The sequence below is a fragment of the Scaptodrosophila lebanonensis genome, unplaced genomic scaffold (genome assembly GCF_003285725.1).
Source record: "Scaptodrosophila lebanonensis strain 11010-0011.00,11010-0021.00 unplaced genomic scaffold, SlebRS2 tig00000129-arrow-arrow-pilon, whole genome shotgun sequence".
NCBI classification, from domain to species: domain Eukaryota; kingdom Metazoa; phylum Arthropoda; class Insecta; order Diptera; family Drosophilidae; genus Scaptodrosophila; species Scaptodrosophila lebanonensis.
In genome coordinates, this window is record NW_022060583.1 from 1,191,177 (window position 1) to 1,302,722 (window position 111,546).

A 111,546-nucleotide genomic window follows, 5' to 3' on the forward strand; every position below is an offset into this window, starting at 1 on the left:
GAATAATCGCGGGTTGAGAATCGCAAAGAAGGGCGTGTGTTCTGCGTTGCCACACTTCGATCGCACTTGGATACATAGTACATTTGTATGTGTGTATTACATATTATTAGTATTACATATCTACATTACCATATATATGGGGCGCATATTTTGTAATCTAACTTTCTCTCTCCCCCGCCTCAAAATTAGAAAGAAGCCTAAATGTCTCAACGCTCTCGTAAATGTGTCTGCAAGCGATTGAGAGCGCAAGAGAGAAAAAGAGAGAGGGAGAGAGAGAGAGAGAGAGAGCGCTTGGTGCTTGTGCATATAACCATATTTGGCATTGCATTTGGAAAACTGCAGCCATGATGCGCATAATTTGTTGTTGTTGTTGTTATTATTTATTCTTTTATTGTAATTTGTTGCTGCACTAATCCAGAGATGGTGTCGCCAAAGCGAGCGCCAAGGGGAGCGCATGAGCGCACGCTCTGGCGCCATTGTTCCCCCCCGGCTACAAACTCTCCCATAAACATACATACATACAATAAGGAGGGGGTGCGATGAAGGGGAGCTGCTCAGACAGACCGGAAAACGTTGCAAAAGGCGAGTAAAATAATAAAAATGAATTTGAACTTGAACTTACCGCGCGCGCCTTCTCGCCCGCCGGCCAGCACTGCCGCCGCCCAAAACAGCCGGCAAAACGCTCAACACTCCCATCTATATGATGTGTGTGTGTGGGTGTGTGTGTGCCATCAGAGCTCAAAGCCCAACCTCAAGCCCAAGCCCATTGCCAAGCCAATCATTTCTTTTATTGCGCCCTGAGCCTGAAACAACAGTTTTCACATCCATCTCTCTGGCACGCTCTCCTCTCTCTCTCTCTCTCTCTTTCTCTTTCTCACACCCTGCATTGTTGATTATGGCAGTTATACAGTGTTTTTTTTTTGTAATTTTTATTTTATTGAAACGTTGGCACTGTCAACTACCTGCAACAAAAACGAGGGTCGCATCCTACGAAGTTTATTTATACATCATACATATGTACATATATGTACATACATATATGTATGTATGTATGTACATATGAACATATGCAAGCATTGATGCCTCAGTCTCATAAAGCGGCGCGCCGTCTCCATTCGGATGCGATTTGAATATTAACTCTATGGAAAGGCATACAAATGTACATACACACATACATACATACATACATACATACTTCATATAATATTACTTTGCTGCCTCAACTTCATTTCTTGTGTCTGCTTTTCCCTTTTATTTCTGTCGCTATTGTGATCTGCATTTATAATTCGCCTCCGTTTCCGCAGTGACTGATCAGTCAGTTATTATGCACATGTGCACCCCCAGTCATATATATATGTACACATATGTACACAAGTACATGTGTTTGTATGTATGTATTTGCATATGTGAGTGCAGTCACAAATTATATTCCTCCTCTCTATGGTCCACCGCTTTACTTGTATTTCATTTAGATTTTTGTTCAATTTTGCAGACTTAAGTGATCGAATAATACGTATCAGAATATCAGAAAGAAGAAGCACACTTATTTCGAATTAGAAGTGAGAGAAAGAGAGAGAGAGAGAGCGCACCTTTAAGCAACTGTTATTTGAAGAAGGAGGTTATTGCTGAAAAGGGGATCTACAGTCGAAAGTTGATAATAGAAATTAAAATATAATCGATTCATAAAAATGTGTTTGTTTAAGATGCCACATTTTTCATAAATGGCAACAAATACACCTAATTCTGTTTTTACACGGTCTTTTTTATACACTATTTTGATGTAACACGTTTTAAAAATTAAACTTTTTGTTAGAGATAAGGAACCAATCACCTATTTTGCATATGATCAATGTCTTTTTTTACACGGTTATTTCTGGAACCAGTCTACCGTGGAAAAAGAGAATTAGGTGTATATAATAAATACCATAAGTGCTGTTAAAATAAGTACTTATTTAAAGAAATTTTCCTATGAATAAATATGTATATTTACAAACCTATAAAATATTTAGATTTATTTCATTACAAGTTCCAGAATTACTGGCACAGCCCTCGAAGTTCAAATGGAAGGAACTGCTTCCGCATGGATTCTTATTGGGAAAACGGTGAGCACACAATAAAAGCGGACCAGACACTTTGCTAGACACACCATTGATCTCTGCAAACCAATACGATTAGCAACAAGGAATAACAGTCGATGCGAATTAATCAGTTGAACATTTATTCCGAGGTAGTACTTAAATGGACATTCTTATCGTTTAAGGAACTAAAAATGGAAACTTTTTGTGGAATCTTTGCTCCGGAGGAAATCCCTAAGAAAAAAGCTGAGGAATAAGTAGATTTCACGACAAATTGAAGAGCCTCCATATCTCCATCATTAAGGATTAAAGCTATTATCAATATTTTTATTTTAATTATTTGGAATAAATGCTTGAAATACTACTTGCATGAAGACCAAATAAATATATATTTTGTACACCATTGTCAATATAAGTATTATATTTCACTTATATTTAGCTTTAGCAATTAGCTTTCACTTTCTGTACTTCTTTTATTGTGAGATTCAAGTAAAATCTTTGTGCAGCTTCTCTAAAAATGCTGCCTTATCTTATTTCTTAAAATATCGCTTAAAATTATCTCGTAGCTAATAATTAACTATTTAACTCAAACTTTGATTATTGTTCACAGCCTTGACTGATTAGTACATAACTGCCCATATAGGTATGCAATTTTGTTGTTCTACGAACTAATGGGAGACACAATTTTCAAAATATCTGTTTTCTCTGTTATCTACTTTAGAGAGAACCAATAAGCGTTCTAGCTATTACACATTTTTATACTTGTATAATGGGAAAAATAAAAGGGAAAAGGAAGCTGCAATAAATAAGGATAGGGCTCGTACATCAGCATCACGATCCATCACTTAAGGAGCTTTGTCTTCAAGAATTGTTGCAGTGCCGCCATAAAATCTTCCAACTTTCTCATCAAACCAAAATGCAAGTCCCACCTAAGGCTTGCTTTCCCTTTTTCCTAGAGCAAACGTTTCATCGCTTTAAGACTGTCGACTTTTCAAAAACGATATTTCACTCACCAACACTATATGTATGTGCATATATATTACTTGATATGCTGACAGCACTCAGAAGCTCTGGGGCTAATCGCTTGACAGTCTTTGTGGTGCGACCGGACACAGAGAATTCGAATTGTTTCCATGACTCATGCAATGCATTTCCCTTTTTCAGAAACGACAACATCGACATCCACTTGGGCCCGCACTTGCATTCATTTTTCTTTTCTCTTCATTTTTTGGCAGTTCCTTTCATGTCTCGATAGCGTTGGCAGCGGTTCCCATGCCGAGCCCGTTGTCAACTCCGAAACAGCCACGCCCTTTTGAACTCTCATAAATTAAGAACGCGACCCCGCATGAAAGCGCCGCTTGCTGAGCAAGAACGGGGGAAGGAACGAGGGACGGAGTGCGGGAGTTCGGGAATGAGGGACACGGGGACGAGGGTTCGAGGGCGTGGAAGTGCGTCTTAAAGTGTTGGGCAAAGGGTTGCATTGAGTGGCGAGTGAAATTTTAAGCAATCGCAGCCACAAAATTGATTTTAGTGTCGTGCTATATATATATATATATATATATATATATATATATATATATAGTATATATAACTGTACATACATATTAGACAGCTGCATGGCTTCACTCATAAGGTGCGTTGAAAAGAATGGAATCGAATTGAATTGAGTTGAGTAAGTGGGACATTGAAAATGAAATGAATTTGTGTCTTTTGTCTCATAGCATACGACATTCATTGAAATGAGTTAGAATAAATGAAACGTAAAACGGAATGAAACAATTGACATATCGGAAAACATTCGATTTATTCGAGTTACTCTAATTATTGTTAAATCTGCTCACTTTGGTCCGATAAAGGCCGAAATCGATATGCCATCACCAGTGATATATGGCCAGATAATTATTCAAAAGCGTCGTATTTGTCTTGTACAATTCATTATATAAAGGAGGGAGTTCCTCTGTTGCACAAAACAAGCTGCAAAATATTTTGCATTCCAGCCAGTAGCGTGGCTTCGGAACGCACATTTTTAAACGCTATAAATTTAATAACAGAAAAATGTTGTCTATTAGCCACCAATCCTGAAAAAATTAACCAGCTAATGTTTTTAAATTCGAATATAAAATAAATATGTTGTTATGTTAGTAATAAGTAAAATAAATACAAATGAAAATATAAATATCAACCATTTTATTGACTAGAGTTTTTCTTTCTTCTTTACCGGTTTGTCATTCGAATCATTCGAGAACTACGCCTAAGTTTTTCGTATTCTCACTCCATTCAATTCGTTTTTCTACGTTTCGACTGAATGCGACTGAGTTGTACATGTGTATACTCATTCATTCATATCAGTTTGCCTTTGCATTCTAATTCACTCAACTCATTTTGAGCATTCTGCATTCGAATGTGGTTTCTTTGCCAATCATGCAGCTGTCTAATACATACATATGTATCCCGACACTTGACTTTATCGCAGAGCCGGGGCCAGACGTCTCTTGTTGAGATTGTGACTGTTTATCAACCGCTTAATATGCACATAGTGGTACACTGATCAAAAAATTTAAATTTAATATTAGAAATTTAAAGATATTAAATCATAAGTGATGATGTGGAGACGTGGGTTTGAAAGTAGTATTTGAAAATTCTTTTGTTATTAGAAATTAATTATTATAATTATAATTAATGTTTTTTTATGCCTTTTAGTACGGATACACTGATAAAAAAAAAAAAACACGGAAATTTCAATATTTACACGTAGGCTTAACTACTTTTACCATCGATTTTGCACCATCGTGTTTAGTGTTTAGTAAATATGAACTTATATTTTCAATTTAATATTAATTAAATTTAAAAATTGAATATTAAAATATTAAATTTAAAAATTGAATATTAAAATATTAAATTTAAAGTGTAACGATATTAAATCGCAAGTGATGATGTTTATTTTTTATAATTATGAAATATTCTGTACATTCTTTTTGTCTACTCTACTGGTTTTTAAAATTTTTTTTTAATATTGACATTTCCATGATTCATGTTTTATTTCTATATATATATTTTTTTCTATAGAAAAATTTAACTAGAAAGTAATTTTAAAATTCTTTTGTTATTACGAATTAATTTTCTTGATGTTTTGTATGCCTTTTAGGTACGGATATAGTTTGGGTCAATATTAATATTAAAAGTGAAGAGCAGCTGATTGAATAAACATTTACTTGACACACATCTAACGACCATATCTGAAATAAATCAGTTACACTTTGTATTTACACCACCCAGCCGCTGAAAACCGACTTGAGAATTTCAGTCAATTGAAATTTAATATATTTCTAGCATATTTAAATCGACTACAAAAAACTTCAAAGCAAAGTTGAGAAAAATATTATAATTTACTATGCAATATAGTTAATTTAACTATTTGTTTTTTGAAGTGTGTGCATATTAATATTTAATAACGAAGTTTTACACTTTGTTTTGAATATTATTCATATTAAAATCACTAATTGAATATGTTTCTAGTAAAATTTACCATGTTTATATTTGATTTGATTATGCAATAGTAGAACATTAAATTTCATATGAAAATATTCATCTGTATCATGCAACTTTTTTATCAGTGTTGTATTAAAATATGTACATGCATATGATTCATATGATTCAGAGAATGTGCCCACATCTGTTGTTGCACAGGAACTCTGATTCAGATAGCCAGTTCGGACCATCTGATTAATCAATGCCTAAATGCAAAAGCCCAAGGGCTAGCCGGTGGCCTGCATTACTCTCTGATGAATTGGCTGGCTGGTTGCATGCCTCACTGTCTGATGGACGGGCCCTTTTCAACCCCAAACAGCTGATTCAGTGCACCCGCACCCACACGTACATCCACCTCCACACCCAGACCAAAACGTATGCCAGTCAGCCAAGCAACCATACCTAGAAATTAGAGCTGTGCCCGCCATTTCAAAGTGGCGAGCTAGTTCCTGGAACCATCAACATTTTTCAGGATACATTCAATATAGCGTATGTTCATCAATATTCTTCAGAGCCAAAAGAACTATAAAGTCTTCTTTGTTTCGTATTCATTTTTAAAGAACTATTGAAAGACATTAAGGAGATCATTTCCAATTTAAACAATCCATTAACAACTTGGCTCTAATTTAAAAAAGTTAATTTAATTTAATTTAAAAATGTATCCCATATGAAGATAAACTAGCACAAAACACCAAACTGGTCCAAACTTTTTAAGCCAAACAATAAACCTGGCAACAAATTTAAATGTCTCTCAAAACCGAAATGTAGTTTCAAAGCTAAATCGAGTTGAAATCATTAGATTAGGGCTCATTCATATACAAATCACACACCTGCACTAACTCGACCAAAATAAACCAACACAACAATATAACAATTCCTTAAATACTGTACAACATCACAGCTTTCGAGAATACCAACCACCAAGATCTCTCGGACAATAATCCACCCATCCCATTCGAAAAAATTGCATTCATAGAATACTAACATATTTCAAAGAATCCAACCGTTTCCATCTAATATAAATTTAAATTCAAGATTTGTACCTTTTTAAAACTACTTGTATACATTATTCCTATATAATTTAGAATTATATTGCTGGAGTGTATTGGTATAAGAACATAGCATTTTGGCATAACCCTAACAATTCCCATTCAAGCATTTAAATAAACTGTACTTTAATTTGTTAACTTAAACAATTTCCTTAAACATTTATTCGAACGGTAATAAGGACTCCTAAGTGAATTATCGAGAATTATTTATTTAAACATAAACAAATGTGAAATGAAATGGTTACAAAGTTATAAGCTGTGAAACGGATCCTGTAGATGTTTCAAAAAGTCACTGAACCTAAAATCTTAGAAAACTAATGAACTAGTTCTGCAATTATTTGAGCATAAATGACCCTGAAATAAACTGATTTCGGGGCTACAAATTCTGAACAGATTCCCGTGAATCATCGAGTATTGGTTTGAAGATGTTTTCAAATTAGACACTAAAATCTTAAAAAACCAAAGAATTAAAACTGCCAATATTCAAAAAAATCTTAGAAAACCAATGGACTAGTTCTGCAATTATTTGAGCAAAAATTACCTTGAAATGAACTGATTGCAGGGTTTCAAATTCTGGACCGATTCCTGTGAATCATCGAGCATTCGTTTGCAGTAGTTTGAAAAATTTACTAAACTAAGAAACTAAAATCTTAGAAAATAAATGGACTGCAATTATTTAAGCATAAACAAATGTGAAATGAACAAATTACATAGTTACAAACTATGATCCAGATCCTGTAGAAGTTTGGCAAAGTCTTAGGAAACTAATGAACTGATTACAGGGTTTCAAATTCTGAACCGATTCGTGCGAATCATCGAGCATTGGTTTGAAGAAGTTTTCAAATTAGAAACTAAAATCTTAAAAAACCAAAGAAGTAGTTCTGCAAATATTAAATGCGGAATGAACTGAAAGTTACAAGCTTTGAAACGGATCCTGTAGATGTTTTGAAAAGTCAGTGAACCTAAAACAAATGGACTAGTTCTGCAGTTATTTGAGCAAAAATTACCCTGAAGTGAACCGGTTCCTGTACCGACACAGCTCTACTATACATATTGTTGTCCCAGGGCTGAATGGTAATGCCGTTTCCGGCGCACGCACGTTCGCATGTGCACCCACCCCCCCATTAGCGAACATACTCTTCAAGGTTGCGCCCGCAAGTCAAGGGCAATGCGGGGGTTGTGCCGAAGCGACAGCAGAGACAGTGGCTCGTTAATGCAACAGCGGCAACTGCTGCTGCTGCTGCTGCTCATGGTGGTGGTGCTCATGGTGGTGGCTAACTGCAACCCTATTGCATATTAATTCCCATTTGGGGTGGTAATTGAAGCCGAAATTAGAACTGAAATTGTAACGGCCAACCCTCGCAAATCGCGCGTATATTTTTGCCAAAAATAAAAGAAAACAAAGCCAAAAAAAAAAGAAAGAAATGAAAATAAAATAAAATTAAATGAAACCGACAACTGGCTAAGAATTTCAGACACGCAGCACGTGTCACTTTCTCGAAATGGATTTGGGAGACACAGCAAATGAGTCATGGCATTGATTCTCCTGAGCTGCACATTTGCCAAAATCTAATGTATGTATACTTTTATAGCTAAGTGTGCATCTGACCACAGTTGTAAGAAATATGCAGTGCATTTATTAATTACAGCTTACTATGTTGCCGTTTTTCTCTTTTCACTTTCAACGCCACAGGGCACTTGTGAAAATGCTTTGTGCCGATTAACAGAGACGAAAAAGAAAAAAATGCAACTCCGACTTTAAATTCACGGTCTGTTTCGTGTCTGAGAGAAAAACGTGCGAAACATTTTCCATTTTACATAAATAGGCACTTAGGCAGCACTGAGGCGCCCATGCAACCAGCACAGCACCACTAAGTCAGATATATAGTATATAGTAGCACTATTTATCTGCCCACTTATAGCATGTATTTACGAGTACGTCCCGCTAATGGGGCATTTAGAAATGCTGGAATCTGGCAAAAGCTAATTGATGTTCAAATACCACAGAAATACCAACATTAGTTATGTTATTGGAGCGTTAAAGATGGGAGCATCTTTATTATTTTCAGTTTAACATTAACTTCAGCTTGGACTTGCAGTTGAAATATCCGCGAAAAAAAATGTCACTGGAATCAGGTGATGGTCTTTAAGCTGCGAATATTTTTTAATTGTCTTCAAGTCTACTCCTCAAATATTTCCAATTATTTCCCTTTACTATTTCATCTTTGAGGAAACATTCAATTTAACCACATTTTGGATGTTATCAATTATTGGGATTTTGGAACTAAAATACCCGTGGAATGAATATATCGCTGGAGATCTGGAGATGGTCATTAAGCTGCGCATATTTTCTATTTTTCTTCAAGTCTACTCTTAAAATATTATCATTATAAGAGTTATTATAAAAATTATAAATTATTGATTATTTTTCAATATTATTCAATATCTTAAAATATAATGATTGATTTTGAGTACAACTTTAATTATTTTTAAGGAAAAAAACGTATAAAATAATGATGATTTTTTTTTTTTTTTTTTTTTTTTTTTTTTTTTGAATAGAGATTAACCAAAAGTTAATTTTGCCTTTTTATAGAGAATAAGGACACAATTTATATATATCTTTAAATAGTACAGTTTTATTTTATTTTCATTAAAAAAACCAGAGCTTAATTTTGCAAATAAATATCTAACTACTATCAAACATTTATACGTCTATATATGTATATTTTAAATGTTCATTTTTTGTCATTATTTAATTTTGTCCTTATTCCCTACGAAAAAGCAAAACTTCAAGAATAACCACAATTTTATGAGTTTTATATTTTGGCTAATTAATAATGAATATTGTTTAAGTTGTAAGGTATAACTCAAAATACAAAAATTAACCTTTTTTAATCATGATGAATATGCATAAATAATCCTTAAAGTAGGATATTGGTATAAATCTTGTTTTCTCAAAGCAAAACCAAATAATCGCGATCCCCAATTGAATCCCCTTTTAGATGTTAGCAATGAATGCTTGGGATTTTCGAATTCAGAGCTCCACCTTTGCCAACTCCCAATTAACGGAGATTAGTGGCTCTCCTACTTTATAATTTAATCAACCTAAATATATAAAGAAACACCTCAGAAAGTCCTCAATAGAGAATCCCATTGCTAGAATTTTAAAATTAAAATATTATAAGGATATCATGATCTACTTCGAATTTCAAATTCAAAAGAAGCAAATCAACATGATAGTATATATTTTATATATATTTATGCATACATATATATGTGTATATATTATATAATTGGCTGTTGTTGTCCACATTGCTGATTCAGTCATCAACGTCTAAATTAATGTGAACCAAAGTGCAATCTTAAGTGCCACAAATTGAAATTTCTTCAAATCAAAATGCCAGAAAAATGTGAATGGAAGATGAAAAATATGAACATGACGCCTAAATATGTTGAGCGAAGCACTTATATGTGACTCATATATAAGTACATATGAGACATCTGGTGAAGGACGATATTTTCTGTGTGATTTATTGGGAAGCCAGTCGATATGTTTTATGAGAGTTTGCACTCAAATTTTAGAGCCTGTTCGTAACAAAACTACATTTATGTAATTCGCAAGCGTTTTATTTGTAATCCTTGGCTGTTCTGGACCACAAGTGTATAAAGAATCATCTATAAAAAGAATCGTGAATTTGTGGGAGAGCAACATTTTTAGGGCATGATTCAAAACCACAATAAGAAAGAAACAGGAAATATGAAGAGCTGGAAACTAATGCGGTTCTTAGAATGTATTAGCCCCTCCTTATAAACAAATTATCAGATTCTAGTTTGCTTAGCACAGTGATTATATATATATATATATATATATATATATATATATATATATATATATTGTATATATATATATATATATATTGTACATAAATGTAGGAAATATATATATATATATATATATATATATATATATATATATATATATATATATATATATATATTTCCTACATTTATGTACAATTGTTGGTTCTGCTAGGCTGTAAATTTTGTTTGAGTCTATAGAGGAATATCCACTCTTACAAAGTAACGATCCGAAATAGATAACGAAATAGATATAAGGGGAACTTATTTTCTTATGGTACTTATGGTATGGAACTTATTTTCTTAATTAGCTTTAAATGTATATTATATTATGGTAAGGGAATACTTACTCCATATGAGGTCTATCGAAGTAACGCCCATTGCTGAATTTTAACTTCATAATCAAGCCCCATTTTTTGGGAGGACTTAAAGCAACAATTTTAGAAATTTGGAAATTAGAAAAACCGATTTATAAAAAAGAAGAGAAACAAATTCAAAGAAAAATATATAAAATATTGTTCTTAGCTAAAAGTTATAATATGGAAATAGTTCAAAAAAGTGCATCTATTTATTGGTATAGCTAACAGAATTGTTGAGATTTGTCACACGATAGTTTTCCATTTGCCCGAGTTTTATCTGGGAGCTTCTATTAAGTTTGAAGAAAACACTTAGATATTCTGTCTTTAATGTCTTTAAGATTATATAAATTATATAGATTACACTACTTTTATATGACTGAAGCAAAATGGATAGCTGAAGAATGTCTTTCGAAGAATCCTTTCAGATTATAGACAGATTATAAATAAGTAGCACAGAGTTCCTTGCGCCTAAATTAATTAATTTATTATGAAAATATATTATAAAAAATTAATCATTTAGATCCATGTTTGTCACTGTCATTACGAAATCATTCACAGCTGGCGAAATACTATACTTACTACATAGCCGACGCTTCCATAGCCCTTCGACGCGCCCCATCCATGGCATAACCTGCTAATACAAAGGGAAATAATAATGCGAGTAGAAGAAAAGCTCGCACCGTTATATGCATTTGACGGAAGTTGCGCCAAGTGGCGAGAAAATGCGGCAATCGCAACATCAACAACAACAAAGCTGTAAGTTTATGTAAATATGTGCATGAGTAGCATGGAAAACGGGTAACTGGAGTAATGGGTTAGGTCACATAATAACCGAACCAAGCAGCGAAGACAACTCTCTTCAAAGACGCTACAAGAAATTATTTAGTGGCACATGCTGCAAACGAACGAAAAAAGAAATGGAATGAAAGCATCCATTTCTGTTGCGTCGACTTTCAAACACTCTAGAAGTATTTCCCTTATTTAAGAGCATATCACTTAGCCGCATTGCTCTTTTGCCTATCTGTCCATCTGACCCTCCATTTGTCTGTATGACCGCAAATATCTCGGAAAGTATACGAAGAACAGTCACCAAAGTTGGTGTGCAGGTTCTTCGAAACATGACAAATGTCTCTAAAAAAAATGTATATTCAAAGAAATTAAGGTTTAACAAATCTAAAAAAGAACTATTTTCATATACCCCATTAGATGATTGGTGAATAGTACATGAATACATATTTTTATTATAATAGGAAAAGTTTAATTAAAACTTAAGCTGCAGGATGTGTAGAACTATTTTTATAATACTTTTTGCATACTTTTTTTTATTTATTTTCAAAACCAGAAGACAAGAAAAGGCCAATTCGGATATTAGTTACAGATATCATTTTTTAACCATAATTTTTAAATAAACCTGAATTCAAAAACAGAATCGACAGAATCGATGTCAAATATAAACTTTGCTCCGAGACAACAAAATACTTTCTATATCAGCCATATAGGTAGGATTCAAGACGTGAAGTTGACAGATTTCATTAAAGCAGAAGCTCTTTTTCAATAATAATTCAGGACCATCTAAGAACCTCTTCAAGGTAAAGTACAAAAATGGATTTGATTATTTATTGAGGGACTTGTGATGTTGATATAGTATAATGCCTGCTAACTTAATATTCTTGACACTATATTCAGCCCTTGGGTAATAGCAAGCAATTATATGTTCTTCAATTCCTTTTTTTTAAGAATCTTTCCATTTTCTCGTTCTCTCTAAATTATTGCTGGGAACGCCCAGTCTTGTTATACAATTTCGGTAAAGGAAATCATAACCTAAATTTGTAAATCTTCGTAGAAACCAATTAAAAACATTATCCGGCTTTGCTGTATGGATGTACTATTGGGACCGATCGGTTCTAAGAAGCCATTTTAAAATGTAACCAAAATGTTTTGGGCTCAGTTCTGGGCTTTAGTTCGAACCTTTCAGCCTTTAATCATTACCAGGTTTCAAAGACTTTGAACATAACTTACAATGGAAACACCTAATTGTTTAAAGGGTCCTTAAGTCAGTCGATTATTCGATTATATTGATATCGATTAGTTATTGAGTTTTGCAATAAATGTTTTGTATTCTTTTTCTGAATTCCTTAGTCACTAGGGGAGCTAACCAAATACATTATATTTTTTTGTCATTCATGCCCTTTTTCTCGATCGCTCTGTTTCCTTAAAATATTTTATTTTTATTTGAAGAAATTAATACTAAACTTAATAATAGTTTAGCGAGCACTAGGTTCGACACTTAAAATAGTTCAAGTATTTTGTTACTAACGACATGACTAAATGATTATAACCGTTGGGAAGAGTAGTGGAAGAAAAAACTGTTACTGCTGCAATGCATTGTTTGTCGCAGTCATTGGCTTACTTCTGCAGTTATGTTTGTCTGAAAAGTATGTATGTATGTTTGAATATGCACGCCCAAGTTCAAATGAACAGCTGCTGTGGCTTGCAACGGTTTTCCACCGAACCTACATACATACACACACATACATTTGTACACATGTATATAGACATGTCAGCGTCCTCGGACATGAAAAACTTGACATGGGACTGACGGTAACGAGGACGACTGATTCTTGAACCCATCGGCCTGCGCTTGACGGCTGAAAAGTTATGGACAATCAACGAATCAACTTAATTTTCTATACAAATGCTTTCTACCCATATCTATATACATAACTATAGATCTGCCTGTGTGTATTTGTTTCTACGAGTATGTGCAGAGTCGTGCGACTTGCCAAGAAATATGGGAGGGGAAAGATGAAGCGACTACAAAGTTTACTTTCGCAAAAATTTGTTTAATAATTGAACACTAAAATATACATCTGATGCTTAAAATTCTAATTAGTTAGTGAAAGTGTTTTTTTTTTTTTCGTTTCTGTCAATTTATTGGCGCCTTTGTTTCAAATTTGAAACCGTTACTTGTTTTCATTGTGACAAATAATAACTTTTTTATTTGCTAATCAGCGCTAATTTAAACTGTTATCTAAACACATTTGAAGCATTTGCATTTTGATATATATTAAATGTGAACTTTCCTTCGACTATTCGCACATATGATATAATGAGTATTAATTCATAAAATCATCAATATCGTTGACTCTTTAAAGCAGTTCCGTTTCTGCTGATCGCTGCTGAAGATTTGGTTTTTGAGGAAACGAAATCAAAAATAAAAACCAAACACAGAACCACCACTTTCGACAGCTTTTTACTGCTTTATAAACATTAAAAAAATTACTGCTTTATAAACATTGAAAAAATTATTATTAATACATACCATATTAAAAGTTTCACAAAATAAAATAATGATTACTTCAGAAGAAATTGAAATGGGAAATGAGAATTAAAAACCTCCTATTCTTCTCCATATGATATTTATTTTAAGAAAATTATCATTTTATTCTAATCGATTTATAAAAAACGGTCACTCTAGCAACCTCAGCTGATCTTGTGTGTGCCCGTATTTTGCGCTGCTTTATTGATCACATTGCAGGAACTAAATTGTGTTTGCTGGATGGATCTGGTTAGGCTAGGTTGAGAGGACTTGAAGAGTGTCAACATAGAATGAGTTTAGCTAAACAGTTCCACAAGCTCCAGTTTTTGTATAACTGTGAGGTCATTGAAAAAGGGATTGGTAATTGCTCAACATTAAAAAAGAAGCTGCTCTACGCTTTCTTCCTCTTTCTCATCCACCCATGTGGATACTTCAATCCCTTTCATGATCGTTTGATGATACGTTTAAGAAAAGCATTATCAACAAATTTGAAACAAATGCTGTGATCTCTTCTTCTATTCTTCTAAGGGCGTCTTTAGTTATGGATCGAAATTGTTAAGTCTGGGAAATTTCTTTTTCTCTGTGCATGATTCAAGTTATCTCGATAGTTATCTCTACACAATCTGATCGGACATAAATAAATTTGACATTTGCTTTACTTGTGTTATTACGGTATCTTATCAAAGATCTCGACTGCTGCCTACAAATGGAGCAGCAATTGGAAGAATTCTGGCTTGTGAAATCTGTAAATAGATATACATATATACCAGCATACTTGTATGTAGACAACATACATACATACATTTCTTTCTATATGCCAACACGCAATGCCAAACGGATGTCTAAGCTGTAATAGCATTTTGCTTTTTGCCGTCCAACCAAAAGCCAGACAGCAAATTCTAACAAAATGTGTGCTACCAAATGAGGCAACAACAAATGCCAACTGTTTCCTGTGTCCAAGTTAAGTGAGAACGAGCCATCGAACGCCAGCAACAACAACAACGACAGCAGCGGATGCATCGAATAAAGCGCCATATTGAGGTTTAATGTCTCGAATAAGCGCCAAGTTAAGTGTTCGCTCGAAAATGAGAATCAAGAGATCGAGATTGGAGTTACTGCCCTAAGTGGAAAGTGCAATACATATTATAAGCATGGATCATAGATTATCATTATTAGCAAACCATTATGGAATTCGAAACCTAACATAAAAGTATAGCTAGACATTGGTATTTCCAGGTAGCATTTAAACATTGTTCGATCGGGGAAATCTTTTTGGTGAAATTTGAAAAAAACACAGTTCGATTATCTCATTGCAGAGAATTCATAAACACATAAGAATAAGCTTTTAAGGAATACGAAAATGCGGATTCAAGCTTTTTCGAATTCACAGATGGAAATTCGAACATCTTCTTAAATTCTACTTTTTATAAATAATTTCAAACTGCTGCTTTGGCTTCAATTACAAATTCCCAAAATTTTCTGTGACGGATCTGTTTTTTTTTTTTGTTGAATTATCCAGAAAAAGTTATACTTTTTATTGACAACCAGCGACTATCCGGCCCTACTAAGAACCCTAAGAACCAGAATATGATTCTTTGGAGCGAATTTCCTTCCAAACCTATCGACATGGTACAGAAAGAGGCCGAGGAATATTTCAAAATCCAAATCTCTTGATGGGTGTATTATATGCGCAGACGCGCAGAAAACCATGGGAGGACGGGAATGGGGAACAAAACTCGGCCTTAGTGAGTCAGGACTAAGCCCCTGACTACTGCAACATAATATATCTGACAAATAAATCGACCTGTCCAAAATTAATAGGGGTCTTTTTAGAGGGGTATCCCAAATTTCCAAAAGATTTGATCAACAAACCACATTTCGAGACGACTCCAGATATTGATATTAATATATTAATCGACAGCGGTTATATATGTACATACATATGTACATATGTAAATATTAATTTATTATTAAATCGGTATGATATACATACATATTTGTATAGTTATGCATAATGTCTATTTTCAGCTTCTCCGATTAGATTAAAAAATAGCTATGGTTCTAGAAGTTCCATGAGAAACCCTGTCGATGCTCACACAGAAGGAAAATGTTTTATCAAATTAATCAAACAAAAAACCAGGCTATCTCAGGATCCCCCCAAATATTGATAAGCGCATTACATTTATTGACACTCCTTCAATATTCTCATGTCCCTTAAATCGCATAATTTGCAAAATTAAATCCACATTTGCGCTTGTTTATATTTATAGATAGATATATACATTTAAACATACTTGTATTCCATTAGAAGCTGTCATCACTCGCAAACTATTAAGTATTTTGTGGCACACACACATACGTACATACATACTTACATACATATGTACATATATCGGGTTTTCAAATTCCCAATCAAAGGCAGCACAAATTATTGTCAAAATATGGTCACATTTTTATATTCCGCTTTTGAAATTTCCGAAAACGTTACATTTCGTCTTGCTGCACATACTGCGAAAGAGGGGGGAGACAGAAGGAGGGAGAGAGAGAGAGAGAACTTACAGATACATATATACAAATGTATCTGACGCTTGATTGATCAACATAAATTATGTGTTTCAATGCTTTTTTTGTTTCGTTGTACATTTTTGGGACGAAAAGCGAAGCTCGCGTAACGTTTCGCTTCAATCGGAATGCCAAAAAAAAAGCAACAACAACAATGACAATGGGGGAAACTATGAAAGTCGCAAGATCGTCGTTAAGCCACCATGTGCTACTACCTTAATGTGTGTGTGTGTGTACATATACATATATGTGTATGTGTGTGTGTGTGAGCCCCAACCATAAATGAAACGGCAGTAATAAAAATATACATTCAACAACAACAACAACAGCAAAAAAAGCAACTACAAGGCGCACACATTTGGGGAACAAACGGCAAAAATATAATAAAAACAAAAACAATAATAATAATATTAAGAGACATGACAGCAGCAGTGCTGCCTGCGTCGACGCAAGCAGAGACGCCGCCTCAATGTCAATGGCTTCAGCTTGGGGCTCTGCCTTAATGTGTATGTGTGTGTGTGTGTGTCACATCGACTTAAAAGCACAAAAATTGTAAAAAAAAAGCCACAACACAAATAAATAAACATTTGTTAAATGCCAAAAATGTTTATTGTTTTTCAAATGTTCGGCTTGTGTGCTTTGTGTGTTCTTTTGCAAACTTTTGGCTCAGTAAACAATTTTACAAATTTCGTATAATTTTGATTGAAAGTATGAAAGCATGAAAGCCACAGCCATAGGTGTCTAGAATGGCCCGCAGCAGTTGGCTTTAATTCATAATTTTAGCTCTCACTTAACGAAATGAGTAACATAACTGAACATCAATTTTAGTTTAGTAATTAAACTTGAACCGATTTCTCCCAAATTCTTTAAAGCTTACCTTTCATAATGGGCAACAAAACGAGGACATTTTTCTGAGCCAAAACTTGTTCAGTGTTGAAAAAGAAAGAAAGTTATTATATCCAACTGAATTGGATTTTTTCGCTTTTATATGTACAGTTCATAAAGGCGCTCATTTATTGAACAAAACATTCTACTTTAGATTCTAAGGTTTAGCGGATTTTTTTTAATCTGGACCATTTGGTCATTTCACTCTCAATTTTAAAACAAGTGAAAAAATGATGTTGACTTATAGTCGACAAATATTATCCAGATTTGTATGTTTGTATGGAATACAGTCTTAATTTAGGTTTTAAAAAACATATTACTCTTTAAATGCTACATTAAAAGCCTATCAAGCTTTGATACATTTATTAGTGATAGGAGAAAATGGACGAAGAAATCATATAATCATCCAATATTTTCCTAACCACTACCTAACCAATGGGTAGGTAGTAGGAACAAATTTTTCACCAAAGTCTGGCTAATTCATATACAAAGCATATATACAAAGCTGCCATAGAAAGTGTTCGTTAATGGCAAAAAATCTGCCCTTAAATGCTCTACTTTAAGTAAATATTAATCATAGTTATTATCTTCTATGCTACCTATATATGTTATTGTCAACAGAATTTAATTAAATTCAGGAATAGTATGTAGTTTGGATCCTCCACTGTACAACTCTCAGTGGTTTTGTAAACAAGTAAGAAAAAGGTCATAGTAATGTGATACAATATTTTCATTTCAAAGGTCTCAGGCTAAATTTTATTCTAGGGGAGACTGCCCCTTGGTTTGGAACCGAAAAATATTGGATGGCAGAGACAAGACGATTCTCATTGAGTTAACAACGCCGGAAAGTGTTAAGAAAGTCCACGAAATGGTCGCCAACTGAAAGCCCGCGGGTTAACAGAATTGGTAAGCATTTCAAAAAGTGCTGTACATTGCATATTTAAAGACAATTTGGAGTTGAGAAAGCTGTGCGCGTTTCCTCTCACTGGAACAAAGACAGCGTCTTTTATAATCATAACCTTCATATAACAACTGATGAAGAGAAAACAAAACAAATGGACTGATAGAGAAGAATCATGGAGAGTCTGCAGTCGATAGCTGCTCTAAGGAGCTCGACGTTTCTCGCTTTAAACAGCTATTGAACATCGCTGGGAATGGTGGTCTTTGTGAAGAAATATAAATATAGTTTTTCCCCCAATTTTTGTGTCTTTGTTGTACTTCCCTGCAAATTTCCACATTACTTTTATTCTTGGAATATATGTACATATAATCGAACAAACAATTCTTTCTACATTTCCGAATTATTTTCGAACCATTCCTTCTATTGGTTGCTGTATGAAATAAACTTCTAAGAATCCAAATCTGGTGAAAATATTTAATGAAATCAATAAATCTCACAAAAGACGAACAAAAAGCATTTGCAAACATTTTCAACAATAAAATTTCCAACTACAAAAGGTATTACAATGATTGAATATTAAAATACATTTATTTCTGTAAAACATATTGATAAAGCTCATCATTTTCGATGTGTAGACGTGCAAGATCTTGAAGAATCGTGTGATGTGTGCTGATAAATGGAGTGTTTATGCCAGATTTAGTGCCTCTAGGTTTTGTGACAGACTGGCGGAAGGGGGCCAAGGGGGGCTGACATGATCTAGCTGTCAATCTTTCACAACGGCTTCTTAATCAGAAAAGTACATACATACATGTGTGAATACTATACATACATATTTTTAAATACAGTGATATCTATGTATACTCGAAGACAAATTTGTAAGCTACGTTTTTTGTTATGTTCTGCTTCTGATAAGAATCGGCTGTTAACCACTGAGATCCTTTTCTTGCCGCAACATTGAAAAAATGACATTCAAGAGAAACATCAGACATATACATACAAGTATGACATACATAAGTCTAGCGGATCTAAACCAATTCATTGTCTTTTTTTCGAGCATTTCCTGGCAAAACGTTCGCCTTAAAATCCGAAATTATGTATATCTTCACAATTTTCCCTAGACCGTGGGTGTCCGCTGACGGCAGATTTCACTGTACACCATACATATAGAATACACATATATATTTGACATTTGTGTATGTATCTTTAAAGCTATTGTGCGACGGCAGCACTTAAAGGTCTTATCTTCTAACTACTTAGCTGCTTTTACAATACTTATAGCGATTAACCATTCTTGGCAACACCATTGACTTTATAAATGATGACTAAGAGAATAAAAACACCATCTATTTTCAGCTTTCCGGCTTGAGAATAGAGAGTTCTTTTGGCTCCAGAAATTCCGGAAACATGTATAACATCGAAGCAACATATTGCTATAGAGATAGGAGCTCCTTAAATGTTTGCAGAAAGTAACGGAATTCTGCAAATTGTGTCTGATATAAACATACATACATACATATATGTATGCATATGAAAGTGATAATTGTCTTTATATATGTATGTATGTGTGTGTGTGTGTTTGTAGTTATAGTTTATCATTTCTATTTCTGTCCTTTGTCAAGCAGCATTGATGTCACCAGTTTTCAATTTTTTCTGCAAACTTCGAAAGTGAAAAGACTGCAGACATGAATCGAAAATACAATAAATCTATTGATTCTACTCTTGCCAAAGCTTCAAAGCAAGCACATACACACATACACACGTTTGTGTATACATAGATACAAATGTATACATACGTACATACAGTGGCTCACAGCTTATTTTATGCAGTAGATATTTTTTTCTTCAAAACCTTATATCTTTAAAACCGATAAGAATAATGATGAAATTGAAATGCAGTTTTGTATTGATATATTTAAAGAATATAAAACGAAAGTCAAAGTGCAAAATATGTCCCCCCCCCCCCTCTCCCATAAAAGAGAAGAACTGATTGCTCATCGAATTTTTAGCTCACAGCTTATTTTATGCAGACACTTCGGAATGTAGTGGTACTTCATGTTTACGTTATTTAACGGTACTTTTTGCTTGTATCCCTTTGTTATACTGCTGTTAGTGATTTTCCATTGGTTTCATTTCAATTGGGTCACTTGGAGTGTGTAGCTGTGAACATATTTAAAATGGGTCCGCGAACAACAATTGAACAAAGAGAATTGGTTATATACCACTTTAAAAATGGTCATTCCCAAAGAAAAATTGCTGAAATGGTCAATCTTAATGCCTCTACGATCCAAAAAATAATAGAACGTTTTGTACACGAGAATCGAGTGGAAAATAAGGGCAGAAAGGCGCCGAACTCTATTTTTAGTGACAGCGACAAGCGGTATATTGTACGAAAAATTAAGGAAAATCCGCAACTGTCAGCTCCGAAACTTGCATTCCAAGTTCGGGAAAGCCTGTCCAAACAGTGCTGCGTGGAAACTGTTCGCCGGGTATTGCGCGATCATGATTTTAATGGCCGAGTAGCTCGCAAAAAACCCTTCATTAATGCAAAAAACAAACTTTGTAGACTGAAATTTGCTAGGGAACACGTTTTGAAATCCCCAGAGTTTTGGAAGTCAGTCATATTTGCAGATGAGTCAAAATTCAACATTTTTGGATCGGACGGCATGTCTTACGTTTGGAGGAAACCGAATTCCGAGCATAAAAAAGAAAATTTGAAGCCAACTGTAAAACATGGCGGTGGCAGCGTCATGGTTTGGGCCTGTATGTCGGCTGCTGGTACAGGAAATCTGGCGTTTATTGAGAACACAATGGACAAACTCCAATACCTTCAGATATTAAAAGACAATTTGTTGCAGAGTGCCACAGATCTCGAAATACGGTCGAATTTCCGTTTCTACCAAGATAACGACCCCAAACATAAAGCGGGTATAGTTCAGTCCTGGCTGATTTATAATTGTCCCCACTTGATGTGTCCGCCAGCGCAGTCTCCGGATCTGAATGTTATTGAGAATTTATGGGCAATATTGGAGCAAAATATTCGGAAACACAAAATTTCAGATAAAAATAGCCTAAAATTGGCGCTGCAAACTGAATGGCGGAATATTTCACCAGATGTGACCCAAAAGCTGGTATCATCAATGCAAAATCGCCTTAAATTAGTTATAGATAACAAAGGCTATCATACAAAATATTGAAAAAAAAAAAATTGTTTTGAAAACGAAAGTTCTCTACATGAAAAGTAGTTGCATAAAATAAGCTGTGACTTGAAAATACCAGTATTTTTTGTTTTTTAATGTTTAAGGTATTTAGTTCCTATACTTTGCTAATAAATTACGTTCCTTATTAAACTACAAAGTGTGCACTTTCAAATGGTACTAATATTTTCGTTCAGGATATGATAGTTTCATTTTTACCGACCTCTGAAGTCGAGAATATGCACTGCATAAAATAAGCTGTGAGCCACTGTACATAGATGAACATAAATATTTGCAATATCATTGTTAAAAGCTGAGAGGCGTAGCCGTTGAAAATGAAGTTCCATTCATTCAATTAACATGATCAATATTTTTGTGTGTGTATGAAGAAGAGAAAGAAACGCAAACTTAAAGAATTTTAAATTTTTATAAATACATACATACATACATACATATGCACAACATATTGTTTGCATACACACAAATGTACATAAGTGTGTATGTGTGTATATGTAAGTATGTTTCTCCATTCAACATGCAAAGCACCGTTGCTGACTCTTTTCAGAAACACCGCTAATCGCTGGAATACTGACTGATGTCTGTTTGTCGACACATATGTACATACATACATACATACATTCATATGTACATATGGACTAACAGCCGCATAAATACATACTACAAATACATACATACATATTTGAATGCAGATCCATCTACATGCATGCATTTCCTCTTATCGACACCATTCACCCAGTCAAGAAGACCAATAACAGCAGACAACAACCAAACCAGCAAGATCTTAAATTAAAGTGTACATCAATACACTAAAAGAAAAATTTAACAAAGTTGATTTGACAAAACAAATATTAAAACTAATATAATAAATCGATTAATATTCGCATCTCTACTTACATACACATACTTATACTCTTTTCTACAAAATAACTAATGAAGCAATTATTATTACAAATGATGCAACTAATAAACTTATTCAATCACAAACAAGAAAGATGAATTAATAATTTGGAAATTGTACTGCAATTTACGAGTATGTATGTTTCTTCCGCAGATAAACCCAGATAAAAAAAATCCAAAAATTGGAGTTGCTCCAAAAATGGATGCATAAAATGGAAACAATGGACGATGTCAACAGCAAGTGAAAATTTTCAAAATATATGTACATAATATTTCGCATGTGTAACGATAATTCTGAGATTAGATTCTCAGATAATTAGTTTCATCAATGGATCAGCCTAATTAACAGGTATTTTTTAGAGTGTATGTCCACGTCTCATACAAGTAAACTAGTTTCTTCAATTCTTTTTTGTTGGTGCTGGTGTTGCTGCTGAGACTTCTTCTTCTTCTCTAGCTCGATTGCCAACGATTTCAAACGTAACTGTCAACAATGAGAATGAGAAAGAGAGGCGGCTCTAACGACTCCGGTGGCTGTGACGGGATCTTGTTCTCGTTACAGGTGCGCAGACGTTGATGTCGACGATGATGCTGACGACGAGCTTTCTAAGCTGAGGAGGAGGCGGGTGTTTCAGCTGAGCAAGCAACGGTTTGTTTGCGATCTGTTGCTGTCTCACTCTAACATGCACAGCATGTAAGCGTTTATGTTAAATGCTACGCTCAATTATTTATAATTTTTTTGTTATACCCGTACAAATTTACATACATATGTATTTGTTGTTATTTTATTTTTGTTTACGTATTTTGGTTTACCGTTCACTTTGGCCGTTTGTTTTGCTATTGTTATTGTAAATACAAACGACGAGCGCTCATCTCATTAATTGTTACTGCTGCTGTACGTTGATGTTATTGTTGTTGTTTGTTTCATATTCAAATCATTTAATGGCTTTTTGTTTTTCCATTTCGCTGATGATTCATTGGAATAACATGGAATTGAGCTGGCGAGTCATGTTTCAAACGTCCCTCGGATTTGCTTTTGAGTCGTAGTTCCAACCAGTATGTATGAGTGAGTATGTGTGAGTGTATGAGTCTGTGAGTATAAGGTAAGCTTGATGTCCGGCCAGCCCATGTGGGTCGCCCGTCCGATTCGGTTATGAGTCAGCAACTATGTCATAATTATGTCGTCATAGCGTAAGTTTTGCTCGCCAAATACAAGTGCATACACACATATCTACATAAAGATGTATTTGACTGCCCCTATGCCACCCATCTCAAGTGTCAGTTATAAGTGGTTGGGTGATTCATCGATTAGTTATGTGACGCATTCACCCGTCTTCAATAAATTATTTATCAGCTTCAAGGAATTGACAGTATCACTAATGCCGTTTATCAACAACTTTAGTTAATCACTACAAATATTTTGTTCATTTTATTATTATTTATTGATCGCACGAAGTCGTAATGCATACGTGTTCAATATTTTTAAGTCGGTGACCCACAAGTGGCAGTAACTTGGCGCCGCCCCTATGTTATCTGTAATCGGGCGCTAAATGTAATCGTACGATACATGTATGTACATACATACATATGTATGTATGTATGTACTTCTTTTCGAGAGTCGCGGCCAAACCTTGGAACTTGAACTGCCCATTACCTCAGCCCAATATGTAATACATACTTGTACGTAATGAAAGATCTTTCGGAGCAGACCAAATTATAAAATATTTAATAATTTAGAGCCTCCTGTAGATGTTTCTCAGCGTTGCAGAAATAACGCAAATGCTGTATTTAATTTTAAATTTATATCTTATAGGATATATAGAATCATTCAATCAGGTTTGAGAAATATGTATAATGCAAAAGAACCCTTTCTTGTCCGATTATACATTAGTTAAGGCTTGTAAAATTGTCGACACCTTTCATAGATTTACTGAATAAAAGGTTTATCCCATAAATGGATGGAATTTGAATACCGACTTGATATTCATAATGTACTTGATCTATAATGCCAAATCTATCCAAAGCTATAATCGACAGGGCTTTAAATACCCTGTAGCTTGGTTTTTCTAGCTCTTAGCCTGATCAAGAATATATATACTTTTTTATCCTTTGCTAATGAAATATTATGCATTTTCATCGGCTGAGTAAATGTTTTCCAACACATTACTCATAGGTTCTAAGAAATTATACGTCAACTATGAATAATAATTTGAGAGCTTATTATCGTTAGCCATACCTTATGTTTATTTTATGAGTATCCCCGAAAAAGTTACCTATTAAAAATGATACCAATACTGAATGTTCATACATACCCGTAAGTACTTATGTTCTGTGTTAAGCACTTGCAAAATATTTGTCGGCGGAACTCTGATGATTCATGCATGAATATATTTAAAGCTCAAATTCAAATCTTAGATGCTGCATGTAATAGTTGAATAGCTAAGAAAGCATGTCCCAAAGGGCCTTTGATGCAGTGAAAATAATCTTTAACTTTCATAAGACTTATTAAGGAGTGTTAATCCGATTTATGGTATGTCCTAAGGATTAGCAAGACGAATCGACTCCAAGTCGCAAAACTGATTCGTACAACAGAACCAGACCAGTAAAATAACTATTAAGTCAGTTCCAGATAGCAAATAAGTATCTAGTGATGGAGCCGGAACCTAAACCAAACCCTAAACCAAGAGCTTATATTTAATGGACAAAGATAATAGCTTAAAACCGACTATGTCCGATCATAATAGGAAACAGCTGTCATAGAAAGGATGTGATTCAGAAAGGATTTTTTTTTTCTAAGAAAATATTGGAACCGATTCACGTTGTAAGATTATTATTGTGATGCTTTTTCAGAGCTCGAGCGTGGCTGCTTCCTAAACAATTTATGTTTAATACGGTTTCGTGTTTGTTTTACGATACAAAGAAAAACGTCTATAGCTTCGGCATAGATGTAGATAGCTTCTTAGCTCGTTTTGTGTGGCTTATTAAAGGAGGAAAATCTCGCATGTTGCCTAAACCATCTCCGCCTCGTTAGTATGTTTATTTATGTTTGTATGAATAACAGCACTTCACATTTACATTCACGTGGATTGAATTTTATTTGAGTGCCTCATACCAGGCGTCGGAATGACCATGCCATGCAAATGACGACGCACAGTTCGGAACTCAGAGCTGAGAACTCGGAACTTGGTACTCTGAGCTCGCACCTCACGCAATATGTTTTATGTTTGTGCACAGGGTGTGGCACGGTCTGGTCTGTTCTGGTCTGGTCCGATCTGGTCCGGTCTGGTCGGGTCCTGTTGCACACGCGTCCATCATTGTCACGCAGCCATACACACCCACAACATGCACGCAGGCACACACACACACACACACACAGATCCAGAGGTGCCTAAGACCTGAAATTGTGAGTTTTTCAATTTGTGTAATTAGTGGCAGGGGCAGTAGAATACAAAGAAACACCATCTTTATTTATATTTGTTGTTATTCTGGCCTGCACTTAATTCTTGTCGTTTACACGCACACACTCTGCCACGTGCTTGAACCATCTCCGAACGAGATATACTTATATAGGGAGTTCTATTATATAATACTCATATGTTTACAAGTTGAGAAGAAGCTGCTCGTTCTCGAAAAGACATTTCTTGTCATCACAAACCAAACATTTTCTTCCTCATCTTCTTTCGTAGATGATAAAACACAAATCATATATAGAATTAGAAAATTAGAATTTTGATTAAATAGTGCACGATGCATTTAAAAAATAACTTACTATATGCATATGATCAATGAAAAAACTTCAACAAATCCAACTCAGATCCATTTTAAGGCGAAATAGTGCGTCATAATAATGAACATGTGGTCGACTTTATATGGCAAATGCCTACGCCCTTGTAAATAAATAAATAAAAATAATTAGAAAACTCAACAATTATATTCAAATTCAGAAATATTATTTGACTAAATTTATCTTCACTTACTCACCTACACTCCAGTTTAAACTTTTCTTAGAATCTACTTTATATAGTACATAAGTATACTCGTGCCTTTCAAAACCTGAAAATTGTTGGATTCCGTGTGGAAGAAAGGCACAGTCTTGTAATATTTCTGTTTTCTGCACTTCCCCATTCAATCGATTTATCAATTTTGAAGATATGTATGTCTTCTCTAAGTAAGTAAGTAAGGAATACACGTACTATGGCTAACTGGAAACAACCGGCTGTAAGTTGATCATTTCCAAAATTATTCAGAAATACTCCAAAAGTACATGCAAACATATACATACATATATGTAATTGTATGTATGTATGTATGTATACATATATGTCTGCATACACTTTGCCACTTATTTTCATTTCAAAACCACTCTGCGATCTCATTTCGTTATATATTTTGCAACCCACATTTTTACAGCATTTTCAATTCCATTTAGTTGTTAGTGTTGTTGTTGTTGTTGTTGCTTCTGTTGGCACTTAGTTACTTCACCAAGCAAATATGTTGCTCTAACCTTATAAATGCAGTGCTGTGCTGTTCGAAGTACCACGACGTCAGCAGCGCTGCCAGCATCAACGGCGACGTCGGCGTCAACGTCAACGACATGCCTGATTATAGACAAAAAGTTGGCAACAAGTTTTTGGTCAATTGATTTTAAGAAAACAACAACAAGAAACTGAAACATACATATTTAGCTTTACAATCTGAATGATTAGCATAAAAGCAACATATGTACATAGATGCATGTACATAAATAGATAAATATAATGCTCCAACAATTATTCTATTAATTTATAAACCAACATTATAGTATGAATTACAACATAAACACAATAAATATTGAACACCTTTTAATCTGATATATGTATGTATGTACATATGGTCCTCAATATAGTTATGTATACAGAAAATAACTAAGGGAATATAAAATCGTTTAAGGAATGCATAATATTTACAAGATGTCCAATAAGATGTCCGTCTTAAAAGGCGATATCCGACCGATCTGCCAACTGGTTAATTAATTTAATTTTTTGTTAGTTCATGTTTAAATATTGTTGTTCAATGAATTCTTTACCTAAAACTTCGTAAAAATGTGGCCTAATTATTATACAAGTAGTTCAGAGTCGTTTTAATGCCTAATTTGCGGACCAACTCACAACTAAAAAAATACATTGTACATATGTATTTTTAAAAAATAACACTTTTGCTTTGACAATTTCAAAATCTGCCAAGTTTTATTGAAGCTAAACAACTAAACAGATTAAATTAATACAATTGATAAGCATTATTAATAACAAATGAAGTTTAAAAATATCTTTATGTTGCGCAAACAAGAATGCATTATAAATTTCTTTTTCCAAGTAGTAGCACAGAAAAAGGGACTTCCCACATAAAAAGGTACTATTTATGAAATAACAAATGAGAAAGTAATAGAAAGATGCTTATACTACTTGTAGACCTTCCACAATGTGCAGTCCAAAAAAAACAGGATTTTTTAGAAATAGTATTTTTTTTTTTGCAAATATCATTTTTTTATGCAACTCTTTTAATGGATAATGCAACATTAAGAAGATAGCGATCAGCTTTTCTAAGTCAGACTTCCACATGTTGTTATTATTTTGAAACAATACACACACATACATACATGTACATAAGTATTCATATATAAGTATATACAGAGCCACCCACGTTTAGTTTTTAATGGTTGGATTTTAGTTTAAGTTTTTTGGCTTAATTTTTTTTTTTTTTTTTGGCAAAATTTCATTGCCAGCCGCAACATGAACGGAAAAAATGAAAACGTTTCACTGCCCAGCAAAAATGACAACAACAACACCAACAATGTATGTATGTAGTCAGCCAGCCATCAAATTGTTTGGCTACCTCCTCTGCTTATTTGCCAGTCGCCGTCGACAGAGTCTCGCCAACGCTGACGCCGCAAAAGCAAAACCAAAAGAAACGAAAAACGAAAAAAAAAGCAACTAAAAAAAGCATAAATAAATAAAACTTTGCACAGACGCCGCCATCATCGTCATCGTCGTCAATGCGTCTATCCATCCGTCTATGCGGCGCCTGTGTCCAACAAAGTATCATTGTTGTAACACCTTCAGATATTGCCACACACACACACACATACACACACACACACACACACACACACACACACACAGCACCTCAGCTGCTGTTAGGCAGCCGCACGAGATGGCGATAAGCCTAAGCCCCAGCCCCCACTGTCTGGTCTGGCAATGAGATTTGAATTGTGCCCAGCAGGCAAATCTTTAGAATCCATATTGATGCAACGGTTAATATAGGCACCACTATATACACATGTATATAAAAACATATATATACATATACAAACCACACTTAAGTTAAATTCTAAAGACATGTATTCTCTGCTGGTTCCTAAGAATGTGCTTTCTTTCCACTTGCTTCTTAGTTTTTGACTTTCAAATCAAATTGTTGACATAGACTTAGCCCCCAAAAGCCCTCATTCAATATTATTTATTGCTCATGAAATCCAACTTCTCTCTGATACCTTTTGTATACGCGATTTTTCAATTTTTTATACTACTTAGATAAATAAACTGTGTTTCTAGCATAACTTTCAATTTTGACTTCTATAGCATAAATCGATCTTATAATCATTTTTAGTCCTTTACAATATAAAATCCAGAGAAGAACTCTAATCATTATTGAAACTTATGCTAAAAAGAAAATTTTATATATCTACATACTTACTCGCATATGGTTGGGCAGTTCAGAGATGGAGAAATATTTCAGTCGAATCTTAAAGCTGAACATACATACGTAGGATCTCGCATTATAATCTAGGCCAGTTTTTTATGGCGTGGCACACAAGCCAGAATAATAAAAAGGCTTCTTTTTACAGTAAAGGAAGCACTAGGAAGCGGTTTTGGATAATTCGAACTCCAAAAGGGGATAAACCACAAATAATGATTATTTTGTTTTTTCAAATTTAAAGTTTATAGTTTTTTAAAAATCAAGGATCGGAAAAGGCTAAATTATAACTTGAGTCTTATTTCTAGTACAAAAAATTATAATTAAAAAATAATAAATATATTACGAGTTATAAATTTGTTGCAAAGTATAACTCAAAATTATATTGTGAGAGAATGAATAATATTAAAAAATAATAATTTTTTGTAGTAAATATTATAAAACTGATATTGATTACAGTCCCTGATTCAAACAATTAAGTTCAAACTTGGATTGCGTACTCTAAGAAAGAATATAAAATAAACTACATAAACTAATTTTGATATTCTTAAGATTTATTAAAATAGGTCATTGGAATGATCGATGCAGAAATCAAGCCAAGTATTACCGGACTATTTTGTTTATAAAGATATCTCAAGTAAATTTGGAAGTTATATGTTTTTTCTAATGCCACATCATAATCTTAAGTTTTTATCAAACCCGGTGCATTATATCATATAGCTGTTATAGGAATGATGGGTACAACAAAGTATATCCTAGCTAAAAATTTGAAGTGACCTTTCATCTCAGTCTATATGTCTATATTTACAAATAAATAAATAATAATACATGTAGCTTTAACATTTCTTCCTCATTCAAAGACTTTCGTCTTGTATGCTTTAAAAAGGGGTTATGGCCACATCCTCGAGTGATATTTTATCCAAATCTCTTGAGATATTGCTTACTGGGTTATCAACTGCCTGGCACTGGCATCTCAAACGTTTCTGCAGTTGGCCACAGGTTCGTGTAGCGTCTGCCTAATTATATTGCTTATTATTGTGGGCTGGCAATCGTCGCAGCGGACCATTTTTCATGTGAAAATCACACTCACATATACACACACACACGCACTCACATACACATATGTACATATACTTGTACATATGTAGAAGCACGCAGACATTGTGCAGTGCATTGGCATTGAAGTGAAATTGCAAATGAAAAATAAATGAATAAATATTAAAAAAGGCAGCAGCTACTTCATTTTCCACTTTTCCATTGCCACTTTGGGCATTTCTTCATCGTGTGTTTGCATTTGTAAGTGATTTTCCAAGTTTAGAGTAATTAAGCAGGCAATTAGCAGTATTTCAGATTTATAATTTTCACATTAACATTTCTCATGTTGCAGATCGGAATTCACTGCAAAACCTTTACCACCAAATAGTCACGCATGTCCAGCACAAATATTCGAAGAAAGTGAAAGATGATTCCAGAATATTTTGCAAACGAAAGATAATTGATGTTAACAATTTTAATAAATAAATATATATGTTAATAAATATTGAATACAAATATAATTTGAATAAATTGCGAAATTATTTATAGTGAGCAATACTTAAACTATCACTTAAGAATTCTTTTTAGATCACAGAATCTTCATATTCCAGTGCTGGCGAGGCCGAACTTCTTCTTTTTTTTTGTATATCCAATCATTCACACAAAGGATTCATGTTAAATAACATCAAACCATCATATGGGGGCAAGAACAAAAAAGAGAATATGATTTTGGCCATTATTCGATAAACGTTCAAATACTTTCTAAGTCTATGGCCTAAACTAATTACCATTAACAATTGGTAATGCACTTTACTCCGATCCAATACACACTGCATTTCATCTGTTTTTTAAAATCTAAACTGAAATTTATTGTAGTGCTATATTCGTGCATTTTTATACCCTGTACCCAAAGGGTACAAGGGTATATTAGTTTAGTGCGAGTGCACATGGAACACACAGAAGGAGGCTTGGTAGACCCCACAAAGTATATATATTCTTGATCAGCATGACAAGCCGAGTCGATATAGCCATGTCCGTCTGTCCGTCTGTCTGTCCGTCTGTCCGTCTGTCTGTCTGTATGAACGCAAGGATCTCCGAAAGTATAAGAGCTAGAATAACCAAACTTGGTATACAGATTCTCCTGAGACCGAGAAAGGACGAGTTTGTTCATTTTTTCTGATCCACCCCCCCACTCCCCCCCTATTAACGATTTTCTATAACTCCCGTAATTCTTGGAATTTTGAACTAAAATTTGGTAGTCACATTAGGTTAGTAATTATATAACCGTATACCAAGTCTCATTATGATAGAATGATCGGAAAGAAAGTTATAGCCATATAACCAGGCTCAATGCACACATACATACATATGTACAAGTACACAAACACGCATAGACACGATTCTGATGTAATTGTAAATGTATGTATGCATGCATGGAATATTTTATATTTAATTAGTTAATATTTAGTTAATTAATTAAATTAATTTAGTTAATTAATTTAATTAAATTAATTAATTTATTTAATTACTTTTTTGTGGGGTGGTACAGGGTATTTAAGAGTTGAGCCTGCTCGACTTTAGCATTCCTTTCTTGTTAAATCAACATTTTAAATACGAAAACGTGCGAAAATGAAGTGCAATGATCCCAAAAACACCATTCAAAACGGGTTGCAATGATCAGTTTTGAAGGTTTGCACTGTTTTCAGGGAGCTTTTGCTGCATCGCCTCAGCTTCTTACGTCTTCTTCTTACCTGAAGTTCAGTCAACCGAACCTCAAACCCTCTCAATAGGTTTCTACACGTATTCTCGATTTTTAGATGTTCCTGAAAATGAGCAGCTTCGAATTGTTCTTCGCGCTATCAACCGCTATTAAACAGGTCTGTAGAGGTAAATAAATAATATGCATACATACGATTAATTTTCAATGATCTTTGCAGAATAACAAGAATTTTATAGCTGTAGCATCAATTTCAATTTATAAATAGACATTTTTAATCGAACTGGCTATGGCATTGTGCTTTCCAATACACTAACTTTACGGACGATTCACACTGATAGTTGTTGTTTGCACATATCTTAACAATATTTCGACTTTTAGAAATTTGAATTTTCCATTAATACTTCAACAATAGGTTGAAACAATGAAAATACTTGTATTTATTATTTATTGCTGACAAATTCTGTTCATCTACTAGGCCTGTTTTTATAGACTGCAAGAAAACTAGAGTACATTTCGCGAATAATGCGAATGCATAATTGGAAAACGACGACCTCTTCATAGAATACTACTACAATCTGAAGATATCTTACCTCTATTTAACTACGATTTGGCAAGTGTTTTCATTAACAATCGCTGTCTTTGACCTCGTCGTGAAGCCTCGAAACGGGTTTATTTGAATAGCTGTTGAGTCTTACTTTACTCGCGCACACTAATTAAGACAACAATTAATGTTATTTTGGATTTTATTATCATGGCCATTTTCGTGATGGCATGCAAACTTTAAAAGTGAGGGGAGAAAAGAAAATAAAATAATAAGAAAAGTTGTAGTGAAAATTATTTCAACGCCAAAAACTAATAAAAATTAATCAAATCTCAACTGGTCAGCTGATGGTGGGGGAGGCAGGGGGAACACGCATCGCACCTGTGCGTACCTTTTGCGTAAACATACTTGCATATGTATGTATATGTATGTATGTATGTGTGTATACATGTACATATGGGTATATGCATTTTTTTTTATCTGTGCATACGAATATGTACATAAATGCACGCACATGAAAAACAAAAACAAAAAATTAATTGCGAAAATGTTTAAAATTTTCACATCCAATGACCTTGACAATGGCTTTGGCTTTGGCTTTGGCACCAGCTCTGGCGCTGGCTCTTTATGGTTACAACAGCTACAACAGCAGCAACTAACAACTTGTTGTTGCCGCTACTTGAGAAACAGCTTGTCCCTCTATCTGCGGCCCCTTCTTGCTCACTCTCTCTCTCTCTCTTTCTGTTTCCTCTCCGCCGCTCCAACAGATGCCGTCAAATAGATCTACTTGTTCGGACTCTTAATTCAAACTTGCGTGCGTGTGTGTGTGTGTTTGTGTTTTTGTGTAGAAAACGTGACGAGTTACGTACTCTTGGAGAAAGGTCGTTGATCATAGCAATGTGTGTGATATGTGTTTGTTGTTATTGAAACATTTGTTGTAGCTGTAGTCGTAGTTGTTGTTGTCATTCATTCAAATCGTAGCGGTTTCAAAGTCAACGCACAAAACTCGCTTTTTAGGCAATTTGATCGTTTTCAGACTTTAAACAAAAACCTGGCTAAAAAATAAAAATATGTACAGATACTCTCTACTCCCCCTCGCCCCCCTTTATACATTCAGCATCCATGTTGCCTGTTTTGGTGGCTTAGTAAGGTATGCAAGAGTATGTGTATTTAGTAAAAAGGTCGAATTTATGTGCACAAAAGTATATAATTTATATAGAATTTATGGAGAACTATCTTTGAATTTATCAACAAATAAATGTATGTACATACATACATCTACATGTCTGTAGTAATAAGCAAGCATAACGTTACAGACTAATGCAAATCCTGTACTTAAAAATATTAAAAAATATGCACAACATTTCCCGATTTTGATGAGGCATTATACAGAACGTAAAATGACAACATTTTGTAAAAATATCTTCTTTATCAAAACCGTTATGATAGTCCACGGTGTAATTAAAACATGTTTAACGAACTCGCTTGAAGAATGAAATATTATTGTTAGGATTTGAAATTCTTTATCAATTTATTTCGGTAACAAACCGTTAGCAATCCAAACGACTAGTATACAGATGTATGTATGTACGTAAATATGTATACTTACATACGATATGTATAAACATATACACATACAAAAATATACCGAACGATAAGATAGTTAGTGTCATAATACTTTTTACCGCCATGGCGCATAAATAAAAGAGAACAAATAAAAAAACACGCACATACATACATACATATGTATGTATGTATGTAAGTAAATGTTAACGTATGCGAATATTTTTGACAACTGAAAGAAAAAACCCATGGGGAAATACTTGGGCAATCGAAATGTGTTTCCCATTTAACCCCTCCCTTTCTTACATTACATTAAAAGCAACAGACTAGCTCCAGTTTCTGCGCCCCTTTTGAGAACGAACTGCACGGCTTTATTTTATTTTTATGGAATTGTTGCAACTCGGTTCGATAGCTTCAAATAAAAGGAAAAATCGGGCGAGACAAGTCATTTTAAAAATGCGAAGCCAAATGCGGCAAATATAATGCAGCCGGTTGTCGTAGCCGGGTAGCAAGCCGTACTGGGCAGCCACTCCTTGAAACAATGTCAAGCCGCTCTTATGTATGTATGTATAAACACATATACATATATATGTGTGCACATGTGTTTGTGTATACAATCTTGTGTGTGTGTGCTCGCGTATGCGTGCTTGTTGTTATACCCTGTACCCAAAGGGGGAAAGAGTATACTAGTTTTGTGCGAATGTATGTAACAGACAGAAAAAGGCGTGGCAGACCCCACAAAGTATCTATATTTTTGATCAGGATGAAAAGACGAGTCGATATAGCCATGACCGTCTGTCTGTCCGTCTGTATAAGCACAAGGATCTCAGTAAGTACAAGAGCTAGGATAACCAAAATTGGTATCAAGGTTCCTATAAGCCCTAGGAACCGTTTGTTTATTTTTTCTGATCCACCCCCCACTCCCCCCCTATTAACGATTTTCTTTAACTCCCGTAATTCTCGGAATTTTGAACTAATTTTGAAAAATTTGGTAGTCACATTAGGTTAGTAATTATATATCCGTATACCAAGTTTCATTATGATAGAATGATCGGAAAGAAAGTTATAGCCATATAACCAGGCCCAATGCACACATACATACATATGTACAAGTACACAAACACGCATAAGGTACGATTCTGATGTAAGTGTAAATGTATGTATGCATGCATGGAATATTTTATATTTAATTTAGTTAATTAAATTAATTTAGTTAATTAATTTAATTACTTTTTTGTGGGGTGGTACAGGGTATTTAAGAGTTGAGCCTGCTCGACTTTAGCATTCCTTTCTTGTTTTTTTCTGCGTTTGATACTCGCTCTCTTTCGCAAAGCCTCTCTCGACTTATGTATGCATACATACATATATGCATATGTGTGTAAGCGGGCCTGTTGTTATTTGCTTGTGAGTCATATTTAAACTTGAAATGGGCAGTTTATAAGCAAAATAAAATGATTAGCCATTTCACATAAATAAATATTTGTATGTAAACAAAATTACAAATAGCTGCTTAGAATGAGTCGTATTGTTTATACGTTTGTCACCTGGCACAGCAAAACGGCTGTTAACTCACACACAAGCACTCTGTTGAGTACATATGTACATATGTATGTACATACATACATATACATGTAGGTGTGTACATACAAAGCTATGCTTGAGCCTGCAGCTTTCCCCTCTTCCAAACATTTGCCGCTGTTACGCTCTTTCACTTTTTGCCGTTGCATGATAGAAGCTTGACTTTTGCAGAAAACCATGGGAGATAAAGAGAGTGCTTCATTGCACGACAGTGTTGCCATCGATTGATTCGCATTTGTACCTTCTTAATAGATGCATATGTACATATGTATATACACACAAAAAAATTATTTAACTTCCCTTCAAATACATATGTATGTATGTACATATGTATATGAATTTGAATGCATTATTCTAACTTAAACTTTATAGGCCGCTTATCAATCGCCAAATGCAACAACACTGACTCAGTTGTATGGCTGAGCGCCATGGCAAGTGCTCACTCACCAATCGCCGACATGTATGTATGTGAATATGTGTGTTTGTTGGCTATCTCTTTTGCGCAAACGCGACGTTGACGCATTCTCGGCAGGTAATGTTTGTTTTTTTTTAACATACGGCGCCGACCGTTATTATCGAAAGCCGGCTTGCGGTTTTGAGAAACTATGCGCTGTTTGATTCCCCTACATGTTCAACTTGTAATGCCAAAACATGCATTTATTATTTTAATAACATTTAGCTCAAAATTATGTATAGTACATAGCTACATAGAAATGTATGTTATGTATGTATGTAGGGTGAGTACAAAGCAACTTTGAAAGTAGCGCAACAATCAGTTGAGGCAACCATTAGAAAATACTACCAAGATAGCATCCACACACATACATATGTACTTGTACATATACACAATTACACATGCATACAATACATACATACATATGTATATATTTATTTATATGTACTCATGGTGCAGAGAGACCGCATGGTGCTCAGTGAGCGAGGGAATTCTCTGAAAGTGGCGAATTCAATTTCATACCATATATGGTCAATGTTTGAAAACTGCTGGAGAACTGGCGCTGATAACAAGCTCCTCAGCGCGAGCTAGTCAAAGTCACACATCTGGCCTATGGCGGGCTTTATAAAACGTGAACCGACGACCAGTTTTCAATTCATTGCAGTTTGAGTTCTTGTGCTGTGTGGATATTCCTCCCGACACAAATCCGCTAAAAGCAGCCAGCAGTCGTCTAAACAAAAGACACAAAACCGAAAGACTAAATTTATATTTATTTAACTAATTTTAGTAAAGACAGACCAAAAGTAAGTATAAGCGAACGACCTTAGTTTTTGTTATTGAACCATCGAAGCAGTAAACGAACATTAAAAACGTGCAAAAAGTGCGAGATAATTTTTTTGTTGACAACAATTTTTTTTATAAAACATGTGAAAATGGTGCAAAGTGTTACAATGCAGTCGAAGATTGCAAGAAATTCGATTGAACTCGTGAAATTGAAATGGTCACGCGCCATATGATCAACACAAATAAAAAGCCAAACAAAACCGCCGAAGAACTCTGTTGACACAAGTCAACCAAATTGTTCAGACCTCAGTCCCAGCCCTGTTATCACAAGACTCGAAACGACCGATAAAGCCAGGGCGTGTCGCCCAGTGTAGATCTCTCTAAAAATAAAACCAAAAATTATTGTAGAGCACATAACAGTTACGATTCATTTCGTTTCTTTTGCCAATTTACAATTCAATTCGCAAACACTTTCTATTTTCCCACGCTTCAATTAACTTTCAAACGACAACAACAAAAATGTAACTGTCAAATGCACCGCACCCAAATAAAAGTTTGTCGCCGTGTCATGTGCTCTCAATCTTCTTCTTTGTACACACGTACATATGTATGTATGTACATACGTATATATGTTTGTCCACCTGGCCAGCAACAACAACAACAACATCAGGGCAGACAGCCCACAGCCTAAAGTAGCGCAACTTGTCTAGAAATAGTCACAGAAAATCGCGTCATTAAAGTTATTTGGAAAGACATGAGCATATGCCGGTTTTAACGTTTTTTTTTTTGTATTTTTTAACTACTGACAAAAATGGTGAAAACCTTCAACGCGCATTGCAAAGTCTGCAGTAGTGTGTGTGTTGTGTGTGTGCTGAGAGGGCGAGAGAGCGACGGCCGTGACGTGTACATACACACATACACTTTTCTGCTTACACTGCGCTTCGCTTCGAAACATGACCATATATGGTCACAAAAGTTGGGTACCCAAGCCGCTGTTGCCGTCGTCGCGTAGGGGTAAACAACATTTTGCCTCTTGTGCTCTCTTTCGCACGCATGCGCTCTGCGCGCAGTGTGTAAGCAAGCAAACAAGCTCACGCACACACATGTACAAATTCGAAGATAGCGAGTGACGACCGACAGACGTTGGGATCGCGGTTAACTGGCATTTGCTTTTCGCTGCCCCGTTCATTCTTCTTTCGGCAGTCAGTCGGTGCGGTTGCAGTCTCTTTTTTCGCTTGGCTTAGAGATTCATCAAACTTGAAGTAAATTCGCAAACTTTTGTGAAGTTTAAAATTCGATTTGTTTTTTGTGTAATCCGCTTAACAACAAAAAGGTAAAAATGATAACGAAACATAAAAGAAAATCATATTTGTGAAAAATTTGTGCGAATTTAATGCAAAGCAAGAATCAAGAGTTCGCCGGCTTACTGTAACCTTATTTTTTCCTTGATGGTGCGGCAGCCATTTTTTTTTTTACTCGCCTGCTTCCCTTTTCCTATGCGTCTGGATACACACATTCTCTTTTGCTTTGCACCGGCATTTGGCTAACTAGTGCCCCCTTTTTTTCGTGTTAAACATTTTAGTATGGGGCGGGGCTGATGCTCTCGAATATTCTGTGAAGTGTTTAATTAGTTACTAATTTTCCATTATTTTTCGTATGTTATTGCAGCCTACAAAATGTGTGACGAAGAAGTTGCTGCATTGGTTGTCGACAACGGCTCTGGCATGTGCAAGGCTGGTTTCGCTGGCGATGATGCGCCCCGTGCCGTCTTCCCATCGATTGTTGGTCGCCCACGTCATCAGGGCGTGATGGTCGGCATGGGACAGAAGGATTCGTATGTCGGTGATGAGGCACAGAGCAAACGTGGTATCTTGACCCTCAAGTATCCCATTGAGCACGGTATTGTGACCAACTGGGATGATATGGAAAAGATCTGGCATCATACCTTCTACAATGAGCTGCGTGTGGCACCCGAGGAGCACCCCGTGTTGCTGACCGAAGCCCCGCTGAACCCCAAGGCTAATCGCGAAAAGATGACACAGATCATGTTCGAGACCTTTAACACACCCGCCATGTATGTGGCCATTCAGGCTGTGCTCTCGCTGTATGCCTCTGGTCGTACCACTGGTATCGTGTTGGATTCTGGTGATGGTGTTTCCCACACCGTACCCATCTATGAGGGTTATGCCCTGCCACACGCCATCCTGCGTCTGGATTTGGCCGGTCGCGATTTGACCGACTATCTGATGAAGATCTTGACTGAGCGTGGTTATTCCTTCACCACCACTGCCGAGCGCGAAATTGTCCGCGACATCAAGGAGAAGCTGTGCTATGTGGCGCTCGATTTCGAGCAGGAGATGGCCACAGCCGCCTCTAGCTCGTCTCTGGAGAAATCCTATGAATTGCCCGATGGTCAGGTGATCACCATTGGCAATGAGCGTTTCCGTTGCCCCGAGGCTCTGTTCCAGCCTTCATTCTTGGGTATGGAAGCCTGCGGCATCCACGAGACCACATACAATTCGATCATGAAGTGCGATGTGGATATCCGTAAGGATCTGTATGCCAACACTGTGCTGTCTGGTGGCACCACCATGTACCCAGGTATTGCCGACCGCATGCAGAAGGAGATCACTGCCCTGGCTCCATCGACCATGAAGATCAAGATCATTGCTCCACCAGAGCGTAAATACTCTGTCTGGATCGGTGGCTCCATTCTGGCTTCCCTGTCCACCTTCCAGCAGATGTGGATCTCCAAGCAGGAATACGATGAGTCTGGTCCCTCCATTGTGCACCGCAAGTGCTTCTAAACGACTCACATCATCGTCCCATTGCTGGAAGAGGAGTATCAGGAGGAAGAGGAGGCGTAGATGTAGAAGTAGAAGGAGTAGCAGCAGAAGTGCGAGTGGCAGAGTTCATTTGGGCGTTGAAGTGCAGCACAACATCAATAAGAAGAGCAACAGCGAAAGCTACAGTTATTATTATCATCATATTATCATTGTTAGCATTCACACATCTTCGTCGAATGCTGCGTCGTGTTGTGTTCTAGCATTAACTTAATTTATTCCACATGAGATATATATGTAATTTTTTTTTTGTTTTTTTATACCTTTAATTATAACAAGAAAAATGAAATTTAAAAGAACATCAACATCTGCCATTCCGCGTTGGCGTTTGCCACACACACACACACCACATGCAAAACACTCGCTACTTCAGCAGCATGACAACACCCAATACCAACAACAACAAATATAAGAACCCTTCAAAAACAGTAAAAGCGTTAAAAGACACACCTAACAAACACAAAACGGCAAAACAAAACATCAGAGTTTTGTAATACTTCAAAGTAAACCTTATGTATTATTTTTAATTATGATGTAATTATAAACAAGTGAGAAAAACAAAAATATGAAGAAAAACTTAAAAAAAAAATGCCAAACTGTTTTATGCCCTGCCTATCTGCTTGTCCTTTTGTACCTCTCTCTTTGATTGTCTGTCCTTTACACTTGCTTAACCTTCAACTGTCTTGCTACTTCTGCCTGCTCTTCTGTATACCCGGCTTGCCGGCCGGCAACCCACAAACACATGTACTACGCAATCCAAGAGCGCAAGTTTCATGGGTCTTGAGAGAGAGAGTAAGGAGAGAACGCAACCGAAATTGCAATGTTGCAAATATTTATTTTTGTGTATTTGTTTGATTAGGGCACACTTTTCTGATTGCATGCTTATCGAATGGTACATGTTTATTAAAATGTGAAATGCGCTGCTAACGAACATTGTGCTTTTTCTTTTATTATTATATTTTTTTATTGCCGAAAATGTGGTCAACCACCGTTGTAAAACGAGTTGTTTGGGGGAGGGGGGGTGAGGGTCAGCGAACTTTGCTCTTGAAACCTGCTTAACAGCTGTTGGCAGTGTGCTGCTCCAATTTTTAGTCGCCGTTGGCTCGCACACGCACACATACATATGTACATGTAAAAGCATAATGCTAATGACTTGCATACACACAAGCTGGACAACTGTGCGTTAAAGAGTAGCGACTTTATTAACGAACGCGCAGAGCGATCGAGCGATTAAAGTGCCGTTTCAAATGTTAATAAAATGCTACAAAAAAACATTGTTGGCATAGCTGTAATCTTCAATTTATACAAATTCATATACATTCATATATGTATGTATGTGTAAGCATGAGGGTACCACCACAAAGGACCGCATAACCGGTCGTCTATAAAGGGCGGCTGTCCATGGAATATGCCAAGCTTAGCAGATCGATTCATGTACATATGTATGTATGTATTTACGAACGCACACATACATACATACACGTGTGTATATGTTAATGCGCGTATCTATCAGTGCCAACTGTTAGAAATTCCCGCTACAGTTATTTTAGAATATTCTTTAAAGCTGAGGCTTGACTTTTTATTTAGTTAGCTTTAAGCATAAAGCAATGTAGAAATTAAACATAAATTCTTCTAAAATAATGCGAAATTCGTTTTATTATAATTAGCTTTTATTACGTACATGTTTGAATTCATTCCAAAGATGAATCGTCTTTAGGTTATGGGATAGAAATGCAGTTCATCTATGTATGTATGTCTTATGTACAAGATATAGACAGATTTTCATTGAGCTATGCTGGTTCCAAATATTGAAGATGCAAACTGTATCCATGCGGTATTTCAGAAATATCATATATCTGTAAAGCACGTACTGAAATATTGCCCTTGAATCTATTTGATTAACAGCAAGCGATAGACCTCCTAAATGAACCAAATTGAACTGCACCCGAAAAGATGGTCTGGAATATTTTGCAATTAATAAAATAAAAACATGTCTTATCAATGAAGCTTTTGCTGGTGAGGACTGGGGAAATTAGGTGTACGAATAATATTAACACTGGTGTAGTTCAACGTTTACCATATTGTAAAATTTCCCCCACCTGGTTGGCGATTTTCCATTATCTCTTTTTGTTTCTTAATTATTTTAATCAAATAATTCGAATTTAGTTTTCTCCTCTACTTAATATTTTTTGATACGTCTATAACGTCTCCGATAACATTTGGCTGTGAATCGGGGCGTAGCTGGACAAATGGCGAAAAAAATTCCCCCAACGTGTCGGAGGCGTGGATAGATTATCTATTGTACAGTTTTATTGTTTATATATTATATTGTATATATTGTTGTAATTTTTGAACCAGCAGCCCATCTTGTTTTTTTTTTAATAAAATAAATATCTATAGCTTTCTTTTTACTTCAACTATATTATTACAAGTTAATTAATAAATTTGTAACTAAAAATGAAGAATTAAAAGAAAATTGTACAAATACTTCATGCTTTATAGCCTATATAACTTTTATATTTAATAGCTGCACCATTTGGCAATAAAGTAAAAAACTTCATCATTGAACAATATGATTACCAACAAGAGAGAACGCTACAGTCGAGCAAGACCGACAGTGAAATACCCTGTACCTAGACAAACTTCCGGCCTTGAGCTTTATTTATTTATTTTATGAGCCTATAGGCATAAGAAAAAGGAAGAAGAGCAGCGATCTTGATGCTGAGATCGTAGTACTGGAGTGAAATTGTTTCGCTAATACGTTTTCTTTTAATTCGACGATTTGTATAACATTGAAAATACAAGGTGGGTTCCAAAGTCAACAGGACTTTTGCGTTAGAATCTGCTATCTTTATCGATTGTCCAGTGAGAATTTCATGACATTTCATTGATTGGAAGTGAAGTTATTGCGTTTTAGGTGTCAGTATGTTTGTGTTATCGGTGCGAAAATGAGCTTCGAACAAAGAGCCAACATTGAATTTTGTTTTAAAATTGGTAAAACTTTTACCGAAACGTTTCAATTGATGGAACAAGTTTATGGCGATGATTGCCTATCCCGTAGCAGAGTGCACGAGTGGTTCCAACGTTTTCAAGGTGGTCGTGAGGACATAAATGACGATCAACATGTGGCCAATCAAATTTCGTGATCACCGAAAATTCCATCGAAACTGTGCGTGAATTCATAAAAAATCAGCCGAAATCATTATTGAAATTGATGGAAATGGCATTGATCATCTCCAAAACATCGATTTATCGCGTTTTGACCGAACATTTGGGCTTACGAAAGGTGTGTGCACGGTTTGTTCCGCACAAATTGACTGACGACCAAAAATTGCTCTCATCGATCGACGCTTGAGACCGATTATTTGACCAAAAATCACATTTTAGCCATTAACCACTCGCCGTATTCACCTGATATGGCACCGTGCGGCTTCTACCTTTTCGGAAAAATGCATTTGCCCATGAAAGGCAAGCGTTATGCAGACGTAGAGGCCATTCAAAAGGCTTGCACTGGCATACTGGCGGCCATATCGGCCAACGAGCTAAAACACTCGTTCGACATGCTATTGGATCGTGCAAAAAGCTGTATTGAAGCAGAAGGAGACTATTTTGAATAAAATAAATTAATTTTGCCGAAAAAACCATTTGTTCTGTTTTTTTTTAATTCCTGTTTACTTTGGAACACACCTTGTAGATAATTGTATATAGATTAGGTGTGCAAAGTTTCGTTTATGAAACTTTTAAAATGTGGATAGTATTGACGAAGTTCTGTAGCGGGGAGAGGATGGGAAATCAAAAAAATTAAATAAACTCGTGTTGCCTAGGGACTAGAAGCGTCTACCTACCAAGTTGGGTTAATGTGGGTTCAGCCGTGTCCGAAATCCAGGCGTTCATCCAGACGGACGGATAGACATGTCTAGATCGATTCGTCTCCTCATGTAGATTTAGAATATAATATAGTTTATGGGATTGAAGATGCCTCCATACAAACATACATACTATACTATAGTTTAAGCTACGGATACAGGTTATAAATATTGAATTGGGCAGAATGTTATATTCCTAGTGACTATAAAAGTATCATGTGCAATTTAGCCTAATGAGTTGGTTAAGAAATGGACAGTTTTATATGATGGATATGATTGGGACTTGTAGGCTATACTGTCAAAGATACGGAAATAATACCACAGCAACAGGAAGACACACTGAATGACTTAACTCGCCAAACTGATCAACACACTAATCTATGTATGTATGTACATAGGTATAGCTCATTTACGATTTGAAATTAAAAGTAAGAGATGCGAGTTGCATAAATTTGCATTCGCAATCGATCGGTAGAATTGATTGAGGTTCTTTTCTACTTGCAGGTCATGCTTAATCATATTTGAGCGTAATTATAGTAATTGTTACAATTTCCGATGCACACTATTCATGGCTTCTTCCTGTCCAAATGGTATTATCATTGAAAATTGCAACTTTGTCGTCATTGGCGCCTCGAGTAAAATGTTGGCCTGCGATATTACGAGGCGGTACGTGAATATTCATTGAGTTGATTGATCCCCCGGTCATTGTGATTTGATTTGGATCCACGGGTTTCGTTTGGAAATCAAATCAATTTGAATTGTTAATCCACACTTTCTGTGACTTTGACGGCCAGACGATAATTGAATAGCGTCAGGTACGGACATGTCAATAGCGGCGGCGTACAAGGATCACGAAATATTTGTGACCGGCGGCACAGGTAGATACCGAATCCCCCGATATGTCCAATAAATAAATAATCAAGTTGTTTTCACATGTTGCTGCAGGATTCCTGGGCAAGGCATTGATTGAGAAGCTGCTGCGCTCGTGTCACACGCTCGGCAAAATTTATGTCCTTCTGCGCCCAAAAAAAGGCCAAACGGTCGAGCAACGTCTCGATGCGCTGCTCAATTCGAAGCTATACGAGCGATTGCGCCGGGAGCAGCCGCAAGCGCTGAGCAAAGTGGTGCCGATTTGTGGCAATGTCATGGAACTGGGTCTGGGCATTAAGCCAAAGGATCTGGAGCAGCTGCGTAATGTTTCCATTGTCTTCCATTCGGCGGCCAGTGTGCGGTACGTGTTTGCCATTGGAATCATGATATCTATAATGTCAACATAATTTCTTCTTCGGATCCTCGACAGCTTTGACGACCCATTGCACTCGGCCATTTTGATGAACACTCGCGGCACTCACGAGCTGATCAAGCTGGCGCTCCAGTGGCCCTGTCTGAAGGCGTTTGTGCATGTGTCCACCACATACTCAAATCCGCATATCACGGAGGTGGAGGAGCGCATCTATCCGCCCTATGCCGATTGGAAGACAACCATTAAAATGGCCGAAACCTATGACGAGGAGACCCTGAACATATTTAACCTAAAGTAAGCGTTCTACGAGTTTGATTTTAAAAAAAACACACACAGAAATCTTACATTCATTCATTGCATCTTGTAGGTATGGAAACTTTCAACCGAATACGTACACCTTCACCAAAAGTCTGGGAGAGCATGTGGTCAATGATTATAAGGACCAGTTGCCCATTTTGATATTCAGGCCTTCGATTGGTAAGTGCATAATGCCCTGCTCTCTCCAAATACTTCGATTTACTAACAATATGTTTGAATCAATCGTTTTTTTTTTATCAGATATTTTGGGTTATGATTCCGTCTGCCAAATTCCACAATTTACTTGAGAGAGTCTTTAGAAACAAATGTTAATAAGTCTTTCAATTGCTTGGGTGAAGCTGAAAGACATTTTGCACATTTATAACTCTTGTACCATAATAATATGTTTGAATCAATCGTTTTTTTGATCAGATATTTTGGGTTATTATTCCATCTGCCAAAGTCTAGAATTTACTTGAGAGAGTCTTTAGAATCAAATGTTAATAAGTCTTTCAATTGCTTGGGTGAAGCTGAAAGACATTTTTGGACGAATTGAAATTTAGACACTTGTACCATAATAAGTAGCTAGAGAGATCCATTTGAAATATTTCGAATATCTGTTGCTAGATGGGATGTTTTCTTTTCGTACTCCATGGCCATATCGGTACTATTGTATTTATTAATTTGTATTTATGCAGTGATTTCCACCGTGGAGGATCCTGTGCCGGGCTGGGCTGATAATTTCAATGGACCGACTGGAATGCTGGTGGCCTGCGGCTTGGGAATATTACGTTCGCAGTGCTGTGATAAGAGCATTATTGCCGACTTTGTCCCCGTCGATGTGGTAGTCCGGGGTATGATCATCTCGGCCTACAAGTATCTACAGAAGGCGCCTGTAGCGGGCGATGAAATTGAAGTTATCAATTGTGCGGCTGCTAATATTTCATCCATAAACATGGGTGAAGTGATTGACATTGGACGCACCTATATACGGCAGAATCCGTTCGAGAAGACGCTCTGGTTACCAGGGGGCAGTATTACACTCTGTCCCGTATTACATTTTGTGCGCGTAAGTTGTTAGAATAGATTAGTTGGGCTAATTGGGCACATATTTATTATTAATTCGTGTTATTTACAGTTTTTTACACTGCACATCATGTTGGCCATCGCTGTGGACACCCTGCTGCGTTTCACCAAAGAGAAGCCCTTGTGAGTGTCGAGCAAGTTTCGGGATTGTTTTTGTTTTATAACTAACTCTTTTACCTCTGAACTTACAGCCTTCTGAAACTACAGCGCCGCATCTTTGCTACATTCCAGTTTTTGCAGTACTTTGCCCTCACAGAGTGGCATTTCAGAAACGATAAATTCCAGGCGTTGCATGACTTGGTTCCGAGTAATGAAATGTAAACCCCATCCGATGTGTTCCCAATCAATCAGAACTCACCCTCACCTTCTCTTTCGTTTTCAATTGTTCTGTACAGCTCGACCTTTGGTTTTATGCAGCACTCCAATATCGACTACGTTAAATTCTTTCGCAATGGCATTCGTGGAGCCAAGGAGTATCTATTGAAGGAGCCCCCTGATAGCAGTCGTGGCGCCCGTTTTCGTGTAAAAATATTCTTTGTTCTGGATACTACATTCCGATTCTTGCTGTATGGCTTACTGCTTCGATTGCTGTACAAATTCTTTATACGGGCTTACTTTATTTAGATAATTTCTGTTGTTGTTGCTGTTACTAAAAATGTAATAGCTAACCATTTTTTTTCTAGTTTTATAAACATTTTATTTGATTTGACTTTGGCTAAGGTAAAATGCGTTCTTTTTTTTCCTGCATAGAATTGTATTTAATGGGCATGGATGGGCTGAACAAATGTAGTATAGAAACGAATTTAATTGGAAAAACCAATTACATAAAGTCGCATAGAAAAACATAGAAAATGCGGCAGTTTTTTTGAACTCGCTAGTCACATCTGGCAACTATAAATGGCATGAACGCCATCTAACGGCTTTCAGCGCAACCCGTTACACAGCACGCATAACGATTCGCAAGTGCTGCCACGCTATCATTGTAGCTAATTGCGGTATTGACCTTTAATATTACCATAGTATATACCATATACCATAATATATACACACATGTATACACTTTATTACAAATTTAATTCATTAAATTATTTATTTGCGAAATCCACTCATTTATGCGGGTACATGGTAATGGCGATTGTGTTTATCGTTACTCGTTACCATTTCAGTGGCTCACGCTAGAGATGAGCGATACTTGCGTTTGTTATACATACATATACACATACAACATTGCCATTGCCAGCAGCTCGACAGCGAAAATTCTATTTACCAACACAAAAAGTGCAAACAAACAAACATAAAGCGTGAACTTGAAAGCGCTCTGCGTGTTAATATTATTTAAAACACGATTAGTGCAATTTAAAGCAGCCGCGTTCGTTTTTATTGTTGATTGTTTGTTTGTTTGTTTGTTTGTTTGTTGGGGCCGCGTTGAGGGTTCGAGTTCGTGTTTCGGCCGTTTGTTGTTGCCGTCAGCGAGTGTAACCGCGAGTGCGGGTGGCGTTGGGCTGCCCCCGCCCCCAACCCCCAACCAACGGCATCGAAATTGCATACACCTAATTGGATTAAGCGCAGATAATAGCAGTAGCTAGCCAGACAGTGGCAAGAAGTCGAAGCCGAAGCCAAAGCCGGAGCTAGGCAGCGGCAGCCATTAGGTAAAGATGGCCACAACACAACAATACTCGTTGCGTTGGAACAACTATTTGCGCCATCTGACCTACTCGCTGGACAACCATCGCCTCAACGATGATTTTGTCGATGTGAGTCTGTGTGTGGACGGGCGCAAGATTAAGGCGCACAAGGTGGTCCTATCATCGTGCTCCTCATACTTCAAAGAGATATTCAAGGAGAATCCACATCCGCATCCCGTCATTATATTTAAGTTTATCAAATTCGAAGATCTCAACTCGATAGTCGAGTTCATGTACCAGGTAAGTGTTTCTGCGCGCAAGAAGCGCTTGTGGTTCAAATTAGCATTCCATTGCATTCATTTGCTTTTGCAGGGCGAGGTGAATGTGCAGCAGGAGGCATTGCAATCGTTCTTACAAACGGCCGAGCTCTTGGCCGTTCAGGGTCTAACGGCCGAGGAGAAGGAAAAGCCACAGTTGCCAGTGGTGCCGCTCATAAGTGAACATAAGCTCATCAAGACGATACCCAGCACGATACGAGCAGTTAGCGAGCACCAGCAAGTGGGCGTTGCGGGCGTGGCACAAACGCAGACTGCGACACAAACCATCGAAATACCAACGGCAACATTGTTGCACACAACGGCTGCGACGCAGGTGGCAACCACTGCCCAGTTGCAAGTACAACAGCCACAGCAGCAGCAGCAGCAACAACAGCAAGTCGCTCAGCAACAGCAGCAACAACAACAGCAACAGCATCATCATGTACAAACCACACAAATACAACATATACAGGTGCAGGCAGCACCACAGCAACAACAGCAGCAAGTCACTCAGCAACAACAGCAGCAGCAGCAACAACAACCACAGCAGCAACAACAGTCAGCAGGACAGCCACAACATCTAACCATTACAAATGCAGTAACGCTGCCGGCAGCTAACACAGTTAAAAAGCGGAAGATAACATTCTCGGATGACGATGACAACATCTACACCACCGAAACGGTCGACTATGTCAAGGAGGAGCCGACCATTGTGAAAGGTGAGCTACATACTCTCTTCTATGCCCTTAAAGGAATGGATATTGTGTCTCGCTAGCATACCGATTAAAATCAAAAGTCGAAACCGAACATGTAACAGAGATAAAGCTCTGAAGAACCTTGCGAATCATCACCCAGATCGAGTTTGTTTTTATTAACGATATCTCTACTACTATGTTATCTACCTCAAAAGTGGTTCTTCTGTATCGCCCAAACTCTATAAAGACTGGGCAGCATCGGCAATTTTGTTGAAAAACTTTGTTGCTAAGAGATTTGTATTTGTTTGCTCTTAAATATGGGCTTGTTAGTGATGCAGACATCATTTTAATACGGCTTAATTTTTGTTTTACCAGCTTCTGAGATGACTTTCCTGCGTGGCGCCGTTAAAATGGATATACCCGACTATATAGTAAGCGAGGTGGATGATCGTTTATCCGATGGCGCCACCCCACAAACATCACAGGATGCCAGCACAGCGGCTGCCCAAACTGTGGCCCAGTACTCATCCGAATATGAAATACTAACCGAGTCTGAAATTGAAGAGAAATACCAAACAGAAGCGGAAAATGCTGAGATTTCCATCGAAATGAGTGAGTATTTGTTTCTACTACCTAAAAAAACACCTTATATAACAACTGTTATGTGAATTCTCTAGCCCGTCTGCTGGATACGGCAACCGGCACCACAACTACGGCCACCACTCAAGCAGTATTGGAGGATGGGGGCCCAGTGTCCGCGGGCGCAACAACCACAGTGTCGGTGACGCCGGTGAAAACGGATAACAAGGCCAGCGGCACAAACGGTGAGTGGGCTCTACTCACTAAAACGAAATTCATGGTACAGGTTTAACAATCAAGTGATATACAAGCATATGCTAAAGAAAATAGGGAAACCATTTACAATATGGAAGTGAAAAATAATGGCAAACGAACTGTCTAACAATCAGATAAGACCTCTGCCATACATATTAGATATGCTGAATGTGTATCGACTTTATAATCTACAAAGATAAAATAATAATAACATATACATATATACAATATGTAGTTCTGACAGACAGCAGACAAAACTTACGAAAATATAAACAAATTTGTTTTTGTTTGCCACAAAAATTTAATTCGTTTAGAGATTGCTATAAAATTAGTTAAAATAATAATCGCAGTTTCCTAAAACAAATGCATATGTATCCATTGTTAACCTAATGCACCATGAATTGGTATATCGCTTGTCTAGTTAGTTGTTATGATTGATCCGATATATGAGTTAAGTGGAACGACTGCTGACTATTGTGTATTATTAAAACTATGCGTATGCTTATATTTGATTTGTATTGATTTGATGTGCTTTTGTTGTTGCTATTGTAGGCAATATTTATTGACTACTACATTGACTACTAGCTTTTATATATTACATATGTACATACATATATACTCGTATACTACAGACATATATACTACTATGTCCTTTATCGTATTATTATATTGTGTTTTGATGTCGAATATGTCTCCAAAGTGTTATTGTTGTTATTGTTGTCGTTGTCGTTGCGCTATTTAATATAAAACTCTAGCCTATCCCACTCCTATATTCCAATCGCAATCCCAATTCCCTCCTTCTCTGTTCCTGTTTGTTTATGGGTAATGAGATTTTATTGTTGCTTGCTTACAAACACACACACACACACACACGCACACAATTGAAACACGAAATTGAAAGAGGAGTGAACCGTATGGCAAATGAAAGGAGGAAGAAAATACTGCTGACTATAATTTGCCCTATTTTCTGTATATTTTTAGATTCGCCCAATAATAAGTGGACAGAATGTCAGTTTTGCAAAATGGTTATAACAACGGTTAATCTTTGGAGACATATTCGCACTCAGCACACGCCCCAACCGCCGCGCAAATGCGATCTATGCAATAAGAATTTCAAAAACAAATACAGTCTGCGCGAGCACATACGCATCTCCCACGAGCAAAAGGTCACCAGCAAGACGGAGAACTGATGGACCGTCTTCCAGGTGCGTCGCAGCCTCCCAACTGAGACGCAGATGCCGCAGCACCACCTCCAACACCATTACCAGCACCAGCACCACCACCACAACCATCAGCAGCAGCCGCAGCAACAACTACAGCAGCAACATCCGCAGCTTGTGGCGCGCTTAAATTAAAGCTGGACATAGGCTGCGCAGAGTTAGAACGGGGGGCAACAGAGAGTGTGCGAGTGAGAGAGGCAGAAAAAGAGACAGACAGAGAGAGAGAGAGAGGGAGAGAGCGAGAGATAGTGAGAGATGTATGAAGAATTGCAGCTGTTTAATAATTACGTCCAAGTAAAATTATAGCAAATGTAACTAAAAGAAAATCATGTAAATCCCACCCCATCCTGTCCAGCGCACACACCCACAATCACCCATCGCCACACACACGCACACATACATACATACAAATGTGGGTGACATTGGAAAACGTTTTAAAAAATCAACTTTTTCATAAACTCATCGGCAAATTGTATGAAGAGAATTTTCCATTCATTTCATTCGCAATTGAAAGCGTTTTGTTTATCCAGCAAAAAGGAAAAGGGACAAAACCTAAGCATACAATATTTCATAGATATATAAATGTCTAGAGCAGTGTCTAAGTAGCAATGTGCATGGAAATACATATATATTTATGTATGTATGTATGTATATCTATTCATTAATATACATATATTTATATTGTAAGAGGCATTGTCTCACCCAATCAGTCACGACAGTCAGTCAGTTGAGTAAGAATAACAATTGGCAATTGATTTGCTCTTGTAACTATGTATTTATATATAAATATATACCCATATATGTTTCTTTAATATATTTAGTCAGCCGACCAAGCCATGTAATTTATTTATTATCGCGTTGATTTGATTAAACAATGTTCATCAACATGTTTATCCAAATCTTGATATGCCTGCCTACAATCAACTGAATAGGTGATAGGCACAAAACAATACCAAAACATTTCTCAATCTAGATATGTTAAGTGAAACGATTTATACAAAAAAATTTTAAAATAATATATATATATACTTATATTTTAAGTAAAATTAAGTTTGAAAGTGAATTGCAATAATTGTGGTTTCTGTACATTTTTATAGTAAACGTGTTGTTTCTATTCAGTTGCAGGCTGCAGGTATATAGTATAAATATATTTGATTTCTTTCATAACTCAAGAATCGAGATTGTACAAAATATCCGTTTAAGTTTCGACCTTACAAGTAATATGTATAGGCATGGGGAATCCAGAGCTGCCCCATATGGCTAACTATTGTATATTAGAATTTCAGCTAATTTTGAATTCGTTTAGGCCAATACTATGTACTTTATTTAGTTTATTGCCAACACTTGAATTTAATTTGCTGGTAGGCCTGTACACAAGAACTCGTTGAGAATGAATGTCAAGTCTAGCTGTGTAGGAAGTTAGATAAAAGTAATCCCTATAAACACACTCAAACACACAACACATACATATATACATAAAAATACATACCACGTTAAACGATAATAATACTAATAATACATGATATATTATTAATTGAAAGGCTAAAGTGTTTAATGAACGACTCATACGTATTATAAATTATACATTTATATGGATAACAAGATATGTCCGGTATAACAATAGCAACGGCAACAACAAAAACAAACACAACTTTTTAATACGATTCGATAGAAAAATACATACGGAATGCTCGAAAAATAGCAAATACCCAGACCCATAAAGCATATGCATGTATATACATATATATATCTATACAAATATTGTATATTGATGTGTTTATATACAAAACTAACAAATAAATTTCTGTATTCAATTCCAACAAATCGAAAACGAAACGAAATCGAAAGAGTCCCCGAGAAATCCAATCCATATACAATACATACTCCGATTGGGAGCGTAAGAAAAAATAAAAACAAAATAAAACTCCAAATACCATACGTATTTCCGCTATATTTCAAAACTTGAAAACACCTCTGTGTTTAATTTGACGCCCCAGAGATTGCGCAAGAACTCTGCATACTATATCTTCTGAAATTTTGAGATGTTCTCACCTATAGAAGAAGTGGAAGTTTTCAAATTGGCATACTTCTGTATAATTTTAAGCGATGAACATATTATTATAGCTTCCCCGAAACAAACTGCTTACAAAATTAAATTTGAAAAATTCTTAACGCTTTTCAAAGGTTGTAAAGTTCTATTTTAAATGAGTTTTCAAAATCTTTGGGCCATTCAACATTCCTGCAAACTTTCGAATTATGATTTCCACCAAGTTCGTATAACTTTCTAAATAGGAAAAACATGTTTTCTATACTCCAACCAACTGATTGCCATCGAACAATTCTCATTTACAGCCTCCAGTCCTGGCACACCAGGCGCCACATCCAGTCTCTCCAGCACTACGACGACGACGACTACGACGACCGCCCCGGCCACACTCATCTGTACCTTTTGTAAACGACGTCTGCAGTCGATGAACGCGCTCAGGCGGCACATTGCCTCACGGCACTCGGAAATACAGACCAAGGAGTACGAGTGCTTCATTTGCATGAAGAACTTCAAGACCAAGTGGTCCCTTTCCACCCACAATTCCCGATTCCATCGCGACGTCCGACTCAGCAAAGAGCTGCCCAAATTTGAATATGTGGACTCATTAAATTAAGGGGGAGAAAATGGCAATTAGGAAGTAGAGCTAGCCCATTAGGAATTGATTTGTTTTGTGGCTGTAGATATTGTTGCCCTATATCGTGTACCGCCGATATTCCATATTAATGTTAGTGTTATGTCAATCAGTATTTAGAGCTGAATCAGTGTCAGTCGTACTTATGTTCAAGCCCCAAACTAGTTGTAAGCAGCCCCCCTGACGTCTGGCAGTTTGTATTTTATTTAAATATATAGCATCATTTAGAATAATTAACAATGCATCCTAATTTACCGATGTATTTGACAAAATTATATGACAAATATTTTGTTTTGATATTTTTTACATCCTCTACTCTCTCGTTTGATTTTTCTTTAATTTACAGCTGATCTGCGATTCAGGAAAATATTGATTATAAAAAGCGCTCAATTGACGGAGAAAATCGCAATCACAAATAAAACTATATATAATTTATTGAAAATGTTGCGTTATTCCTAAAGCTGTTCACGTTCAATATAATATTCCTTACTCTAATGCTACGAATATAAGCATTATGTTCCCTATATGTTCGAGTTACGCCCTTGTTGGTTAAACATTGGGTAACAAATGTATGACGCGTCTGTCTGTATGAACACCCAGAACTTTTTAACCAGCATGGCTAGGGACACCAAACTTGTCATGAAGACTTGTCTTCTTCATATGCAGAACAAGTTTGTTTTAAACCATACATAGTCTCATTATTTTATATTGCTGCCATACGAAAAATCGGTACAAACATCAATCTTATCACTAAAAACACTGTTGTTTATTACTATATTGTAACTAAAATTAGTTTATAGAAGTATTCTATGGTTTGATGGTTATGATGTTCTAAACACCACATAAGTACTTTGTTTATTAGGACACCGGATGGATAAAGGGTGTTCAAAAGTCGCATTGCTCGTTCACTTGCTTGGCGTATTGAAATATGAGTAAGTGTTTCGGATGGTTTTTGGGCATACCTAGAAAATCGTTACAATTGTGATTAAATCTGCTTGTTTGAACTATTTTTAAAGTTACTTTTCGAAATGTTAACCCATCCGCTATCCTTCTCTTTCTTTTAACCTCAATAGTTTCTACTAGAAACAATGTTTTCAGCTTCAATGGGGAAAGCTACGCTTCGTGGAATAGCAGTCTGCCTGAAATTCAGGATTATCCTGAATAATAGCATTTCTCGTGCCTAAACATACTACATGAATTCGCACTAACCTTCTAGTATTCCTCTTCTAGTATAAAGACTTCCAACAGATGAGGGGAATTTGAGACGCACATACTGTTTTTTGTAACCTAACTGTAGCATTGGTTTTATTTGGAATTGAAAAGATCGGCGCATATAAATTCATTAACATACTATTGGTGTACACAAAATAAAAATAGTATACGTTTTTTCGCAGGCCAAAGAAGAGAGAATGTTGCATTTGTAAATAGAGACGAGGCGATCGCCACCAGTTGGGTGCGCTTTAAAATGTTTCCAGGCCAGGCAGCTGGAACTTGCTGCTGAACTCGATGACGCGTTCGTGCAAGTCCTCCACTTTCTCCTTAATGTTGTCGCTCTCATGCAGCACATTGGCGAAATCGGCCAGCTTGGGACTGCCCGACTCCTTGACCGCTTCAGCAGCAATCTTGAGCGCTTCATCAATGAACTTGACCACCTGGTCAATATCCTTTTCAACGAGACCGCGCGTGGTCAGAGCGGGTGTGCCGAGACGAATACCCGATGGGTTCAGTGCCGATTTGTCTCCGGGCACCGTATTCTTGTTGCAGGCAATGCCGATTTCCTCGAGTATCAGTTCTGCCTTTGCGCCTGTCAAGCCCGCCTTGCGGACATCGACCAATACGAGATGGACATCAGTGCCACCAGTGGCCACATTATAGCCCAGATCTATCAGCCCCTTGCACAGAGCCTTGGCGTTCTTGATTACCTGTGCCTGGTATACTTTGAATTCAGGAGACTTGGCCTGCTTGAAGGCTGTTGCAATGCCTGCGACCGCATTGTTGTGCGGTCCACCTTGCAGTGCTGGGAACACGGCCTGATTGATGCGCTCCTCCAGATCGTACATGATTTTATCGCCATTGGGTTTGCAGCCGCGCACACCCTTGCGGTAGAAGATGACGCCGGCGCGTGGCCCGCGCAGCGTCTTGTGCGTGGTTGTTGTTACAATGTCCGCAAATTCGAAAGGTGAGGGAATCAACTCGGCGGCTACTAGGCCAGCCACGTGCGCCATATCGGCCATTAAATAGGCGCCAACCTGATCACAGATCTTGCGGAAACGCTCATAGTCCAGCAGACGGGAGTAACAAGAAATGCCGGCAATAATGATCTGAGGGCGGAACGTCTTGGCAGCCTCCTCCAACTTATCGTAATCGATGATGCCAGTCTGGGGATTCACCTTATAGGGCATGCTTTCGAAGTAGATGGACGTGGCTGAGATGCGCTTGTTTGGTGTGAAGAAGCCATGCGTCAAATGGCCACCATCGGGAAGATCTAGACCCATGATACGATCGTGCGGACGACAGACGCCCGTGTAGGCTGCAAAATTGGCCGGCGATCCCGAATAAGGTTGCACATTGACGCCCCACTCATCCTTATTGAGATTGAACAAGTGGAGGCCGCGACTCTGAGCCATGCACTCGATCTGATCAATGAACTCATTGCCGCCATAGTATCTATCAATGTGTTAATATCGATCATACCGGGATGCTCATAAGAATTGAGAACCGTTGCTTACCGCTTGCCGGGATAGCCCTCCGAGTATTTATTGGTCAAGCAAGAGCCCAAACTCTCCAAGACTGCCACAGAGGTGAAGTTCTCGCTGGCAATCATTTCGAGACCTTCGCGCTGACGTTGTTTCTCCTTCTTGATGATCTCGGCCAGCTCGGGATCGCTCTCCTCCAGAGGAGTTTGCAGCATTTTCATGTCCGCCATATTCTTCTGTTTGAATTAAATTGAGACAAACAAAAATCTTAATCTTACAATATTTCAATGGTAAGGTAATGTGGATCGTGCGCTAATCTCGCGCGGCATTCGCACTCGACTACGATTCTATGTGCAATGAACTGCTATGATCGTGCATCGATTGCTGGTGGGCTTGGCCCTGAGCTATCGATCTGGCTGACGCAAGATCGTATAACAACAACATGTTTGTGTCTACGGCTTTTCGCTGTGGAAAAATTTGTTGATGTCTCTGTACGTATTTATAGTCTGCAAAAATCGCAAAAAGTTCAATGGGTTCAGCTGGTATTGGAAAAATGCTACTGATACTATACTAGGGGTTCGTGTTTGTCTTTTATCGCCGCCTAGAGATTAAGCCACTAAGGCGGACATTGGCGTCGAACGTAAATGCAAATCAATATACATATGTATGTATGTACTATACATACATGCTATATGTGTATCAAAAATGTGAATGATCGAGAACCGTTTGGGCTTGACGACGATTTCTGTTTTCGATTAGATTGTGCCAGTTTTTTCATTTGTTTGTTTCAATTTAACTTTACGTGTGCATTGGTCAGCGACGATTATGTCACAAAATTAGATGATACACATATTGGTGTTGCTCTCGGAATCGGGACCCCACGCAGCTCATCTATTTGTGTAGAGCTTATCGCGAAAACAAGCTGATCAGGCCGAGAGTTCAAACGTATTCGATAAGCTACATTTGTATATGGCGTTTTATGAAAATGCCTATGAAGCTGCTACAGACATACTATACATACATATGTACATATGTATATGGAAAGATTCTTTCCAGAAAGACATCTAAAAGGGGTGGAGGAGTATACTACTATAACATAAAGAATGAGACGTGGCAGACCTTCCGAAAGAGTATATCTGAAGATCGGATATGGTATATCAGCAATTTTTGGCTACAATTTTGGAGTCTATGTATTTTAAACATGCATATGTATGCAGTGAAAACTCTCTTTTTGTCCGCCCAAGGGGAGTGTCCGCTTAAGGGGATACTTAAATACTTTACACACCGATCGAATGTTTTAGAAAAAGTGTCTGCCGAAGAGACTGTCCAGATAAAAGAGGTGTTCATTAAGGGAGTTTCCACTGTATATGTATATAGATTTCTGCTGGCTTCTAATCAGCGTTGGCTTACTTTTAGCTAAAAGTTGAATTTTGCAATTGCGGTTGGCAATAATCTTAATTGAATTGCAGAGCCCCCTCTCCACCAAAAAAACACACATCTAAGTAAATACACATGCATGTTTGTATGTACATATGTACAAATGTATAGTCCATTATAAGCTTTAGTGCATTGTGGCAAAATTTGATTTTTGTTGATACAGCCAGTCTGGGAAATCCAAGTAGGCAGAAAATAAACAGGCATGGGGTTTCAGCTTTGGTGTCGAATTAGCAAACTTGTTCTTAGACATGCATACACATTTACATACATACATATGTATGTATGTACATACACGTGTATGTTTTTTCAGTTTAATTGGAAGGCAAACACTCCATTCTTTTCCATAAATCTTATCTTCTATAACCAGTAACACCATTCTTTCATTCTAGTTCGGCTGTGTTTTTAAATAATCAAATTTTTAGCACATACATACATACATCTGTACGTTAATACGCACTTACATACAGACAGACATAATTTATACGTTCTAATTCAAGGTCAGATATCACAACAATGCCAAAAAGGCGAATGTGTACACAAAACAAGCTGCCGGCTCACGCCTACAGTACTGTTCAAGCAGGGCTGAAAGCACGTGTTTATGGCGATCAAGCTTTTTATGCAAAAATCCACAGCATGCGTAGTTTGGTTTTAGCAATTCAGTATTGCAGTATTTAAATGCTTAAATTAAACTTAAGGAGCACACATTCCAATTATGTATTTAAGTTCACTTTCTTCCAACAACAATACGTACCGATTTTGTATCGCCGCACGCCGACTGTGAAAACCGTCTGATTGCAAACGGCAACGCTAATGATGTCGAGAGCGGCGCTGGAGAGAGCAGCGCAGCTGATGTCGATCGTGGCGCTGTTGAGAACATGTGTTGTTGTTGTTTTTGGACATTGTTAAGGCAGTTAACTGTTGTGTGTCTCAGTTGGGAACGGTTGTTGTCTTGGCTTAAACATTGTTGCAGCTTTCTGGGCAGAAGAGCTCGTGTGTGCATCATGATGGCTACGTGAGCGTGAGTTTCTTAGCCTATGAGCTGCGACGTCGACGTGTGCTCTACGAAACTGAAATGAAAAATAAAATTAATAATTTAACAAATATAACCGAAAAGGTCCACACAACTTACAATCAGTGCTGCTGCTTTCGCTGATATCTTCCAGCGCTATGCTGTTGACTCTTGGTTGTTGTTGTTGCTGTTGTTTTGGGATCGAAATCGTAAACAGGGGCAGGGGCAGTCAAAGCAAGCGCATCGACAGCGACGTCTTGGAGCGCCCTCGGTCTGTTCCAGCTCTATAGCTCTCTCCGGCGATGATGGCGCCGATAAACCGTGACCTGTTGCATGCATGTGTTTGTGTGTGTGTGGGTTTGCACGCTGATAAGCCTCGGATGTACATTTTATGCTGTAAATCGAAATACTCGCCTCGATTTCTTAGACACTTGGACAGAATACAGCCGACCGCGATCGCTAATAGACAAATGTTGGCGACTAAGGTGCGACAACAACAACAACAAAGGTGCGCTGGCCAGTCAGCTGTGCAAAGTGTGTGGGTTTGTTGTTCTTGGCTGCACAGATGGCGCTTCTGTACTACGATTTGCATTTGATTGCGAATTTTGTAAATACGTTTAGACCAAAACTTAAATGTTTACTTGCAGACTAGTTAAACGAACAATTTTGAAATCTGACTAATTTTAAAACGTAAATTTATAAAATTGATGAAAAGGTATTTTTTTATTTTCAAAAACATGTGTGGCAGCACTAACGAAACACTAATCCGCAAAAAGCTCTGGCAACAACGGACAACAACGGAGACTATTATTGTTTCAGTTAAAATTTTTGCAACACATGCGTCGCTACACAACATTTTTCAAGTGTAAGCATGCAAAAATATATGTACACGCTTACATTGCTCGAAATTGATAAAAATGTAAGAACATTGTACTTTATGCGTCAATACAACGTCCCATTTGTTTGGCGCGCAACTCAACTGCCTTTTAAATCGCGGTGATGGCTGTCGGTATGCCTTGCACATATAAATAAGCATGTATGGAGTATACCAAAATTTCATTCTGCACTACTCGGACCCACGCTAAAATGAAGAAATAATACAATATCGCAAACAATACAATATGTATTTTCAATGCTGCAGTAACCAGCTGTACATCTTAGACATACGTCTGGCAACGCCAACTAGAGATGGGCATGATGTAGATTTATAACAAATATGCGTGCAAGTTTTTTTTCGTCAACTGATTTAAATATGTATCAGATTAATATATCTACATATCTAATAGTATATTCAACATATTATTGTAGATATATATGTGCATATATTATAAATTTTGGTTTTCTTAATAAATTTGTTCTTGTCAAATATACATTGCTTTTATTAGTTTAATGACTACTATTGAAAGAACTTCTATTAAACCTAGCGATTTTATTTAAGGCAATTATGATGCTGTTGATCTACCAGCACGACTTCATATATAAAATTGGGTATATTTTGTTTTACTTATTAGATTATGTCTTATTTTGTATTCGATTTTGTATACTATCTGCACTATCCTAAAATGAAATATTTTTATTATCGTTCAGAAAAAAAGCATTCGCCGGCGTGCGTCGTCGTGAAAACAACGAAACCGCTTCCATCTCCAGCGTCGACAACAGCAGCAACAACACGCTAGTGTTTCTCAGCTGTTTGGCTGCTGGCAGTCTTTGCTGTCGTCAGTTGAAAATCAACTGCGATGCCGGTCGTGTGTGCGTAGCTTCGCCGTCGGGTGCTCTATATTACCGTTAATTCTGTTTTCAATGGAAAAAAGCGCGCGCTCTTTTCCATTTAAAATTCATGAATAACTTTTTTTTTGGTATTGGTGTTTCCACGACAAATAAAGAAATGCAAGCGCAGGTCTAAATATATGAATGAATATGTGTATGACGAATTACAAAGTAGCTGCGTGCGCGTTTTCATAATATATTGAAGGGAAACAAAAACAATAATAAAAATAACTGTTCGAACAAGTTCATAAAGGAAGGTGACAACAAATTACACACACACACATACAAATATGTATTTAATGTGCTAAAAAGACACGCAAAATGTGAAACAATAACAAGAAACGCCACAACAATAAAAACAAGAACACAGAAGTGGTAGCTGTGAGCGTTTTTATTTTTAGCTAAAAAAGTTTTGCCAGTTGTTTTGTTTTTGTTTTATATCACTGTTTTGTTGTTGTTACTGCTGGCGTTTCGTCCATTTTGTGTTTATTTGTTTTGTTTTTGTTATTTTTTTGCAAGTGCATGCCTGTTAAAAAAAGAAATATTACGATAAATTCCGTTGTTCTCGCTGAAGGTTTCCGGGTTTGTTGACTTTTCTGTTGCGCCTCCGCGCTCTCGCGCGAGTCTTTGAACGTCAACAGTTGTTAAAATTGAAATTGGCTTTCAAAATTGCAATATAATATAAAACAACAAAAACAAAAATCAACAACTTAATAATTTCTGACAGGAAGTGTTTTTTATGATATGAAAATATTTGTGTTTCAATTTTTTTCTTCATTTTTTTTTATAGTTGAAGCAAAAACCGCAAACAAATTGCACACAAATTCTATCATAGAGTAAAAAAAACCCCACATAACAGATACAAAAAAATAAATAAAAAAACAAGAGACAAATTTCCAAAGTACAGCAAATTTAATGAAATTGCTAGCTACTGAAGTTAAATTAAATTCGTGCGGGCGTCACACAAAAAGCGAGTGAATTGTACACATACACACATACTATATATACACGCACGCTAAAAATTTTCTCCTGCAAAGGTGAGTTGGTAATTAATTTGTATGCAATAACAAAAAAAACCAAAAAACAAGAAAAAGTTTGGCAGCTTTTCACATTTTTCTTTCCATGAACAGCCGATTTCGTTGTTGTTGCTGTTGTTGTTATGGGTGTTTTAACTTACCTTTTAGGTTTGTTCGTCAATTATGAGCTATCAGCATTTCCGCCTTTGCACATAAAAATGAGCAAAGTAATTTGCAATTTACAGTTTTTTATGCAATTCATTTTTACAACAACATTTTTTGCTTTTAGTTGTTTTTTTTTTCCACAATGTAAATAATTTTAATTATAAAATAAAAAGGCAAGCACAACACACACATACACACACATACACACACATACACACACACACGGTACAGCAATAAAAATGGCAACACGAAAAAAGAAACTAAAATTAAAATTGCAAATCGCAAATCGCATTCGTTGGCAGTTGTTGTGCTTCTTTGTTTTTGTCCGCAGTTTTATTAGAGTTTTGTTTTCATAACGACATTCGTGTGTGCGCCGCACAGTGGGCGGCTGTCGCTTTGCTGTCGAGGCTGGCGTCGGCAAAGGCGCTAGCGTTGGCGCTGACGCTGACGTCGACTGCTACCAATGCTCATGCATGGCTCTCAGTATTCGCACTTGTATGTATGTATGTATGTATGGGTGTTGGTCATATATACACAAAGCTTTGGCGTCGACCGCGTACTTTCAATTATTTCGGTCAAAATTCAAGTTCATTGCCCAAAACAGCAACAGCAAACCGTAACAACAACAACAATAACAACTGTTTCAAACTGCATTTGCCGTTGTTAACAGTTATCTTACCAACAATAAAAAAACAACAGCAGTTGTGTTCCTGCAACTGACTTTAAATCTAATTATGTATATTAGTTAATCTACATATTACAAATCTAAACCAGTTGATCGAACGGGCATTTAAAATAATAATTTGGCCAAATTATTGGCTATCAGAAAAAGGACCAGACTTCGGTTTGATTTCTTTTCAACAAATATTCTGACTGTGTCTGGCGAAGTTTGAAGATCTTCTATGATCTGTTCATGACTGTTCGATAAGATCGACTCATTACAAATTTATTTAGGTTGCACAAATTTCAATAATATTAGGAGAACCTCATGTCATATCTATATACATATGTATGTATATAAAACAGTTTGTCCAGACTGACTGACTGATTGGTGATCAACGCACAGCCCAAACGGTAAAAGCTAGGAAGCTGAAATTTGGGCTCAAGTATCCTATCATAGGGTAGGTGCGCACTAAGATTTTTGCAAATTCGAGCTCCAAAGGGGAAAACAAGCTCCAAAGTTTGTTTGAAAAATCCACATTTTTTAACCGATTGACTTAAAACTTGGTTTCTAGAATCAATAAAAGGATACAAATAAAACTGCATACTCGGCTTCTTCTTGGAGACTGAATTATTGGGGCTTTAAGCCCAAAACTCCAAAGGGGGTAAACTAGCTCCAAAGTTTTTTCCACCAATCAACTTCAAATTCGGTTTTTATAATCTATAAAAGAATGCAAAAAGAAACTGCATACTCGGTTTTTCGAAATTTTTGTTGGAGCTTGAATTATTGGGGCTTTAATATTTATTCACTTTTTCAAATGAAAAGTTTGATATAAATTTTCTCCGATCGATTTCAAATTTGGGTAATGTAAACTGAGTAACTATAGTAAATCTACAACTTTGCATTCAGGGATTTTCAAAATATAGAAATACGGGTTTCGCTTTACAAATGCAGGCAGAACAAACAACAAAAAATGCATATCAAACAGTTGGGGACAACTTAGTATACATACACACACACACACACACACATACATACAAGCAGCTGTTCGTGTAGCTGCGTGCAAACGATTCAAATAGCCAAAGCAAAATGTGAGACACTAATGTGTGAATGTATGTTCACATGTATGTAATATGTATGTATGTAAGAAATGTTAATTAAAAACTATTTAACATTTTGAAAAGTAATTTTTTCTTTGTTTAGTACACTTGGCATTAGGGTTTAATACTTTTGTTTTCGTTTTTGCTTTTGCACCCCCACTTTCTCGATGTTAGGGATTTCTAAATTGTATGAACTCTAAAAAAAAATATAGCCAACATGATATCTGCCCGTGCTGTTGTTGTTATTGTTTCTGTTTTTTTCTAAATTCTGTATTCTAACAAAAGCATAAACACTTGGCCCATGCAACTGCAAATTTATGTTGATGTGTTAAATATTCGTTGTTTAAATATTTGTAATATATTTGAAATAAAAAGATTTTAACTAAAAAAACAATTTCAAATTGTTTTTCTTGAAATGGGTACAAGGTATTAGCAATTCATTATTCTTTCCTTTGGTAATATAGGACCATGTTCCATACTAGAGTTCTAATGAAACTTGGCAGATTATGCATTAGATTATTGATTAGATATCAATAAATTAAAGAATAGTTCCAATTTATGCTAAGTCATATATGGCAACAATAAATTTGGATTGAAAGTCGATTTCATCAGAAAAATTCATTTCGTAGGTATTGTATAGTTTTGTCCAAAAAACCAAGTACAGTAAAAACAATCTTTTTCAGTTATACAAGTATATAGCTAATTAGCCGGTATCTGTCATACATGATTGCGTTTTGATAATAAGCGTTATTTTCGTTTACGATATCGTTACCAAGCCTGATAATTTTACCTTTTTGGTGCTTACTATATGTTCAGAATTCTCAGTAAGATCATTGCATTATACATATCAAGAAAACGGTGCAAAAATCATCCTTACTAGCAAAAACCTTTTATCCGTTAACATATATGTATATTGTTAAAATAGTATCGTATCTTGTTTTGAAGATGCATTTGAGGGTTTTTACTATGAGAAACAAGCGCTTGAAGCAGGATTTTGGCATTCGAAACATTTGGGCAGTACCTGGATTAGTTCTTCTTCTTGAGGCCAATTAAAGAATTATTCAGGAGATCTCATTGCAAGCATTTATTCCATTTTCAATACAATATTAAAAAAATTGTGATCAGAGTTGTGGGTATAACCTGTCTAATCGTTCCACCATCCTCCGGCACCGCCACCACCACGACCGCCAGCACCACCACCGTTCCAGCCACCACCGCCGCCGCTGGAACCGTGGTTTACAGTGTAATCATATTCAGCTGGTGGGCCCCAGGCATTGGCACCGCCGCCAGCTCCTTTCCAACCACCGCCGCCGCCGCCAGCACCACCAGCTCCTTTCCAGCCACCGCCGCCGCCGCCAGCACCACCAGCTCCTTGCCAGCCACCGCCGCCGCCGCCGCCCTTTTGCCAGCCACTGGAACCACCAGAGCTGCGCGACACATGTGAGGTTGCTCCTCCTCCATATCCTCCTCCTCCAAAGCCACCTCCCCCATAGCCACCTCCACCACCACCACCACCACGACCGCCTTGGCCGCCAATGTGCACTTTGGTGTTTCCATGCGACTGCGAGACATGCGAGGTGAGTCCTGCGCCAATGCCACCACCACCGAAGCCGCCGCCGCCGCCACCACCACCACCACCTGGCAAATAGCCACCACCGCCACCGCCGCCTCTATTGCCGGCGTATGCGACGGCTACGGTCGCAAGGATGCAAACAAAAAGCTGAAAATAAAACGATCGTTAGCTTGAATTTTAGATCCTGTTCCAATCGGGCACTACACACCTTCATCTTCACTTGTTTCGGATTTGTCTTGTAGCTCACAGATCTGAGTACCTGACGGGTATGATACTTCAAGCTCGGTATGGCCACAATTTATACCAAAAATTGATTCTGCCCACTGCTTTGGAGTGCTGTGACTAATGATGTTTTGGTGCTGCCGGCTACTTTTTTTCTTTTTTTTTTTTGGTTAGCTACTAGCGCCAATTGATAGCGAAAAAAATATCGAGGAATGGCTTGATGTGGTTGTTGGTCTTGTTGTTGTTATTTTAGTTTAACCAATTAAAACATCGTGCTCAATTATGATCATCATTAGAGCTCTTTTACTTTGCTTTGTCATCTTTTGGAGCCGTGCTTCCATTTCCTGCTCGACTATGGTATACTCGGTAGATAGCGACGTGGCTTCTAAATTTAGCCTTCACACAAACTCTTTGATTTGCTGGGCCAATCAATTAAGCCACGCTTATCGCCGATTAATCGCGTTTCGGCGCAACTCAAGGGCCAACTGTCCCCAGTGGCATAGCCCTTGGACACAGAGTGTGGCTTTACTATTTGTTTATTAATTCGAAACTCTGTAAAAACACGTACGCCGGGGTGTCTGTGGAAACTGGAAGGCAATATCTTAAAGCAAATATTTACTATGGATATCCCAAGTCTATAAATTCACTTTTTGGTTTCGCCGTAAAGCGCGCTATAAAATTTGTGTATTTCAGTTATAGAAATGAAATCTTAGATACAGCGAATCGGACCACGATTCCGCACATCTACCATAGAAAACCTGTCTTTCTTTCTATAGTAGTGATTATTTAATGTAGAGGTAATAAAAATAAGTTGCGACAGGACCGAAATGATGCCACAAATCGAATGATTATAGTTCAGCCCTGCAGACTGGGATCATCAAGAAGCAGAGAACGCTCAAACGAACTCGTTTTATTTTGTTGGTGACAAAAGTAGTTGTTTGAAGTACTAGAGCACAAAACGACTTTAGAACTTAAAGAAGAACATAATTAAATTCAAGTCAGCTTTTCTTCTGAGTATTTTTTGTTCAACTCTCAGTGATGACAACTAATTGAAAACATCAGCATTACATAAACAAATAAGAAGAAAAACAGCGACAAATTCAGAAATCTTACCGATTACGTATTTGACAGTATTAGATGCTGGCTCTTTCTCCACATTTATTATACTTTATTTAAGAAATACTTTTTAATTTCGTTCCGTAAATGGTGAATGGCGTATAGATCTAGACCGGCTGATGAGATCACAGAACAGAACTTTTATCAGAAACTGATATTGTTAGATGCACTTACTAGCTTGTTGATAAGTCCAAAACCCTTCTGCTTTGTCGGAATTCCCTCAGAGCGGTGTATTGGACAAACACCATGCCTAGAAATACACCCAAGGAATATTTGGTAATCGTATATTTATAGTGTTCTACACAAATATGTAACTTGAGTTTGTATTCTAATCCAATGGATTGAAGTAATCCCAAACTTATCTGCTGAATACCATTCCATTCCATGCATAAACATGATTCTTTGTTAAGAGTTTATTTTGCTTTTACTTGTAATTAAAAGATCCAAGCAACTGAACCTTAGCGATATTGTTTGTGTAAGCAAATAGCAAAAAAATAATCAAATTCTGCGTTCTACGTACTATATGTAATGATATACAAGTAGAGAGTAACTGAATACTTTCCCGATAGTTCGTGTTCTTTGTTGTTGTTTTATTTTTCATTTATTTACGTTGAAACTGATGGGGTTGTGTTGGTATTCTATTTTTTTTTTCCAAGAAGTTGAGCCTTTCTGCCTCATAATGCAGAATTATTCGCTTTGATAGTAACGTTTATTTATAATTACAAAAAAAGGGAGAACAAAAATAAAATAAATATAGCAGACAGTCGGAGAAAAAATTTAATAAAATAAACAACAGAGTACAGCCATACATACATGCATACATATATATGTACATATACACGTATACGAAGCTATTGTTGTGTATGCACAACAACAACAACAATAACAATATTAATAACGAAAGCTATAAACACGTTAGGCAAATTTCCCTGATAACTTGAAGAGCAAGGCGCAAAAATAGCAACAACTGAAAAATCAACAACTATATACATACATATATCTGGATATACTACAAATTATACATACATACTTGTATGTATAGTATATATAAAACTACAGATTGTAAAAAAAGGTTAAATCAAATCAGTGGCGACTACAAAAGATAAAAACTATTTCCGTCGCATAAAAACGAACACAGTAACAATAACAAAAGCAAAAATAATTGGTAAATCAAAAAACAAAACAAAAACAAAAAAAATATGCGTGCTGTGAACGTCAAAGAAAAAAGTCCATACATACATACATACATCCATATTAGTACATACATACATGTATACATACATATAGTATGTATGTATGTATGTATTCACCCCTTAAGCCTTCTTCATTTAATTTTATCAGTTTGATAGACGTGCGCCCAAAGAAGGGCCGTGCACATACAACAAAAGTATTGAAAGGGAAAAAAAACCAAAAAAAAAGTGAATTACATTTTTAAGCAAATGAAAATAACATAAATAATCAGAGAAAAAAAGAAGGTTGTGAGATAGCAAATAACGAGTATATGGCGGCGAGGAAAAAAAACGTTGGCTATTTTTATACAATTAACCAACAAAATAAATAAATAACAAAACGAAAAAAAAAAACTTGCGCACAGTCGCATTCACATAACAGACCAAATAAAGAACAAAAGCAAAGTACAGATATATGAGCACATAAAACGAACGCAAAAATTGAATTAAAATTATGAATCACAAAACGGTTTTGTGGTCGGTCGGCTGGCTTCAATTTTTTTCTTCATGATTTTTTTTTTTTTTTTTTTTTTTTTGAATATGCTTTCGCTTTCCACAAACAATCAACAAAGAACCAAAACAATCAAAGGCATTATAAATACGAGTACCTTCAAAATTCCCTTTTCCCCATAAATAAATAAATGTACATTAGTATTGAAAATAGAAACCCAAAGCCCGCCTGGATCTCTTTTGTGAATAATTGATAAATAAATATGGGATTACAGATATGATCTACTAGCAGCTCAATATTTCAAAAATATACCTATTGGGTCTCTTTTGTGAGTAATTGATAAATAGCTATAGGATTATAAAAATGGCGAACTTATACCGCAAGCTAATAAGCAACTGACTTTGTCTTAGCTTTTACTTTTGAAAATGAATGAAAAATGACTCTATGTGTTCTCCAACTTTTAATTATTAATCTAAGCCTAGTGCACTATCTAGTACTAGTCCTACTATTCCATAAACCGAGTGCTCGACACCAACCTTCGACACGGCTCAAAATTATGCAAATTTTCAGCTCCATTGTGTTTTTACCAGGTTCCATACGAATCCAACAAAATATCGCCAATATACATACATATGTATGTATAGTATGTATGTATAGTATGTATATGAAAAATATGTATGAAAAAGTGAATACTTTCAGATTTATTTCAATCTTTACTTTTGAGATTGCAAATAACATATAATTACTGTGCTGTTATCATCTACTGATAAATATATTTAATTGCTTATAAATTAAGATAATTTATTTCAAATATTAAAAGCCTGGGAAAGGCTTCTTTCAATTAGCAGAACAAATAATTATATATTACATATATAAAAATCATGCCAACTTAGCGATAGAACCATGAACAATATATGTACACCATATTCTCAAGTCCTCTCCATTACTTTCCAACCACAGCAACAATTTCAACAAGAGAGATCGCTGCAGTCGAGCAAGTCCGACAGTGAAATACCCTGTACCAAAAAAGAGGAAGAAAAAGGCGAACTTGTTGCTGCAGTTTGTGGGGGTTGTACTGGCGAGAATTTGTTTCGCTAATAACTTTTCTTAGAATCGGCCGAATTTTAAACAACAGTAGATAATTATACAAGTATATTAATTATGTGTGCAAAGTTTGGTTTAGGTAGCATTTGAAATGTGGACGCTATTGACGAAATTCTGTAGCGGGGGAAGGGGCGGAAAATTCCAAAAAATAAAATAAACTCGTCCTAGGAGATCTGGATTGGTTATTCTAGCTTTTGTAGTTCCTGAGATCCTTGCGTTCACCCAGACGAACGGACGGACATGTCTAGATCGATTTCTCTCGTCATGCTGATTCAGAATATATATATAGTACTTTATGGGGTCGGAGATGCTTCCTTCTGCATGTTACATACTTTGCACAAACCTAATATACCCTTTTTACCCTACGGGTACAGGGTATAAAAATATAAGATGTGTGTAAAAGTGTATTCAATGCTATGTTTGGGCTTAAGAACTATCCCCCTTATCTTAGAAGCAGAAAAATTGCTTCCCTGAACGTTCTTTGTTTATTTCTGATCGACTTTACACCTTTAAGTACAGAAAAATCTATATAAATATTTGTTTAAATACTCTTGCAGAGGCCAATATCAGATACATAGTGTTGACTCTGATAATTGTAGAGCCCAGGAAGCGGCGTAAAGGTGTCTTTATGTTCGCGTTTCTATACAAACAATCAAGCAACTAAATTATATACGTGTATGTAGATGGAATAGGATCAATCGCCGAACTTGACAATAAACTGCAATGCCTTCACTGTCTCTGAAGCCATCCTAATCAGATTTAGCATTCTGCAGCTTAATACAATTAGACAACATATGTATACTTGTATGTACATATGTATGTTGTGTTTGAATCAAATTAAAATCTTGTACCATTAAATATTTCAAGGAAGGGGCACCCGACGTTAGCTTTTCTACTTGCTATACCAATTACTCGAAGGCTAAAAAAGGTATACAGGTATAAGGCTTGTGAAAAGTCTGCAACATAAAGTATATATTCTTATTGAACATGACGAAAGAAATCGATCTATCCGACCCAATATTATTCAAATCTGCTATGTAGATTCTCCTAATCTCTAGGCAAGACGAGCTTATATTTTTCTTACACCAGTACTACGCCCTAATTTTTTTTTTAATAACAGGGCACTTGTTATTTGGCTGTGTCCCTTTTGTTTATGAATAGAAAGGGTATTACATATGGCAAGGGTATGATATACTTCGGCTATCCGCAGTCAAGAGTGAGGAAGTACATACGTGGTTTTTATTTGTATTGTTGTTGCAATTTTGCATTCAATTTTCGTTTGTTATTAATTAAATGTTCATTTTTTCCTAGATACTATGTATGTGTTTTGTGTGAGTGTGTGTATATGTGCATATAATTTAAAGGCATGATTATAATGAAAAAAAAAAAACCTTGCTAGATAAGGGCGCCATAAAAATTAATCAAAATTTCATAGAAACAAAACAAGAAAGGAATGCTAAAGTCGAGCAGGCTCAACTCTTAAATACCCTGTACCACCCCACAAAAAAGTAATTTAATTAATTAATTAATTAAATTAAATTAATTAACTAAATTAATTTAATTAATTAACTAAATATTAACTAATTAAATATAAAATATTCCATGCATGCATACATACATTTACATTTACATCAGAATCGTGCCTTATGCGTGTTTGTGTACTTGTACATATGTATGTATGTGTGCATTGGGCCTGGTTATATGGCTATAACTTTCTTTCCGATCATTTTATCATAATGAAACTTGGTATACGGATATATAATTACTAACCTAATGTGACTACCAAATTTTAGCTCAAAATTCCAAGAATTACGGGAGTTATAGAAAATCAGTAATAGGGGCGGAGTGGGGGGGCGGATCAGAAAAAATTAACAAACTCGTCCTTTCTCGGTCTCAGGAGAATCTGTATACCAAGTTTGGTTATTCTAGCTCTTATACTTTCGGAGATCCTTGCGTTCATACAGACAGACAGACAGACGGACAGACAGACGGACAGACGGACAGACGGACATGGCTATATCGACTCGGCTTGTCATGCTGATCAAGAATATATATACTTTGTGGGGTCTACCAAGCCTCCTTCTGTGTGTTCCATGTGCACTCGCACAAAACTAATATACCCTTGTACCCTTTGGGTACAGGGTATAATGAAAAGATTGTGTAAAATATAAGTACTGGGCTTGCTTATTCAATTTTCTGTGAAAGATAGTGTGAATTATTGAAAAAAAATCGTTACCCATTTTTAAAAAGAATTTCAATGTATTCATTGCCATTATAAATTCGGATTCCCTGCATCTTATCAAAGGTAATCAAACAAGCCTTTTCAAATTCAATTCCACTTAAATTTTTGGCGTGCTGACAACATGATTTCTTTGGAACAGTTTTAGTTCTAAGAATGGTATCGATGTATCAAGTTTTTTTTTTTTTTTGGAAATCATAGAACTAGTTTAACAATGCAATGAATACAGCTGGTGCTATAAAACAGAAAGACACCCAATAAGAATTCCTTGTGAATAGTAGACTGAATTAGTTCGCCAATATCTTGAAAGGTCTAAGGTACTAAGGCCAATTACTTGCTTAACTATTTAGAGATACCTTAGGCTCTATCTGGCCTCAGCGTTTTAGTCTGTGTAATATTCCTGAAAGCATTTTTGAGTTGTCTTCATACGTGATATATTAGTCTCGTACGACAAAGTTCCTGGGTAAGAGAATGGTCAGTGGAAGACAGTTTCTTCCTCTTTCTCATCTTATGCAGTTTCTGCAGAAGCTCTTTTGTAGTTCGTCAAAAAGGATCTTAGGATCTATTATAATCTAATCTCTCTATGAAATACGCTTTTAGATGAAATTGTGCTTGGAATATTTAGAGTGTTTTCAGTTTTGCGGTAGCATGTGTAGCTGTGCCATTACAAAAATCATGGCTAAAATGGCAATAAGTCGATAACTGTTGGCAAGAAATCTTTTAAATAAAGTGCCTGCAAAAAATATATACATATATATATATTAAAGAATGGAAGGACGCAAAGAAAACATACATACTACAGATATTAAACTGAAAAACCAACCAAACACATAGCCAGCAAAATAAAGTCAAGTTAACAGTAACAAAAAAAACGTTTAATTTTTTTGCCAGATATTTACCCCCTTTTTCCCCAGTTTTCTACTGGGAGCCGTTGCTTCGTTTAGCTCTCCCAACCCCTCTGCTCGTCACTCTCCGCTCCCTGCTCCCTGCCCCCTGCTCTCCGCTCACCCTTCACTGGCGCTCGTTTCACTGTTGCTCGTTTTTGCCTTTTTCGCGCGATGCGAAGTGGCAGCAAAAAACTATATGAGCTGAAAAAAGCGGCAACAGCAGCAACTCAAGTTGGCTGGCAGCAGACAAGGTTGGGGCGCCAGGGGAGCGGTGGCTACAAAAAAACTTCATTTATATTTTGCACAGAACAAAATGTGTGGAAGTGATAGCGAGCGGGGCAGAGAAACAGGGAGCTGACCATTTTTTGTTGTTGTTGTATATAAACGAACTTACAAATTATATAAGTGCAGATATGTTGTAACTTACACACACATCTGGACAAAACATTAGGTACACGCTAATGAATTATGAAAAAATCCACTCCTCTTTCAGTTTACTTAACAGTAAACATAAAATAAATCTTTTTAACTTTTAACAAATCCACTCCGCTTTCAGTTAACTTAACAGTAAACATAAAAGAAATCTTTTTAACTTTTATTTAAATGATTTCAAATATTAAATCTGTTTAATATTTAATTTAAGGAATTTTGAACAAATCCACTCCGCTTTCAGTTTACTTAACAGTAAACATAAAATAAATCTTTTTAACTTTTATTTAAATGTATTCAAATAATAAATCTGTTTAATATTTAATTTAAGGAATTTTGAACAAATCCACTCCGCTTTCAGTTTACTTAACAGTAAACATAAAAGAAATCTTTTCAACTTTTATTTAAATGATTGAAATATGAAATCTGTTTATTTTTATTTTAAGGAATTATGAAAAAATCCACTCCGCTTTCAGTTTACTTAACAGTAAACATAAAAGAGATATTTTAAACTTTTTTTTAAATCAATTCATAACAAATCAAGGTCAAATTAATAAATACAGTACAATTCAAATAATCCACAAAATGAAAACTTCACTAATCTCCAATTATAATTAATAATCAGTTATTCGATATATCGTCCCCATAACCGTACCGTAAAAATTGTTACAAGTGCGAACAACTTTATGCAATGGCCTATTTAATGTTCTTATTATTTTGTCCATATGTGTACATATGTGCACAAGTATTTAATATATGTACAATAAAATTAAATAAAAAATACATACACAGCACGATGTGTACATACCAACTGCCATACTGTACTACTTGCATTTACACTCACACATCCATACCAAAAAAGATACATACATATGCATAAGAAAGGGCGCAGCTACAGCTCTGAGAACTATTCGTGATAGATGTTTGTGCAAAATATATCCCAAAAGCTTAGACCACATCTTGTCCCGAAGTATGTTCTGAATTTTGAAAACTTTTTTAGACTAAATCCAGTTTGGTTTCGATCCAAAAGAGAGGTCCCACGAATGGACAGAAAACTTCTTAAGTCTTTTTCTTCTTCTTCTTCTTGTATAAATTATCTTATTTTTACACTGCCGGTCAGTCAAGAGTCCCTGTATTCAGAACCATTAATTTGAGCACCATGAGATAGAAAACATTAATTTTTTCGTGAAGAATTAAGAATTAATGAACCCAATACGACTATCAAGTAATATACTCTTGAAATGAAACTGAAATAAGATCTACATCCCTTTTTAATGTGTGTTGGTTTATAACATCCATTAGGAGGAATGGTAGACCAAATGTTATAATCATTCATGATGAACGCAATGAAACTTTAATTAAAAAACTTTCCTTTATTAAAATATTGGATCCAAATTGGGGCGGAGCAGACCCCACAAAGTCTATATATTTTCTTCAGTAGCATTACAAGTGTATATCAAAATTTGCCTTCTTCCCGTTTAGGAATTTATTCCTTAACTTCCATTTTTACTGAGCTCTCGTATTACTATTACAAACTTACTGTTAACGAATAATAATAATACAAGTACTTATTAAGATTACACGATACACGATTGCACCGCTCTAAGGCTTAGCGTTGGAACTTCGACCAACTATTCTCAGAAGTTGGTGTATTCTCATCAAAAAATACAAAAAGTCATCAAAAGTTGTATTTGAAATCAGTCGTATGTTAAATTATGTTAATTAATTTAATTTAATTTTAAAGACTCAAATTTATAGATATTGAATATTTAATTGCACATTTTTTGGAAATACTTCAAATTTTCCGCCTTACTGTTAAGTATTGTCAAGATATTTGAATCTAAATTTTGTTTTTTAACACTTATAGGTTAGGTGTGTTTCTTTCCTAACTCAGTTCTTTTCTGCTTCAATATTTTTGTAGTTTTTGTTTTTGTATATCTGTAACTTATATTTATCTGTTCTCAGGCATTACATATGCATATACATTTGTGGAGTGGGAAAGTCATGCTTCTCCGAGCATATGTTTTTGGGTGATTTTCCAAATATCGCTAAACCGCTACTACTTTAACTACTTTTACTTTAATTCCAAAATTTAATTATTGTTTGTGATTTAGAAAGGTTTACAAATACCATTAGTTTTGGGAGATTTGGATTCTGCAGTATCTAGAATTGGAGTTATCCAGTTTCTTAGCTCCCTCTTTAAAGCGAGATTGAGGTCTTCATATAGAGTATAACTAATAAATATTTTTCTGAGAACTGGGTAGTTTCATTTGCAATCGGTACTGAATTGTTTTGTTATGTTATATAATTAAATTATTTCTACTAGTGTATCGGCTGTGCAAAAAGCACCAGAAAAAGTCCATAATATACAAATTTACAGACAAAGCAGCCACCCATACTATATTCCCATTTATGTAGGTACGTACACCTTCGTATGTATGTATGTATGTATGTGTGTATATGTATATTAAGTTATGTATGTGTGGCCACATTACCCAAAGAGTAAATCACTTTTGAACAAGAAGCTTGTGTCAGAATGGGAAATATCTCAATATTCACTTCAAGTTTCGGTTTCGTCTTTTGTGTTATTTTCTGCTTCTTTTTTTTTGTATGTTTTATATTTTGTTTGCTTCCTTCTCTTCTTTTTTGTATGCGCACACCCAGTCATTTGGCGGGCACCATGCACGTCTGTTCCTTAGCCGTGTACAACATGTGGTATGAGTGATAAGTCCTTCGACGTTGTCTTTTGCAAATGTGAACAATTTTTATAAAAATACGAACCACACACACACAAAAAAAATGCCAATAAACGAAGCAAAACGGCAACGTAATAAATTACAAAGTCAACAACTCAAAAAAAGAAGGGGAAAACAAAAACGCCAGAAAGGAACACAACAATAATAGCAAGAACAACAACATTTTGAAAAAAGTAAGAAAAAAACGAAGCAAAAAATTCGCATTTCAAGGAGACGTAATGGCTGGCATATCCTATCCGTAGCATGCTGCCTATATGGACGCCATTATTAACTTTTTGGTGCTGTTTTGCTTACACCTATTATTACTTTTTCCCTCTGTGTCGTAATTTTAAATTCGTCCATAATGATGATACAGGGAATCGAAACAAAATCGAATCTACGTACGTGTCTAAATGATAATAGAACTTTAAGTATTAAGCAAAGAACATTTCAGGAAAGCTTCTGTTAATAGTATTTTGTTCTTGTTTATGTATCTCTTGAATCTAAATGTATCTAAATAAAGTAAGAGATTCAATTAAATTGTTTTACCAGTTAACCAGTTTAATATCAGTCAACCATTTGAAATATAACATTTTCATTTTTATATTACGTTGATTATTTTTGCGATCCATGGACTATATTCTTTCAATGTAAGTATCATTTGATTTTCTTCTAGACTTCTGGGCTGAAGTCGTTTGAGCTTCCATTGCATTCAATTTTGTGCGCCCATTAATTGATTGAATTACTAGTGTTTCTCATTGTTTTAATTTAGAAAATGGGAACAGGTTCGACTATATGTGTTTGATCTAGAGATATCTATTAAAATAATTCAACGGAAATTTTGAATATCTGTGTTTAATGCATCAACCAATTATTTGTAGTTTTTAGAAGAACTATCTATATATATAATCAGTATTCATAGTAAGCTGAAAGCATTACAAATTTTGATCAATAAAATTATTTTTATAAAATTCGAAAGATGTCCATCCTTCATCTAGGAGTTGGTCAGAAGGTTAAAATCTGGTTAAGTCAGGTTAATTCTTGCAGAGTATTTCTCCGGATATTTTTCTTAACAATTTCAAATTATTTGCTTTTATCCAACATGTTAATTTTCATTGTTAAGCTGTTCAGTTTTGATAATTTTTGTTGTTAATATTTGAATTATTTTTAGATAAAGATAAACGCCAAAAACTATTGAATACGAGTAATTGGTATATTGTTTTTTTTTATGCCTTTAGTTTGATCCGCAATTAAAGTATATAACAGCAGACTTAATTGAACTTTTGTTTGTGTTATTTTAGGCTCAGTTATAAAACGATTTAATCCCTTACTTCAATAGAGACAATCCTTTCATATGTTTTATTTCATAATGAAAACTTGAAAGCCCTTTTCCATCAAATCAATCCCTTGCAAAATTGGATAGCTTTATACGTTTTGTCTGTTTAAAATGTATAGCTATGTCTGTTTGCCTTCCATTTCCATCATTGTAGAGATACTTATGTGTAGAAGTGAAAGTAAGATCAGTATTTTAGAAATATGTCAAGAAGAAATCTCTGATATTTTCACAGCTTTGTGTTAAATTCACAGCTGGACTGCATTTCTGTATTCAAAACGTGTTGTGTCTGTGGGGACTTGAATTATTTATTTTTCATTAAAAAAGTACATAGGTAGTTTTATTTTTAACATCAAGCTTTTCTATAAAATGTTGCTAAGTATGATATCTACTCATTTACGAGTATACATATATATAGTAGAAACGTTATCTAGCTCGTTCTGACATGTGAAAGGTGTCGGAATTGCCATGAAATACTTACAAAGGTAATTAAGTTATGAGTTTTGAAAAATGCTAACTTATGTATGTGGAGCCTAGAGGCTTGTCTTCTCTCTGTTATCAGCATGACTAAACCCTCATGGAATTATACATAGTCTCAGCGATTGTACAATTTAAAATACAAATTTTTACGACTTTTTTTGTTTTTGTTTTTGCCTCTCATAGTGTAATCAACAAACTCAAACAGCAACAACATTCATTATATAGATGAAGCTGGCATGAAAATGCTTGGGGTTTCACAAAACAAAGAGTGTAGTACGGAAAAAAAAAACTCGAAATGAAAAAGAAAACATGAAAACAAAATACAGCACGACAACAACAACAACAAAAATAACAACAAAGAAAAAACGTCGAAAGATATTGCAAAAAGCGGCAAAGTAACTTGGTCTGGCCACACATCGTATAGCCGGGGGTTTGGGGGCGTGCGTTGAGGGTCAGCGGCAGCAGCAGCAGCAGCGAAGCTGGGGTGACGGGCAATGGATGGAGAGACGGATGGACCGACAAACAGTTAGTTAGTTTTGCTGTTTCTGTCGCTGTCGCTGTCGCAGTCGCTGCCGCTGTTGTTCTAGCTGGCATTTTGTCTAACACATAAAAATAATAATAAAGTTTACATTAGGCGCAAAAAAAGATAAATAATAATAGTTAACTAAAAAAGAGCAACAACAGAAAAACGCGGACAGATATAAAAAGCGGGCGGACGTGTACAGACAGTCAGACAGACAGACAGACAGACAGACAAATGAACAGATGAACAAATGAACAGTCAAACACTGGGCGACACTTGCCTTAGAATCTTGGCAGCAAGAACAAGTTGAGCGCAACTAGGAGCGTTTAGTAATATGAGTTAAGTATCCAAAGCTGAGGGTAACGCACTTGCAGCTTCAAGATACAAACCACACACACACACACACACACGCACGCGGAGTCAAAGCGAAAAAAATGAATACAAAACGACGACAATTTTCTTGATGAATGTGCGCATTGCCCTTTCGAAACTGTTCGAGTCGCCAATAGACTTAACGATACGAGAGAGTAGGATGGAGAGATAGTGAGAAAGAGAGAGAGAGAGAGAGAGAGCGAGAATGGGTGGGAGGCGGTCACGTTCAGGAGGTCGCCTGCCTTTAAGAGGCACCTCCCGTAATATTGGTCGTCAGCTATGCTATATGCAGTAACTTAGTTTTTCTTATTCTTATCTTGAATTTCTTTTTGACTTGTTCTTCTTTTGTTTGCCTGTTTTTCCTGCTGTTTCTCGTTGCGCCAAAAAGCTACACAAAAAGTGCGTCCCTTGCCCACTTGGGTGAGGCTACTGCACAAAAGCAGCTTTTCCCCCATCCTTCTGGGTCGCCATTTGTTTTTTCCCGGCTGCTGCTAGAACACATTCCTTGAACAGATTCCTCGCCCAAAGCACAACCTTTTCCAATCCGTAAGACCCACTTAGGTTTACCACAAAGCGGTCAACGAGCGAGTGCAATGGGAAGGCTGTATCTAGAATTCGGTAATTCGCCTTCCGTAGTACATTTCATCGTTCGAAATCTGTAGAACTGTCTGCGGTGAAATAAATTCTTCGGTCACCTTCTGTTCCTTGCAGACCAACAATAAATTATTTCCCATTTATCTTATTTAGATGCACAACCGTCTTCGGGTTTTGTGGTTAGATTAAATTTTCTCTTATCACTCTTACTCTTTGCAGAAATCTCTCTCTCTATCTCTGTCTCTGTACTGTTTAAGCACGGCTCTTCATAACCGTATCCGAGGAAATATTTGACCACATACGGCTTTAAGTCCGGGGTATTACTGGTCGGAAGACAATTAAATCCCCCCAACCTATCGGTGGCTTTAAACGACATTAATGTATTTTTTTTTTAGAATATTTTTGAGGCTTTCTTATCTCTTGAGTTGAAAATATAACGACAGGCCATATTTGTTGACGTAATAATTTTAAAAATGCTGTACTTTTTGAGTATTGATAGTTTTAACTGATCAACTAATTCTTGCTATGTATTTCATTGATTTATATTCTTATAATTAAAATAAACATTCTTAGAGGAGGGGGCACATAACTATAGTGATTATATACAGCCTAATTGGTTTGGGTAATATCGCTTACGTATTCATGTATAGTCCATTATCAATCACAACTATGAAATTGATTATAACATGACATGAGAGTGACTTGCTGCTAAGCTTCGATATTAAATGCATTCAGATATAAGGACTAGAAAGACATCTGAGTACAACAAGTATTACAACTTGTATAAGGTGCGTCCCAAATAAGACTAACATTGCGAAAAAAATTGGAAAGGGCCCATTTGCCATAATTTTTCTCTTTCTATATATATATGTATATATATATATATATATATATATATATATATATATATATATATATATATATATATATATATATATATATATATATATATATATATACATATATATATACTATATCTACTAGATGGGTACAACAAATGTGTCATGTCTCTGAAGTCTCTGAAGCATTCACTTCTAAACATGTATAAAATATATATCTGGTCTACATCTTGCTGCATGTTGCACATTTTTGGTTAAAGAATGGCAAAATATAATATTTAGCGATGAGAAACAGTTTAAATGGGATAGAACTAGTATCTCTAATGGTTTGGGTTGAATTTCGCCATAACGGAAAGTGTGCAACTTTCAGACTCCATATCAATTAATTTCGTAGAGCAGTATGACTTATGGACTTCTGAACAGAAGAATGTCCCCATTCTCACAACAAAATGGACAAAGGTGTTTTTTTCTACTGCCAGTCAAATTCTAAAGTTAAAATGGTTACTATAAATACAATTTCGAACCTCTAGGGTAACTTATCATAGTTTGCTGATGCAAATGCAAAACATATTGCATGAAAAGATAAAGGATTTAATTAATTTTTCAGTAGGACCTTTAGATGCCAATAATTTTAATGACTTATAATAAGATTAAAATTTGCGTAAAATATTGCATGCATTCTATATCTCTTGATTATTTTTCGAATTTTTCGAATTTTAGCTTCGTTTAATTTTTCTCTTTTAATAAATTGTTTTATTTTTATTTTTTATCAAACTACTGCTTACGAGTCAGAAACATAAGTATAAAAAAAATAATAAAAATTTCTGTTGCTTAGCAATAAATGCGTAGTCCTATGACCTTATTGCGGGTGCAATTGCTTTTAGCCTATTTCGAAATATGTATATGCATATTTAAATTTACAATACAATATACATCTATACTTGTATAATGCTGATTGACAATGCTCATACAAGTATAAGCAATAATTTGGATAGACATCTGAGCGGAATATTTACAGACTTACCTATTACTGACTTAATCACTTGCACTATATATATATATGTATGTTTTATAGATCTTCACTTCATAGATAAGTTGCCATGCACTGATTGCATTAAAAAAACAAACATCTTTCTATAAGATATATGTATAGTACATGCAAAGGTGCATACTTTATTGATAATAACAACAAAGTCATGACCGACCGGCCACTTTCTTGAAACAAGTCAAGCTTGTTAGCAACACAAACTCCCTCCCCCCTCCCCTTTGCCCCCTCTGCCTCTGCATCTGCCGACCTTTCCGCCCCACCTGCATAAGAAGTGCGACTATTCACAATTCGCAGCTGAATAAACTGTTTGTGTTAAACAAAAACATGAAGAGAGAAAAAAAAAAAACAGAAAACAGAACACTACAAAAATCTGGTTCTTGGCTAGGACACTATTTATGGTTAGTCCTGTTCTATGTATACCGCCCTCCCCCTCGGCAGAGGAAAACATGCACATGTGCCACACACACACACACACACACACACACGCATGCATATATTTGTTGAGGTTCAGCAACCTTAAGGTTGCAGAGATGCAAAAAAAACAATAAATATATATATGTATACACTTGTATATGTTTGTGTGTATGTATGTATGTATATAAAAAAGAACACAAGAACAACCTAGAAGATACATTTGTATCTGCAGCTGTGTTGTCGCTTTTTGCTGTGAAGAACTGGACAGTAGAAGCTGCGTGTTGTAGTTGGCTTGCCGTTGCCGGTGTGGCTGGAAATTATTAGATTTTGTGTATTGCTGCTGCCCGCGACGCGCCTCGTCGCCACTGTGGCAGCAACAGCACCATCAGAAGCAACAACAAAAAATCGCAAAAATATGTTCAGATGTGTGTGTGTGTGTGTGTGCATAGAAAAGTAGAAGCTGCATAAGTCAACAGTGGAAGACGACAACAAAAACGTTAGCAACAAAAGCGGAAGGCGAATGCACTTGGACTTGAATATTGTTGTTGAGGCCGCTGCCGTTGCATCAAATGCTGCTGCAACAGCTACAACAACAAGCAACAACATCAACAACAACCGCCTAGTCGCCTAGTCGTAAACTTGAAGATGTTGCTTAGGACGTTGCTACTTTTTTTTGTTGTTTGTTTTTGTATTTGTTTCGTTTTGTTGTTGCATGATGCTCCTATACTTATATATAGTTGTTGTTGTTGCTTTTGGAAACGTTTTATGATGCTGCTGAAGCTGAAACTATGAAGGTGCCGTGTGCGTACAACTCGTTGCAACCAACATTGTTGTTGCTGTTGTTGCTAGTGTTATTGCACTTGGCCTTATTCGCCAGCCAGCCAACTGCGTTTGGACTTGATCTTGGACTTAAAAATTGTGTGTGGACTTTGCTATCGACTGCTAAGGCATATTGATGCAATAAGACGATGCTGCATAATGATGATGATAATGAACATGTTGCTGTTGACTAGGATGACGATGATGATGTTGCCTCTTAGATAGCTTGCCATATACTCGTATATGAGGCGAGTGTCTCTCTCGCCTCTTTCTCTTGCTGGCTGGACACATACCTCTACGTATTTTTTTTTTATTAATGTTGCTGTTGTTGTTGGTGTGGTTGCTTTTTTGTTGCATGCACATTCTTGGGCAAAGAACATACAAGTATATATTTTTTTGGAAAAAAAAGAAGGGAAAAACGCTCAGAAGAGCGACCACAATCGTTGAGTTTTTTGTTGTTGTTGTTGAAGGTATTGCGTAAGGGACCGTGGTTTAGGGATCAGGAGCTAGCGAATGCTTCTTGGTGCTTGTTGGCTGTTGTCTACCTCTCTGTTGGCAATCATCATTTGGTTCGCTGTCGGTTCGTTTTGCTTGCCAAATTCCATGCGCAGCAGCAATTTCTTTCATTTCTTTATTACTTATTAATAATACGAATTGGCAGTGTGCAAAAAAAAAACGAAGTTAAGTGGCAGTAGAAGAAAAAAAAACTTCGACAACATACTATACAGTCAGAGCCAACTAAAGACGCGAAAAGCACGCAACGAAATAGCAACAGCAACAACAAATATAACAAGAACACTAAACAACAGCAGCAACAGAAAAAATATGAACAGGAACAGATTTTCTTTTGAAATGCTTTCAAATGCGACTTGGATGGCGTCTTGTTTTTTTTTTTTTTGTTTTTTTTTCTAGTCAAGCTTTTTTCTTATGTATGCACGTTGGTTTGTTTGTTTGTTTGTACATATGTATAGTATGTGTTGCCCCCCCCCTCTCCTTGCCTTTGTGGCTTCTTTGTTTGTAACAACAACAGAAACTGCTTATTCATATAGCCGGGTCGGTCGGTCGGTCGGTCGGTCGGTCGCTTAGCTTATTTATGCGAGAAGCTGTTATTTCAGATTTAACTGACTTATTTTCGCATGAGCACATGAATCGCTTTAAGTGTTTTTTTATTTTTATTATTTATTTTTTAAAAATATGTATTTTTTGTGTGTTTTACTTGCGTATTTGTCTCCAAGTCGCGCCGATGATTTTAATTTATTTTTCTACGGCTTCAATTTGTGCAATCAACAAATGTATGCAAACGTAAATACTTATATATTTACATACATATATGTATGTATGTATGCCTAAGAGAAGACGACTCCATATGCATACATACATAAGTATGTTGTATGTACAGTCATGTGAAAAATAATATGGACACTTCCCGGTCTAAAAAAAAAAATAATAATTAATGCTTAAATATAAGCATGTGGAATTGTACCAAACAGTAGTGGCAAGAACTTTAACTGGGAATTAAATGAATGTCACTCTCCATAATTTGAAAACATTGTACAATTGCTGTTACCTAAGTACACACTTGACTATAAAAATAGACGCTTAAAAGATCACTTGTATGTACTTCTATAAAGTACATACGATTCCATATGTATGCGAAGGTAGCGCATCAGGAATTTGCATAGTAAGGATTGAATCTTAGTATATACATAAGTGTTCTATTTCCTTTCAGTAAAAGAATATTGTTCCACTGATATCCAATTGTTGTTTATATTTTTACCGTCTGATCAAATTTTACCCGGACTGGTCCACCGCGAACACATTTCTGTCTACTTTTCCCGTATCTGACGTATCCAGTTAATGTGTGTTTGTAGAAAAGTTTGTCTGGCGCTTTTTATTAAGGACAAAAAAAATAAATGGAACGAGTTGACTTGAAATTTGCTGTTACAGTGTATTTTGTTGCTGTAGTTTCTATCGAGAGGCAAGTATTTGTGTAGCATTAAGCATTCAGTCAGAGTTGCGAGAAGAGTGAGGGAAATAGTGCTTGATAATCGTCGTCTTGGCATTAGAGAGATATCAGAGGCTCGCCACTCTACAAATTTTGGTTGATGTTTTGTTTAGAAGAGTTGATGGACCCAGATGCACTCACCTAATACAATTACATCTAATTCTGTTTCTACGCGGCACATTGGGTCCAGAAAAAGTCGTGTTAAAAAAAACCGTGTAAATTTGGAATCATGCTAATTGGAAAAATATATATATAATACACCTAATTCTGTTTTTACACGGTATTTTTTTACACGATTTTGATATAACACGGTTTGAAAATTAAGAATTTCATATTTGTATATTTCTATAGAGATAAGGAACCAATCACCTATTTTATCATATGATCAATATCTTTTATTACACGGTTGTTTCTGGACCAATCTACCGTATAAAAACAGAATTAGGGTATGTATGAAATTTTTTAATTTTCAAACCGTTTTCAATCAAGACCGTGTAAAAAGGGAATTAAGTGTATACCCTTTGTATTCATTCGGTATATAGTAAAAAAATAATCTTTTTTTACCTTGGTAGTACAAATATCATTCTTTTTTAACTAATTTATTATTTTAAAGGGCTTGATCTATTTGAAGCTTAAAATGTTAAATTCAATGGAAATTTTGAATAAAACATTGCAAAAATGCAATTTCTGAACATCATATATAACTTGCTACATATGTATGCATTTTTTTCTATCACATTATTGTTGATATTTCTATAGATAACAGAAGAAATGCTTATTCATATGTTGTTGATCTGCTCCAATGAGCATAGCAGGCAAAAGTAAACATAAAAAACATAATTTACACAAATCAATTGAAAATTATATATTGTGGGTATAAAGGTGTATTATTTGGACTTTATTCCAAATGCGATGACTAATGAGTTGTGGCTAATTAGGTTCTTATTAAAGACATTTCTGACTAATAGTATTTATATTTATGACATGATTATGTGTGACAGGTGAAAAAATACTTTACAGTTATAACAAGAAAGGAATGCTAAAGTCGAGCAGGCTCAACTCTTAAATACCTTGTACGGGTGGTACACAAAAAAAATTATTAATAAAATGTAATTAATTAATTAAATTCAATATGAAATATTCCATACATGCGTACATACATTAACATAACCATCAGAATCGTGTCTATGCGTGTTTGTGTATTTGTACATATGTATGTGTGCATTACATAATTATGTCAAAGTAGCAACAAATACAGCTGCGGACAGAGCTTGGGCCTGGATATAACCAGGCTATAACTTTCTTTCTAATCAACCTATCATAATAAAACTTGGTATACGGATATAAATTCTGAATGTGTCTACCAAATTTTTGTTCAAAATTCGAAGAATTACGGGAGTTAGAGAAATTGTGAATAGGGGGAGAGTGGAGGGATGGATCAGAAAAAATTAACAAATTCGTCCTTTCTCGGGCTGAGGAGAATCTGGATACCAAGTTTAGTTATTCTAGCACAAAACGCACAAAACTGTTATACCCTTTTACCCTTTGAGTACAGGGTATAAAAACTCGTTCAGAATATTATGGCTTCTCTGCTAACAACATGTTACGCTGATAAGATATAACTGTAGAGATTATTAAATGTAAACTGTTAATTTATATTTAGAATTCTCCTGTATTTTGTTTATCAGACCATATCAGCTTCGGCCGTACCTGCGTTCCAGCTTAAATTTAAATTCAATTTCCAACACTTGTGTTGTCTAATCTCCCGGCCGAAAATTGACTTGATAAATGGGAAGAAAAAATGAAAGTCCAATATTTGGTTATAATATAAATATAGTTTTTTGTATTGTTTTTTTTGGGGGGCTTTTTTATAGATTAACATTTCGCTGAATTTCTAACCACATGATAAAATTCTTCTGAACATTAGCAGTGAGTTGCCTATTGGAGCAAACATTTTCAAAAACCAAAAACAAGTGGTCGAGAAAAATGGGAATAAAATTGTTTATGTCTGTACGTAGTATAAAATATATTTATATTATACTATATAGTTTCGTTTTTCTTCAACGAGTATATGTGCAATTAGTTTTATAAAGAGAACACAAATAGTTCACATGGTTTAAGGTTGACTTCTCCTCCTTCTGGCCTAACTCTATCCTCTTAGCACTTCAATTTATATTAAAAATTTTTGGTTAATACAAGCGACACAAAACAGCAATAACAACAAAAACTGAACCAACACATACAACAAAAACAGCAGCGGCAATAACAGCAACCACGTTCGTAACAACGACGTTGAAAAAACTGTACGAATTACAAAAGCAACTGTAAAAAGAAAATTACAATGGCAGGAAGAGAGATTTACGAGTATATATTTATATGTACATATGTATTTGAGCTTGCATGATTGTATGCATGTACTATACGGGCATATATCTCATATATATACATTATATATATGTTTACATACGTACACACAGAACGAGCATTTATTTTATTGATATTTACTCAACATATAACCTATTATAAGTATACTATACGTACATATGTGCATCTGTACAATTAAGGTAATATTTGCTCGCCGATATCTGCTATTTCTGTCAAATAGCGAAACCCAAGTACTACTACGATTCCTTCTCAATCACTCAGTTAATTTTGAGCTTAAGGGCGAATGAGCGCAAACTATTTGCCATTATAAATATTTTAAGTTATATTGCTCAAATAACCACTTATGTATGTATATATGTATGTAACTACTTGATGGAATAATCTGTGAGTTAACCCTTATCCATAAATATAAAGAATAAAACTATAAAATATAAAACATCGCTTCCCATTTAAGAATTCGTATTTCTAAGAGCAGCCATATTTAGAGGAAGAGTATTTAACAAACAACATAATCGAATCGATCACTTTATGGAGAAATATTGAAGATATATAATATTCTGATATCTGATATTTTGTTAATAAAAAGTCATACCTCAAACATTCCTAAACAGTATGAACGAGGTGTAAATGTTTGTTTGGCTGTTAGCGTCATAAAAAAAAAGTCTCATTCTTTTTCTTAAATGGGAGATATGTAAGGAACTATGCTCATTATCCATAAAGACAGAACACAGTTGCACAGTCAAAAGATTCATTGCCAGGTTCCCAGATTTTAGAGTTCCATTTAATCAGGCAACATTTTAACTAAACTTATTTGCTCTCCGTGAATTAAACTGGGATCCCAACTTTCGCTTTCCAATCTGGAAAGTACTTTTGCTTTTAGACATTGCATCATTAGCAATCAATCAATCAAAAAAAACCAACTTACCCATATTTTCCTGTTTTAAAATTATGAAATAGACTTTTTTTAAGTCTTCAACAAAAAATACTTGCACATAGAAGTACAAAAACGTACCGTGTTCTGAAAAATACACGATAAGTGAGGATAAGTATAAAATAAACTACATAGTTTTAAAAGAACAGTAACTGAGCAGAATAGGAATAGCTTATATATCCATTTGATTAAATTAAACTCATTCGAAAATTTTGGCACAGCATTTTAAGAAACTCTAGTTGCTCATACTTGTTAGCCATAAATCCTGGCAGATGCTCTTTACAAGTATATTAAAAACTGGTTCCAATGGCCTTTAAAGTTCGAAAGTTTTGGTATTGGACAGAGTATGAACGACATATGTACATATGTACATAGCTCTCTATATTAATTATGTGACCATCTTCATCTTCACTTTGCTTTCAAACTTGTTTTGTTTCTGAACAAGTTACCGTTATCTTTGGATTAAGAAAACTTATTCTGGATAACATTTTTAAATCGTTCTCCGTGGCAAGTGTTTGGGGACCCATCTGAATGTGATGGCTTCGTTCATCTTGGCAATTGTTCTGTTGTCCTAGAAAGGTCACCCTTTAAGTATTAATAACCACATCCGGAGATATGCTCGTATATGTATGTATGTATGTATGTATGTATGTATATGTCAGTGCAGGATTGTTTGCTTATTAACAATACATCCTGCATGTTTTCTGTCAACCCTGTACATACATATACATACATATGTATGTAGTGTTTGTCTCTCAGGTGTGGAATGTCTTCGCAAGAGTGTGTCGTTGTTGTATTTGCTGTGACAGGCTGCAAGCTGTTTTAATAAAAAATAAAATTAATATAAAAAAAATCAGCGAGAAGCATGTCCAACGACAACAAACACAAACACACACACACACGCATACAAACATATAGTACATAACTACATAAAAGCCATGCTCGTTCGTTTTTTTTAAGTTCATATACATATGTACATGCATACGTATGTATGTACATATGTATATGGAAAAATGTGCACCTTTCATTTAAGTTGACATAAAAATCGATATTTCGAAAAAAGGATAAAATTGCAAAAAAAAGAGAAAATATTATGAAAAAGCATCAAGTAAAAAATTACAGCTTAAAAAGCAGAAGAGAGCAGGAAAACAGCATATACATAAAAAAACAAAGAATAAAAGAAACTGAAAATAATAATAATAAAAAAATGGTCGTTATGCTTTTTTGCCCTCCACTCTCCTCTCCTCTCGGATGCTTTTTGTATTTTTATTTTTTATTTTTTTTTGCCCGCGTCGCCGATGCCGTCGCCGTCCCTGCTGCTGTACTATAATGTCTTTTTTCATTTTTATTTCTCCACTCGCAACCTTTTTACGTCACGGCCCCGGCCACCCAACGACGGCGTCCCCGTTACGCTCATGGAGCCCAACGACATTTCTTGTTGTTGCTTACATATCGTTCAGTACAGCAAAGAAGGAAAAAAAAAAACAGAAGAAAAGAAATGAAAAAAGCTGGAAAATAAAGCGCACATACAAACAAAAAAACGAGGCAACAAAAAAATATATATACATACATACATATATAAAAACGAAAAACGAAATCCAAAGAAGAAGAAAAATGTGATAAAAACTGAAAAATATTTTCCATGAGAAAATCCAAAAGAAGTAGAGAAGGCGCTGGCGCTGGCTCTGGCGCTGGTGCCGGTACTGTGGTAGGTTGTGCGAGTTGTGGAGTGGGGTGTGCGGTGTAGGGTATGGCGGGTTGTATTTTGTTGGGATGGATGGTAGGGTATTGTAGGGTCTGGCAGGATGGCGATGGGGATGGGGATGGGTTGGCCGTTGGGTGGCGTTGGCAGGCAGCGTGAGGCGTTGGTAGATGGTTGTCGTTTCAGGGGGTGGTTTGGGTGGCCACCAGTGTGTATATCGGTATGTGTGTGTGTGTGTGTGTGTGTGTGTGTGTGTGTGTGTGTGTGTGTGTGTGTGTGTGTGTGTGGCGGCAAAAATATACAATAAAACATGTATTTTTTGTGCCATTCTTTCTGCGCTGGCAGTGTTTTTCTTTTTTCTGTACATATATACATATATACAAGTATATTTTAAGGAACTGAAATATGTAACGCTTCATGTATGGCTGTGTGCATGTGTGTGTGTGTTTGAGTGTTTGAGTGTGTTGGGATCAAAAACCCTTCGTGGCAAACCTTGCAATGGGGAAACTGGTCAATTCTATTTATATTATAATTTCTCTTTTTTTTCGGATCTAGTTTCATTCTTTTTTTATTTTTTACCTCCTTGCTTTTTTAACGACATTGCCAAGTCTGTTACTAATGGTATAATTTTGATATGTCTCTTAACTACGCTTTACTTTATCTTCGAATTTTGGTATCTTACTATACTATATATGTTAAACAGTTTTAGAGTTTAAGTAGTCAGCTAATTGATTGGTTGTTTAAATATTCTCTGATAGTTATTGTAAATAGTCATGCGACTCTAAATAATATATTTACAGCTACACTCTTAGATAATATACAACAATATTTTATATATTATTTGTACAATGATATAGTTTCAATATAATAAAAATTATATAGTATTAATATTAATATCCAATATTAAAAAAAGTGCACACACAAGGTGCGTTTCAAAATAAACAGGACTTTTCGAATAGGGTGTTTAATTTGGTTTGGAATATAAGTACATCCCTTACCAGTAAAACGAGAAAGCAAGCATCTCCTGCTCTATAAAGCATATACCATATACTATAATCTTAATCAGCATTTAAACAAAGAGCTCATGACCAATAAAAAGATTAGACTTGAGGGTGAACAGGAGGAGTATAATTGCTTCGGGCTTACTCTTGTTTGTCATAGGTACTTGTGTTTAAATTATCATTTAATCAATATATATTTTATAAATAATACACATCTGAGCCGTACATTGCTTGTGCAACACATATAGTCTGGGGAAACTAGAAAAGATGGCAAAAATCCATACGGAATTCAAATAGAAACCGCATTGCTGTAAAAGAAACTGACTACTAATTGGATGCTATCTACAAAATCGGTACATGATAATGGAGGGGCCAACATTTTACAGATATTTTAATGCAAGTCGCTTAAAGCATTACAGGACTCGTAGGACCTCGACAAACTACGTGTGCAGGATCTGTCTTAGTACTAGTTCGGAAAACTGCGGGGCAACAACGGGGTCCGCAAATTCCATGCAAAGGCTCATGTGTGTGTGTGTGTGTGCCTTTGTCTCTATTGTAGGCGAGCAAAGCGAAACGGACATTTAGTTTTTAATGCCATTTATTTCTATATATACATACACAAATGTACATATATGTACATATGTATGTTAGGAATATGTATATATATATATATACGTGTATAAGTATGTACGAAATATATAATATATATTTCAGTTTTATGTACCTATCTATGTTTGCACACATTTCAAATCCTTTCTTTTCTTTTTCGCTTTTGTGTAATTTATTTGCTATCATTCTTTTTTTCTCGTAATTTTCCTTTAGCATTTCTTTTGCCGTTTTTTATTTTCGAAAAAAGTGAAACGTATTTCTTCGCTCTCAGTGCTTTTGCAGCCAATGCCCCCAATGCCCCCGTTCCTCCGTATCCCTCTTTTACTGCTGCTTTCTTTGCGAACGTTGCGTATTTTTCCCCAAAGTTTGGTTTTGTTGCTTTTTTGGTGCCTTTTTGTGTGTCCTTTTTCATTTAATATGCACTGTCCATTCCTTCCTACCGACATAAAACGAAGCAATGTAAAGTTTCCTTCTTGTGATATTAGTAATAAAAATAAGAATGTTTATTTCAAAAAAGCAAAAATTGTTGGCTGAAATAAAAAGGGTGCCGATATCGGTTTGGGTAATGCTCAAAATTTATAGCCAGACATCCTCTGTAGTACTTTTGTGCACAGATGTCTGTGTGGGGGTATTTCGTTAAGAAGGGCTCTTTAGCGCTTCACCTGCAAAGCCCATGAAAGACGAGAGGGCTTTCGAATTCAATGAACCTATTTATGAAATATAAAAGTTTGCTTTTAACAGTTATTAATAAAATTTCGTTGAAAAAAGAAATCCAGCTCTGCCCACAGACATCTGCTTAGATGAAAAGAGCTTCTGAATAACAAATGAGACGCATGCGGTTAAAACTGAAACATTGAAGCTAAGAAACATTCTAGTATTGTAAATATTGTCTCATTCGGATTGTATTGCTAAATTAAGTTTAAACTTAATAGAATTTGGCTTTAAATACTTGTATGCTTGTATATGTATCTAAATAAATAAATTGCAAACAAGTATAAATATACGAAACATATATTAATGGTATTTAGTAAAGAGATTAAATTTAATTTGGTGCAGCCAAGCAGTATGTCGTTAATGTGACCATTAAAGACTCTTTAAACTTTTAATGGCTTAAAAAAAGAAGCTATAATACTCGTTTATGACTGTATTTTGAGAGCCTATTTTTATACAAAATTTAAAAGCAGTTTCGCTTTTTACATGGTCCCAAAGATCCAAAGCGAATTTACGATTTTTTTGTGGTAATAGCGATTGAGATACTTAAAAATTAAATGTAAGATAACAAAAATTGTGCCATTCGATTTGGCTTATAGTCGGTATTTATTAATCCGTAGAACTTCAAATTAACCGCCAGAATAGCAGAAAGAGCGAGATCATCACAATAGGTAGGACCATACTCCACCTCAAAAGACGTCAACTGAAATTTGTTTGAAATTTTTTTTCAGACTTGAACTGATACTGGATATACCCATTGCTTACTTAGCTTTTGAAATAATTGGATAGGTTTGATTTCGACTTCTGCTGTTCAGTGTATTTGCTTCACTCTGCTTGTGACTGACATCCTTAGACTCCTTAAATTTGTGTGCAATTTTTAGCCACTTTGTTGCGTAAAACATATAAAAATAGTAAGTGCTGCCAAAAATAGCCATAAAAACCCTTTGTATTTGTGAGAATATATTAATATTTTTTTACAACGTTTTTGTATTTAAGAACAGTGGTATCCACTTTATATTAAACTGAAATTTAGAGCATGTTGGAAGCATATTACAAGTACACATTACGTACTAGCCTGAGTAAAGAAATATATTAAGTCTCTATACTTTAAAACGTTTAAAGAATCTGGCTCTTGTTTTGACTTATATGAATACTTTACAGCCGAATCATCATCTTATAAATCGTCTTTCAATTGCAATGAACAGGGTGTCCTATTTAAGTGGCGAGGAGTGTACTGTACTTATTAAAGATATGTAAACCATATCCAACATTGATATAATCAATGATTCTTTCGAACATTATGCATTCGCCAGTGATTTAGCAGATCCACATAGATAAGTGCATAGAAGTTCTTTGACAATTTATATTTACATTATTTCTTTTTTGTAACACAATTGCATTTCGATTTTTTTTTTTATAAATTGTCAGGATATTTGGTAGATGAATTCGCCATTCCACCCATTTCATTTTCTCCTTTTGTCCGACGTTTGTGTGTATGTATGAGTACAGAGAAGAAATAAATATAAAAAACTGTAAAATATGGAAACGCGAAAATATCAAGAAAAAAAATTAATGTGTGTATGCGTGAATGCCCTGAAAAAAATGTGAAAAATTATGAAAATATTAAAATGTCGAGAATGAAGCATAAAGCGGCCTGGCAAATGAAAATAAAAACAGGAAAAGAAACACAAGCTTCGGCGAGTCGAAGCTAAAATACCCTTCAAAGTAAACATTGTGTTGGTTGTTCGTCATGTCAAAAATATATATACAAGTAGATAGACATTGCATTGAACAGGAAGATGGGCTTAATATTGGTTTCCAAGGCAGCTATATTGTGAACAATTGCCCCAATATTGGTCAATTTGGCTCTGTTTTGGGGTTGATATGACAAGCTAGGTTTTTTATATTTCAATTGTCCATCAACTACTTGTACATATATGAACTATTGTTCTGATTATAAGTTATTATATGATTTACCACGTTATGAGAAGATGTTGCTACAACAAAAGTTTCAAAACCTGGAGAGTTGGTTAACAAACATTAGTCTTAAGTAACAACTGCCTTTGGAAGTGTATAAAAATAAAATGAGGACGAAATGTTATTTTATTTTTTGTGCTGCCGTGCCTCTTTGCTGGTGTGGAGCGCCAAGTCAGGCGATGACTCCAAATACCCCCCGTCCCCCACTAACCCTCTCTTGCGTCGTACAACTACAGTTACGGGCAGGAGCATCACAATTGTCAGCGCCTCTTCATTGCCAGATTTGGTTTCAGTTTTCAGTTTCGTATCATGCTGTGACCCCGACATGGCCCAGCAAATTTAATATACATACAATTATACATATATACAAGTATAAAGCATACATATAGCATATGCACAATATTTATTGAGCCAGCTTGATTGGGTGACTGGCGAATCTGTCACACACATGTTCATTCCGCGTATAAACACACGTGTTGGTTGTTTATTTAACAATATACAAGTACAATATTTATGGGAACGTCATTTGCATATAATTATTTGTTTTTTATTTATTATAATGCTAGCAGTCAGCCCTCAATACTAGCTTCAAGTCGAAATAGAAATCGTTTTAAGGTCCAGAACATACATATTGATTTGCGGGGAACCAATCAGGAATTATACATATGTATTTATACTATGCACCTGAAGGGCGAAAGGGATTATTTTAGTTACCTTCAGTATCTTAAACCCCTTCTTATAAATTTATCACTTAAATAACAGCCTTTATACAAGTCAAAGGGAAGTTACCAATAGTGAATAATAGCAAGACAATGGTCTAAATAAAAAATATGACTGACTCAATCGTAAATATTTTAATTCGCTTCTATGCATGAGACCACACAATACGATATTTCTGCTCAATTTTGACAGCTTTGAGGAATTTAGGGATATAGTCTCTTTTAATATTAGATCAGCATAGCTATTCTATTTTTTTATAGTTTCGATAAATTGTTTATTTATGTATTTGCATATTTTGGGTGAAAAAGGATTACTATCGGGTGGTATGAGAAAAATTGTTCATTATTTTCGATAAACTATTTATTCGTTGCTTAAGCAGTGTTTTTTTTTTTCAATAATAATAAATGAATTCGATCAACTGTGAATACATTTTTATGTAGGCCTTCTAGTATGAACATTTATTTAAAATATGATTAAAAACTCTTTGTATAGGGTGATTCTGAGCTTCAAACTTGCAGTAAAGTGTACATTTAATTAGCGTAAGTGCATTTGTTTGTATCAAAGCAATCACAATATGTTCCTACGTTATTTAATTCCATTTATTGTTTGGGCTGCATACCGTCGAAACATAAAAATCCCAGGAAGAAAGCATTAGAACCGTATACAGAAAGTTTTTCAAACTGATGTTTTCTTAGTCTTTTTATTGATTCAAAATAAGGGGTTCTTAAAATCTTTGAATTTCTAACAAGTTCACAGCAATACTACAAACACCTAGCTGTCGCTAAACGCTCTTTTTTTTTAATGCGAACTCGCTCTAACGCGATTACAAAATTGCTACATTTCCTCTTTTAACACGGTGAAAAACCTCGTTCTTACGCGATTGACAAAATCGATTATCTATTTTCTCAATTACTGCATGACTATTTTGGTGTATAGTATGTATCACCACACATGAAATGTGTGTAGAAAAGGGGAAGTCCCACTTTCTACACCATCAGAGTAAGAATGAGTGCATACTTGTATGTCCATACATAAATAGTTGCTAAGGTGAGCAAAACATTATTTCTTCAGACGCGCACATAGTAAGATTAAAATTCATGTGACAAGTGAAATGGTTTAATTATTAAATGAAATAAAATGGTAAAAAGTAAATTATACAAATTGCAGTTTCTACAATGGCAGCAAAAGAAAATAAACCCTATAAGGAGTGCCGCTATAAAGGTTTAAGAGCCACTGAGTCGAAAATTAGTGATTTTTTGCGACGCTAGGGGAGGATTATAAATGCAACCAAATGAATTTCCATTTTATTTTAATACATACTTATGTGTTATGTTTTTACTTTTGAAAACATTTGCCATTTGAATAAGCCTTTCTATGTTTGTGAAACTAATAAATTTAAACATTAACAAGAGAGAACGTTACAGTCGAGCAAGCCCGACAGTGAAATACCCTGTACCCAGGTAAACTTCCGACACTGAGGTATATGCGCCTCTAGCAGAAGCTAAAGGAAGAAGAAGCGCGACCTTGATGCTGCAGCTTGTGGGCGTAGTACCGGAGTGAAATTGTTTCGCTAATAACTTTTCTTAGCATTAACCGATTTTGATGAAATTTGAAACAAAAGTAGATGAGTATGTATAAATTATGTGTGCAATTTGCCTAAGATAGCATTTGAAATGTGGACAGTATTAGCGAAATTCTATAGCGGGGAGAGGGGAGGGGGAAAATCAAAAAAATAAAATAAACTCGTATAGACTAGGGACTAGGTGCGTCTGCATATCAAGTTTGGTTTATGTACGCTCAGCCGTTTCCGAAATCCAGGCGTTCATCCAGACAGACGGACGGACGGACATGTCTAGATCGATTTCTCTCGTCATGCTGATTCAGAATGTACATATGTATATACTTTATGGGGTCGGAGATGCTTCCTTCTGCCTGTTCCATACTTTGCACAAACCTAATATAGCCTTTTTACCCTACGGGTACAGGGTATACAAAATTTGTGTAGGGAACATAACCCCTCATTTTGTATGGAAGCACATGGCTCGTTTAACGCGATTTCGCTTAACACGACGTTTTCAAGGAACGTAACCGCCGCGTTAAGCGAGGGCTAGGTGTACTATAAGATTAGAGGACATGAAAAGGCCAGAATATAATGAAGGGCATATTCGTTTTTGTGCTTTGCAGATAACTCTTCGGAAGACAACACAATGCTACCACAGCAGTATTGTCTGCGCTGGAAATACCATCACAGCAATCTGCAGACGATGTTTTCGCAGCTTCTGGATCGGGGCTGCTTCTGCGATGTAACCTTGGCCTGTGAGGGTCAACTGATACGCGCCCATCGCGTCGTTCTTTGCGCCTGCAGCACCTTCTTTGACTCGGTGCTCTCAAATTATGCCAGCGAGCGCGATCCGATAATCATAATGAAGGACGTGACATTCGCAGAGGTCAAGTGCCTCATTGAGTTTATGTACAAGGGCGAAATTAATGTGGAGCACGTGAGTACAACCTTAGAATTGCATCCGGTTCTATATTCAGGCAATACGTCATTTGTATTTCAGGCCAGCTTGCCCTCGCTACTGAAGACTGCCGATGATCTCAAAATCAAGGGGCTGGCCGAGGTGTCATGGCGCGACGACGACGATGGTCCACCACTTCCAATGGCCGCAGCCGAGTTCCACTCACCGCATCGCAGCTTGGCTGAAAGCTATGCCCAAGAAATGTTGCATCAACAGGCACAGCAGTCCACAATGCAGTCGCATCGCCATCGTTGCACATCCTCGCCCGAGCACGAACGCCACTCGCCGACAATGGACAGTGTGCTGGGCCTGAGCACCCGTATGCCCACACTCACGCCCATTCCGAGCGCCAGTGCCACTCTGGAGGGTGGCGGCGCACCCGTCGAGCACTACATGGGGCCGAAGCGTAAACGTGGACGTCCCCCGCTAGATGATGCCTACGATGTTTTCAATGTGTGAGTGTTTCTGTTTGTTTGTGTTTGTTTGATGCAAGTAATGCTGCGGACGTTGAAAGCATCTACATTAGGGCTTGATTTGATTTTGTCCTTTGCCTATGCAGAGGACAGTTAATTGCCAATTTAATGCATCTACTATATACTGTAAAACTAATTCAAATGGGGAGCTCATTGAACATTGTTACTCGTAGTTCCCTTTGAGCTAATAATGGCAACAGCCTAAGCATCGGCACATGTTGCTTTCTATTATTGATATTAATAAGTGGATCCATAATTTGCTCTCTAGGGATACCAATTTGCTATTTATACTTAGCCCACAGACCATATGTAATCTCATTATTGTGTATAGCAGCCATAGAAACACGTGTATTACAATAAAGTTTATTATAAATTGTGCGTCCATCGTTAACAACAACAATAGCAACAAATTGTAATTGCTTTAATGGTACGTGGGATACACAAGGAATATATATTTAGCCCCAATTTACTCCTCATCTAGTGCTAAAACAGAATTTTAAAATATTTGTGAATGAATTTATCCAATTTAAGAAAAACTATATATACATACTCGCAAATACAAAATGAATCCATTAGGTATAAGAAGAATCGTTACAACCATGAGGTTATCCATGAAAAGGATTTAGAAAAAAATAGTAAAGATGTAGTAAGGATACCGAAACAGAATTACTTTGCCTATTAATCTAACAATGTTTCCGTTTTCAAAAAACATTCTGAGTGTTATTTTCTTTCTACTCCTCTCTCACCGCCCAAAACAGTCGTAAGAGCATTTGTGAATAAATTGCTCCAATTTAAATAAAAAACTATATCTATAAAAATGATTTAGAAAAGAATTTAGAAAAAAATAGTAAAGATATAGTAAGGATATCGAAACAGAATTACTTTGCCTATCAATCTAACAAAGTGAATAAATTGTTCCAATTTAAATAAAAAACTATATCTATAAAAATGATTTAGAAAAGAATTTAAAAAAAAAATAGTAAAGATATAGAAACAGAATTACTTTGCTTATTAATCTAACAAAGTGAATAAATTGCTCCAATTTAAATAAAAAACTATATCAATAAAAATGACTTAGACAAAAATTTGGCAAAAAAATAGTAAAGATATAGTGCGGATATCGAAACAGAATTACTTTGGCTATTAATCTAATAATGTTTCCGTTTTCAAAAAACATTCTGACCGGTCTTTTCTACTTCTCTCTCACTGCCCAAAACAGTCGTAAGATGGCCCACTATCCAAACAATTTGGAGCCACCACAGCGCGCCTATTTTGGCGACGAGCCTCAGCCACCCGCACATTCCGCCTGCTTGGCGTCACCGCCCACCGCTGCTTCCGCTTATGCGCCACCAAAGCATCGTCAGCGCCAACGCCAGCAGCTGCCAACCGCGATGGACAATGCCGAGCACTATGCCGGCGAGCAGGAATCGCCTCATGATTGGCCCAACAGCAACAGTAATAATGACAACAATAAGCAGCTAAATGGAACCGAAAGCGATCCTCTCGCAACTGCCGATGCGCCGGATGAGGACAATGTTGATGTTAAGCATGACATTGAGCTGAAAGATGATGCCCCAGCCCAGCCCTCCACTACGCAATCGAAGAAGCAGGAGAAGGCGCTGGAGCGACGTGACCGTCATGGAAAACTTCGCCATGCACGTCGCAGCTCCAGCGAGCGTGAAAAATCAGCGGAGAAGCCATCAATGCGTCAGCGATCAACAGTGGCGACACACGATGAGCAGCATGAGCTGGCCGATGTGCCGCAGCCCGTCGAGGAGATTGAGAACGAGCATTTAGTGGCCAATCGAGTCGACTCGCCAGCCGCAAGATCCGCAGCTCTGCTCCATTCCAGCTTCGGCAAATATGGTCCGACCGAAGCCGGATATCTGATCAACGAGCATGGGATGCTGATGGCTCATGAGTTTGGTCCAAATGTGGCAAGTGCTGCTGCTTCGGCTGCTGTGGTGGCCGCAGCTGCGGCCGCTGCGGTTGCCGCTAATGCCACCAATGGTAGTCATAGCGGCGAACATGGTGCCGGAGCTGGCGGTGAATATGTGGACATTAAGATCGAGGAGTACGATGCGACAGAGTTGCGACTGACCAACGAGGAGCTCTCCCAGTGGCAGGATGTTATCAAAATGGATGACTACCTTGCCAAAGGACGACGTCCTCAGTTCTGGGAGGAGCCCTTCACCAAGCGCGTAAGTTCAGCCTCTTCAATTCAATTATCTTCTTTTTCCAAAAAATAAACTCGTCCTTGCTCGGACATAGGAGAATCTGGATACCAACTTTGGTTATTCTAGCTTTTATAGTTTCTGAGATCCTTGCGTTCATCCAGACAGACGGACAAAAAGACAGACAGACAGACAGACAGACAGACATGTCTACATCGATTTCTCTCGTCATTCAGAATACTTGTATATATACTTTATGGGGTCGGAGATGCTTCCTTCTGCATGTTACATACTTTTCACAAACCTAATATACCCTTTTTACCCTACGGGTACAGGGTATACAAAAAATAGAAAACGTTCTAACAGTTTAAGTTTTAACACTTCTGCCATTTGTTTATGGTTTCAATATCTTTCACTTTTAGGTGCTGGATGCCATTAAAAACAAAAGACTTGAAATGAAGAAGGCAGCGCGTATACTGGGCGTCTCCTATGGAACACTTTACGGTCGTTATCGCGAGGTCTACGGCTGCCTGAAGCATCCATACAGGTACGTAGAGTTGAAGCTCAATGCAAAGCTTAGTCCGCTCATTAACTTAATTATATATTATTATTTTTCTATTTTCAGCGGCACCGCCTTCCGCAATTCATCCGCCTCGTCCGCAGCCAGCCAACTTGGTGTCCAGCAACGGTTCGATCTGTCCTTTCGCAATGGCGGCGTATTGCCACCGCAACTGGGTAAGCGCTACTCTTAAGCGATGATGAGATCTGCAGGGAAGTTAACATGGCTGTTTTCGATTTGTTTCATTTTTCTTTTAGAGCTCGGAAAACTGCGTCAAAAAGATTTGAGCGAGCTGTGGACACGTCCGCAAATTTGAAAATCAAGTGCGTCGTTGAAAAATCTCAAACGTCGTCGTCGGCTGCTTTAAAGGGCGTTCGCCGCTTTGAAATTTTGTTTAAATTCAATTCATAGTTTATATATTTAGATCAAATATAATGATAAATTGATAAGCCTTTGCATAGGGGCGGAAATTGATCTTCTGTTCATTCGATAAAGTACAGCTTAACGACGTTAAGCACGAGGCTAGCTTAAGATAGATTATCTATAAATGGATGAAAACCCTGAAGAATATTCCTTTTAGTTTGCTTTCTTCAAATCACAATTACAATTTCACAGATCTTATTATTACATACATATATATAAATATATAACATAAACATTGTTTAGTTAATCACAAAGTAAAATAATTAAAAACGGAAAATAAGTATATTAGAATGGTATTAAATAACACACTGAATGTGAATGAAATGGCTATTGTTTTTTGGTAGTAAAATTACAAGTTATTCTAGTTAATCGACAAAAAAGAAATTAATCGTAAAATAGCAAGAATACATAACATTTTTTGATAAAATAAGATTATTAATAAAAATAAAGTATTACCTACTTATGTTTAATAAAAATTGACATTTTAAAAATGTACTTATTCCGTTAAATGTGTATTCATTGACCTCTCTCTGCTGCGCATTATCAACTAGAGTGCCTAGTGCCAGATACAAGTATTCTCTTGTTGGATTTTTCCTAAGAATATGATATCTTTTGAGCATACAAGTAGCATGAACATAATACAATTCTTCCTGAAGTAATAACTTTCTTTGGGCTAAAAATAAGCTTTTGATAGCTTGTAAAATAAAATAACATTGCATCGCTGCATATGGACATGTGCATGTACGTACTTTAATTGCATTGCAGCTTTATTTCTGTAAATGCTGAATTAAAAGAGTACATTTCCACTTGTTTGTTTCGAATATCTACTGTACTTTTGGCGAAGTGCTGAACTGCTGTGTAATACTAAACATTTTAAGCATATACACAGTTTTAATAACTACTACAAAATGCTAAGCTTCTGTATGCACATTTATAGTCAACAACTGTTTGTTTTTTGTCTTTTTTTCTTAAATTTATATTTGCTATCAAGCTGCCAAGCACAGGTAGCTTTCAATCAAAGACATTTGTACCAAGTATTTTTCAAATTACGGACTAAGACTGGCAACTCTGGCGTGAACGGCTGTGCAATTGAACTGACTGGCAGCGCTCGCAACAGCTGAGGTATTTGAGCTGACTCGCAGCACTAACTCTTTGTTCATTTAACTTTGCGATCGACTAGTTCGTCGTCTTGTGCTTTGAATTTGTTTTTTTTTTTGTAAAATGCGTATAGGAGAAATAACATATGGACATAACAAATACATAACAATCTCTGTATCTGGCGCCGACGAGCTGCAATTATATTTGCACAATGAGCACAAAAAGTTGACTTACAGCGAGAAACTCTTACCGGCGCAATTCTCACAGCGCTTACAAGTGAGATTTGTTATTGTATTAAATAAAATAAATGTAATCATTTCATGGGTACACTGTGTTTGTTTATTTGCAGCAACTAAATAGACGCGTTAAGTTCCCCGAAGCTGCCGTGCGTGCAACCCTTACCACTAAGGATCCCGAATCAAACACACTGAAAGATTTGGAGGCTGGCAAGCTTGCGCTGCAATTAAAATATCGCTTGGAGGGAACTACAGCGCCTCTACATTGGGAATGGCATCTGGTGCCCATTGAGAGTGCCATCGTAAGTGGTAAAGAATGCCAATAAACCGAAGGCCGTTTAAACTAATTGAAGGTACATACATATATTACAGCTGTATCGTGATATGTTCACATACAAAGTATCCACGATTTCGGCGTTGCACGAACATGTCATAAATATGCGCCAACTTTTGGAGAAAAAAGATGTAGAGATAAAACAGTACAAGGTTGAGGGAGCACAACTGCGTAGAAGTAGGTACACAACTAAAATTCATTTTTGAGATCATTCTAACGTCTTTGTGACAGGCACAGTGGCTACCAAGCCTTTCGATACAAAGGGTTTCGATGCACAAAACGAACAACTGCTGGCCGATGCAGCAGCCTATCAGCAAATGTCGCAGTTGCTTAACGAACAGAGAACGGTTTCACCAGATGTGCATGGTACTGGGACCCCGGATGCTAAAGTGAAGGTAGAACCAGTTGAAGAAAAGCCAAAATACATCAGTCCACGGAACAGGTTTGATTGATAACGATTTCTTCAATAGGGGATATATATTGTAGTTCTAATAACATGTCAACTGCAGAAAACGTCAGCGGCTGGAGATTGGCGAGAACCATTTGACTCGTAAGATACAGCAGCGTCAGCGTGCACCGGAGGTACAATACATTGATTCGCAAAGCCAAGAATTGGGTCTGGATGATGACGTTACTGATAGTACAGTAGACAAGAAGCTAGAGGGCTTGGATGGGGCTGCACAGCAAGCCGAACTGGATGCTTGTTTTGTTGAAAATAAACCTCCATCTTTGGAAGGACCGCCATTAAATCTAAAATTTTCGGATGATGAGGACGAGAGCAATAGGGATGAAAGCAATAAGCAATAACTATTTAATATTTATTTATATGAAACTAACTTGGTAGAATGTAACATAATTGATTTTTAATCCAGCTTGTCAAATATAAGTAGATAATGCCTGATGTTTTTGACCACAATTGATAATAAGTAATCCCTAGCGGCAGATATGATTAGATATCATAGATAGGAGTATACATATACATATACATTATACAGGTGCATGTGAAAATTAAAGTCAAAACTTGCACAATAAATTCCCATAACTCAACTCGAAGCGATGACAAACAGTCGCAATTAGTTTTAGTTTTGTCGGTCGGCTAGTGCTGAAAATATAATGTGGCACCTAAGAATAACTAAGATGCTTACATTTTTGCTTTTTTTGCTGCTGGTCAGCTCAGTGCGAACAGCAAGTGAGTAAGTGCGTCTTCCCTGCACCTGCTGAGAAAATTCATAGCATTTTCTTTTAGACAAATCCAACATTATCCCTGAGGAGCGCATTATTGGCGGCGCACCCGTATCTGTAATACCATACCAGGCATCATTACGTCTCTTGTCGTACGATAACGTTTTGTTTGGATCTGGACACATTTGTGGTGGCAGTCTGATTTCCCAGCGCGTTGTAGTCTCAGCGGCTCACTGCGTGCTCGTGTAAGCTACCTAAGGACATACACAAACATGAATAGACATACTTGATAAGCCTGAATTATCTATTTGCATGTTAGCTCGGAGAGCACGCCTATGGTTTTTCGTTCGGCATCAGAATTTCGTTTAGTTCTGGGATCTGTGAGTCTCTATGTGCGCACTCCTTACGTATATAACGTAATCAAGGTGGTGTACAACGCCAATTTCGACATCACCACAATGCAAAATGATGTGTCGCTCTTTTTCATGAATGGACTTGTGCCCCTGAGTTCGACCGTTGTCTATCCAATTGCCTTAAACACTATACAAGAGCCCTCTGGAACTAAATGCGAAGTAACCGGCTGGGGCTCCACATATGTGGGCGTAAGTAAAGCATTCATTTTTATGACAGCTACCATAGTCTCGAAATTGGTTAGTTCTTTAGATTTAAATCAAGCGAGCCAAGTCTATAGCTTCCAGAGAAACGATGCCCCTAAAAAAACTAGTTTACTTCTTAATAACGGTATTTCGCTGAAATATTTAACTTTTTAGTGGTACAAGATAGTTTTGCTTTCAATGTTTGTGTGAAATCTCTTTCAAAATTATCCAAATATTGTTTGTGATCTGATACCCCAGATTCTCTTGTTTGATCAGAATACTTGTTTGAGTTGCAAAAAACTGGCTAATGTCTCAAGAATTTATAGCTAATAGGATAAACCAATATGATATTATGATACACGCCTACACGTTATAATTGCTTTTAGTTATTTTGCAATCATTTACGAAGAACATTATGTAGGTAAGCTTCAAATTATTTGACTTGTTGCAGAGCAAAATATAATAATAAGAAGGAATGTAAAAGACTCGCTGTTTGGTGATATTTGGAGTTCCGGGATCACATGTGATTTCTGGACCCTACACGACTCTCAGGAAATGTGCTGTTAGTAGACCTACAATAAGTCTGCAATCTTTTCGAGAAGGAGATTCTTTTCTTTACTGAGTAGACTATGTCGAGTGCGTAGTAGTTATAATAATAATTATAATAATCTCCGAGACCCAACGAAAAATTTAATTATTTGTTTACTATTTAAAAAAATTATATATCTTCTTAAAAACAAAGACTTCGACTAAAAATTAGGTGTAAATATTGTGCCAGAATCCTTAAACCTTTGGTTAAGCTAACAGGCAGAAGAATTCTTGGGAGATTCTATACATACAAGTATGTGAAGAAATATGTACATGGTCTGTGCGGTGTATGAACACTGGAAGCTTTAGAACTGCTGGATATATCCAATATGGCTTGTAAACTTATTAATCGGAAGACAAGGCTCATCATAAGCCTCATTATGGTGAAAAGAAGCATTTTAAATACTGCGATAATTCAATATATTAACTAAGCCCATTGCTCTACTGTATGTATAGTGAATCGGGCCACTGGCCATATAACTGCTATAGTAATGATTGTTAAAATAAATTGTAAGTAGTATAATAGGGGGTGAGGAGAAGGGCACAGGGTATTACTTTCGAATAGTTATATACATAAATACACTTTATTATTCACAATTCACTGTACTTCCAAAAGATTTGATGTTTGAATTCAAAACATACATATTTCCTTAAGGAAGGGGAATACATAGCTTACCAAGAGATATGAATCATCTATTATTTTGTACGAAGAAATCGCTTAAGGTGGATGTGACGCACACAATAATTAGTCAGTATATACATTCTACATACATATGTATGTTATTGATAAGTCATGGCCCATATCTATTGTGTGTTGCCAGGGACTTGGGTAATATTCGTGTACATACATATGTATATGAGTATATGAATGTTTTGGCAGGGAATGGCAACTAATTGCGTTATTGTATCTAATTTCAGGGTCCGGTATCATCCGTGCTTATGGGGGTTGAGGTGCCAATCGTAAGTAATGCCCAATGCGCCGCTATCTATAGCAACACCTATCCCGGCATGCTGTGCGCTGGAAACGTGCAAAATGGAGGCGTGGACGCCTGTCAGGGCGATTCGGGCGGCCCATTGGCGTGTAACGGCCTGCTGGCTGGCATTGTCTCGTGGGGCTACCAATGTGCCTTGCCCGGCTATCCCGGAGTCTACACAAATGTCTCCGACTTTGTCGGTTGGATCCAGCAGAATAATGCGACCTTCAACTACAGCTACTATCTGAATACGGGCATTGCTTTGCAATGGCATTGGCTGCTCCTGTTGCTCAGCGTGTTGGCGTATTGGGGCTGAACCTAAAGAACGCCATAGCTTACTAGTATGTGATTAGATGTAACCAATAATAGAAGGAAGTACGAAAATTCTCACATAATTGATTTCTGAAAGTGTTCGACTAAATCTGTGTTGATAACAAGTACGAATTTTGCAATTTTTTTTTCCGTGTTTGGGGCTCTGGTTTATGTTTTTCAATGTTTTCGGTTCATTGTAGTTCACATTAGTTTGTAAGTAGGTGGTAAGAGGCGCTGCTTCAGCTATAGAAACATTCAATTTGTGCGCTATTCAGATAAGATAAATCCCATGGAAAACGGTCGGTTTTTTTTTTATTTTCGGCCCGACCCGTGTGTGGTGCCGGTAGTTCGTGCCATTCACGCCAGTCGCTTGATTGATGGGACAGCCATCACAGTCGATACGGCAAATCAGAGTAATAAGACGTTCCGTTCCGTACTCGGCGATATTGCATTAGTTACGACAATAAAGGATCGACTTGCATTGCGTATACGCCGCGTGTGCAGAGTGCTTTTGAATTCGAGATTGTTTTATTTCTCTTTGCCATTTATTTTTAAACTGCAACGAAAATACAGAAACTAAACGTTTTTTTTTTTAATTAACTGTATTTGCACGGCTCTTGTCGCGTTTGTTTGGCTCTACTTTTAATTCAAGTTTTTTTGTTTGTTTATAACTATGCGCGACTCGTTGAAATTAGTTTTATCAACAGCTACACTGCTACTAGTGCTTATTGTTTTCCCAACTTCAAGTGAGTCACAACAGATAACTTCAACACTAAAGGGCATCAAGGTCATTGCCATGATTGTTTCACTCGCACATAGAACATTGTTCACACATTTGACAGTTTGTAAGCCTAGAACTGCCATATATAGTATATTAGATAACACGTGAACACAAAAAAGCAAACATGGGGATTCCTGCAAGTGATTTGAGTTGTTCACAGAATTTTAAAAACTGTCGTTCAACGCAAATAAAGAGCGGAAAGAATTTGCATGAAATAGCCTGCAGAACACTGCCAAGGACTTTCATTTTAATTTTCTGCAAAGAAAGCGAATTGATTATGACTTTCCATAATGATTTTCCAGAACTTGTAATAGCGAAAACAGGAATACCACTCTACACAACTGTCGCCATAAATATGGCATGCTCGTAAATTGAGCTTCAGGCCAACTTTGTCATGGTTTTATCAGCTTATCACATACACATGTTTAAATATGATCGTCGTTAGTAACAGTTTCATTCGGGAATATAAATTTTTTTTTGAATGAAATGATATTACAATTTATTATTAAAAATTTATTTTAAAAATGAAGAATCATTGTTCTCGAACGCAAACAAAATCGTCTATTTGTTGGAGACTCTTAAACATCCTGCATGCAGTTGACTTATTAATTTCATTTAAGAACTCATTTTTTTTTAATTGGCCAGAGTAGTTGTGCTATTACAATAAAACCTGGTACATGGGTGAACAAGTTTTAAAAGAATGGAACTGAAAAATACTTGTACATTCTAGATTTGCGCGGGTTAGTGGGAAGTGGGAAACAAGTGGAGAGGCTGAATACCTTATTTTCGATAGATAGATAGAAGATTCGATTTGACAAGACTATGTAATTCTTGTAGGTCCTGTCAACTCAGAGTATCTTCCAGTCTGTTATTGTATATAAGCAAAAACAAAACAAAACAATTACATATGTGATTGTTACTTAAATTTTTTCTTAAAATTAAGTGCGACTTTTGAAGAATTCGTCTGAATGTCGAGAATATACTTTCGTTTGTTGTTGACGAAAAAATTAAAAATTTGTGTCATTTATTGTTGAAGAAAGTACAAATCTTCTGGACTTCAATATGCTAGAATTCCAGTTTTAATTGCGTGAGCGCATTAAGTAATCATTTGTTTCTTAAACCTATAGCTAAACAAAATAAACCAAAATTTCTTTAAATCAATTGATTTAAGCCTTTCTATTTTGTGTTATGTTATGTTATGAAGTTAAATGTTTAATACTTTTGTACGTTTTATATTGTCCAGCATCTTATACAACTAGTACGTGCTTGTCATAGTTGTGATATCGATATTGGTCTGATCAATGATTAAAAGGGTTTCCCAATATAATGACTTTGTATATTGTTGTATCTTCTTGTACATTTTGATGGCTGCCGAAATATTCGTGAAGTCTTGAACGACGTTTTCTAGTTAAGTTAAGGCCAGGAATCACAGCTCTAGTGAAAGGAAATAAAAATATCGGAGTATCTGCTGATAAGTGGCTTATTTATGGCGGGAAAGTGGGGCGAGCATTGGAAGTGGAAGGCAAGGAGAATGTTATCCTATCTTATCCAATATATAGACTATGCCTCATTGTCGCAAATTGTGGTTGCGCCTATTTACTGATAGGTGTTTTAAGAAGTAATATAAACATTGTGATAAGACACATACATACATACATTTATTTATGTACATATGCACACATATACAAACATAGTAAATTGGGGGTTTTCGTACCCATTCTAAAAGTTATATGGCATATACATTCGTAATTTTGTTAATGACATTTATCGTCTTGAATCGCAACGTTACCGATACAATTGCCCTATTTTTTTTAGAACAGCGTAATAGCCGCATTTATTGAACATGATTAGAGGGAGCCAATAATAGCGTAGATTATTAATTAAACAGAATGTTTGTAATCAGACGCTACAAGTATTAAGGTCTATGTGGAATCTTTGATATGAACTATCAGTAGATCGCGTAAACTTGAAATCATTTGGAACTTACTATCATAGAATACATTACGTAAGAATATATACGAGTATATCAGATATTTGTTGAACAGCTCATAACTAATTTACTACCCAAGATATGTGGCGAACGGAAAGGTCTTGATATGATCACAGACCTATGTATTTGTATGACTATGTATTTTGATAAAAGAGAAGGAGGAGTGTTAAACAAACAAAATAAAAGAAACAATAATAAGATTTGTTTTTTAATCGGCTTGTCCCACTTTGTTACGAAAAGGCCGATAGACTATTAATTATCTGCATAATAAAATTCCAGATGTTGCAACGTCAGTGAGCCCATTGGCTAATAACACGGTCAAGGGCGAGACAAGAGTGGTGGGCGGCACTGCCATCCAGATTGATGATGCGCCCTTCCAGGTATCCGTGCGACTGGCGAAGAACGAGAAGGACCGCTACGGATCGGGTCACATCTGTGGAGGAGTCGTTATATCACAGCGCTTGGTAGTCACAGCAGCTCACTGCTTTTTCGAGTAAGTCATTAGCCAACTGATCCTGAAAAAAAAAATCCACCAATTCCTTACAGACAGTTTTTTTAGAATTATTTTTTGTGAAAATAACAAATTTGTGTAAAGCCGTCATTTTGTGGCTTCAATTTTTACCTCAACCATGTGCGATCTATGTTTATTTAATCTGTCCCAGAAAGATATATAATATATATAATATATCTGCCATAGTTCGGATTTTTTGCTGATAAATATTTCCAAGGCACATCTTTTAAGTTTGCATAGTGCCTATGATATTATTAAGTTACATCAAAACGATTAACTAAATCATCTAAATGGTTGCTATAGGGACGACCTGTGAAAAAATCGCTGTTGGTACAAAAAAGTGCGGACATAAGGTATTCACCAATATTTTTATATTTTATTTCAATGATGAATGCCAAACTTAATCCTTGATATAGTCGCATATAAGCTTCAAACTAAGAAGCTCTTTTCCTCTACCACAACTTTAATGCTCTTGGTTAAGGTTATAAAGATTTTATGACACACCCATATGGTATTGTGGTCTATGGTTTTTCTTTTTCTGAGTGGTGGTATAAGCTTTCATATCAACCATAATCCCTTGTCCCCCTTGGTTTGGTTATATATTTTTGCAAATATATTTCCCAGATTTTATCATAGAAAACTGGGATTAAACAGCAATAAATAGAAGAAGAATAGAGTAAGAGTCTTTATTCATTTCCTTGCTTTATGCAGGATCGTACGTGTTATTCGAATTAAATAATTGCAGGATAATCCTGTTTTTGAGCTAAAGTGTGAAGAATCTTCACATTCAATGCACTGGCAAGTTGTCCGTCCAATGACTTTCCACAAAGGGCCATTGTAAAGCAATGTTGGGAGAGGCCCTTTGCTCCATTTTAGAGTGTAATTTTTACAGCTGAAAAGGAAATATTTGATAACCAGCTATAAATGGATAAGGATGTTTTTAAAATACAAGCAATTTAATTTATTCATTGCTGTTCTTTTATAACCATATTCAGCTATAAATGGAAAAGGATGTTTTTAAAATACAAGCAATTTAATTTATTCATTGCTGTTCTTTTATAACCAGCTCAAAAGATCAGTACAGAAAGGCCAGCGATTTCGTGCTGGTCGTGGCCAGCTCATACGTGTGGACCAAGGATCCAAATGCTCAGGTGTACAACGTGCAGCAGATGATCATACACAGCGGTTATCAACAAGGGAAATTGGTGAATGACATTGGACTCCTGTTCATCAATGGGTATTTACCCTGGAATTCGGCAAAGGTGCGTGCATTGGCCCTCAACACACAACCGATTAGCGCTGGAACGAGCTGTGCCGTTACCGGTTGGGGAGTCACCAATACCGCCACAGTAAGCAGAAAAGGAGTGCCATTGAGTGCCACTTGTGTGATGAAATGATTATTAATTTTGAATTTTAGGAGTCCACCAGCAATGTTCTGTATTCGGGTGCGGTGCAGATAATCGGGCAAGCAACTTGTGAGCAGTCGTACGGCCCCTTGCCACAGTCTCAGGTCTGCGCCGGCATTCTGGCTGGTGGAGTTGACTCCTGCCAGGGCGACTCTGGTGGTCCCCTGCAATGTGAAGACAAGCTGGTGGGCGTGGTCTCTTGGGGCAATGGCTGTGCGCAGCCCAACTTTCCGGGCGTCTATACGAATGTGTCCTTCTACCATGGATGGATTGTGCAGCAGAATAGTTCGCTAAACTATTCGTACTATAGCAATGGGGCCCCATGGAAAGCAACAACTGCTGGATTGGGGCTCTATGGCTTGGGATATGCCATGTTGAGCATTTTTGTGGTGGGCAGTAGATTCTAAAAGTTTTTTCATCATTGATCTAGCATAGACATAAAAGTGTTTATTTTTGTAATTATTGTGAGATTGGATAAGTCAATAGAATTAAGTACAAAATTGAACAGCTTAAAATAAAACTAGTTTGAATAATATCGGCTATTTTCAGATACGATGCTAACTTTAATTGTGTCTAACTAATTTGCGATTCAAAGTCTAAGATTGCTTCCAACAAACACTGCTATATATTTAATGCCATTCTAAAAATGAACTTGAACTGATTTCGAGCATATATTAGAAGACCTATCTGAAACACTATTCGATTCAAAAGGGAGCTCTAGTGCCAGGGCGAGCTTCGAGTGCGAAAATTCTACTACTAAAAATAAATAATAATAATCATAATTGCATTAGTGTTGACAAAAACAAAAAAACTTAAACAAATAAGTTGGAAAATTCCATATACTTACATATTACATAATACATAATCGTAGTGTCAACATTATTTTGGTTGTAAATGAATATATAAAATGAAATGCAAAAATGGCATTAGCTAGTACTAGGCCGTCAATAGTGCTATCTAATTTGTGTTCAGCGACCCATCGTGTTTAGCTTTCGTATGCGTATTTCTCGCTCGCACACCGCTGTCTCATTCACACCATCTGGTCTAGCAGCAAGCCCAGTGTTTAGTGTGATTTAATATTAAATAAATTATTTTGAAATGTGGGTATTATTTGATGTCTACCGAAATTTTCTAAGATTCTGATTGAAGAGTGCAAGTTTTTGTTACTTCATAGTTTATAAATTTTATAAGTCACCGATTATTTCAATGTATATGGAGATGGTTAGCGGTTTCAGCTTTCAAAAGTTATCCACCACGATTACAATAAAAAATATAAAAAGGGCTATTCGAAAAAAGGTGCTTAAAACTGTTCTGGCAGGACTAAATAAAATGTAAGTTG

The 111,546-nt window shown here is 36.2% G+C and overlaps 8 protein-coding genes across 10 annotated transcripts; 6 read left to right on the plus strand and 2 right to left on the minus strand.

Annotated features, from left to right (window-relative positions):
- Positions 1-36,928: 36,928 nt before the first annotated feature.
- On the plus strand, positions 36,929-40,480 carry LOC115628929 (actin-5C). Of its 2 annotated transcripts, none has more exons than XM_030525192.1 (2): positions 36,929-37,068; positions 38,717-40,480. In XM_030525192.1, the coding sequence occupies exon 2, from the start codon at positions 38,725-38,727 to the stop codon at positions 39,853-39,855; it is 1,131 nt and encodes a 376-aa protein (XP_030381052.1). In that variant the 5' UTR covers positions 36,929-37,068; positions 38,717-38,724; the 3' UTR covers positions 39,856-40,480. The 2 variants fall into 2 exon arrangements, with proteins under 2 accessions (XP_030381052.1, XP_030381051.1); XM_030525191.1 differs by lacking the exon at positions 36,929-37,068 and adding an exon at positions 38,227-38,381.
- A 4,007-nt stretch (positions 40,481-44,487) lies between these two features.
- Positions 44,488-47,109, plus strand: LOC115628839 (putative fatty acyl-CoA reductase CG5065). The gene is made up of 8 exons (XM_030525081.1): positions 44,488-44,635; positions 44,703-44,988; positions 45,058-45,294; positions 45,368-45,477; positions 45,996-46,366; positions 46,436-46,506; positions 46,575-46,700; positions 46,779-47,109. Exons 1-8 carry the CDS (start codon positions 44,581-44,583, stop codon positions 47,005-47,007), a joined length of 1,485 nt encoding a protein of 494 aa, XP_030380941.1. The 5' UTR covers positions 44,488-44,580; the 3' UTR covers positions 47,008-47,109.
- A 416-nt stretch (positions 47,110-47,525) lies between these two features.
- Positions 47,526-52,040, plus strand: LOC115628841 (modifier of mdg4). The gene is made up of 5 exons (XM_030525082.1): positions 47,526-48,308; positions 48,381-49,044; positions 49,396-49,632; positions 49,698-49,844; positions 50,836-52,040. Exons 1-5 carry the CDS (start codon positions 48,039-48,041, stop codon positions 51,042-51,044), a joined length of 1,527 nt encoding a protein of 508 aa, XP_030380942.1. The 5' UTR covers positions 47,526-48,038; the 3' UTR covers positions 51,045-52,040.
- A 2,986-nt stretch (positions 52,041-55,026) lies between these two features.
- On the minus strand, positions 55,027-59,216 carry LOC115628808 (serine hydroxymethyltransferase, cytosolic). The gene is made up of 4 exons (XM_030525028.1): positions 59,015-59,216; positions 58,637-58,952; positions 56,482-56,684; positions 55,027-56,419 (listed from the first exon to the last, which is right to left on the minus strand). Exons 2-4 carry the CDS (start codon positions 58,886-58,888, stop codon positions 55,213-55,215), a joined length of 1,662 nt encoding a protein of 553 aa, XP_030380888.1. The 5' UTR covers positions 58,889-58,952; positions 59,015-59,216; the 3' UTR covers positions 55,027-55,212.
- A 1,433-nt stretch (positions 59,217-60,649) lies between these two features.
- LOC115628897 (sex determination protein fruitless) lies at positions 60,650-100,521 on the plus strand. Its single transcript, XM_030525156.1, has 8 exons — positions 60,650-60,791; positions 61,452-61,698; positions 96,236-96,549; positions 96,613-97,025; positions 98,263-99,244; positions 99,640-99,764; positions 99,843-99,952; positions 100,034-100,521. Exons 3-8 carry the CDS (start codon positions 96,259-96,261, stop codon positions 100,090-100,092), a joined length of 1,980 nt encoding a protein of 659 aa, XP_030381016.1. The 5' UTR covers positions 60,650-60,791; positions 61,452-61,698; positions 96,236-96,258; the 3' UTR covers positions 100,093-100,521.
- LOC115628947 (glycine-rich protein DOT1) lies at positions 64,748-65,390 on the minus strand. The gene is made up of 2 exons (XM_030525222.1): positions 65,385-65,390; positions 64,748-65,323 (listed from the first exon to the last, which is right to left on the minus strand). Exons 1-2 carry the CDS (start codon positions 65,388-65,390, stop codon positions 64,748-64,750), a joined length of 582 nt encoding a protein of 193 aa, XP_030381082.1.
- An 860-nt stretch (positions 100,522-101,381) lies between the features above and the next one.
- On the plus strand, positions 101,382-102,768 carry LOC115628823. Of its 2 annotated transcripts, XM_030525054.1 has the most exons (5): positions 101,382-101,573; positions 101,647-101,835; positions 101,906-102,044; positions 102,099-102,309; positions 102,377-102,768. In XM_030525054.1, exons 1-5 carry the CDS (start codon positions 101,421-101,423, stop codon positions 102,672-102,674), a joined length of 990 nt encoding a protein of 329 aa, XP_030380914.1. In that variant the 5' UTR covers positions 101,382-101,420; the 3' UTR covers positions 102,675-102,768. The 2 variants fall into 2 exon arrangements, with proteins under 2 accessions (XP_030380914.1, XP_030380915.1); XM_030525055.1 differs by lacking the exon at positions 101,382-101,573 and having other exon boundaries at positions 101,736-101,842.
- A 236-nt stretch (positions 102,769-103,004) lies between these two features.
- Positions 103,005-110,768, plus strand: LOC115628948 (transmembrane protease serine 9-like). Its single transcript, XM_030525223.1, has 7 exons — positions 103,005-103,056; positions 103,114-103,294; positions 103,369-103,651; positions 105,152-105,518; positions 108,570-108,783; positions 109,868-110,150; positions 110,219-110,768. The coding sequence occupies exons 1-7, from the start codon at positions 103,005-103,007 to the stop codon at positions 110,612-110,614; spliced, it is 1,776 nt and encodes a 591-aa protein (XP_030381083.1). The 3' UTR covers positions 110,615-110,768.
- The last annotated feature ends 778 nt before the right edge of the window (positions 110,769-111,546 follow it).

Excerpts from the sequence above, each read along its gene's own strand:
- LOC115628897 (XM_030525156.1), top strand. The coding sequence starts at position 96,259 with ATGCTACCACAGCAGTATTGTCTGCGCTGGAAATACCATCACAGCAAT. Across the intron at positions 96,550-96,612 it reads GCGAAATTAATGTGGAGCAC|GCCAGCTTGCCCTCGCTACT; the intron begins GTGAGTACAACC and ends TTTGTATTTCAG. Across the intron at positions 97,026-98,262 it reads GCCTACGATGTTTTCAATGT|TCGTAAGATGGCCCACTATC; the intron begins GTGAGTGTTTCT and ends TGCCCAAAACAG.
- LOC115628841 (XM_030525082.1), top strand. The coding sequence starts at position 48,039 with ATGGCCACAACACAACAATACTCGTTGCGTTGGAACAACTATTTGCGC. Across the intron at positions 49,045-49,395 it reads GGAGCCGACCATTGTGAAAG|CTTCTGAGATGACTTTCCTG; the intron begins GTGAGCTACATA and ends TTGTTTTACCAG. Across the intron at positions 49,845-50,835 it reads CAAGGCCAGCGGCACAAACG|ATTCGCCCAATAATAAGTGG; the intron begins GTGAGTGGGCTC and ends GTATATTTTTAG.
- LOC115628839 (XM_030525081.1), top strand. The coding sequence starts at position 44,581 with ATGTCAATAGCGGCGGCGTACAAGGATCACGAAATATTTGTGACCGGC. Across the intron at positions 44,989-45,057 it reads CATTCGGCGGCCAGTGTGCG|CTTTGACGACCCATTGCACT; the intron begins GTACGTGTTTGC and ends GATCCTCGACAG. Across the intron at positions 46,367-46,435 it reads CCGTATTACATTTTGTGCGC|TTTTTTACACTGCACATCAT; the intron begins GTAAGTTGTTAG and ends TGTTATTTACAG.
- LOC115628808 (XM_030525028.1), bottom strand. The coding sequence starts at position 58,888 with ATGATGCACACACGAGCTCTTCTGCCCAGAAAGCTGCAACAATGTTTA. Across the intron at positions 56,685-58,636 it reads CGTGCGGCGATACAAAATCG|AAGAATATGGCGGACATGAA; the intron begins GTACGTATTGTT and ends TAATTCAAACAG. Across the intron at positions 56,420-56,481 it reads GAGGGCTATCCCGGCAAGCG|ATACTATGGCGGCAATGAGT; the intron begins GTAAGCAACGGT and ends ACACATTGATAG.
- LOC115628929 (XM_030525192.1), top strand. The coding sequence starts at position 38,725 with ATGTGTGACGAAGAAGTTGCTGCATTGGTTGTCGACAACGGCTCTGGC.
- LOC115628948 (XM_030525223.1), top strand. The coding sequence starts at position 103,005 with ATGCTTACATTTTTGCTTTTTTTGCTGCTGGTCAGCTCAGTGCGAACA. Across the intron at positions 103,057-103,113 it reads CAGCTCAGTGCGAACAGCAA|ACAAATCCAACATTATCCCT; the intron begins GTGAGTAAGTGC and ends ATTTTCTTTTAG. Across the intron at positions 105,519-108,569 it reads CAGCGTGTTGGCGTATTGGG|ATGTTGCAACGTCAGTGAGC; the intron begins GCTGAACCTAAA and ends ATAAAATTCCAG.
- LOC115628823 (XM_030525054.1), top strand. The coding sequence starts at position 101,421 with ATGCGTATAGGAGAAATAACATATGGACATAACAAATACATAACAATC. Across the intron at positions 102,045-102,098 it reads GGGAGCACAACTGCGTAGAA|GCACAGTGGCTACCAAGCCT; the intron begins GTAGGTACACAA and ends TCTTTGTGACAG. Across the intron at positions 102,310-102,376 it reads TACATCAGTCCACGGAACAG|AAAACGTCAGCGGCTGGAGA; the intron begins GTTTGATTGATA and ends TGTCAACTGCAG.